The sequence below is a fragment of the Haliaeetus leucocephalus genome, unplaced genomic scaffold (genome assembly GCF_000737465.1).
Source record: "Haliaeetus leucocephalus isolate CR32 unplaced genomic scaffold, Haliaeetus_leucocephalus-4.0 Scaffold166, whole genome shotgun sequence".
Lineage (NCBI taxonomy): Eukaryota > Metazoa > Chordata > Aves > Accipitriformes > Accipitridae > Haliaeetus > Haliaeetus leucocephalus.
This window is the reverse complement of record NW_010972602.1, coordinates 1,152,338-1,296,516: the sequence shown is the minus strand read 5'-3', so window position 1 is coordinate 1,296,516 and position 144,179 is coordinate 1,152,338. Positions and strand designations below refer to the sequence as shown.

At 40.4% G+C, this 144,179-nt stretch overlaps 1 protein-coding gene across 2 annotated transcripts; it reads right to left on the bottom strand.

Moving 5' to 3' along the window:
• Window positions 1-37,106: 37,106 nt before the first annotated feature.
• Window positions 37,107-132,824, bottom strand: NR5A2 (nuclear receptor subfamily 5, group A, member 2). Of its 2 annotated transcripts, XM_010563416.1 has the most exons (8): window positions 132,761-132,824; window positions 122,207-122,344; window positions 119,616-119,734; window positions 118,171-118,312; window positions 114,797-115,443; window positions 77,552-77,671; window positions 65,069-65,216; window positions 37,107-37,816 (listed from the first exon to the last, which is right to left on the bottom strand). In XM_010563416.1, the coding sequence occupies exons 1-8, from the start codon at window positions 132,822-132,824 to the stop codon at window positions 37,569-37,571; spliced, it is 1,626 nt and encodes a 541-aa protein (XP_010561718.1). In that variant the 3' UTR covers window positions 37,107-37,568. The 2 variants fall into 2 exon arrangements, with proteins under 2 accessions (XP_010561718.1, XP_010561719.1); XM_010563417.1 differs by lacking the exon at window positions 132,761-132,824 and having other exon boundaries at window positions 122,207-122,360.
• Window positions 132,825-144,179: the final 11,355 nt, after the last annotated feature.

Genomic DNA, 144,179 nt, shown 5'->3' with positions numbered 1-144,179 from the left:
GCAAAATCTTACTTTCTTATTCTGTATCTCGAGATACACCAAAGCCTAATTCATTGAGTGCTTTCTTTCCAACTTCCTTTATCAGTGACATGACTGTTGTCCCTTGCCTTGTATGCGGCTGTCCCAATGTTCCCTGTTTTTACTTCATGTTCCTGCTGCATTTATTTTCTTGTTATTTTATTTCCCCTGTCACCTCAGGGGCATCTTCTCTTCTGCTGTTGCATGTCCCATGGAGGTTAGACCTAAAGGTCTATATGGTATTTAAAAATAAAATAAAATTTAAAAAAAATAGTTCAAAAGAGAAGACTGGGTTATTGTTCTAAATAGTGGGTTGGTTATCTGTGCAATTCAGGAACCTGAACATGAAATTTTCCACCTTTGTAATTTGTTAATGGAAAGTGATGAGGTGACACTCAAGGGTTCTTATGAGTAATAATTCACATTTAGGAATAATTTAAACTCCAACTTTTTTTTTTTTTAAAGATTATTCTGAATTGATATTAAAGAATCCATGAATAGAGCAGAGAATGTTTAATAAGCTTACTGGATGTCTACAGTGTTGAGGCCTCTTCCCAATGATTTAAGATGCATTTCATGTTGATTTTCCAAGGTTTAGGGGGATTTATACATGAAACTAAGAGCCTTTTCAATGTTTATTCCTCATACTTGGCATCTCCTTACTACTGTTACAATGCCGTCTATTTGGACTGAATACAAATTAAAAAATAAAAACAAAACCAAAGCAAAAGTCATATTTTGGATCTAAATGCCTCAGTGGTATACTAGCAGTATGTGCTTGCTTGTTTAGAATTCAAAGTAGGATGAGTTTTTTGGTTGGTATTTGTGGTAGAACATTTTCCTCTCCAATAGTTGTTAGTATCATCCTGTAACGAGGGGAGTTCCTGCTCCAGTTTACATTGACTGCTAGAGGATGTGAAAACTATGTGGACTCTTGTTCACAGGAGAGTTTTACCATGTGTTAATTATTTTTGAATCATGGTTAAGTTAGACACCATCCACCCCTCCCTTTTTCCAACGTGGGTGCACTCCTATGAAGGGTAGAAATGCAGTGTATCAGCTTTCACTTAAGAAATGCCGAAGCACTTCTTAGAATTGCTTCGTTTGAAGAGCTGGGGCTTTAAGAAGAAATACAAAGCTATTATGAGTTGAAAGTGAAATTCTTAAATTGGGCAACATATGATAGTTTCCATCTCAGACCATGTATGTTTTTATACATTCAGGAAGTAACAAATATAGCAAATAATATAAGTGTATACTAGTGCAAATTTTAAACTGCTGCGTTACCTTCTAGCATTTGTATTGTCTGGCTAACCTGTGCTTCAGTTAATTTTTAAATCTGCCTATTTATTTTGCAGTTGTCTTAAATTTTATGGTCTTGTGAAGGTCTGAATACTAGAATATTACGTATTAAAAGTGACTCTGACCAAAAATGCTGTCTTAGGCTGCTTGTGGAAAATTAAGCTGGTTATTTTTACTTTTGTATATTATATTTTTCATGTATTCATATCATACAGTTTTCTATACAGAACGTTTTCCAGATGAGTGTAAAAATCTGCCAAAAATACGTTTGCATGTGCAAACATACACATGTATAGTCATAACTGCCCAAATAATTCCTGTGTTAAATGTCTCCTCATCACACCATTCGAGTCAGGCATTTAATGATAATCTTTTACAGTTATAATCTCTTACAATGCAAAAAAAAAGTTACTCACTTTCAGGAGGATAACATACATGAATTTGAGTAAAATTGGCATGAGAAAGCAGTCTGTATCCTTTCTGACAGGCCTCAGCGCCTCTAAGGAAAAGGAGCAGCTACCGTTATGCATAAGCAGAGTACTTTGCTTTTTTTCTTCTCCATAATTTCTAATTTCTATTAGTTTCCTGGTTAAACGCACTAAATCCTTTCTCATTTCTCCTCACACTAAAAAGGATAACCTACTACATCCTCACACAGAATATCTTAATAGTGTTTGTTGGCCTCCCTCCTTTCCTTCTCAGTAAGATCCCATTTGCTTGTGCTTCAAAACTTCTGTTGTGCCTATTTAAATCATTTTAAGATGGTGTTTGCTGGCTTTGGCAGATAAAACCGATTATGTTTATAGCTCTGTACCTCAGGAAAGTGACAGAAGGGCACGTGGTTGTATAAAAAATGCCCCAAACATTAGTCATCTGGAAAACTTTACTGGTCTGTATTGTGAGATTTCGGGCTGTTCTTGTTGCTTGTCAGTGGGGAAATATGTCCTCTGTAGCTGTAGGCACTGTTGTTTCTGCTGGAGATTTGGGATCAGAACGAGCGTGGAAACTTAAAAAACAGGCAAGAGCTGATTTCTTAACACTGAACGAGAACTTGTAGGCAGCATGTGTTTGGGTTTAGAGGGACACCAAAAGTGAAGACTTGTTATTATTTTTATTCCAACAGAAGCTCATTCAGGATCAAAATCCTGTTCTGCTACCTACTGTTCCCCTCTGCAGGGATGCTCCCTTGCCTACCATAAATCTTGAAGTCTGTCTATGTCCTAGCTGTTACCTGTAAATTTATAGAGTATTTGCTGAACTTTCTGATTTCCTAAGGATGAAGTGGTGATTTCTCTGGTCCAAAACAATTCTGACTTGGAAAAGTAAATAGAATTGTTTAGGTTGGAAAAGACCTCTAAGATCATCAAATCCAACTGTTAACCTAACACTGCCAAGTCCACCACTAAACCACGTCCCTAAGCACCACATCTACAGGTCTTTTAAATACCTCCAGGGATGCTGACTCCACCACTTCCCTGGGCAGCCTGTTCCAATACCTGACAAGCCTTTTGGTGTAGAAATTTTTCCTAATATCCAATCTAAACCTCCCCTGGTGCAACTTGAGGGCATTTCCTCTTGTCCTATCACTTGTTACTTGGGAGAAGAGACCGACCCCCCACCTCACTACAACCTCCTTTCAGGTAGTTGTACAGAGTGATAAGGTCTCCCCTCAGCCTCCTTTTCTCCAGGCTAGACAGCCCCAGCTCCTTCAGCGGCTCCTCATAAGACTTGTGCTCCAGACCCCTCACGAGCTTGGTTGCCCTTCTCTGGACACGCTCCAGCGCCTCAATGTCTTTCCTGTAGTGAGGGGCCCAAAACTGAACACAGTACTCGAGGTGCGGCCTCCCCAGTGCCGAGTACAGGGGAACAATCACCTCCCTGCTCCTGCTGGCCACACTACTTCTGATACAAACCAGGATACTGTTGGCCTTATTGGCTACCTGGGCAACGTCCAGTAGCTGTCATCCTGCACCATCTACAGTCATTGCTTTAACTCCCATCCCTTATCTCCTCTAGGAGTAGCTCACTAGCTCCCACTTCTTGTTGAGTACAGGGAGAGAAAGGAGTTGGAAACAGCAACGTCTTCCTTGTTCAACCTCCTTGCTTATGGTGAAATATGGAAAGGGGGAGCTTGCTCTGTAAAAATTGTAAATGGGAAGCAAATCTGTTCTTCCCATGGCCTTGTTGAAAGAAAGGGGGGCGGGGAGGCAAGGAGACAGCAAACGGGCACATGAGAAGCTCTGCCCACGGGACCTTGGTGAGGAGAGGGGCATGATGGTACCCATCTGCCCAGAGAGGGGTTGAGCCCTGCTGTAGCAGGACTTCTACTTCTTCCCAGTTTTGTCTGTATTGCTAATACTCATGGTGTGAGCAAAAGCTGTGTGTATTGGGATGAAGCATCACCCCTTGCTTGACAGTCACACCAAGCACAATGTTTTTGGCTCTAGCCTGCCGAGAGGAGTATCTGACCAGAGGAGGTAGCGGAGATCAGAGCCAAGCTCTATGCTGTTCAGTCAGCATGTGTGAGGTGGGGAGAGCCTTTATTTTGCTGAGTGTATGGAGTATAAGATGAACTAAACCAGCCATCTACACAGTCACCTTACTGATACTTTACAATTAAAGGTTAATTTAGTGTTAAAGTCCTGTAAAATAATACACGCAAACTGCTGAGGTATAGATTTGTATTGTGGGATGACAGGCAGCATACAAGTAAAGTGAGTCATAACTATCTCGCGCTGCCTTTCACCTGCCATCAAAGGTGCCCATTTTATGTAGCAGCCTTGTGAATGTTGATTGAAAGGAAGCATTAAGAAATTAAGCAGCAGTTTGTTAAAACAGTATTGAAGGAATTGTTAAATTTGCTTAAGTCCATTTTGTTAACTGTTCTGTATCCTTTGGGTTTACTTGACGCTACCTAGATTATGCAGTATTTCTGTTGTAAACATGAATAATTTCAGATACTACTTTAGCTCTCTCTAAGCTCAGATTCAAAGTGTACATGGCACATAGTGCTTCCTGAAAACGTGCACTCTTTCTCTCTTATATTTACTCAAATAGAAGTGGATATAGTGTTTTTTTCTCAAATTTTTGGGCTGACTCCTGTGACTCTGACTCCAGTAAGTAATGCCAGTAGCATGGGTAGATGGATCTGACAGGGTTGAGAACTAACAGCATGTCAGACGCTTTTCTCCAATGAAGGCTATAGATCAGAGCTAGGAATCTGCTGGAGCCAGAGAGGGTGACAGGGGAATAACATCCCTTTCTCTTCCATCGACAGGGGTAATAACTCCTGGCTCTCTAGGGACAGATTGTAAAAGCCAATAGCCAGAAGCTGTGAAGCAGGGAGGGTAGAAGAATTGAAAATTAAAGAGGGAGTGAAAATTTTGTGTAAGGGTTTAGTGAGATGTTGGAATAAACCATCAAGTGTCATTCTTTTAATTGTCTTATTGTTGATAGACAGGGTTCTTGCAGTGTTAGTTTTTATTGCTTTATAAAGTTAAAAATAATAGTAAAATGCTAGTTAAAATTATTAAGATAGACCATGCATGCTTTTATGTGTAGCTAGGTATCATATATTCTATGATTACTGTTATTATTGAAAGTATGTGGAAAAACTGTTTTACAAGTATTGCTTTAAAATTAAAATCTTTGAATAGTAAAAAAAAAAATTTGTTAATATCATTGCTGTATGTAGACATTTTGAGCATTGTGATATTGTACATTGTATACAAAGCAGATCATGAATTCAAATGGCTGTGTGATTTATGGTTGATATCTCTTAATATGTAAAATTTCACATTGTTGAATCTTTCATAGTTCACAAACATTTAAACTTTGGCTGCGTTTGTGTCCAGAAGGAGAGTTCCAGTACTACTAGATTTTACTAATGTTATGATACCTGCGTTATATCATGAGTCTTGCATTCATTTCTTTGTGGAGCAGTAGCTTTTAACAGTTTAATGACAAACACTTAAAGAAGCAAAACCATAATAAAAAGGCATAGCTCCCAGACTTTTAAGAAACAGAAGTGCTTAAAAGCAGTATTTTTTATATGAGTTGTTCTTGCTTAGTTTTTAAACTGTGACTGGTGTTTAGTTAAATCTTTTACAGACTCAGTTCACTGAAGGTGACAGAAGTACTCACTTGAGCTCAATGAAAAGTAGACATGACAGTAAATTTTTCAGTCAGAGACAGGAGATCTTGTTATAGGAGTCAGTATGGGGGTCAGGGCAGAGCCTGTTGATGATTGAGGAAAAGAGAAGTAAATTCATTCTGCTTCAGGCACTTTGTCAAGTGCCAGTAGCTTACCATTGAGAACTAGTCACCCGTTCTAGTCTTACGGCCCTAGAGGTCACTCATTTGATATAAATCATAGCACTGCATAGGCTCAGCAACCTATTGCCATTTGAGATGAAATAAAAAAAAGAGGAATGCTTCATTCTGAATTGAAATGACTGTGAATATCCCACCACATGTTGCTGTTTAATGCAATATGTGGTTAGATATTGATCTCCAAAATCAAGTCATTAAAACGTGCAGGTTTTGTTTATTGGAATGAAGCAATTAAATGGTTCAGTTATGCCAGACCTTACCTTTTCTGATGAAAACTATTGATTTCTTGCCACAGCTTTATAAGCGACAATGTTTTTGATTACTCTTGACAAACCTCCTTGGAGTGTTAATTAAAATTGTACCAGATGAGCAGGTGTGGGAGATCATTAGATCGTCCGGATCACACACTACACTTCATATTCTGCAGCCTTGCATAATGAATAGGGCACAAGAGGGGAAAAACAATATCTTCATCAGCAGAATTAGCATCTTCTCTCTCTTTTCTTTTTTAACTAGGTGACATTACATATTACAGTACATCCATTTATCAGCTATTGAATAACTTCTACTGCATCTGATTAAATTAAATTTCTTTTGAAATATTACATTGCTACACAAACACAAAAAATTAAGTACTCGGCTGGTTTGTGTGTGAATGCTCATAAACTCATGATACCCACTGCATTCTTTGAAAAGCAGAGCAGAAACTTTAGATGCTTTCCTAGATAAGACGTTTTAATAACATCTGCATTTTTCTGTTGCTTAACTACATGATGGTATAAAATAGCATGAGAACTATTGATTATATTGGTTTTGAAAGAGGAAATTATTTCATGATTTATTAATTTACCATAGATTTCTTGTCTGATGCAGTATTAATCAGTTGATAATTTTTTCACACCTTAATATTATGCTAAGACAATAAAAATATATTGCATTTGTTGTATTTGTGTTCTACAGTACAAAGATGGAGTATGCTACTGATTATGAAGCCTGCTGTGATGGGCAGCTCTGTTGACTAGACAGTGTAAGGGGAAAAAAAGGGAGTTAAAACAATTAAGAAAATTAAGGATGTAATGTAATTAAGGATGGGGTATGTGTTTGGAACAGCAGGGAAATTTGCAAAACATTTGATCACAAACTACTTGGCCTGTAAATAAATAGCTTTAATTTCTGTTAACATCACGGGTGAGTCCTAGTCATCAGCTAACTGAAAGCTTGTGTGATATGTTTATAGCTCAGCCCAAGTCTTACTGAACTGGCAGTTTGGGGCTTAATGGATTTAAACTTTAAAAAGGGGGTTATTTCTAAAAAAAAAAAAAAAACCACTTCAAGTAATAATTGGAAAAAGGTAGTGCCTGAACAACAGCAGCATTTGGGATAGGTGTCCTCTTGAACGGAGCTAGAGCTAGACATCATATGCCCTTTGCCTAAGTAGTCTTCTCTCTGCCTGTTTATCTTTCTGGAAATTAGATAAAATTTACTGTGTAGTACTTGCAGTTCAGTGGTTTTGCAGCATTTATATAATGTTTATAAAACTATTTGAAATCCTAGCATAAATGTAAACTCAAATTGCAAATCTGATATACATTTCTTAATGCTTAATTGGCTGTGCATTACGCTTTCCAGAAACTCTCCAAAATGGAAATAATGTTGAAAAGAGGCAATCCTGTGTTAACTGTTGTGATTGCAGAATTATAAAAGCTAGCACATTACAACAAGGGAAGAGAAGGTTTAGAAGTTACCTGCACATTGGAAATGTAGATATATTATTGTCTTCCAGCAGAAATCCAGCCAAATAACTTGAGTTGTTCGACTGATTTAGGTGAGCAATATAAATGAGCTGGATATTAACTCCAGCCGGAGCAGTGACTCCTTTGTAGTAATAGTGGTCTCTGAATGTTGTAATTTGATCGTGGTTTTTGAGCTTGAATGCAGAATGTGTTGATCACCTTTATTTTTTTGACCTGATCTCTAAGATGTGGATATTTTTTAAGTTATGTAAAGCATTTTTTAAATTAATGAATTTACTACTTGCTGACTTCACTTGGAAACATTGCTTCTTTTCATTGCATTTGAAAAGGATGATGTTCATTCAAATGCATGTAACTTGCAGGACAATTTTCCATAGACTTAAAAAATAATTTGGAAGCTCTCTCTGTAATCTTTTTAGAAGAAGGTATTTTTATTCCTGGACTATAATTTCTTTTGGGTCAGACTGAAGAAAAAGGAAGGAGGAGGTTATTTCCAAACAGTGACTGAAATTACCATGTATATAATGTTTGCTTGGTAGCTTCAAAGTGGGTGAAACAAGATTGATTCTCACAGGATGGTTTAATGTGGATACCTCTGTAACAGCCAGTATCTCCTGGTACCCTTTGGAATAGCCTTCATGAGAGGTTGTTAAACAAAGTGGAGTGGAAACTAATACGTACTCTCAGACCCTGTCAGGGCTGAAGTATAATGTGAGAAACCTTGGAGTGTTGCTGCTTGTGTGCTACCTTTTTGGTGGATAAATAGGTTACTGCAACAGCTTGTAAGAGTCAAACTTATAAGAGCTAAACTTTGCAGGAAAAAGCCAGTAACAAAAAAGATTAAATAATCTAACAGGTATAGCTGAAAGAGAGAGAAGAGAAGATCATATGCTGTGAGCATCTTGGGTGTATTCTTCCATGTTATTCAATATTTTTGCTTCGGTTGATTTGAGATTTAAAAAGAAAGATTAGTGATACTAAGATTTTCAATGGCATTCCAGAGGTATCACATGATTTATTAAATGATAGTAATTCTGGAGGTAGAGAAACAGTTTTGCACTACATGATCAACATCCTAAGGGAAAGCTGAGTGAAACTATTTCAGTTTTGTACCCTAAAATTGAAAATACTTTTTTTTTTGTCTGTGAATGCATCCAAATAAGCTTTCAGATTTCTGCCTTTTCTGCTTTCCAAAAATACTAATTGAATAAAGCTGAACTGAAGTAGTGGTTATGTGAAGATGCAGAATAGTAGCAATAATAATGATAATAATTCTCCTTTGCATAGTTCCTTTAATTTCAGGAGTCAAAGCATTTCACAATTGGTGATTAAATGTGAAATGGCCAACGTGCCTGAAAGACAACTTTGATCGCCCACAAAGGATGCATCACTAACTAGCCAAAATGTAGGCAGCATATGATGTAGTATATTATTGGATAGGCATGGAGAAAATCTTTGTGCTTCTAACTGTTGATTTCCTATCTTTTCTTCAGAACAATTACATCATTGTGTTTGAGTAACTCTTTTCTTTTGTTGCATTCAATGGCTGTTAGCCATATTGCATGTAAAATAAGTGAAACTTGCAATCTCTCAGGATTAGTGGTTCTCTTTATTCTTTGCTCCATATTGAAAATCATTCCTGTCAGCTGATGGTCTCCAAGCTGCTTGGAAGAACTTTGGCATAGTTTTCCTAACCTTTCAAACAGTAAAAGCAAAACTCTGATTTGGTTTTAAAAAAAAAAAAAAAAAAAAAAGCTAGAGGACTTTGGCCCAGAGCCATTAAGGATGCAGGCGACTGCACTGCGGTCTGACAGCATATTCCACAAAACACTGAAAAGTTCTCCTCAGGGTCCCTGGAGTGGGCTGAGGCACTTTGCTTGTACTTAACATATATCAACTGTCACCCGACGGCAGTCGGTGTTGAACTGAACACAATGGAACATCCAGATGGTCTAAACAAAGCGAACAAATGTTCACTGCTATTAAAAGCTGTTTACATCAACTTCCAGTATTTCATGTGCTGAAGTTTATATTGTGTCACTGCTGGGGTGCTTAGCTCCATCCTTAGTTCGTATCAGGGATTTCTAAACTATTGTTGCTTATGTGTTAAAATAACATTCTGAATATGCCTTAAATACATGCCACTGAACTTTTTTTTTTTAATAGGAAATTGGTCATTGTATGCTAATCACATGCTTTCAAATATTGTAATTGATTGTCCCATCTAATTTCCCTTTACTTTTCCCCCAGTGTAGCCTCCCTCCAGCACCTCCCCCACCAAACATGTGTCGAGCATGTGCCGTGCCGTGCCGTGCCAGCTCTTCTGGGGCACGTAGCTGATCACCGCTGGACCAGACCGCCTTGCTGCCTTAGCAGAAAGTGCCACCAGTGCTCACTAGCCATCCGATGGGGATGTTTGGGCGTGGAGTAGTTTGCTTTCTTCCCTGAAAGACTCTGAGCTATCTACTGCTGTCTTATTAGCGATTAAGATGTGTAAGTGACAAATGGATATTTTACATCTCCTTCCTCTGACCCTTGTTCCTGGTGTACACTTTACTGAAAGTCCAGATCCTTGCCTTCTACTTGCTAAAATAAATTAATTGGTGGGACACAAGCTTTGCTCAGGCTATTGTTTTTCATGAAGCTGCAATGAAATTGTTAGGAAGACTGTAAATGAGGAAATCTTTCCAAAACAGTGCTATATTTTGCAAGCATGGTTTCTGGTTAATTGTATACCGTTCTTGAAAGAAAGACCAAAAATTCTTGGAAGTACTAAAAAAACCCCACTTAATTGCACTGATTTAAAGAATTGAGAGCTATAATATTCTTTCAGATATGTGAGTGAAGGATCACATGCAAGCTGTTATCTGTCTGCAGAGTATTTGTTTGCAAAATACAAATCAACTGTTTTTTCACTTCATTTCAAAATGAAACCTAACCAGCTCTCCCTTCTCCCCACAAACATCGGATTGTTAAGGTCTTAGAGAAGATCGAATTGGACTGTTAACCTTTTCAGGTTGGGACTTTTTTCTTTGCTTTGTGCCCTGTAGCCCTAGCTGTTACTGGTTACCATGGTAGAAATAATAAAATGGAAAAAAAAAAAAAAAGGCACTTGACAAACATTTTTAAACCACAAGAATCTAATATTGGTGTTCACTATTTCTTTGTAATACCAGTTGTATTTATCCCAGCATATGTCAGTCAGGTGTTGGTTAGTGATAGCACTAACTTTCACAAAATGGACAAAAACGTGCATATTTCTTCTGAGAGAGAAATCCTGTCACACTTTATAGGTTTTGAATAAAGAGAGCTCTGCAGCATCAAAACAGGGTTACTGTGAATATGTTCTGAAGGTCTATATGGAGTATGTTAGCGATATTCTTTCTAAGATGTTTATACCATGCAGAAGATTTTTTGAAGAAGTATTGCAATTCTCAAAGTCAGTGCATTTACAAAGTGGTTAAGGAAATTATCATTCTGAATTCAAGAGGTTTCTTTAATAACCTATTAATGTTAAAAAAGGATGGTAATTTTATGATATATAATACACAAATTTTTTTGCTTGTTTACAAATAGTAGTTGTTACTCTGTAAGCTTGTTAATTACAATGTTGAATATAAGAGTTTGGATACTGCAAGACTTTTAGTATTGAGAAATATGATGTGATTTATTACTTTGTAAGTGTGATTTTTACTGCTTCTGTAAATGTATGAATGAACGATTGAAGCTGTCTCAGTCTTGCTTGGTGTTTTTAAAAACTTAAAAAACAGAGGTACCTGTAATAAAATGTAATGTTTTACAGAGCCATTTTCCTTTCTGACAACAATATGTGATCATAGTACAAGATAAAAATATTAAATGTTAATATCTGGTTTCACTATTAGTTGTAAAGGTGATATGGCAAATAGTGCATTTTTCCTGGTGTGTTCTAGCTGATAATTGTTAAGTCAAATACAAGACCTATGCCTGTTTTCAGAAGCTTTGAACGTGAGGTTCCCAGATCCAGATTTGGTACGCATAACTTTTTCAAGTCAGTTCCATTTCATTCTGAGCTTTAATAAAATATTTAACTTTAGGCTATTGATTTGAAAATCTTGTTTGTGGACTTCCCCCCCCGCCACCACAAATGTTGCAGAGAACCAGAACAAACTCCCAGGTTCTTCATGATCTTCTCCTCATTATTTTTTTGTTGCATGGCTAAATCTCCTTTCCTTAGTGCTGTGTCTGTTGTACAAAGACCAAACCCTTGGCTTGGAATCCTTAGGAATAAAGTTACTGCTGGTAATTTCCTTTAAGTTCTGCAACACCCACATTGTGTTCAGAGGTGAAGTGGCTTCTTAGAGGCATCTTTATCTGTGGAATGTAATGGAAGGGGTCTGATATATCTCTGTCATGAAAGGTCTGTGATTCACCTTATTGTCCTGAGTTTTTCTGTCATTTTCCTGTCCCCTGAATCCTTGAACCCAGCAGGTATACAGCACTGCTCTGCACGGAGATCATCTCCTGGCATTATGGTGAACTTTGCTTGCAGGACACATGCTCTAGAAACACCAGGGTAAGGTTTTGCACAGTGAACTCGCACAATGTTTAATTCTTATGGGGTCAGTGCATCAGAAACATATGAAATACATGGAAGAAGTAGGGTTAAACCCTGGTGACACTGGTGGGCATAGCATTTGAGACTTGTTTTCTAGAAGGTCAAGCTAGTTCCTATATTATGCTGGAACATGACAATAAAAGAACCAATTATGATTCTGCATTACAAAATGATTAATCTCTGATGTTTCCATTCCAGGGAGTTTATTGCCAAAACTACAGGAAGTGGATGCACGAGGAAATGTTTTACAATAAATTTGACATCATTAATTTTAAGTATTTCACTTGGCAAGACCTTTCTTGAAAATGTAGAATGATAGAGAAAGATAGATTTTTACTTTACGTAAAGGGGCCCCGAGAGGTATCAGGACAGAAAACTCTTACAAAACCACGGTTCTTGTGTTTGACAGGGGTCAAGCAGTGTGCCCGCTGTAGATGAGCCATTCGGAGCCAGATTGTCAATCCAAATGCAAGCTGCTCCGTTTCCTGTTTATGCCTGTGCAGAGTTACACATCCTGACTCGCTTGCCTTCAGCTGCAGGTTTTTCCGCACTCCCTAGGAGATTTCTTTCTTAAAATGGCTTGTTATTTATCATTTAAGTAAGCCATTGGAATTTTGTTAATTCCTGTTTTACTTAGCACATGCAAAATGGTATCAGTACCTAAAGGAAGATAATGTTAAAGTAGTAAGAGTTACTGATACTACTAATTAAATGACCTTTGCAAAACAAAATCTGATCAGACTATGCCTGAATGTAGAGAACCGATGCCAAGTTTACTGCTTCACAGAGGCCTGGCCTATTGTATATCTGACCTCAGGTTATCAGCAATTAAAACCTGGTCTAGTAATTTAAAAATAAGGTTTCTGTATATTACACATTTACAATTTTCCATCTGTCATAAGCTTAATTAAACATGTTTGTACCATAAAGGGACATTCTTAGCAGAGCAGTTTGCTTGGTATGTTTATGAAGTTCCTCCATGGACAGAGATTGTTAGGATTTTTTTGTTATTCAGCAGTATAGTTCCTAAGTAGTCATGTTTTTTGTTTTTTTTTTTTTAATCCCCCCATCCAATAAAGTGAACTGAAAACCGAACATACCCGACAGTTCACTGTGCTTTGTCCTTTCCCCTTAAAATTGAGAAATAATTCTGATTATAGCCAGGTTAGCCCTGTCAGAGTTGTTCTGCATTGGCTAAGTCATGCCTTTCTTTAAAGCTAAAGTTTTACTAAATTTAATGGGCTTTCTTATAGGTAGCAAAGACCTTCTGTTAATCACCTACATGCCTGGCTTAAAAGCTAAAGGAGGGTAGTTACTGAGGAAGGAGATTGCTAATTAGGCCTTACTTCCAAGCAAATGTGGATGCTATTTGATAAAATGACTGACAATGAACTACATATTCCTCCCTCCACCTCTTTTGTTGCTTTACTGTAATTAGAAGTTAGATCTTTAACACATGCTACACTGATTTATATAAAAGCACCAGATTGAAGATGGAGGGGATTTTATTAACCTAACAGTAGAATTTCCCATAAAGTAACTGATATATGGCATGAGCAGAGCAAGTGTATAATAATAGTTAGAGTATGTTGAACCAGCATAATTGCAAGGAAAAAAAAAAGCGTTTTGCAGCTTTTCTGCAAGTTTGAAAGAATTAGGAAGAGTCATATTTTCACTGTACTCAGTAGGAGTAGGATTGGTCATGATCTTCAGCTGGGGTCAACTGGCCTGGTTTTAAAGTTAATGGCCCTTTTGCCCTTACACTATCAAAGACTATAACCTGTGAGATACTGATAAAGACTTTGACAAAAATATCTAAGCACCTATAATGAAAATTAAGAAGTTCCTCCTTTGATCATTTATTCCTAGTTTGTGAATAACTCCATTAAACTTGGCAGTGCTATCTTTGCTTATAAGGTTTATATCAGCATGGTATCTAAATACTCGCCAAGGATTAATGGGTTTTAATTTAGTGATACCACTATGAGGCAGAAAAATCTGATTGTTCCCATTTTACAGGCTGAAACTGAGCAACTTTATGTAGTGTTTTGTGTAACTTAGTGTGAGACTGTTTGAGACATGTCTTAAGCCCTTGGTTTTTCCAGTCACAACTCTGAGGTGGGCTCAGCCACCCATCCTACATACTTAAGTACCAAAGATTCACATCTGACACCTGTGTTCTGAACTTTGTCCCCTTTCAAAACTCACTCCCTCCCCACCAAAAAGAAAACGCAAAGCCACAAGTCTGCTTTGGAAAAGTCATTACAGAAAGTATCGTTCATATACAAAACTGAATGAATTCCTTTTCTCCTAAGGGATGATTATATTTAATGACAGAGTAGAGCTGAGGTTTGGAAATTTGGTTTTAATAGATGTTGAACTAATCATTAAATGCAATCAAGTTTATTTCCTATGTTATTTGAAGTCAAAAAGGTGATCAGAGTCTCTTTCCAGACATTCCCTGTTGTCTTGATAAATTTTGTTAAATAACAGCTGATGAGAGTATTTATATCTTGATTAAAGTGAGTATTGTTTGACTCTAATTTTCTATTTTTATCATCATTTATTGTTTGCTTCTTACATTATAGATGTACTTGATGTAAATTGCAGAAAATAGCATTTTAAACCCTTTTTCCTCAATTGTCTTTTCAGTACACATAAGATCATGAAAACGCTCTGCAGTACCCAAGTTAACTTGAGAATGGTTAAGCAGCAATTCCCTTGATGACCATGTTCACATTGTGAGATGCATCAACACACGTGTTTTGTCTATCAGGCCAAAAGAATATCCCATTTAGGGCTTTTCCCCACAGTAATCAAGGCTGAAGACAGCAAAACAGCATTCCCTTCAGAGGATGCAGCAACAAAATGAACTCAACATTTGTTAAAGACTAAGACCTGGTACTAGTTCCTTTTTGCACTACATTGTAGTGTGACTTCAGTTTCCTATAGCAAAGGCAGCCAGGGTAAAAAGTACAAGACTGCAGATTAATTTAGCAAAAATGTGTATAAAGCTTCTTCGGTTCAGACTTCTAGCTGGTCAAAGCTGGCCTATTGACCCTTGTCCACTCTCGGTGGGTAAACCTGCAGGTCTTTGCTAAGGTATGTTTGCAGTGTGAAAGGTCTCAGGCTCTAATTAAATGCAGAACACATGTAAATAGCCTTTCCAGATGTTTTAGTTAATGTAACTATCAATCTGAGCCTAATGCCTTCCTTTTATTTAGGAGGTGAAGAAGTTGGTGTGAAATATTTCTGTCTTTGAAAATTATAAAACATGGTATATGGTTTCCTCTTATGATTTTCACTAATTTTTTTCTTCTTATTTACAGCAAAACCCATTTTGCCTACCAGAATTGTATCGGCTGCCTTTTCCTGGGAAAAAAACCCTGTCTGGCATAAAAGCAAATAGCCTGTGGATTTGGCAAGATGATAACCAGAGAGATTATCATTAGTGTCAAAAGATTTCTCTTCCGTTTGTAGTGGAATATTGCATTATGCTTCTGTTTGAGAAATGTGACTAGTAATCTCACTTTTATGCACCTTGGGATGGCTTGCTGGAGACCACTCAGAATTTTACTTTAAAAAACAACCAAACCAAACAAACTATGTTCACAGCTTTGTTTTAAAATATCATAGGTGTATTTTTACTAAGGACCCAGTTTTACCAGCCTCTTCTTTGTAGAATTCCCATCTGCTCTGATTATTTGAGAAAGGCTAATTTGTTGGGTTGCTTTGCCTTTGTTTAGTTTCTTCTTTTTTTTCTCTTTTTTTTCAGAATTCTTAACCTTTCCATACTTTCAGTGTATTTTTAAATTATTGCAAAAATTCCCCTTCCTTCTCCTGTGGCTAGCAGGAAGCCAGCAGGATACCAATACTGCTTACTCATGGAAATTAAAAACAAAACAATAGGTAAGAAAAATAAAGAAATAGAAATAGAACAAACAAGAGACACTATTTTTTCTGTTAAAGCTTAATGCGTTGTGCATTAATTAATATACTGGAGCTTAAAGTATTGAAACTTCCCCGGGGGAGTTTCTGCAGAGTTTGTCTCCTAGTTATTTCAGTGTCTGCAACTGAAATATGGTGTTGAACTACTAGTCCTGTCTGTGTGCCCATAAAATGGCTAAAAAAGCAGTAAGCCAGTAACAGTAGCCTTGCAGCCCAGAGTCCATGTTCAAGGTGTGATAGTTTATATGGAGAGGCAGTCTATTAATTTATTTTTCTCATACCCCTGCAGATGCCGGTGTTTACAGGACTCACCAGGCAGGCACAGGTGATGTCAGGTTGTCTGGACGTGTGTGTTCATCGTACCCTCAATGTGTGAGGTCTCCCTCACTCTCCTGTCAAGTCTTTGCTGAGGTGCTTGGACTATCCTGTGCTTCTGCTCCCAAGCAGAACCGCAGAGCGTGCCAGGGGAGCACTTTCCTTTGAGTGCACCAGCCCAGGCAAGGGGACCAACAACTCCTCATTACCCTGTCTGTGCTGTTAAAAAAAAACCTTAGTAAAAAAGAAAAGAGGAAAGTATGTGAGTAAATAGTTTTGGGTTTTGTCCATTTTCCCCTGAAATAGTTGACTAACATTGCATGAATGCATTCAAATCAGGTGAGGCTCCAGCTGCGCTACAGTTTTTAACCAAGCCTGGGGCACAACTGTCTAGTAAGTTTCATGAGCTGGTTGCAGTACGGTTAGATGACGTTTAAAATTGGCTGGGCAAAATGCAGAATCAGTGGTACATCAGTTACAGATGTTCTCTGGGCTTACAATACAGAAAACACCTCTGCAGAAAGCCTTGGTAGCTCCCCCAAGAGCTTGGAGGTTGTCCCCCAGCCCCGTCCCCTCCTCTGTGCTGGTCCGGGAGCCCTGACCACGGGTGGGGGAAGCCTCGTGTGGCACATTGCTGCTGCTGTGCTCGTGGCTGCGGGCCAGCTGCAGGCTGAAGACTGGCCAGGTTCGTCTGAGGGGTCGTCCCTCAGGACATGAATTTTTCAGGAGCAGCAAAATCTTTTTATGGCCTAACTTTGCTCCCTGAGCTTGCAGACTGCAGAGGAACAGGATGTTTATTGTATGTGTGGTGACTGTTCCCACTGGAGAGGGGCTGCCTCTAGGGTGGGCACAGCTCCCTTCTGGGGACTGCACAACCGTACCTTGTAATGATGTCATGTAGGTGCGGGTCCTGAGGACCTCCGGTGGGAATGGGGGCTACACCTGGGAAGTCTGTGCCTGGCTGTCCTTAATTCCCTTTTCAGCAGCAGGAGGCACATTCTTCTTTCCTCCCGTGCTTAGTGCTTGCCTCTTCCCAGTGCTGGCAGGTGTGCTGCCTGTTTTTGCTCCCCACACTGAACTCCAGAACTCGGTGCAGCTCTGCTTGGATGGAGAGAACAGCACAGGATTTCAAAACCTGGGTTTGGTCCCTGACCCTGCTGCTGAAGCACCCTAGGACTGATTCATTCCCTTTGCCTCTCTTTAGCTTGATTATCTCCTTTGCAAAAAAAAAAAAACCATCCCAAAACATCATCACTCCCACCTTTAAAGACTTACATTGCCTTTGGTGTGCTTTGGGCTAGGAGTGCCATGAATTAAGATGAGGATTTCATTCAATTCCAGTCTTGCCTGTACCATGGTAGCGGTTCCATACAGCTTTTCAGGAAAGTGTGTGCAATGTTCCTCCTGAATGCACTAAGAATAGAATTTAATGCGAGTAAGGTGCCATGTTTAATCTAATCCTCAAGTTGGCATTATTAAATGATGTTTCAGACATAGGATATGGTAAAAGTCTTATCATTAGCTGATGTTTTTGTGTCACAGGTACTACATAGATGACTTCAAGAAAAGGTGTAGAATTTTATTTTGAATTCAAAAATCACAAAATATAGTTTGTTGAGAACATTAATAACTTTTGGCCACAGGTTTTGTGTCATGGGGCAGTATCCTATTAAAAAAACCTAAGAATGCCAACTTCATAGGAATCTAACACACTGAAAAATGAGCTTTGTGCTCCCTTGCTAGCTGGGCAGTATGAGAGGGGAGAATTCAGTGCATGAATTGAAAACCCTCTGGAAAACATTCTTTATAGCTCCAATAAAGTCCTCTAGCTAGTTCAGTGTTTGTTGCTGACACCAAAGACACCTGAATATTCCTTAATGTACTGAAATGTCTCAGAGGGTCACCAGTAAGAATTGCGCATTTTCTGGTATGGCACAGACTTTTTAAAGGTTCCTCTCTATTATCATCTTCATTGCTGTCCTATAGATGAAAAAACAGGCAATTCTCCATTTGCTTTATGCGCTGCCTCAGTGCAGCAGCTATGTCCCAGAGTGATGCACTCAAAGTGTCAAGTACAAACCCAAAACTGGTGAACGGATTCTACAGGAGCTATAAATTCACTCTTCTTCAGAGGTTATTTCTGCACTCACCCTTGGTGTGCAGAACTTATTTCTGTGCTTGGATTAATGTTTAGGTTTTCTTTGTAGGTCATCTTATATTCTAAAACCTAAATTGAAATCCTTCTGTTCACCTATTAAATTTGTGGGTTCTGTATATTATACAGTGTTTTTTAAGGGGCGGGGGGGGGTGTTCTTTTTTGAATTATAGTTCTTCAAGAGAAATGGGTAGTTTCTCTATAACTTTTCCTGTCAATACCTTCAGAAAGACAGTCCAGCAATGGTTTAGGTGCTGGTATTTTATAGTTAGTATCTTACAATTAAATTATGTTCTCATATAATTTCAATTTATCCGGTACATATGTCAGGCTCTAGATCTTTGCACAATATCTGTTGCTACTAAGACACTGTAATTTGTTAGTACTTCAGCATCTGCACTGTGCTACATTTCCTTCACACAGATGTGTCTTGATGACGTTTCCATTAGTATTAATTCTGATAGAGTGTATTTGTGTAAAGATTAGGACCTGGAGCTGGTTAGCAGGTTTCAAAAGCCATCACCCTGGAGAGAGTGATACTTTAGCTATGTCAGCAAGCCAAGGTGGCTCACCAAGCAAAAAGCATCTTCTGAGCTGGGGATGGACCCAGGAAAGGGCTATATGGAGGACAGAACTCTGTTGCCAGCTGCTGGGTGAACAGCGCAGGTCTCAGCTGCTGCCTCCTGTCTTCACTCCAGCTCTGCTCTCAGGTGTAGTGGGAAGGGCAGGGTCCTGTGGATCACCTAGCCCTGTGATCCATGTTGAATACTGACGACTAAGCTACTGGACAAGGTAGGTGAAAGTAGTTTGTTTTCCTTTTCTGTTCTGCACTCCCAAAATTACTTTGTAGCTTTCCCCAAAGTCACTCAGGTTGGATAGGTTTTGTTCCTCCCCACTCCCTGTATCTCTAAAGTGGGGATTCACCTAGGTGAAATATTTTTGGGACCTACAGGGAAAGGGACTATATATATGCAAAGAACACTTTTTCAGGTCTGTTATACAGCAGTTGTTTTTATACGTAAGCAAAGTTGGTTTTATGAGGTTTTTCCCACCCCTTGAAAACTGAGCACCCCTTCTTGTTTTCTTGGCTACATTTTCTCATTAATCTCTTACTCTGCTAATGTGTGTTATTTTTTTTTTCCTTCTCTGTGAAGACTTGTGTTTTTCAAATGTGTATGAGTAGCATTTATCCCCTTCTCCAGTAATGTTATGACTACTTATGTTTTATGCTTCTGAAGGATTCGGCACCGTGGGAAAATACAGAATGCTGGGTACCAAAGAAATAGAAGAATATTAGTGTATTTAAATGAAGAGAAATAAAAATTGAATCCAGACTCACATTTGCCTGTAAATTATTAGAATGTGTACAAGTGTAATTTAATAGAGAGTAACTTAACTGTATCTTAGTAATGACATGCTTTATCATCCGTGTGAATAAGAAATGTGGTTTTGCTTCAAAAATAAAGTTGAAGTGTTAGGCAGGGAAAACAGTGTCTCTTACAGGTTACATTAGACCATTGGAAAATATTAATGTAGGGAATCTTAGAGATAAGACCAGAAAAAACAAGTCAGCATTCATAAAATTGGCTTATTTATGTACAAATGGATTTCTTTGTAGGGGTTGAGTGTTTTTGTCTTCAGTCAGACTCATCCAAGGGATGAGTTCTGAACTGAGGATGCGGTTAACTCCAAACACTCAGGAAACTGCGAGCACTGATTTCTGTTGGAGGCCTCTGCATTATCTCCTTGTCTCCTGTTTGTCTTCTCTGCCCTCCCTGCCTTGTTCCTCTTGCTTTCCCCCTCCCTCCTCAGCAGTTCTTGCTTCCCTTGCATTGTCTCAGGTATGCTCACCTCCCCACGGAGGTGGACCCTAATGCCAGCACGTGGCACTGACTTCCACAAGACTGTCTGAAGGAACCATGGAGTTGAGGACCACCAACACCAGCCATGTTGGGCTTTTACCATTTTCACAGCAGATTTGTGGCCCGGTGTAACTTCCACTGCCCTCAGCAGTGACAAAGGAAACCCAGAGAGGCTGCGAGAGATCCCAGCACCATCAGCACACGCCACACAGGTAGTGGGAAGGACCAGAGAGAGCTGGCGAGCAGCAGCGACCTGTGTGCCAAATGCAGCTGTCTCTCAACAGCAGGAGTTACAGGAGCACGAAGGAGGGCAAAAAGAGCCTGGAGTTTATGGGGAGCAGTACATATGTAGAAATAGGCCACATCTTCTCTGGTGGGAGAAATATGCTGCCTTGGACATGCCATGGTGTTGAGCAGGTGGGGGAAGGTCCCTGAGGAGGGGGCTTGGCTTAGCCCTGGGGATGCTCATGGGAACTTCAGCCAAGCACTTTAAAATTAAATGTGTTCATCTTTCCTGTATGGGAAGAGCTGTGCCCTTAGGAAACGGGCAACTCTTTGAATGTAGAGGGCTTGTGTCTAAGCTAACTTCTGTGGTGCCGGAAAAGGAGGAGCCCAGCAAGCGTGGGGCTGAGGAAAGGGAATGCAGCTGAAGGCGGGCTGTGTCATGATGCAGGGGGTGTGAGTAATATGATGAGTACGCATCTCACTGTTCTGGTGGGGTTTTTGGTATGTCACTGCAAATGTCAGCACCGTGTTTCAAAGTAAGGAATTTTTTTTTAAATAAATTCCATCTCTTCTCCAGCAACCCTTTTTGAGGAAGGTTGTCTTTAAGAAACCCTTCATTTTACAGAGCCTTTGCTGGCTGTTTTAAGGAGGAGCTGATTGTGTGTGGCATTTTGGTGTGACTACAGAGTGGGTGATCAGCTCCCCTTCTCCTACCACTGTGTGTGGGGGCTCTGGGCAAAAAGCAGGTACGCACGAGCACTCCCCTCCTCCCCAACTACGTGTACCCCAGCACAATAATCCACGCTGCAGATTAGGGTGTATTAGGTGGTGGACTGTGAAATAGCTTCTTAGGAATATTGGTATTTATCAGTAGATAACTACAGTCTACTGTCCCTAGTGAACACTGTTATTTCTGAGAAATTAAAAAAACACAACAAACCCAAACTCATATAATATAAATAAGTTGAAAAACCCACAAAACTTATATTGAGAGCTTTCTGGCTGTTGCTATGTTTTGGAGTAATACATTGTCCAAGGTATGGCACTGCTATGATATATTAAACTAATATATCATAAGAGTGTCATAGCTTTGATGATGTATTAATGTAATACATCGTTAAGGTGCCATTGCTCTTATGATGCATTACTCAAAACATTACCAACTGGTTGGGTTAGCACACAAGCATCTGTGTGTATGAAGCAGTGTTTCTATACCGAAAACTACAATGAAACTTAGAAAAAACTTGCATCTGCAAGAACAAGTTAGGAAGACCTGAAAACCAGGGGCTTCTGAAGAGAGGGTTGAGCTGGGTGGGACCAAAACTGGGGTTATAGCTGTGTGCTTGCAAAATCTCTGTCTGAATGTACAGAAAATATGTGCAGGGGAGGAGAAACTGCCTGTATTGGAACCAATGGTAAGTTTTTGTTCCCTTTCAGAGAGTAACGTGATATGTGCTATAATACATGAACAAGTTCAGCATTTTTCCGAAATGTCTTGACATGATTTTGTTTTCAGGGTACTTTTTGCAATTTGCCTTACACCTTGCAATTTGCTATCATATTTTCTGGGAAAATTAGGTTGAACAGGTGTCATGGTTTAACCCCAGCTGGCAAATAAGCACCATGCAGCTGCTTGCTCAGTCTCCCTGCCCCCTCAGTGGGATAAGGGAGAGAATTGAGGGAGGAAAAAAAAGTAGTAAAACTTTGGGTTGAGATAGAGACAGTTTAATAGGACGGAAAAGGAAGAAAATAATAATAATGATAATAATAATCATAAAAGAGTTAGAATATACAAAACAGGAAATGTGCAATGCAGTTGCTCACCACTCACCAACCAATGCCCAGCCATTTCCTGAGCAGCAGCCCCTGGCCAGCTTCCCCCCCAGTTTATATACTGGGCATGACATCACATGGTATGGAATACCCCATTGGCCAGTTTGGGTCAGCTGCCCTGGCTGTGTCCCCTCCCAACTTCTTGTGCCCCTCCAGCTTTCTGGCTGGCTGGGCATGAGAAGCTGAAAAATCCTTGACTTGGTCTAAACACTACTTAGCAACAACTGAAACATCAGGGTGTTATCAACATTTTTCTCATACTAAATCCAAACCACAACACTATACCAGCTACTGCGAAGAAAATTAACTCTACCCCAGCTGAAACCAGGACAACAGGTTTTATGCAGACATAAAAGCTCTTTTGCCTTGGCTTTTATTTGTAGTTTTTGTTGCATGTGTCAGCCATTTCTGGTTTCAGAAAGAAAAGTAGGATAGGTTCTTGTAAGCAGTGACCATCTTTCAACAAGGTTTGTTTTTACCACATTTCCAGACATATCCAGTCTTGGACAAGCTTTGGAGAAGCATTCTGAAACAAACTGAAAGATCCCCACCACCCCAAACTGGATATCAAATTGGAACAAAAGGTATTACAAAACGTGTTAAATACTGATGATGATGTTAAATACTCATCTCCTTGTTTTCTGACAAAAAGACTTTAGGTGTTAAGTGTGCATTTATCCTTATGACTTTTCTATTTCTTGCCTTCTTTAAGTGCATTGGATGTTATTGACTGTATGTATGTCCTTGAATGGACTGTATTTATGGTCTGGTTTTGTTGAAAATACAGCTTTCAAATGCTCTGGTCTTGCAATGGTACATATTTGCTAAATTTAAATATTGGTGTTTGTTTAATCTCTTGCCATTCATAGAGCTGGATGCAAGGTTTGCCCATTATTGATTTATTTTTACCTCTGCCATGTTTAGAAATACAAGGATGCAGAGGCAGATGTAAAATACCATTCTTTGCTGAACCCATCGAGAGAGAACTGAAAAACAACCTTTCCAGTATAAATTGCTCTTTTGTTCTTTATGATGAGAAGCATAAAGTATGCAGTATAAAAAGTTACATTTCTCAGGTTTCACCCCAAGCAATGTTTGTGTAACTTTACCCACTTTTTTACGTCACAGTACCTTGACCACTAGATGGCATTGACATTGTTAGTGTAAGTGGGGAGGAGATGGAGGATGCTCAAACCTCCTCCCTTCAATGGCCCCCATCTTCCTTCCTGCCACTCAAGAAGCCCAACCAGACAAGAAAATCCTCAGGTACCCAGAGTTAAGACCATACCAAGTGCTGAATTTTCAGGAGGTCACTGATTACTGCACAGTTGCTGCAGAAATGTTGACCTAACCTACATGGCAGATTCCTGCTACTGGACAGTTTTCAATTGACTGGAACAGCTGAGATTGCACCTGCAGCAACCCCAAACATAACCCATGGAAGACACTGGTGCATGGACTTGCCAGCTACTGTGTTATAATGCATTCACAGTGCTCAGCAGACTACTTTTTGTCTTGGTTTCTTTTTGGTATTTTGGTAGTCTCTGTAATATTTATTGCCATGGTTAAATTCCCCTGATCCTGTCACCACTCTTGCTTACAGTTACTGGGAATTATGGCATTAGTGGGCATTCCAGGCATCTCTCATAATAAGAAGCAGTTATAGTTGGCGTTACCAACCAGGGATGTTAAAACAGATCTGTGTATATAGGTTTACATCCTTTTCAGGCCAACAGAACAGTGTTTTGGAGCATGAAAGTTGATACTAGAAAGTCATGTTGCTGTTCTTTAATAGTGCTGGTATGACCTTAGCTTTGTGTAACATACATGTTTTCTTTATGAAAGCCTAGATGGAGAGCTTGAAAAAAATCTTGGGAAGTTGGTTGTAAGAAGTAATTTCTCTGGAAAGAAGTATGATGAGGAAAGGTATACTTAAGATATACTTCTAATTTTTTTTCAATGTCACTCTTGATATTTTTGAAATTGGGATTCCGGCCAATTCCTACAATTGTGCTCCAGTGTCAGGACTAGGACTGTGCTCTGGCCAGTACATGGGCCTCACACCCTCCTCCCTTAGGCAGAAAGGGAATTTATATTTAGGTTTCTTAGTAGCAGAAGCACAGGCTTGTTTGTATTTAGTTTCAGAAACAATGGGTGTTTTCTGCTAACCTGTGCAATACTGGAGGAGCATTTCATTGGGTGAAGTCGTAGAAGTTTTTCCTGCTAGGTTTGTCACACTGTTACTGATACAGAAGCAAGAGAAAAAGCCACACAAATGAGCAAACCCCAAACCTTTTCCAATGGTTCCCTCGGTCACGATGGCTTCTGTGTGTCTTGTTGGCTTTGGTGGTAACTCAAGTGTAGCGTAGGAGCGGTGGCTGTGATAGGTCACAGGCAATTCAACAGTTTGGCATATTTTGTGACCTAACAGATGTTGTCTTGCTGGTTTCTGCATGCTTGGGAGGGTCTGCTCCTGCACGTGTGTCATTTCTGCTTCAGAGCTCGATGGCGACTGATGTCAAGTGACTATCTCTGGGACCAAGACAGCAGCCTGCGTGACATGGGAACTCAGCGTCTCCTCAGTGATGCCCTAGACTTTCTTTAAAAGTCCCTTCTGACCCAAACCATTCTGTGATAATAAAAGTTTGCTTCCACCAACTGATCCTGTTTCTTTTGAGATGGCTTTGTAAAAAGAGCTGTGAAAGCCATTTGTGCTTGGTGATATAGAAGGATGAGATTGGTAGTAGAACCACAATCCCTTTTTTCCAGAAATGTGCTGCTTAAAATATCCTAGGTGGGTTCCCCCCTTAAATTTGCATTATTTATGGCATTTACATATCATAAGTAGCAAATGAATTAAGAAACAATGCTTGTGTTCTCTCAATATAGCAGTGTATTTTATACAAGTAGCTGTAGTCTTTGACTGGGGAGTCATTTATAACCTGCTATTAGAGGCAATTATTTTAATGACGGTTTAGTGACATGACACCAGACTTGGAGCAGATGGGTAAATAGATTCTCAGAAAACCTTGTGTTGTTTTCTGTGATTATTATCCAGTTTTTGCTCATTAAAATTAAGGCAGGAGGTGGCATAAGAACAAAAGTAGCAGAGCCCACAAAACAGAGGCAATGAAGCAACTGAACTGTTTCGTACAGGTAGTAGTAGAGAAGTGTGATAGCAGTGCCATCTCTTGCTTGCTATTCCTTTGTGAAGCGTTAAACTTTTTCAAATGCATGATGTGGTAGTAGCTAGGTACTCAGCCAGGTCAGGGCTTTGTCATGCTAGTGATAAAAATACAGCTTCCTGCGCAATGAATGAAATTGATAGTTTGGTGTGGGTTTTTTAAACTATCATAGGGATAATACCAGTGATACTATTAAAGAGCAGTACTTCCCAGTGGTAGACATGTTATATTTCAACCTCTCTGAACACAAAAACGTTCACTGCTGAGGCAAAGTGATAGCAAAACTCATGGAAATGGTTTGACATTGCATGTTGCTTCTTCACTCTTAATGTACTTACTATGTGAGCATCAGCCAGAGCTGGAGTGTGAGCGCACTGTTCTCAATGTTTGAAATTCACTGTTTTGAAGGAAAAAAAAATATTATTGAGCTGTAAGAACTATGCTCTGTTGGATTACCCTTTACTATATTATATGCCACCAGTCACAGGTCGATCCAGTCCATACGGGTGTATTTGAAATGTCAAGTGTCCCTCTCAAACTGAGATCCCTCTCTGAGGAAGCTGTGAAAGTGAAGCACGTGGGGACCCTCCCCAGGAGTTCTGTAGTTTGCTCTGTCACCCATAGCTTAGTTCATCAGGAAGCCCTTGGTAGTGCCAAAGAAGAAAGGAGACTCATTCTTACCTGTAGCTGAACTAGGAGGTCCAAAGCAGAATTTTCTTAGGGATATATTTCCAGATTAGTCTCCTTTCTCCAAGGAAAGTTGGAAGTTGTGTTCCAGGACCCTGTCTCTTCTCCTACAGCTGGATTTAGTTACTACATTGTCAACACATTTGCTTTAATATCCTAAAACAGTCCATTACCTTTCACTCTGGTTTCACAGGCTTAATGTTTCTAAAACATTTGTCGTGTGGTGACTTCTTCCCATGCATGGCTCTCGGCTGCAGCTGGGTGCAGTCACGCTCCGCTCTCTGTCCTGACCAGCGCTGGTGAGGGACAGCCAGCCGCTCCCCTGCAGGGACATTTCAGTGCAGAGGAGGTGGGACAGGGGGAAGAGACTGGTGGCATCTGTGACTGCTTACTTGGAGATGTACCTGTAGTAATGAAATAGCTAGTCAGCAGCTGCACTGCGGCTTGCACATTGGCCAGCTAATACCAAATTTTCTAGTGCTGGCTATGCTCCATTTAAAGCTTGAAAATCAAACTGATGTGATGTTGTTGGCCACTGAGTTAGGCTTGAGGGTTTGTGCTGCAGATAGGTGGAGAATGAATAGGACGAAGGTTAGAGGAAGAGTGAGAAGCGCAAACTTTTGGTAACCTTATAGGCGATATTGTCTCGCTTTTGGAAAGAAATTGTGTAACTGTTACGTTTCAATGGATTTGTCTGGCTCCACTGCAAGGTTGCAGTGGACTTGGAGAGCGAATTCTTAAAAATCAGTGAATCTCTCAGCACTTTCATTGTAATAGTACGATGCAGGGTCCTGGCAAGTTTTGTAACATAAATTTATTGATGTCAGTGCTGGTTGTACGTGCCAATGACCAAAGTATTGTTGCAGCTCTGACAGTGGTAATGTGTGGTCTTCCTGAAAATGTCTTAAGTTATTATGTGTATTACTAGAAACTGCCATGTATCCCTCTTTAAAAAGAGAGGCTAGTCTTTGGAAATCAAAAGACTTCATTTTTTTATCTATTAGCTTCACAAGGAGTTCCTTATAACCACTGATCCAATGAGCCAAGTACCTCCATCAAATGTTTCACTTAATGATGTCTTTTATTACAGTTCAGCGACCCAATATACTGAGTATCTACGTGGTGAGCTAAGTGCCTCCGAAAGCTCAGCAGTAAAATTTCTGCGCATCAAGTGCTGTGGAAATGTTCTCCCTTGACTCCAGTAGGCATTTTGTAGTGTAGCTTAGAAGAAATTACACAGTAGCAAAACAAATTAGGAGAATCTGTGGCCACAAACCTACAGGTAATAATCAAAGATCAGTGTGCTCAAGAGAGATGTTTTACCGTGTGTCAATAACAACAAGCACATCTCTCTGCTCAGAGCTTCGACAGCAAATACAGAATGAGACCTCATTCCTCCACTCTTGGATTAATTAGCTTGTACAGTTTACATTTTGCAGTGTGCTAGAGTGACCAGAAACCAAATAAACTGTCTTATGTGAATGGGCTATAGAAATAAACTTTTTTTGTAATGAAGTGAATTGACTGCCCTGAGTCATTTTCAGCTTCTTTCTTTGCACTAATTGGAATGAATTACTTTGCATTTCTGTTGTGGCTTTGCATGGCTTCTCCTAAAGCCTTGCCTTTTAACTTTTCCATTCTAACTTATCTGTGCAACAGGTCTGCTAACTACCTTTTAACAGCTCAGCCTGTAAAGGGAGGAAGATCTCCGTCAGCAGTGTCTCCTTGGTTGTACCATCATGCGTGTGCCATGTAAGTGCTGCTCATAAACCAGGCTGGGCTGGGGCACAGAGATCCTTTTGTAGTTTCCGCATTACATGCTGCTTACGGGAATGAGGCATGGCAAAGGTCTAAAACTCAAGACTTTTATTTCTGGGGAAGTTCAGATCCTTAAGGTCAGTTTTGTAATGCAAGCTCAGTTTCTTGGAAAAGGCCCTGCTTAGTTTTACGTTAATAAAAGATGTGTATTTTGTTTCATGTCAGAAATAGGAATTCAGAGAGTTGAAAAACCTTTGAAGACTGCTACAGCTGTAATTGGTGTGTTTTGTCTTGGGTGGAGAATTTGAAAGGTTTATTTCGAGAATGTGCACTCTTAAAGGCAGGAACTGTTACTCATCTGTGTTTGGAAAGCAGCACCAACACAATCTGGGTAACAATAATTCTACAGAAGGCTGAAAGAACAATTAAAGAGTGGAAATAATGATCTAAGGGAGGAACGCTTAACTTAGCACGCTGACAACCACACATCGTGCATTTGGGGGAATCAGAGGAGAGAGAGAGACTGAGAGAGTTGTTAGAGAGGCTAATACTCTCAGAAGAAATATGTTGAAATCTCTGCTTACATTTGATTGAAATGATATCAAATAACTTGAAGAAAAATCCTTTGAAACGGAAAGAGGGAGTTTGTCCTCATTTGTGTTTCTTCCCAGGAGAACTTGCCTTGTTCTTTGGTTCTTTCTCTTTTCTTCCTTAGTACCTTGGGATAGGGATAGTCTGTCAATAAAACACCATCCCCAAAGCCAGGCTCTATTTGTGGATACCAGGAGATGCGCACAAAAGCTGCCTTCTGCCTGGGAAATCCAACCTTTCAAGGCTGCCCCTCTGGAGCTGCCTGGGTGCTCTCCAGGCAGCCAGTCTCCCTTCAGGGTGGATACACCAGTAACACCTCACGTCCTGATGGCACTTTTCAACTATTTCTCGTGTTTGTTACAGGTTTTAAACGTTATTGTGACAAATAACCATGTTTCTGGAACAGCGCAGGATGTAGGTCAGCCTTGGCTGTGTGTTACAGGTGGGAAGATTGAGGCAGCGCATCCTGGGGATTTTCCAGGATTATAGGCAAGTTTGCAAGACTGAAGAGAACTAAGGATTCCTGGGTTGTCTGCTCTGGATCTCCAGGAACCATCTCTCATACAAGCTGTACTACAGACCTGAGCCTCAAATACCTCATGACTTAGCAGGCCTATCAAAATACAACAATTTTTATTTCTTTTTTTAAAGAAAAAAGTGGGGCAAGACTTTTTGCTCTTTTATCTGTCTTCTGGAACGTGTCAATTATGTCTGTACATACACTTTTTTCCAAAATAATTCTTTAAACTACAAACAAATTATCATTTTATTCCTGGCTACATTAGTTTGTATTGTGTTACTTAGGGCTTTCATGAGAAGACATTAAAACAAAGCAGAACAACTACAAAGTAACTGCCAGGAAGAAAACAGGGTTTTTCTAGTGTCCTTGGCCTCAATTTTATCACCCTAAAGTGATGACTTCCTTTCTGGAGCTTTTTTCTTGTTTTGTGTGTATTATTACTGCGTGTAGTTGTTCACATGAAATCAACCTCCAGACAGTGCCAAAACTTGAATTTAACAAATAAAGTGAGAGGTAAGTCAGGGTGAAGCTTATAGCATCAGTACAATGATCCTTTTAATAAATCAATTTTAGTCTAAATATTTGAAAATATCTGTTATTGAAATTCTGCTATGTTCCTCACAACTCCCACACTCAATAAAAGGACAATGACTCTGCATTATTAATTACTTCCAAGTAAATAAATGGGGGAGCATAGTTCTAGAGCAGCAGATAATCTCACTAAATCTACCTCCTCTGTCCGTTCACAGGCTGGGAACCCGTGACACCAATGTGCTGTACTATCACACACGGAGCAGCCAGGCTGTGCAGCACTCACTTGCAGCGAGTGCCCCTGCTGCCTCATTGGAGTTGCTGCTCCATCCTGAACAGAACATTACTGAGATACTCTTGATGCTGCTCCACCAGACCTCCTCAGGACCCTGGCCACACCAGGTGAGGTGCCAGCCAGTTTTTCTGACAGCACGGAAAGGTGTCTTATATCTGTCACCCCAAATAGTACAGTGGGGTTTCTTTTTAGTTTTCTTTTTTCCCTGCAGGATGCCCAAGGGGTAAAGTCCTGTCAAAGTTTGATATATAAAAAAAACAAAGAAAAAAAAGAGAAAAATTTTGTTCCCTTTACGCTTTTTGGCAAAGGCTGTTTCCTTGGTTATGTCGAATATTGCTAAGTGTGGTGTTGGCGCAAAAAAGTCTGTCTTAAAATAATTTAATCCCAGCCCTGGTGCTGCTCCTCTGTTTAGATTCCAGTATTAATATTTATGTGCCATTCTTGAACTAAAATTCTTGGGTGTTTCCTATTTTCCCTCTGAAAACAATGTTTGGTAAGAATTGTTGATTTTTCAGGTCTGTGGAGATGGCCATTGTAAGCCAAGACATAGTGGACTGACTGGTGACCTTGTCTTGCTTTTGGCTGGGGTTTCTTCAGCCTGGTCTGACCAGGTCCAGCAGTCGCTTTCCTGTTTTGACATTTGTGGTCACTTTGCTGCTTCAAAACACGCAGACAATATCGTGTCCTTGACGTTTCCCCCTCCCCAACTTATAGGTTACTCTTCTGAAAATCTTGATGCATTGGGTAAAGTTGACTTGTGAGTTTTGTTTGTAATACAAAGAAAAGGAAAATTAAAGCGGAAATGTGGAGCATGAATTGGGGTGGAGGCAATCTGAGTGGTATGGAAAGGAGTGGAAAAGCAGCAAGAGGCTCACGTGAAGAATGAGGGCTGTCACTGGGAGGGAGTGGGGAGGATCAGCTGGGTTTTCAGTAACATAAGTGAGCAGAGGAGGGAGACTAACATAAAGAAAGAAACAAAAACCATGAGATGCGCGCCAGCCCCACCTTCTCGTGGTCAGCACCTCTTTCAGCTTCAGTGTCTGAGGTTCTGTATGCAAAGACATGCAGGACTTGGGGGGAGCTTGCAACTGCAAATCCAAACGTTGTGGGACTCATAGCAATGTCTTCTTAGGAAGAGCAGGACATTGCTGTAGAATACTGTAGAATTTGCGATGTGAAAAAACAATTTGACGTAGTGTGTGAGGCAGCTATAGTGTTTGATTTTAAATAAAAACATACTCCAATAATAAGCTTCTCTTTTCACAGCATGAGTTGAATGAATTGATTAAACGTATTCAATCAATTATTCCATGCCATGTTTTTTATGTGAAATTTATATACATTGTAAAATAAAACTATGTTTATTAAATGAAAATTAAAAACAATATCACTTGCCATGGCAGGTCCCTAAAATACATAAATGATAATTTATTCAGGCCTTGTTAATCTTTCAAAGTGATGATAATAATCCAGCATATTTTATTTAGTTTTTTTCCTTTAGATTAAAAGTGAATCAAGATTAAATATTTATGAGACATAAATATCCTCGTGTCTCCTCCATGCCCATGTGCTTCCTTTTTATTTTATTTTCTTTTGGAGCTATTCCTCCCCTGTTATCTCTTTTGCTTTCTACTGTAGTTTATGGACTGATCATAATAGACATTTACAATACTCCATATTTCTTACCGTGAAATTCAAACACAGGCGGTCCTACAGGCCTCCTTTTAACACACAGCTGCAATGTGCTGCTTTGCTATAGGAAGCAGAGCGCTTTGAAGAACTTCCCTTCTTTGATACATGTAGGTTGAGATCAAGTCGTAAAGAGCAGGACAGCTGTAGTGATGTAGTGCAAGATATAAACGCCACAGTACTGATCAGAAAGGCCTACCTCACTTTTCCGTTATTCTGCACCAGCGCTCTTCTGTTTACACGAGTGGAAGGACACCGCTGCGAAACAGGAATCAAGCCATGCAGATGACCGAAGGTTGGTGCCCCCCAGGGAGCAGTGCCTCATGAAATATTTTATATAGGAACAGAAGTACTGGATGTTTGAATGTGCTTTCGGAATTCCCATAGGTGCCATGTGGCGTGTGTGCATGTGTCTGTAGGCATGCCAGCAGCTGCTGAATGGCCGTCAGCAGTTTCTGTTGTACAAACAGTGACTTGTTTGGGGTCCTTCCCACAAACGCACTTTATTCCCTCTTGTGCGGAGTCCCTGTTTTGCTATATAATTGCAACTGACAGCCTGGATTGGTAGTATCCAGCAAACATTCAGCAGCATCCGTCGCAGGGTGATTGACGTGAATGCTGCACAGGGAGGATCTTGCTCTGTGAAAGTTTTGGTTTGCAGCAGCAGGATAAATAATTGGTGGTACTGGAAGCGTCCTAACATCCTTCATCTCAAACTGACAGTCATCTCACCCTTTTGCAGGAAATTTACTGATCCCGAAGCATAGGAAGAACAAGATGTGAATGGACAAAATTGCGACTCCAGCACTAGGATTTTCTACAGTTTGTTTTAGCCTGTGTTTTATTGCTAACTAATGTCAAAACCTGTAGTCCTTACCAAGGCAGGGCACCAGGGGTCTGCGCAGGGCACTACAGCTGAGCCACCATGAATACAGACAGCATCAGGAGTCTGCATTCCACCATCTTGCTTTACCTTGCGCCTGAATTATCCACTTGGGTGTACACAGGACATACATAGCAGAAAACTTCCATAAGCCTGATAGTTAATCTAGGACTAAAGGAAGTTACAGTGAATAGGAAATAGGGGTGAGGACCTTACTGGGGCAATGGTGAAAACTCACCTAGTATTGCAAGTCCAAGCTCGCAGGCCAGACTTAAAGACCACCAATAAATTGGAGAGGGTTTTGTTCTGCAGAGGAGCAAAAATAAGAGGTTTGGAAAGTACGTTTGATGAAGGGAAGCTTTGTCTTGTCCCACTGATGTGTGCTGGCCAGACTATATCTATCAAGTAGCTTCTAGTGTTGCTCTCTTCAGCTTAGGTCCACTGACATGAGGGTGGGCATGTCTGTGCTCCATCCGAGGGTCAGGCCCTCTTCTGCCTTTATCGTTCAGCAAAGGTTTTTCATATTGTTGGCAAATTACCCTTAGAAAATTAATCTTTTCTCTACAGGGTTACGTGTAACTGAAATTGCTGGACTGGCACAGAAGTATTTGGGCTCATGCCAGCATCACAGGGTTATATAGCTTTAGGACCTGATGCCCCTAAAAGTTTTATCTTTAATTTTCTTGGCTTGCTGTTAGTTTAATGCTCTTTGTCTGCCATTCCAGATTCTGGCAGGTGCACCTATATAGAATTTCCCTGGAAAACAACAACAACTATGTTGGAGAAGGTAGAAATATTGTTAGAACTTTTGTGATGTATCTAGACTATAGGCTTCAAATCAGGGGTTAATAAAAACTGTTATTCAGCATTCCAGGAAATTGTCAAGATCACTAAGTATTGTACTGACTTGACCTGTGTTACATTGAATTCCCTCTCTCCATGTTTCCAATAAAAAAATGCAGCAGATCGTTCCAGAACTAGTGTCAAACTCAGTTAAAAATAAATCCTCTTGTAATTGAAATGGGTAGTGTATATACTAGATGTATCGCCCTAAAATATCTCTCTCATAAGGAAAACTATCTAAAATACATCAACCCTGAAATCTGGGTTGCTCAAGACCCTGGGTCTTATGCAAAATCATGGGTTTCAGTTATGATTCCTGAGAGTTAAAACAGTCCTTCCTCACCTGTAAGCCACCTAATCCTATTTGTTTTAATCTGTTTTTATTGCAACACTGAACCAGCTTTGTTTTGTTCAAGTGCAGGATTTGTAAGTACCTAGTTATGGCCCTGTTTTTTCCCCTTGAAGCATTAACATTTGGCACCTCAGAGAACAGCCCCTTTTCAACTACCAGACAGTTCAGGGGAAGCAGTGGACTTGGTCTCAAAACAGTAGGGTACTGCTGACAAGCTCTCTTGGACCACTTCACCTCCTGCTCTTGAAATTGCAATCCAATGAGCCAGAGGGCAACTTTAGGAAAATATTTTTCTCTGGTAACAGTAACATCTGCCTCCTTGGCAGCCTCTGCTGGCCCTTGTGTTGGAAGCTGTGGGTTTGCCCCTGGCCCTGCCACGTATTTACATTGCTCAGAGGCTATCCTGAGCTCTGCTGGATCCTGTTACCTGATTTTCTTTTGTTCTGTCATTTTCCCTCTCTGATGCTTTGGCTGCTTAACTCTTCATGGGTAACATGTAAAGCAAAAATTAAGTGTGCGGTATGAGATGAAAGGTATTAATTGGAAGGTATTAACTGGTAAATTCCTTTTTGATAAGAGATTCAGCTTTTCTGATCTGTTTAGCTGTATTTATTTTGCTTCAGCCTAGGCAATTTCACCATCGCTGTCTGAGCTTTTGAAGGTGCCGCTATCCACGTTTGTGTCTTCTGCTCTGCATCAAATTCTCTTTGGTGCTTATTTCTCCTGCATTTTACTCTCTTCTTCTGAGTAACTGATTTTTGACTGGTGCTTCATTTCAGTGGAATGATGTTGTTAAAAAGACAATTATAAAGTAATCAGCATGGGCATATCAATATTTATTGAAATACTGAAAAAAAAAATAAATTCCATTGGCAATGAGAAACTCCTGGCAATAACTGACATGACAATATGTATTTCACCGATACAGTAAGAGAATTTCAACTTCAACAAGTAACTCACTGCACATTCTAAGAGTTGCATGGATTTAAATCCAAGGCAGCTGCAGAACATCTGTAATACAAATAGTCAGACTTTACAGATTGTCTGTTTACAAACACAGAACAACTATAATAAACCAGCCAAAGCCAAACCCTTTCAATGTTAGTCTGCTTTTACTAATATGTCCTGTAATCAATAAGGCAGTCAGAAGTAAATGTCTGATTACAAAGTAGTTAACAATTAACATGAGGGGGGTTTTTTTGGTGGGGTTTTGGTTTTTTTTTTGTTGGTTCATTTTGGGTTTTTTTTCTTCGTGTACTTTGGGCAATCTGGTGGGATTCTTGGAACCACAGATGTGGGCAAATATATGTTAGTTTATCTGAAATTGTTTCCATTACATTGTATGAAAAAATCATTCTTTTCTTCTATGTCCTTATTTTAATTCTTTTGTCCTGTATATAGATAATGGTGCTATGAATACAGTTAGCAAGATTTTTTCAGCTTTTTTTCTTAATATTCAGTGAGATTCACTGTAGCATTTCAACAGGAAAAAAAGAGAAAGCACAGAATGCCAACACTTGAAATATGCTTTGTTTTTCTTCCAAAACTGAAAGAATGACCACACTTACCTTGTACACATGGGTAAACGTATTTCATAGCCACCATCAATCGCCACCTGCATTTTCCTTTCTGCTAATTTAGTTTGTTTGAGGGAGAGCACTGTTATTTAAATAATGCTTGCATGTCTGCTGTGTGGGATGAGTCAGGGAGCTGTGTTTGGTTTGCTTTTGGTGTGTACAACAGTACGTGTGTTCTGTGATATAAGACTGGCATCTAGGAGTCGCAGACACTAGGCTTTGCTGTGTTTGTACCCTATGCATGGACAGAATATTAGAGCTGATTAATACGATTAAAATAGTGTGCTTTGTACTAATGCAGATGTAATAACTGATGTCTTTGGTATACAATGTATGAATGGTTGGAAAAAAAATAAGAGAAATGCACCTTTTCAAGTTCACATGAAACAGAAAAAGCTCTAACTCACATACAATAGATTTAAATAAACTACATTTAGGATTATGAAGATTTACAGACATTTAATCAAGTGAATGATTTTAATTTGTAAAGACCCTTGTGTGTCCCTGAACTATGTTCCACTAACTTGAAGACATGCTACAGTAAACACATATTTGGCTTCTTCATTCTGGCTATATCTTATATAAAGATGAAACCAAAGAACAATAAATTAGCATCATAATTGTCTACAGTGAAAACTATCATATACAATATAAATAAACTATTCAAAAGCCAGCAATCTTCATGAAAAACATTAAAGGATTAGGATTTTATACAGTTTCTACAAGTGATTGTGCAGCCGATAATCTTAAAAATTAAAGTAAAAATGAAATACCCCTATTGATTTTAGTGTCTCACGACATACAGTAATTAAGTACTGGTAAAATAATTACCAATTTAAAAGAAATAATAAGGAAATCACTGCTCTGCAATTTTATCACAGCTTTTCCCCCACAGGACCTAAAGAATGTAAACACTATGGTTTTGTTAATGTTAGAGATTAATACTTTATTTTAAATGTATGTTGATCCACACCTGCACAGTTACCTTTAAGGGTAATGAAATAAGGCAAGACTTATAACTGTGGCACTACATGTTAATACTGATATCTGCATTTGGACAGAGAGATAATTGTTTGTTCTTCTCTAATATTTGTTCTGCAGCAGACTTTGGCCTACATAGACATAGCAGTATCACTCTTCTTTCTTTGCGTAGAAGATGTGTATTACTTAACTTTAAAAGGAAGAAGTTTCATCAGATATTGAATGTTTGAGTTGAAATTTAAGTTTCTTAATTACTGGCAATTTTAAAGATCATTTCTTAATAAGCTCCATGGCATCATCAGGTCATACAATTCTTTTGTCTATTCTTGCATCCCTAAATGCATTTTTTTTAAAAATTTTCTTTTTAGTTTTTTAACATCAGGATTTAGTGTCCTGAAAAACTTTTTTTTTTTTTTTCAAACCCCCCCCCCCCTTTTTTTTTTTGGTCTTGTTCGTGATGGCTAAAATATCTCCACTTCCTTTATTTGGAAATGGCCGTGAATATATAGCAGAGCCATATTTTAGCCACTGCACTAGTTAAGTATATCATTGAATTGGCTAATTTGTTTTGGAATATTTATCTTAGCTATTTAATAGCTATCCGATAACAGCAGTGGAATAGGGATACTGTCTGATAGAACAACATGAACACGTGACAAAACAAACTTCAGAACATAGTAAGAATGCCAAGCTAACTGGATAACAGATTCTTCATATTAGCAATTTGCAGGCCTGAGAGACCGACAGTCAAAACCAGCCTCTTGGGATTTGGTGGCGATACTACATAGCACATGGCCTATGCCAGCTCTCTCTCACAGATTGTTGAATGGATGCCACATCATTTATCGCAGAAGAAGTAAGTGTTGTGTCCTCGTAAGGATGACAGAAGATGCTATAGATGCAGTTTTGCATCTATTAGAACTGGTTTTGAAGTCCTGCTATGCAGTGAAGGAATTTAGCGCACTCAAATTCCTCACTGTCTTAGCTTGATAATACGGATCAGGTTTTTTCTCCCAAGTTTCTTCATATTCGCAATCAGCAGAGTTAAATATACAAGAATAATTCTGTCCTCTTTCATGGTGACATTGGTGATAGTATCCACTGGGTAAACTCACTTCACTCCAGTATAAAGTCCTATATAGATTCCTTTGGGGATGTGTAGCATATGATTCACAGTTTGCAATACAAATACCCTGATACATCAGTTATTTACTATTAGTATTTGATTATTATACCATTTTGCAAAGTCTTAAAACCACATTTTAATTAGTGTTGCTTGGAGCAGTTCAGAATATTTTTTTTTTCCTTGAAAGCAGAAGCTCTAATGGGTATAATTTATGCTCTCTTTGCATGCAGCATTTCAATGAGAAGGTTATTACATGGCACATCCCCGTTCAGGTGTTTGTAATAGAGGTATTCTTCAGCCTGCATACTGATGGCCCGGATTTCTGGTAGTCGCAGGAGAAGCTGCCCAAATTTGTCTGTTTGCTGTGGGTAATTACACATTGTGTAGTCCAGCAGAGCAGCATTCACTTGTTCCTGAACACCTTCCACAAGCTGGAAGTTCTCAAGATTTTTGACATCTGAATGATAATAAACAAAAAAAGTAACAACAATTGAGTTGCATTTTAATTCCTGTTTACGAAGGCAGTGTTTCACTAAATGGATGGGGTTGGGGTTTTTTTCCTCCTGACAAAAGCATACTTTACAAGCTGCTGAATATTCAGTGAACCCTTTTGCCAACTTTCCTGGGAAAATGATCACAAAAGAGCTTTAGCGGAGTGTCTTGTTGAAATTCTGCATATACCTCAAATCAATTAGACACCAATGGAGTCTGAGCAAGGTCAGCTCTTTTCATAGCTTACAAAAAGAAAGGTTGAGGATTCCTAAAGTAGAAGACCATAATATATTGCTAGCAAATGAGTCCCAAGAGGAAGCCCTATCTTTAACCTAGTATGTTACACAATTCATACAATTCTGTATTAATTTTTCTGACCCAAGGTGAAATCTGCGTCCAGGGTATGATGTAGTTAATTCTAATAAAAAGTGACAGGGTTCTTGTTTCTGTTTGACATTTTCTAAATGATTCTGAAAGCCTTTGACTTGTCTAGCCTATGTTAATGAACCATCTGGTACACTCCAGTGACTGCCAAAATAATCTTCCCTACTAGAAACTCTCTAAAATATATATTTCACTGACTAATGATCTTTATAAAATGAAATCATTGTCCTTTGGGTGGAATATCAGATAAGAATGGTGCCCTTTAACCTGAACATGTTTTCTGAAATCCAACACTGATTTTTCTTTTTTGGTATTGGATAACAGGAGCATTTACATCAGCAAGGCAGGTACAGTTTGTTCACTCTGCCTCTGTTTGATTATCTTCAGTTCCTATACAGCAAGTTCAAGCTCTGGAAATGCTGGTCAGAAATAAATGCCAGTATATTAACTCCTCATTATTTGCTTCCCTGTGTAAAAATTACTCCGATGGCATCGTCTTTCAACATGTCTGAAGAATGCAGAAGCTATTCTAAAGCTGGCAAATTACAGTGCTGCTATACTGCAGAAAGAGTGATCAAAGTGCTTTTGCCGGGAGAACTTGTTTTGGTTGGTGTTTGATCATTTATAGCATCAGTAGAGTACTGTACCACAGTTTCTTGTAATGCTAAAGCATGGTACTACTGAGGATAACTATGCTGCTAATTCACTTTGAATAAAGACAAATCTGCTCTTCCTTGGATGTTCTTGGAGCACAGGAGTTGGGGAATTTGGCGGAATTTGGCAGAATTTGGTTCATTGTAAATGCCAGCCTTTGATTGGAGGGGAAATGAGTGTTTTCCTTTGCAAAACAGGAACACGCATTGCTGATGGATTGGGGGACCAGCCTGGGGGGCTGTGTAAATTGGGTCTCACTGCACCTTTTCCTAGAAGTGCTTTAAATAGAGCAAATATTGGTTCCTGCACATAACTGTGTGCTGGAACACGAGGGAAATGGTTGGAGGCAGCAAACATTTTCTTCAGGATGAGAGGATAGGAAGGATGCCAAGGATCCCAATGGCAGCCCAGGGCAGCGCACACAGCCTCCAGGGCCTGAGCTCCAGGCTTTGGGCAGGAGCCGTTCTGGGGTGTGCTGGCTGCCGCCTGCGCTTCAGGTTCACTCTTGCATGAGCTGGGGCGAGTGTTTCCTGCTGTGGTTGTTACTGCCTGCCTCTTTCCTGTCCCAGTTTCACTGTGGAAATGAAGCAAGTGGCTCCCGGATTTGTGCTGCTTGTTTGGGAACTGGGGACACGACCTCTGTCCAAATTTTACTAGCTGGCTTAAGGAACTCACTAGCAATACTTAAACTGACGGCTGTCCCACAAGAATTGTCTGACCTTTGCATTATCCAGAGTGAGGAGAACTGGAAACTTCAAAGCTGCTATGCCTGGTCCCGTAGCTATTCAAACTCATTTATCCAAAGTCTTTTTGCCAGTGTCTCTGGAGATCTTTGGATAATCATGTTTTCATGTATTACACTGGACAATTTCTCACACAAAATATAGCTGTTTATTATTTTACGTACCTATATAAAAATCCCAAGGTATTTTGTAGCCAGTGTAACCTGATTTAAAAATTGGGTGTTCTAAGCATATTTTTATAAAGTTAAGAAAGGAACAGTATCAACTATTACAATTATTTTAAATAGGTTGCTTTCAGATGCAAAATGCAATCATGAATGAAGTGTTAGAACATAAGAAATTCCCACAGAAAACAGGGCCTATGCTGGAGAGTAAACTGTGTTAAACAGCATGACAAAATGTATAATGATTTCAGAATCAGTATTTTTAACTTTTTTCCCTGTTAAAATAACTTTGAACATGAGGAAGTTTTAGAAACTGTTAGCTGATTCAAACCCCTTTAAATTCAAAGGGCATCTTTCTGTTGCTGTCTGTTGTGAATCATACTGTAAGATTAAATTGTGCTGGCTTCTTGGAAAACCAGGTTCATTCTCATTTTTGCTCTCTGTCTAAATGTTACTGCATGGAATATATATTTATTGGCAACATCACAAAATCAATTTTTACAAAGATCAAGAAGAAACAAAATCTGAGAGTTGCAAATTTTCTGTGTTTTCCTGCAGAAGTGGTGAATTCAATGAATGTTTTATAGGGATGCATTCTGTCTTCAGCTGTATTGATATCATACTCCAAGTCAAAAGGAGGCATGGTATTTTATCTATATTATCCGCATATACAGGATCGGTAGCTTCTGGCAGTAGGTGTACCTGTGCATTGTATAAGTGGTCCTATATGCTCATCACCTGCGTGGCCTGGCTGAATTGCATGGAAGTTGCAGAACTACAGAGGAAGAAGGTCTGTGTTGGTTTTTTTTTTCTCATCTCAGTGGACAGTTCTTTAAATACTCATATATGGCAAAATAAGCCCTGAAGTCAGATGTAAAAAGAAGTCCAATTAACCCTAACAGTAAATAAAAAGTAGTTCTGGGTCTTCTATACCTTATCCAGCCTGAGGAAATACTTTTAATGTATTTCCTCTACACAAATTCTTGATATTTGTAGTCAGGCTCAGTGCTTGTGAACAAGATGTTATTAGTTAACCAGTGAAAACACCTAGAAATTTTCTGACTTGTTTCTATACTGAATCAGAGACTTGTAGTCCAAATGGTTGCAGTTTAGGACATCATTACACAATTAATCTGTGTGTAGATATCTCCAGGACTGCAATCACAGTAGTGGGGATATAGGGGTAACCTGATGACCGGTTATGTATTTTGGAGTGAGTCTCCATGAAGTAACCAAGATTTTTGGATATGACTTGTGATAAGTGCTCGCACATCTTGTAGGCTAACAATAAATGCTGCAGTAAAGCAAACAAGACAAAATGAACAGAGAGAGAGAAGTCGAAGTATATGTGCTGAGACCACTGCGTAAAGCTCTCGTGATATTTTGTATGCTGTTAAAACAGAAGTTTGCCAAACGCAGTTTGCAATATAAATTACGTAGTTATTTTTGAGAGAGAATCAGAAACTCTAGCACTAATAAAGATGAGTAACAACAAATATGTGAATACTAAGTTATTTCCAGTAGCTCCAAGTTCTGCAGGTAGAAAAAGAAATGCTGTACAGTTTTCACTTCTGGTACTTTGTATTTAGCTGATAGTGATACAAATGTTATTAAATAATAACTTTGGTTTGTAAGTAGATGGTTTTCCTGTGCTTTGGGTTTGTTTTTGTTCTCAGTATTTATTATATAACTCTGGCTAAAGCTACGTGATTTAGTTTTCCAAGTATTTCCTTTTTGATAAAGATCCTTTGAATGCTAATGACTTAACTTGGTGAAACATCAAGCAGTGCTGGTGTAAGTCTGCTGAAGGCAGTGGTGTACAACAAGCGTGAAAGCTGCTACTGATGTGTACAGCACAACAGTCTTTTATGCTTTCATATAATTCTTTGTTCCCGTCTGCTTTTTAGAATTAGAAGGTCTCTTATCAATCTTTACATCGGTTAGTAACAATTTAAAGTACACATGTTTAAGCTTAATGCAAGAAATCATTTTCCGAGGTTTAGATGCTTGTAAATTAAATGAGTAGGAACAGGTCCCCCTCTCCCACCCACACACCCTTTAAATCCTAGCAGCTAGAAAAAGTGTTTTGTGTTGCTACAGTAAGTATCAGTCTCTTATCTCTTCTACTTTATTCACTCAGGGACTAATTACCAACTTTTTACATGAAACAGCCTTACTGTGAGCTCACAGTGGGGCGCACATCTTTTTCTATCCTTATTGGAAAGTAAACCCTTAGGTCTTCTGGAATATATTATATGTTTTACAAGAAATAGCAATTGCTTTTCTGTCAAACAAAGAATTTTTGTTCTCTGTAGCTTACTTTTGATGATTAAGACAAAAACAGTATTATAGTGTGTCAGGATCTGCTCTGCAGTCACAGTAAAGGTCTGCCAGTATTCCCAGAAATCCCCCCATTTTGATTATTTTCTACATCTGCTATAAAGCTGTGCATTAAGCTGAAACTGCATACTACATTCAGCCTGAGGAGAGCACTTTTGCATATTTTCCCCAAAAATGGGTCTGGTCTTTAGAGGGGGGAAACATTTAGGTTTCAGAGAGATTTTCTCCCTCTCATATTCCAAACATGAAATACTGAAGATCTGGTGGTCTACTAATCTGTAGAGAGTTTCCCTTGGTCTGGGAATTTTGAAAAGAAAAATGAAACAGAATGAGAGATTTACATTTGAAAAATAGTAACTCCTTAGGAGCAGCGTAAATATTTCCCAAAGGAAGCCAGTTAAATTTTACTGCTCGCATCTTTTATCAGATACTCCTTCTACGTGAAGCAACGAAGAGGTGTGAGCACATGCAGCTCGGCTGCCTCTCTGCATTTTGCACCATTGCAAGTCCTGGTGTTGCAAGGATGAAATAAGATTGTGTTTAGGCTTCTCCATAGAGAGAAATTTCTCACTTTCATAAGGCTGGAAACAGTCTTACAGATACTCAAGGCAATAGGAGTCGATACCAGTCCAGGGTTGAGCTTCCTCACCCTGAATGGGCTGACAAGCCCCATCATTTAAGGACTTTATTAACTCAGCTGGTCCCAAAGCTCAGTCGCTCTTTGGAATGACTGTTAAATATGTAGGTAAAATATGATGTCTTCCAAACTCTAGTGACGGTATTTTGGGCTAGGATGGCCTTCAGGCTCATCCTCTGAAAGGTTTGTCTGTTCTTCCCAGCCAGACTGCATGGCCTGATGAGCAGCATTGCCTCCACTTAGAAATACCCTGTTTTATTAGGGAAAGATACAACTTGCCTCCTCAGCCTGAAGTCAGGGTTTCTGTCAGGGGCTCTGGTGTGAGGCCAATTCCCGTTTGACCTTGAAGATGGAATATGTTAATTCTGATGCAGGTTTTTCCCCCAGAATAGTTCAAAGAAGAGAGATTACCCAGGACAGAGGAGACATTACCAAACCTTCCTCTATTTAAACACAGCTTTTTCCTAGTTTCTTTGCCCACTTTCTGCTAGCCTTGCAAACCCTCTGGGTTACAGGACTTAAAACACAGGTAGATTTTGACATGTGATAGAAATTTTTTTGAGGGAAAGAGTAGTAATGGTTGATAAAGAGCCAATCTCTGAAAATTACCCACAATTCTCCTCCATCGAAACTAATGGCAACAACAGTGGTTCCATATAGCACATCTGTCACGAAGGCAGATGTATGCCGTTCTATAGCTAAGCCTTCTTGACAGACAAAATGCTATAATGAAGGAAGATTTATGGTAAAGATAAGCTCCTTACTGCAAAATTCCCCTCAGTTTTATTACAGTAGGGTTGTGCTGAATATTATTTACTTAGAAGCCAGGGAAACAATTTTTGATAGATGTGTTTGTTAATCAGTGGTAAGGCACTATATTTAGCACTTTCCAAACCTTGAAAAACCTTTACATTGTAACAACAGAAACCACTTTTATTTTCTTGAGACTCCCAAGTCCAAACTGAATGCGTAGAAAACTTTTCCTGTCTTTAGAAGGATTGTTTTTTGGCAGTGGTTAAGCTACCTGTAACAGTGCAATGATCCAACTCTGACTGTTTATTAGGGTCATAAAGTAATTTTCATTTTCAGTTGAACATAGCATCAGATAAAGGGCACATTGTTTTGAAAATCTTGATTCAATTCTTCTATAGCAATGTATTTCATTCACACCTAAGTACTGGGCAAAATTATATATGTTTTAAAGCAAAAATAAGATGCTTATGAGAGAACAGGCTGTAATTCTTAGTCCTAACCCTATTTCTTCCCCTCAGTATTCAATCTTGATGGACCTTTGGTTTGTTTCAGAACAACTCAGACTCAAGTAAAACATATTTTGGTGTTGTTTTATAGTGGTAGGCTTCTTTCTAGTGTTATTTGAAGTATTGAAGCATACGTTTCTATTCTGAAAAGATTTTAAAATTACAGGTTCTTACTCAGAATATAATATCCTGATGTCTATTAAGAGCTATGCTTATTGACTTTCGTGGAGAATTTTATAATAGCTTTTGCTACTGTTAGCTCTGCAACGGAAAGGGAGATATGGGGAAACGAGCTGGATTCTTCTCCTTGTGCAACTGTGAAGTTATTTTACTAAATTTCAGTTGTTTCTTTCCTTGCAGTCCCAGTAAAGACAAAGGTCAAAGCTTAATCTGATCTCTTCAATCTTTGACTGGTGCAATTACTGAGTTATCACTCAGGAAAATAAACCAGCATGACTTGCAACAGCTCAGGCTGAATTTACTGACTCGAAAGTTAAACAAACAAACAAAATCTCCACCCGCTTCTCATCCTGGCACCCCAGGAACCAACATCCTTATTACTTGCAAATGAGGCATATGTGATCCAGTGGTCACTGAAACACAGCAAAACAAGATCCTGCCAGGCCTCTTTGGAGGAAGAGCTGCTCACAAGTCCTGGCCCCATGTCCACAGCCAGCTACACCCTTAAATGAAGTCTAGTATTTCTCACTGAGACTCATGAGGGAAAAGCACGGCCAGGTACAGCCACACAGCCAGGGGTGTGGAGACGCAGATGGGATAGCTAGTTGATGAAACTGTGGCCCAGCCCAGAAGATGCTGGGACAGACTACAGGCATCAAGTCCCAAGCAGTGGTTCCACTGCTGGTGCTTCACCTTAGCCATGCCTAAACTCCAGTACCGCCTGACTTTCTTCCACTTTCTAAAGCTTCCTCCATGCTTGGAGTTATGCCCCTGCTGATGTCCCAGACGTGCTCCTGCTTTGGGTGAGCAATGTGAAGTGTTGCTTGTCTCTTGCTCATCTGGGACTGGAGGGCAGCCTGTCTATTGCCTGAAGGCTTATGCTGTAGGTATTTTAACCCATGCTTAGCGTTCACTGATAGGATTAGGTTCCACATAAGAGAGTAGCTGCTGCTTTCTTCGAAGACACGACAGAGGAACAGGAATTTGAAGAGCACTTGCTCTGTTGTTTCTTCAAGGAAATTCCCAAACACCTGGGGTTTCCCACCATGCCAGAGTGTGGTCTAAGCTATTGCTAGCTACAGGCTGTTCTCAGTGAGGGTGTGCTCCAGCCTTTGGGTTGAAGCTCTGCTGCTGCACTGAAAAAAATAACCCTACATGATTTAAGCCCAAATTTTTAGCCTGCCTTTGTAGGCTGGTGTTGAGGCAACCTGCCTGGGCTGACATGGATTTCTGGTTCGAGGTTTGTTTGTATATTTGACCTAGTGACCACTTAACGTAAACAACAGATTGATCCTAGGAAAAAAGTCTCAATCTAAGTCTCTTTTTTCCAGGAAAAAAATTGTGCAACCACTATCCTGTGGAGCCATGGTCATATCTGTATGCCAGCACACTTTGATAAACTGGGGCAGAAGTGATTTAGCAAAGGTCTCACAGACAAACTGAGAAAGAATATGAGTCAAAACTAATTTTTCCTAACTCCTCATCTAATCCCAGGTTCACATTATATGCCTGGGCTAGAAATGTTTGTTTTCTGAATTTTCAGTTGGAATAAGTATAGATAAGAAAATTAGTACGTTAATTATCATGATATCAGCAGGCTTCAAAATATATATATATATATATATGCTTAAATGCAGACAAATCTACAGCCATAGTACTAGTTTATATCACACTTACAGTTACTAGAAGACAGTATCACATTTGATAAAAGCAGAAACTAGGCTTCTGATAAGAGTTTAAAAAATTAGAGTAAATACTAAATTTATTGAACCAAATGGTTTTCCCAGTTAATTTCTGAAACATCATTTTAATCTTCAATAGCACATGAACAATACAGGATTGTTGGGTTTTAAGGGAGCTGGCTGTAAACATCTACAATTTGTAGGGTGTGAATAGTTTAAGATGTCATAAATATTTATGAAGTTCCTAGGAGTGGTGGTAGGGACATCATACAAAATCCCTGAAGTTATGAACTAAGGCAGAAAGGGCGTTATATGCAACTTGCAACAATAGATAGTACGGTATAATGTAGAAAGCAGCGAGAAACCATCTATTTAGCTGAGAAGAAACTGTTTAGAAAAAAAGGAATGAAAATTTTGGAAAGATTTGCTTTCATCTAGAAAATATTTGCTCTGCTTTTGCTTAGACATTTGCAACTTTTCTGAATGATTGGATTTATTGCACTCATGAGAAGCTTGCACATAATCTGTCCTATCCCTTTCTATCCCTCTCCTACTAAAGTACTGTTTAAAATAGGAATAATGGACTAGATGAATCTCAGAGGTATTTTTGCAGCTGGAACTACACCAAGGGGTGATATAGTCCTAAAAGAAGAAAAATAAATATTTTCTGGAAAAATATCAAATATAAATTCCTACTGAGGTTAAAACACAGAAGTGCAGTTGCCACTGAAACCCTTTTGAGTAGCAGGCTGTATCCTTTTATAAAGCCCATCTGTCTCTGCAGATTATAAAAAATGCATGATCATAAAAAGCAGTACTCCTTAGGGGAAAAAAATTTCTCTGTACTAATCTTGTAGTCACTTTACAAAACAGTTTTTAATCCCAAATTTGCATTTGATTTTCAGTCAGGAACTTTTTGTGGGTTTTGCAAAGTTTTCTTATTCCATTAGAATAAGATATGAGGTACAGTTTGTTCAGGTGGCAAGTCCAGACTATGAATAAACCAACGTTATCATATGAAAGAGAATTAAACAGGCAGATCCAAGTGGGGATATATTAAGCCAAATTTAAGCTCCAGTAGTTGAATTTAGCCTGTACTAGATGTCTGGTTTGCCTCAGGATATGTTCAGCTTTCCAGCTAATCGACTGAGGAAAACTGCCTCAGGTATGATAAAATTTACAAGAGAGCTCAGTCGAATAGCTCTTGTTATAAATACTAGCTTAAAGGCATTCTTCTAGTCTTTGGGATCAGGACTGTATTTGCATTTAATTATTATATTTCAAACTTTTTTTGAACTTTGTTAAAAATATTAGACTAGCCAGTTATATCATTATAGTGGTTTCCAGATAAGGGTAGATCTTCATACCACGTTTTTATTACTTGGTGAATTTTGTTTGTCTTTATCCTTTTGTTTAGATCCAAAGTCCCACAGGAGTAAAAATTATTACAATATATTCTCTTTAAAAGAAGGAAATATAGTTAAGCAAAGATGTTTTAGTGATATGCTGGTCTAAGAGGTACAATACTCTACTATGACTTCCTGTCAACGTAATTGACAGATAATTCAGAGTTTTAAGACTTTTGCACTATTTTGAGAGTAGGCCTAGTGTGAAACAATCAACCAATCATCTTTCAGACATATTGATTTCAAAACCCTATTTTTCCTCTTTTTTGAGACTTGAGGTCATGATTTTACTAGTTTTATGTGGCCATATTTGTGCTAACAGAGTTTTTTTCACTGAACTAAGGTGTATCAGTGGAAGCTGATTCTAGTTTAGAAAGAATGTGAAAAAGATAATCACCTCTGCCTGTGTAAGATATGGGAAGTGGAAATCATTAAAAGAACTATATTCTCATATAATTGTGTTGAAATAATATAAAGCGTTCATTTAATTGCTTAGTGTGGAAAGCACTACAGTAGAACTACAGTAGAAACAAGTAGGTGACTCCTATTAGCCAAACACTGGAATTTTACTATTATTATTTAGAAAAGCTAGACTCTAGTTTGGGCAGTTACAGTTATTTACTATGTAAATGTAACTGCAGACAGCTCACGAGACCATCGATGGTACATTGAAGCCGTTGTCTCTCAGATGCTGTTTCAATTCCTTATCAGATTAGCATTGACAAAAAATTCGCTGGCTTAGATGAAAAGCGCCAATGAGTTTGGTCCCATCATATATGTGAGTGTACCAGTCATCAGATTGTTACCACATCTGGCTGCAACAGCCCGTGAATTTGCTTAAATGCAATGCACCATGCACTGGTGCTCCTCACTGAGTGACAGCAGAGTTGGTGGCTCTGAGACAGGGGTCCTGCCCTGTCCCCCTATCCCCCTGGCTTGGCCCAGGCTGCCGGGCTTCCTGCTAGGTGGTGGAAAAAAGAAACACTTATGTTCTCCTGTACTCTTAGTCTTGCTTTCATGGACAGTAAACACAATGGAGGTAAGTAATTTTCTGCTGCAGTGTTTAAAAGCATATTGTTTCTGACATTGCCTACTGATCTGAGTGGAAGTTGCATATTTCATTTTTTACTGTGGCATATGTCTCCGCTTAGTTGTGGAAGTGGTTTGGCAAACAGGAGTGATAAAAGCCCAAACAGGGACATCTGTAACTACACTGGCACTCTGCAAGTGTCAGTGCTGGCACGCAGGAAACACTGGAGTGGCATCCAGGTGTGTGTCAGGCTTTGGACTCTTTTCCCAAAGATTTTGATGTATATACCACTGTTCTTCATCCTCATTGCTTACACTTTTAAACGTACAAATATGAAAGCTAAAGAAAAGCCCACCTGAACGTCCCTCTGGCAACATGGTCACTCATCAGTTAAACAGATAGGATAGAGAAGTGTGGAATAGATGAAATACTCTTACACCTGCATTTCAAATATGAGGCTCTTAGAAGAGAGTTTTATTTCTCAGCTACCTCTGATTTCTTGGCAAGAAGCCCTGATAAGAATGGACTGGAGGCTCTCAGATAAGGTCATGCCTCAGCACATTTTGAACATTTTGATTGCTCAGTAAGGAACAGCAGACATAAGTTAGGTAAACTCCAGATTTGTGCTCACTGCTCAGCTCACACTCGAATGTTTGGTCAGATATGGATGAGATGTTTCCGTAGACAACATAGTCATAGGTTTAACGTGAGGAGCATGAATTAAGGGGCTCCAGATCCCCATTAGCCTCTGGCCGAAGCTGCCCCTAACACGGTGCCAAAAAGCTCACGTTCCCTGCGCAAGGGCAGAGGTACTTTTTGGTCCCTGGATGCCACATGCCAGATGAAGGAAGCAAGCATGCCTCTGGCACTGCATAGTGTCTGTTGTGCCAGTCTGCAGCGGGGCTCAGGAACACAAGGGAGCTCAGCCTCCTGCAAACCGAGGTTTGCGCTTTTCCTGCCCTGGCCAGCCAGGCTTGCCCCACCGGTGATGTACATGCCCTCAGGGTCCCGGAGATGCTCTGCGGAGTCCCTCGATGCTTTATGGAATTAAACTGTGGATTTTGCATTTATTGCTTAGGATCTGGAAGGATTTTTAATTCTAGATCCACCTCCACCTAAATCAATACTCATTGGATTAACATTGGTTCTAGCTAGATCTCACTGTATTCTTCAAAGCAGAGATGTTTCCCCACCCGTAGGTATTTTTTTACAGGTGGGACTGTGAATTGCTGTTTTGAATGGAAAAATATGGTAAAAGTTATATGAGTTAGTACTATGAAAATTGTAAAAGCAATTTGGATTTCTTACTTTAAAAGTTAATTTTCCTGAAAGTTATGTCGAGGCCAAGAAATAGTGTTTTCCTGTAAACTTGCGACCATGGCAGGCAGTGGGATGTGTATTTGGCAGGATACAATTCATGTAAGTACACATGTGCATCCTTGTGCTTTAGTTTCATGGAAATGCATAGGCCTTCCAATCTAAGGTATTCAGCAACAAACAGTGCATTTATAGCTGTAATTTACCATAATCTCAAAATGCCAAAGTAAGCACTAACTCCTGCAGCAGAGCTGTCCTCCTGCCCTGCAGGGACTCCTACCCAATTGCTGGAGAAATGGCCTGAAATGCCAAATGGCCTGGACATGTTCAAGGCAATATACTCACATCTTTACTGTTGTTCTTGCCTTTCCTCATTTACATTCACTAATTGGAAGTTAATGTGTTCCCAGAGGCAAAGTATATTTAAACCAAAAATTTTACTATTTTTTCCAAACTGTGTGTCAAAAAGCAACTCAGTCCTTCTCCTAAAGCACAATCCTAGGAGTACCTCTGAGTCTGCGGTAACACTGTAGTACCTCTTTCATCTCTGTTCTATCTGTGTGTTTAGTACAAAGATTATTGGTCTGTTCACCTTAATCAAAGTCATCTTACTTTGACTAGTAAGATATAGACTAGTTCAACAAAGATTAACACAATTCTTACCACTTCTGTCCAACCAAGCCTAATGAGCTTACTGTTAAGTACAGCCCAGCAATACTTTATTTGATATTAATTTCCTGTCAGGTTCAGGTTTAAAAAAAATTACACAGATCACAGCACAGAAAATACAAATCAAGCCTGACACCTGGAAAAAAAAAAAAATCACATATTGGAAAAACTTGACATAGAATCCAGTGGTGTCAAAAATCCTAGATATTTGTTGTTTCAAATTCAGACATTCTTCATTTAGACCAAAATAACAGATATTTATAGTGTACCTTACTGCTGGTGACTATTTAACAGCAAGGTGCTCTCACAGCATGGTACTCTTTATGTGCACAGTAACGAAAGTTCGCTATTGATTTTTCTGTAGCTGCTTGTAACTATTATAGTTGATACATCAATAGAAAAGGAAAGCACAATGTTTCACAGGAGGCAGAAAATCAGAGAATACATGATGCTGTGACAGTAAATCATGGCATAATCTCAAGAATTGATAGATGGTTACTGCTAACTTGAAACCCATGGCTTTCTCTGAAAAGACTAGCCTATAATCGCCCAATATGTTCTAACAGACTGACTGCCCATAATAGTGGTAAAGGACACAACACAATGTTTCATCTTCAAAATAATGGTTTCCACGAGCTGGGTTGTTTTGTTGTGGTGGAATTCGTTTTGTGTGTTACTGCAGAAGGAGGGAGAAAGAGTGGTTTGAATGCCATTTAGACTAAAACTTAAAGGTTGTTGGAATTTTTTCCCCCCCCAGAAAAGAGCACAGAAGGTTTTTGTTAAAAAAAAAAAACAAAAAAAAAACCAGAGGAAGAGAAGTTGTCATTAATTTTTAACTTGCAAAAGTCTGCAGTTAGTTGAAAAGGAAACACAAAAGAGCTGATTATTCTTGAGATCAAAATATTGGAGCTATTTTGTCAAGAAAGGCAAATGCAGAGAAAATACATTTACCATGGCTGTTTCCAGCTCCACGGCATCCTGAAAGGGAGCCAAAGGCACGTAAGTAATTGAAAGCTCTTTTAAGTGTCTGCGTTTCTCTGCTGTGTTTTTGAGGGGCACAATGATCTCTGAATTTTACAGTATGCCTAGTGAGTTTTTAACAGGAATGTTCTTAATTGCTTTGTTCCCTCTTTACTCCCTGGCTTATCTCTGGTAGTTTTATCTATAGAAAGGGAGGAAGAAACACAGGTAAGAGCTGGCCAGCTGGAGCACAGTGTGCAGTCTAGATGACACTGCTTCCACAGTAACCTCATAGCAATGTTCCTCTCTGAAAGAGTATTTTCAGTGTGCAGGGTGGTTTTCCAGCACTTCAGGGGATGTGAGTCTGATACCTGTCCTGTTCAACCTTGCTGGTGACTCCATTCTCTAAAGCCAAATGTCTCTCAGAAGAGATGGACTTAGACAAGAGGAAAGGACTTTCCCAAACTACCACTCATCCACCCTGCTCAGACTGGGCTTGTAGAACAGTCTGGCATCATTTATTCAGCTTAGGCTATGGGTTTTCCCCCAGTGAAAGACTGGATAGCGTTGTCTGTCTTGTCCTGAGCAGTCCACTGGTCTCTACTACAATTTTTGGTGTTGGGAGAGAGGAAAGATGCTGTTGCAGTGGCATTCCCCATTCTGATGTTGAAGTCTTTCTCTTTCTTGAGATGAGACTTTCCTTCACCTGGCAAGCAGAGGTGCTGTGCAATATGTTTATAATACACATCAAACCCTCCCAGTACCCATCTCCAGATGATGTTTAAATGTAGGATTTTCCTCATTAATCTTTGACTAATCTTATAAAGAAGAAGTTTTAAAATATCCTTAGGAGGACGGCCATGTGCAGATTAAACTTTTGCAAGCCACATGGACTGTTTTGGGGCTTACTCTTTCAGTTTGTCCCACACTCGATGGCTCTGCAGAGGACCAGAACAATACAAGGAACCCCAGCTCTAAGAGGTTCATCCAATCTTGGTAGCAGCTTTGCCAGAGCCTAAGGAGTTGCTGTTTCCACCCCCCTCCCCTTTCCTGCCAGCAGAAGTCATTGGTACACACTCTAAGCCACAAGCTTGGGAAAGTGTTTCTGCCCAGTCCCCTTCTGCCTCCCAATTCATGATCACAGCTGTGTCCAAAGCTGGGTCATAAAGCTTGTTTCTGAATTTTCCTTCATTGTTTCTTTCCTGTTTGCTTCTATTTCCTCCCTCTCCACCTCTGGCTTGGCTTTGGTCACAGTTCCACGGTTTCTCTCCTTCCTGGCCTTTTCCCCCTGTTTTCTTGACTCATTTCCTATTCTCAAGCCCTCCAGTGTCTCTCTATTCCTCTGATCCACATCACTGCTGTCCCTCGTTTTCATCAACCTCTCCTGGCTCCTGCTCTGCCCAGATATCCGCTTCTCTGCCACTCTTCTCCCATCACTCTTGCACATTCTTTCTTTCCCCCCTGGCCTCCTGTTTAATTCTCCTGCTATTTCTTTTCATAGTTTCTTTACAGTATTTCACCTCTCTGTTTTAACTCCCTCAGAGAAAGCCATTGCTTTTGTTTCTTTTCCAGTGTCCAAACCTGCACAAGCAGCAAAGGGATAAGAGAAAGAGGGAATTTGGCATAACGTACAGTGCATCTCCAGTAACTGGCTGACAGTCACCCATATATACACTTTCAGGTAAGAGCCTCTGCAATGTGTGTTTTTAACTAGAAACACATGAGAAGCAGTTTTGGTTTTAGTCTATACATTCTGGTATAAAAAGTATTTAACAAGTTGTCTGTTACAACTGCAAAGTGAATTTAGCCATTATATTCCTTTAGCATGTTCCTCATTCAGTGAAGCATTTAAGCGCATGTTCAAATTAAAACTATATGGTGGTCTTACTGGCTCCAAGATTAAGGATATTAATTCATTTATCTATACCTTAATATATAGCCATTTATTCCAATGCGATGCTGGGAAACTTGGCTAACAAAAGCAACCGCTGATGTTAAACTCTTCTGCCAACAGCAGCTAAAAAAATTCTATAATAATCCCATATTTCCTCTGTTACATATATAATACATTCAAACTTGTACCTTAAACACCAAAAATATATATTAAAAATGGGAGAGAAATTGTAAAAGTATTCCAAAAGTAGAGACACATGTAAATGTGGGTTATGTGCAGGTAATTTTTCCCCCTTACAGGAGCTGTTAGAGTATTCTGTAAACATATTAGAGAGGGAAAAAGTGCAGAGCACACTGATTGGGTTATTCTGAAATCCCCACTGTCTCCACACAAAAGCAGCAGTACAGAATACAAATATTGCTTGATACCCATGTTTCTAATTACTTGCAAGATTTGTATCTAACAAATATATGACCTAATTTTCTCTCAAGCATCTAATCCTATTGTTATTTCAAAACCTTCTGAAATATGCATTTTAGAAAAAAACAGCATGAAAAGTACTTGCTGAAGAGGGTTAATCTTTTTCTTCATCGCTTGCAGCTGTCAGACAAGCAGACAGCATAAACCAGTAATGATCAGATTGGATCAAATTCATGCCTCAGATAATGCTATTGTACTCAACAGTTACACAAGAGATGTATTTGTAACATCCATTGCATTTGGTGAAATAAAACCAGGACAAATCAACAGTGATTATTAAATTTCCTCTATAATTTAGTGAAGTTTATTTAAAAAACTCAATCAGCCATGAAATAGAAGGCTACCTCTGGAATTCCTGCAAGAATTTTATCATTGATGACTCCTACACTGAGGGCTGAGATGAATGATTACAGATTTAGTTATTTAAAATATTGGTTTAATTCTTAACTATACCTTATAACTTATAGCATTTGTATTTTATTCCTTTTATATTATGTGGGTTTTTTTCACAAAAATAATTGATTGGAGATTTCATTAAGATAGATACCTGTAAGATAGACGCTGTCCTACTTACTTTCATACTGACTACACGATGCGTGGAATCTACATGGGAGGCTGGACTAAAACCTGTCAGCTCACTGAAAAAGCGTTCTGAGAAAATGGTTGTTTATCAAAGTCGTCACTCCATACATCATCATTTAGCATCTGTAAGAAATTTAAGGACTGATTTTTAATTGTTTGGCTTTGCTATGGCTTTTGACAGGAAAAATGAAGGGAATGTGTCTTTGCTTTTCTTTCTCTATAGAGTAATCAGAAAAAGCAGAGAAATAAAAGAACAGGGCACAAGAAAATCCACTTTGTCCTGCATGTGCTAAAATGCTAAAATTGACTTCTAAAAATAGCTTCTCAATAAGCGAATTTTCAATTTTTTTGCAGAGTTTTAGATCCTAATATGAAAATACAGCAAGGAACTGCTTTCATGTTGAGTAATTTGTAAGGGAAAGGATCACATTTTCTCAAAACTTAATACAGATACTTTAAATCAGATTCCTTTTAACAATGGTCTTTGTTATGGTATCTGTAGATATTTCAAACAACATTGTTTCAATTTGGTTGTACCTTACATGGTATCTTTAATACTCTGTATTTCACCACTGTTTAAAAAGATAGGTAACTATTGTTTTCACTTATTGGATAGGGTAGCTGAGATATCATTTAAGAGACTTCAAAGCTCCATAGTCAGTAATGGAGTCAGAAGCAGAATTAGAGACAAGAGGGTTGATTTCTCTGTTGGGCAATGCTGGCTCCATGAAAGGAGAACGTCCCTCATGAGACGATTCTGAAATGAGGTTTCGCCCGTATTCATTTGCTTTACTTTCCCAGAGGATTAAAGTAGAAAAGTGGAATAGCTCTTCTAGTGGCAGAGTGGAGAAGCCTGGCTGCTTTGCTTGAGACCCAGAGAAGACTTAAATGTTCCAGGAGCAGACTAGCTATTTAACTGTTCTCCTGGCCCTCATCATCATTAATAAGAGATTTATCCCTAGTTTCCAAGGCAATGTGGGACATGCAGCAGCAAGAGACTATGTCAGATTGCTGACAACTGCTCACGATAGAAGTTATCAAATTCAAACTTGACAAATGGAGAAAAGTTTGTAAAAACTGTGAAATTAGGAGACTCATGATAAATTTAAACTTCTTGCCTATGAAACTTACTGTTACTGATTTGGGGACAAGAAAGCACCCATGTAATCATCATCATTACCTCCTTCAGCCTTCTGTTCAATGCAAACCATAGATCTCCATCCAGCAGTTGGACATCAAGTCTATAACTTTTGATTGAGCTGTATGATAATATAAAGAAGTGGTCATCTTGATTTCAGATTTCAAGAAACAGAGTCTCCATTATACCCAAAGATGAGTTCTTCCAAAAGACAGTAATCTTCACCTTTAAATTTGTCTATTTCTAATATAATTAATCCCAAACTAATATTATATAGCTAATCCTGGACATGTGTTCTCACTGACTTCCATGGCATATGCACAGGAGCCATTGCTTACTAGATTAAACTTTTAACAAATACCACATTGCCTCATCATATTACATCTCAATTACCACAGCATTTCTTCCTTTGGCCTTGGCAAATGGTGCTGCCAAGATGCCCTTCCTAGCTCATAGCTTCCCTATCTTTTTGCATCTTCCCTTTTCCCTGCTACATCAGACATAAATTCTGTTTGCTTTCAAGGTCTTGTAGCTGTTCCTTCCTTATCTATCATCAGTCATTCAGCATCACGAGGTCATCTCTTGCTTCTGACTTGCCTGCAATGCCATCTCTGTTTCCCACTCGCCACCTTTCCAGACCAAGTACTTTTCTGCTTTCTCCGCTCTGCTTCTCATGCTTAATATGCCAGATCCATTTATCCACCTTCTTCATATTCCCTCTCAAAACTTTTTCCTGTGACATCTGAGACAAGCCTGGGCTGTAGGTGTGATGGAATTGTGCCTGTCATCCTTGCACTGTCTGCCAGTCAACACCAGTTCATCATCACATATGTAGATTGTATACTTTAAAGGAGCATTTTAAAATATCACTTGCCATTAAGGATTCCTAATTATAAAATTAGGAAATGTTACTATTAATAAGTTTGTCACAGTGAAAGGATCGTCTAGCTAGATGTCTTATTCTACATTCTCTGGTTTCATTCCCAGCCTATCTGCAGGCGAGACGTTAATTTCAAAAAGTCTATGAAATACTGTTAGTACAGCAAAAAATAATCAAGAATCCAAAGGGGCAAATATTTTGTCAGAAATTAGTATGTGGAAAAACATACTTAAATAAATCCTGGTTTTATCTATTAGTCAGCTGTCAGCTAATAATAAATTATATTCAGTCCCTCCCTTGTTATAAATATATATTGATTAGTTTTAAACTCTGAACTTCAGAATGAGTTATATCTGGTCATTGCTAAACTGCTCTCTTCACTAAGAAAAAAAATCCCCAACACCTATTATACTGCATTTAATTAAGACAAGCATCAGCTTTATGTACCATTATTTGCTTCTGCCAAGTCTCTATGGGTATAAATATTGAGCAGTCACATCTCCTGAATACTAATCGATCCTTCCTGAACTCCAAATGATTACATAAAGTTTAGGAAATGTTTCTTTGCCAGTATTATCCTCCAATGCTTACTGTAGTTAGACATTAGGGTTGAGATACGAGCCTGGATTTGACAAGTGTGCAGTAAGTATTTTTCTAAATTCAGATGTAATGTGGGGAAGCCTGAAAGCCCCAGCTGAATGCTAATTTTACAGAACCCCTCGACTGCTCCCTTACTGGTGTTTACCCGGTGCAATCTTAGCAGTACACTTGGTAACAGAATGGAGAAATATAAGAAAACTGCCAATGGATTTAATAAAACAACTTCATAATAACAGCCCAGTTATACATGTGTATTATAAATAACTTATATAGAAAAAAAAAAGGTGTAAAAGTAGCTGTATATTTACAAACTACCAAAAGTAAAAAAGGCTAGAGTGACCACTTTGAAGAAGACTGCGTTAAACCCTAGGTACTGTTTGTCGCTGCAAGTAAGAAGTGAACACATTTGTGATGACAAGTCTGTCCCTGTAGAAGTGCTCCATTACTGGCTTGCGTTGGCTTGCCCAGGAAGACCGTCATGTGATACTTTTTGCTTCACATTCACAGCACCTACTTCAGATCCTGGCACTGAAGGTGCTTTGTGAAGACAAAGTGTTATCTCTGAGCTTCTTGGTATCCTGCCAAAGAACCACCAGGCCTATTTTACAGGGAGGAGAACAGAGTCCCTGAAAACTACAAATGGCTCACACCTACCTGATGAGAGCATGAGAATGGCTGTGCTGGCACTCTGGATCCTCTAGACCACTGTCCCGTCTTTGACAGTGATCAGGAGCAGATGCCCTAGGGAACAGTGTAAGAAGAAGAAAAGCATGGAGCGATACCTCCTAGGCGCAGTCGCTCAGGGTCCAACAGCTGGAGGTTAGCAACAGCCAGAAGCAGCGGGTTTTGTATTTCATAGCTTTCAATGGATTTTCCTTCTGTTAAGTTCTCCAGGTGACTTTGGTAACCACAAAAACTTTCAGCATCCTCTACATCTTGGAGCAAGGAGTGCCAGAGCTGGGTAATATGCTGTGTTGAAGAATGAATTCTTGTGTTTTGAGCCAGTCACCTGCTACTTTAGTTTTGTTCTGCTACTAAAATATCAGAATGATGAGAGGAAGAAGCAGCAGCTTTTTGGCTAATTCTTGTTCTTAGTAAGTTCCCATGTTCCGTGGACTGTGCTTTGAAAAGCTAGTGCAGTCTTATTAAACAGAGTGTAAAAGGCAGATCTGTATTTGTTGAAGGTATAATGTGATTATTAGGAAAGCTGCAATAAGTATCTACATGCCAAAATTTGCTAGGTTGTGCCTTTATGTCTCTATTATACTTAGGTGTCTATAATCCTGTATTAATTGGTTCTTGTCTAATTTTCTGGTCTTGTTTCCTGTTTTCCTTTAGGTCTGATAAAATCTCCTGCCTCACTAATTCCTTCATTTCATTCTCCTATTCTTTTTGTTTGTGTGCCCTTAAGCTTCATAAGTACTACAAAAATTTAATCAATATTCTTTGTTATATTACTTCCAGTTGATGCTTATACATTTATTTCCCTACCTGCATACATGATATCCCAAGTTAAACCCTCAGCAAAACTGTGGAAGTGAAAATATGTACAGCCCCATGTTTTGTCTTTCTTTGCTGCTGCATTTTTTCTTATCTTTTCTGTATATTTAGATTGCAAGCTCACTGAGGCAGAGATTCTAGCTAGTCTGTAAATCTAATAACCAATAATGTTACATAAAGTATATTAAAAACTGCAATAGCTAATTTAATTTTTTTTTCAGCTCCAGAATGTTGCATAACTGCATTGATGTAAGTTACTGCAACCAGGTGAAATGGAGCACAGGCAGGCTTTGTGTTGCTTCTCTTTGGGAGCACGTTCTCAGGAAGCTCCCTCTAGTCCTGTGAGCGGTGAGGGTAGAGTCTGCCTCAAAAATGCTTCATTTCAGCCTGTTTCATCTGCATGAAGATCTTAACAGGCACGTTTCTCTCCAAAAAGTGCAAATGGTGGAGCGCTGTACCTCCAATGCCTCCTCCCATCTCAGCAATGACACTTCAGGGAGACTAAAAGCAATGAAAGATTCATTTGCTAATATTCCTCTTATTTAATAGAAATGGGAGTGGAGTGTTGCAGATCTGGATGGATTTCTGCTGAACCCTTAAGTAAGGCTGTGGTTTGTTTGAAAACTGAGTTCTTTTTTTGTTTGGTTGTTTTTTTGTTGCTGTTTAAGCAAGAGCCCATTGTTTGCCATCCACAGCGATTAAATGTTTACCATTTCTACAGGACCCTCTTGTCTCATGTTAAGTGAGATGTGAGATCAATAGTGGCTCTGCAATTATTTGTCCATTGATAAAGCCTTCATTTCTTAAATGAAGTACATTTATCTGTGTCCTGACAATGATAAGGGAGCAGTACCAGTCAGCTGCTGCCTAGTCTAGCATTTAGCTCCACAGGCAGACAAGTGCCTGGACATGGGTCAAATGATGTCTAACTTTCTTCCTATTGGCATTTCACTTTACAAACTGCTCTGATGGAAGGTTTGACAAATCATCCTTGCTGAGTTCAGATAATAAAAACTAGCAGGACAAATGGGAAGTTTTGGTAAAGAGGAAACAATGGCTGATTTCAGGTTAAGTGACCAGTCTGTAAAGCTGCTGGATGGCAAAATGAAGAGATTTCTTGTGTCAGAAGATGATAGAAAGCATCCCATGTAAGGCATTCATTTGGTTCTTCAAGCATCAGTTAGATTTACTCATTTAGCAAATTTAATTGTTGAAAACTTGGTCTGAACTTTATTCTGTGATAGGAAGCAAATCGAAGAAACAGTGAGACAAATTTTGGCTCCAGTGAAAACAGTGTGAAATTCTCTTTGGCTTTAGCGAGGCCAAGATTTCACCCCAGTGGAGCATGCCAATCCATTTCAGCCCCAGAATTAGAGAATTCAACAGCACATGTGGGGTGAGGTTTGGCTTTTGTGTTTTGTTTGCTTGTTTTTTAATTTCAAATTCTGATTTATGACAAAGAAAGAAGGGGGTTTCCAAACTAATGTCAAATTTGGTAGTGAAAATTCAAAGAGGCTGATAAACTGACACATTTGCTTTTTCTATTTGTAGTGTATCTTGATTCAAACCAGCAACTATTAAAGACAAAGAGACCATTTGTATTTATTTTGGGTTTATTTTTTGATAGTGTACTGTGTAGTATACTGATTATACGCTATAGAAAAATTAGGTGTATTATTACTCTGCAATTCAAGTAATGAAATTACATTATCATCAATGTGGCTAGCTTTGGGAAAGCCAGATAGGTTTATTCTCATGTAGTAGTAAGTTTGATAAACAGTTACACAACTATGTGAACAGCATCTTTCTCAGATGTGCTCTTTCCATGTTTTGGACATGAGTTCATAAAGTAGTGTTAAAAGTGGTTTAACACTCAGGTCTGTCAAAGATTTCTTTATTCTTTCCCAGTTTTGCAATGTGTGCCTGGCCACTAACTTTCTGTCAACTGTGTGATTACAGTTGCTGAATTGTCATGGCTCTGCCTTGGTTCTTTTTTGCCTGAAAGAAACCTGTCAAATGCAACTACTGTCAAGAAAACCCAGGTTTGCTTATCTCTTGAGCTACTGATTTTTTTTATCAACATATCTTCAGATTGTGGAAGAAAAATTGGCTGATATACCTGAGTTAAATTGTGGTTTGGTGTGTTGATTATCTTCACTCCCTTTAGTTGAAATTAAGGGGACAATACCTCTATATGTGACAACACAGGAATGATGCCCCAGAAAACAGGCTTGTTTTGGGGTTTGCAAATATGATGTAAACCTCAGTCAAAGAAAGGTTGGCAAGGATAATTGCTATCAACTGGTGTCCTGATTTACTTCAAAGCAAGCTAATAGCTCAAGATAATTGAAATGGAGATTGATAACAGAAATTGCTATTTCTAGGCCACCTAAACAGAAGACTTCTTTCAAATAAATCATGCTGGCAGATGGATTGCTTCTTTGCAATAAAAATGCTTTGGCTTCAGAAGTCCAGCTCATCTTCAAATAAAACATTCAATCAGCATCTAGTTTATCATTTGCGTCAAAGACAGATGTTGGCACAGAATTCAGACATGGCCATCAGAGATCAAGTAGGGGAAGAAGTGACTAGAAGATGGCTTAGCATTTATACCAGGTTACACAACCAAAACTGTGAAGGGCAATTTTGACCACAAGACCTGTTTCTATTTGCTTTATTGTGATCTCAGGTGTCAATTAGACTGGTCGATTTGCGTAATGCTGTTCTGGTGTGCAGTGAGAGAGGAAAGCAACATACATTTGTTTATGTGTAGTGAGGAGGTACACAGCAAGGGAATTGCCACAGAGGACTGACTCATGGAAAGACTGTGATTCTTGAGGAGAACCCTGATGGATGATCAGAGTAATGTGATGGAATTTAAATTTAGTTTGAACTTCCTATGTCTTGACAGAGTAATTGACTGATGGAGCAGTGATGCTGTGAAAGAAGGGGTCTCTGCTGGTGCTTTAATGTCCTTATGAGTCAAGGCTCTTTTTAATTGAAAATACAGCTGAGTCTGAAGCACGCACAAGATGGTGATCTCCAGTGTGATTGTGGTGATTGTGCTGGTTGTAAGGACCGATTTGTTCTCTGACTTTTTAACTCATGGGAGCACAAGAGCTGAAGGAGTGATTCAGCTGAACTGGTTATCTGCTGAGAACCACAGTCCAGGTGTGAGGGACTTGCTTCTCCAGAGATTGGCAGTGACTGGATTGAAGGATGGCATGAGGAACCACTGAGGGTAGACCGACAGAAAATCACTGAAGTGTGAAGATCCATGGATGTGAAAGAAGACTTTTATGTACAGAGAGGTAAGAATTACCTAGCTGTAAAGACATTTGCTTTTTATAACTGATAGAGGGAATTTAAAAGTTACATAACTTTACATATATTAATACTATATAGAACTAAAGTAAAGAGATGTCACACTTAGGAAACTAGTTCCCAAACTATTCTGGCTTATTGAATAATTGCTGAGTCAACTGTACCAATATATACTTGCAGTGTTGGTCAGATGAGCCCAGACAGACTAGATGGCCCACTGGAGAAAGGAGCTGAGCTCCTGCACCTGGGTGTATCACTCAGCGGAGTGGGTATATGCAGTTTGACTGCATCCAGAGTTGTGCATTGCTAGCCGCAAAGGCTACAATAAATATGCATCTGTCTAAGTTTCAACAGCGTCTTCTTTAATGCTACCATCAATCAAAAGCATTTTCCTGTATAAACCCTTTGGAACCTTTGACAAGTAGGTAACGAACAATTACCTCTCTCGTTTAAAATCTAGCAAGCAAAACTGATATGATTTAATTGTGTTTTGAAACATAATTGTAAGTACTTTGGGTTTTGAACATTATTTTGCTGTTAATTTACAAAGATAATAACTTCTGAAATGTTAGGAAAAAAGGCAGAGACAAAGTTCTTTGCCCTGAAGGAGATTGCCATCTTGTGAAGAGACAGAAAATATGGTACAGCCATGAATAACAAACAGCTTTACAAGGCAGCTTGGTATCTGTACAGCTATAAAAAACAAACAGCTTCTTCTCAATAAATTAATTCTGTGGATTATTGACTTTGCATTGCCTTTGAGAGGCTTTATATTAGACATTTATTTTTCAACCAAGCACTATATTAAAGAACAATAGCATAAGGTTTTATTAGTTTGGTTAACACTGTGGCATGAACCTCCTTAGAAATGTAAAAAGGCTGGTATGTCTTGAAGTGCTTTTTATTCCATTAAACATTACAGGGCCAGATTTTCAACAAGAGCCAGCTGAGGTTTTTGAAATATTTTTTTGATTAAGTGATATATTTTGGCATTATGACCAGTTTTCTGTTGAGATGCCTAAGAGATGTAGATATGTGCCAAATGCACCTAGATACTTAGGTACAGTAATTGCTCCCAGTTATTTATGTAGAATTTGATGCTCAGCTAGTTTTGACAGCCCTGCTGAATGCCTACCAGTGTTGTTAGGCAGTTCAATGTCTTCAAAAACCTGACTCACTTTTAGGATGTGAGGTGTCTTATTAACTTCAGCCAGACGATTCGTTCATACTTTTGGGCACAAACTTAAGTACTTAGCTGGAAAGGGTGTCTGTGTTTTTCATTTCAGTTTTGTCATCATTCTCATTAAATATTTGCCTCAGTCCTGTGGGTCAAGTGGTAACATCTTTACATTTTACTCTTTGTAGAATAACATCTTGCTTTGACTATTAGCAAATGGAATTATGCAATATGCTAAATAATGAACTAATCGGTTTCAAAAGTATTGAACCTTTCTTAGCTACTTTGCTTTTATATGCAAATGATGTGACTACAAGGCTCCTAACAGCAGCAGAATTAGCTCTTTTTATGGTAGCATAAATGAGAGAAAAGACTGGATAACCTGGCTCGGTACAAGCTTGCAAAGTATTTCTGCCCAACTGCTTCAGAAGTTGAGCCACTACCTGGCAGAACTAGAAGAGCTAACGGTGTAAGAATGATTCTTAAATCAATGCAAAGTGCTAGAATTGCCGATGAAAGTGATCAAACAAAAAGGCCACCTAAATGTGAGAATTTTCCAAATGCACTTCACTTATTCAGCTAATTTAAAATATCACTGAACTGAGATGAATTCTCTAAATATTTTATCAGAGGAAAGCTACAGGCTCTTTAGATGTTTCTGTGCCACTGTCTAATGACTGAAAAACCTAATTATTAGGAATTAGGAAATCTGAATTCTTGTTATTCATCAGATTAATTCAGAAAACATAATTTCTGCAACAGATGGCTGGCTTCTCCTTCTCTGAATCTAAGACGTGGAAAGCAACGAAGCCCTGAATACAAAATGTTAATAGTTACCAGGGAAATCCATCATCTCTTCCTAGAATTCAGAATGTACATACTTCATAACAGTCAATTCTGTTAGCATCATTCTAATTTTTTAAATAATTCTTATTTTTTTCTACATGTTCTGTATCCTATACCTCTGAAGTATTGATCTTTTATGCTCCCTATAGTTAAAGAGAGCTTCATCTAAAATTTTCCAAAGCAGGTTCAAATTCTGTAAACACCACATGGAGGGACATATTTGAGACAGTAAACGATGCTTTACAGTGTAAACCAAACTGTTCCTTTTAGTCTAATTGCAATTGTATTATAATAATTTATTTGTAGAATTTTATTCCTTTACAGATTTTTTTAAAAACTGAAAATTAAAGACAGACATTACTAAATGTCACCACTGCTGGTATTTCTTTCATTGTTGTGCTTGGCTCAACTGTACACTCTCTTTGTAGACAAAATACCTTTTGAGTAAAACAGGAGTTTTGGCTATGGAGGTATGGCTGGGTCTGACCTTATTTATGTTTTAAAGTCTCTCCTTTCAACTGTCTGCCAGTAAATAAAAATTCACTTGGCCAAAGTTTATTTAGACCAGCTTTATTAAGTCAACAAAGTGCAAACCTGAAACAGAGGACAGGCAGAAAAATCTGTTCCTATGAAGTCAATAGGAATCCATCTCCCTAAGCCCTTTTTTATTCCTGGCACTGGTGATTTTTCTTGACTGATTCATTGGAGGGCACTGGTTTAACTAATTTGTCTTGCACAGGTATCTTTCCCATTCTGTGTCCTCTCTACTAGTACAAAACAATCTTCCCTTTAAAGGTTATTTCCTAGCCTGATCTGTCATGTAGCTATTATCATTAATTTGCACTTTAAGACTTCCTTTCACTTTTTAAAAACTATGAGATACTTTCCTGTATTATGGGTTACGATGTGACAGCCATCATATGCAAAGAAGATTGTTTATACTTACCACAGATGCCTTTGAAAAAGAGGGATATTTTAACCATATCCCCACTCCATCTGCTTTACATAACTATATTCAATATCATAGAAAAACATGGCAATCTGTATTTTCCACTGTTCTCTAGAATTTCTAATAGAATTTTATCCTTCTTCTGGAATATTCAGAAATCACATAGAGAAATACAGAAAGCTTGTAATACTCCATTAAATTCCATAGGTTTTAAGAGTAATTTGCATAGAAACCCACTTTTAATCCTTATACATAATTTCCTGCAAGTGATAATTGAAAAATAATCCTCAGATTACTGTGAACCTCATTAAATATATTTCAAAATCATGTTTTGGGGGAAAAATTAAGAAAAGCAAAATATTTTCAATGTTTTTAGAAAAAAATAATAACACTATTAAGCATGAAGAGTAGAGTGTACCTACCTAAACTAAACAGCACCAGGAATTTGAGGCATACAAATTCTCGTAGATCAAACTGCAGGGAACGAAGCTTTGCTACTAGTTCTTGTGCATGGCTCATAAGATTGTTGAGGGTGGCTCCAGCTTGGGATGCTATTATGGAATAATCCACCTGTAAAAGAGAATTGTATTTCTGTCTGGTTGTCACACCTGCAGAACCACTTTAGGATGTTTCAAGCAATCACATATAACCAGGATACTCCTGGATAAAAGAATCACTCTCAATTTAGTGATGTGATCAAGTCAAGATGATTTTATATATAAACTTATTTTAGGACAATGGTATATATTGAAAATATCATTAAACTATGTATCTTAATGGTATGTCACATCAATGTGAATGCTGGTTTGTCTGTATTAGCTTTTTTAGAAGCTTTATATACGGCAGCTGCTTATGACACTGGTAGCTATTCCCCTGTCCCTGTATCAGTTTGTTTTATTCATTTGGTGTCTCTTGTTCTTATTGTAATTTTATGATCCTGCGAAGAAAGACTGATGAAGTGAGCTTTGCGTCTACACAGGGTGTATTAGTCCAGAGGGACACAACGGTATTCAAGGGAAATGGTCCAGTGTCCATAACTTGGCCAGAAACATCTATACAAGCCCAGAAATGTTGGTGTATTCCCACAGGAAAGAGAGGTATTGTGTGGGTGGTTTCTGTTCTCCTTAGCTACACAAAATCCTGGTATTTGTTGGACTTGGTTCCAACGGACTTGTTCTGGTGAGTCCTCTACCGCTTGCGAAGGAGGAGTAGGCAGGTGTGTGACACAGGCCTGCTGCACTTGCATTTTCCCGAGCAGCAACCGCAGGGCACAAAACTACTTTCTCTGGGACATAGAAAAAAGCTGGACTGCTCTGGGGGGTCTGCTGCCCTCGTGGTGCCCCTTTGTTCTCGGGGGAGGCTGACATGTCTATGAGCTTTCCGAAGTGACACTTGTATATAGAGAGCCAACAGAAAGCTGGAATTAATACACCATATTAAAAAAAGGTAATATTCACAAGCAAAGTACACTTAAAGCTTTTCATAGCTGGCACACCCCTGGGTGATCCTTGAATCTTGGGCAACCTCCCCACTGCCTGCACACTGAAACTTTTTTCTGGCTAATACCAGTCCCATTAAGGGGACGTTTCCATGCAGATGGCCGTACCAGCCTCTGCCACTCTGAAGATGTGCACTGTTAACTTTTGCATGCTTTGTGGTGGGATGGTGAGCAGTGGAAAAGTGCTCGGGTACTGCAGCCTACGGGAATGCCGTGATGCGAAGGTGAAGCGTAGGGGCTGGCGCCGCGGTGAGCTGGCCCTGAGACCGGGCTGGAGGCTGTGAGGCTCGGCAGCTCCAGCACAGCGACAGCAGCGTGGAGCAGGGTGCAACTGCTTCAGCCGAAATGCCTTCAGCTCAGCCCGGTTTCCATCAGAGTGTGTTACACATCCCCTGCAAGTGCCACTGTCCCATGAAAATGGCCAGGTGTGTTGCTTACTCCTGTGTTGAACTCCTCCTGGCCAACTGGCTGAGACCTAAATGGGTTATTGACACATTTTAAAACAATTCTTTTCTTGCCTGGCTGCTCTAATATTACCAATACCTTTCTTTTTTAGGAGTTTCCATAACAACAGGGAAATACTAACCACACTTGATGTAAGCATGCGTAAGTGAAGTCTGGCTTTAAACTAAAACTAAGCACAACAGTAAGTGCACACTTTGGGTTAATGATTTATTTAAAGGTATCAGTGCTGTAATCCCATCTTTAAGGTCTCCTATAGTAAAGCAGTTAATAAAGAACAGCCAGGTATCACCAAAGGAAACAGACCAATGCTGCAAAATTTTGTTTTTCCAGGCACTGATCCCTTAAGATCTGTTTTTTAAAAAACTGTTAAGGAACATGTATTTTGAAATATGGGGTTTTTTTTATTTTAAAACTATTGAATTGATTTTGCTGAAGTATAAACAACAGTAAAGCAAGAAAAAAACCTGAAAGACTTTAAACCTGACAAAATTTCAGCCAGGAGAGATAGGAAGATGACTGAAAGGGACTAAAAATAACTTTTCCTAGTTATGACCTTAATGTAATCAATAGGTTACTGGCTTTTAATAAGACATTTTATTTATATGTACTCTTAGTGCACCTAAGATATTGACTGAAGGCAACTGTACAAGAGAAACGGTTATACTTTTTGTATGGATGTTAAGAATAACACTGCTCCAACTCTGTAAAACATTTAAAGTTGTGCTTACATTTCAATTAAGTCAATGGATTATGCTTAAGTATGCTGTGAGGGTATCCTGTGACGTAGGTTTTATTGCTCTCTTTTACACCTGGGAAAACTGACATAGTGATGTTAAATCGCTTAGTCATGGCCAAAGAAATCTGTGACAAAACTAGGATCTGGTCTTTGGAAATCCCAGCCAAATCATCTTACATGAACTACTTTCTACTTCATCTGTTATTTCTCTTTCTTTCTGTATATATACTTATATGTATTTCTTTATATAGAAGTATATATACTTATAGAAATAAGAAAAAATAAAGTAACATACCTCAAATACTTTTTACTTGAAGGGCAGTTTAATATAGTGACGTGATTCAACTACTTCATATTGAGAAACTGGTCACATATAAAAATCAACTTTAACAACTTAATTTCCCTTTTGTAATCGTTAAGGGAGGAAAAAAAGCTCAAAATCCCTCACTGAGGTTCCAGTTTGTGGGGGAAATATGCTATTCACTTCATAATAAGAAGTTAAGATGTCTGGATGTCAAGAATATCAGTGGCCTTAGTGCAGCGATTATGCCATAATGGAAAAACCCAGTAGATGCCTGGATCTCCCACTATCCCTCTACTGGAGAGCTCTCAGGCAACCTGCTACTCTTTCAGGTGCATTTAATATTTGCAGCACCAGCAAATTTGTCTGGGAGGCAAGTCCTCCTCTGCCACTCACCAAGAGCAGGCTGTATTAAATTTTTATATTTATTGACATTTCATTACCATAATTGACTGCAGTTGGTTCTCTAGTAGAAGGCACAGGGCTGCCTCCTAAGCAGGAGAATTGGTCCCTTGAGTAGAATTTGCAATTAAAAACAAGGCAGAATGGATTTTTTTTTTTTATTGTGTAAATATGATGAGTTGAATTTTCAGCTTTAACTAGAGAATACTGGGTGTGCAGAAGGCTTTTTTCAAGAGTGAGCAAAATTATGAGTCAGTGGAAAGACGACCCCCAAAGGTGTCAATCAGTTTATACAAAATCAACTGTGCATGAAAAAGCCTCAGTTAATGTCTATTCTGAAAAAGTGGTCACATTAAAGAGTGTGCTGTCCTGCTTGCTTGGTCCTGTATGCAGAAATTGATACTAAAAGGTGTATTAATTCTTTTACCTTCCAATTCATGATTAAAAATGCTTTTAAAAGACAAAGATTAAAATAGCCTGGATCTTGAGCAAAATGCTTAATTGCATACTGAAGTCTTAGCATTTACTTTATATTGTACCATTAACTTAATTTGGTAAAATCAAATCCACAACTGAAATAAATTATTCTTGCTTCCCAATTAACAGTATTACATTTCACAGTTGATTTTGATGTTAAAGGTGGTATGTTGACTGGCATTTTTGAAAACAGAAGCTTTGGTGAAGCTTCCATATAACCTAATTTGGAAGTAAAATGATGGGCGTAAAGTTACGGCTGCACAGACAAATATAAGTGTGAATTCCTCATGTACCAGTACACAGTGCTGTCTTGCATGGTGGATATAGTAATGATGAAGAAGTAATGACAGAGGCTTAATTGGATTAGCTTGGTACCAAAGCAATGCAGACAGAACAGCACTGAATAATTTACATTGCTGCCTGTTCTCGCCATTCTGGTGCTTAAACTGGCACGTTTAAGGTTAGCATGGACATCGCTATATATGTTATATTAGGGGCTGTGCTGTAGTACACCATTTGCTCACTGAAGTGCTTAAATCTAAAATTAGATACTCAAAACCTCTGCTCTGCTGCCACCTAACTTTGTGCTTGAAGTCCTCACAGTTCCACCTTCCACCAGCCCTTTGGGTGCCAAAATGCCTCGAGGCCTGGCCAGGACTACCCAAGTCATGACAATGGTAGATAACTATGTGTCCAACTCATTATACAGCTCTTCTTAGATTTATGGACCATGTGGCTTTCATCCACCTAAGGCAGCAAGAATGCCAAAGGCAGGATTTCTTCAGCAGACCAGTGGCTGGAGCCACTGCTGTGTGGGAAATCCAGGGTCAAATCTCCAGTCTAAAGAGTGCATGAAATAAATAAGGCTATAGCCTGGCAATTGGGGTATCTTTCTGAAGGTGAGAAGTATCAAGTTTCTTCAGGTAAATCTGGCACATCTTGAGGATATCTTCTGATCATGAGTATTGGGCAGAAAGAGGGGGACCTTTGGCTTGGTTTGGAGAGAAAGGACTTGCTCGGTGCTGAACTGGGAGGGAAATTCCAGCTGAGAATCCCAAGTAGAAAAATGTTCGTAAGTTCCTTGGACACGCAGCATTCATGTCATACCTCTCTCCTCAGCATTTCTCAACGCTACCTCTTACAGTTACCACCTAGTTTGCTGCTGGCCTTCCCTGCTCCCTGCGCTGGCAGAGGTAGGGGCTGGGCAGATGAGGCTGCGGGCTCTGTGACAGGGCAGGGCGGTACAGAGGCACTAGGAGTAGAGTGATTTTACTTGTTGATGGCTGTTACCAGGTACCGGCTATCACTGAATGCCATTCCTTTCAGCCAGAACGGGAATTGCGCAAGTACGGAATAAAGCCCCTGCCGTGGCTGTATACAGTACCTGTATAACGAACAAACGTTCTAGCAGACTAAGGTACTTCAAGTTAGTGAAAGATTGGTTTCGTACTTAATTCAGTAAATTAGATTGCTGTGTGTTTGGGGCACAGAGGCAAAGGAGGCAGCGGGTGCCTAGGTGCAGCAAAGGGACCGTCCCACTCCTGTCCGCTCTGCTCTGTGCAACGCTGGCCAGCACAGCTGGCTGCTGCTGCTGGGGGGCTGCTCCCCCACCACTCCCTCCTCGGTTACAAACTGCACCGAAAGCCTGGGGAGTGGCCCGCAGTGGTCTGCCCTGGGTTTTGAAGCCTGACCCTGCTGAGAGCCTGTGAGTCGACTCCAGTGTATGGCTGTGTGTGGATGAGCCTTTCTCTCAGAAGGCTGCATTCAGCACAGTATATAGCAAGTAAGTAAATTTACTATCACAACCATAATTTCCACTGTTTCCTGAAATATATATTTCAGTGGCAACTACGGTGGTTATAAACTCATTTTGAGATTTTCATATAATTATTACTTTCATTAAAAACATTTACAACAGGGTTTCTGTTATGTTTCTAAGCAAATGAACATGGAAAACCACTTTGAAGAGGTGCCTATGTACAAAAATTGAGGAGGACTCGGCACAGACAAAACCAGCTGATATGCTTATATCAGGTTTGGATTAATTAAAATTGTGATGACTTGTACAGCATAAGATGCTTGTCATTTTAACATGATACACAATAATAGAAGATAATGAATTAAGTTGCCAGTGGACCTTTCCCCTAGGATGATGTTATTGTGCTTGCTAATTAGCTATAATATGCAAACGATAACACTCCAAAGTACTGCATTTACTTTGTCTAACTTAGTTTCAGAAAAACTTGTACATCAAGACTGGAAAAATTCTATGCCCTGTAGTTGATCATGTATAGATTCATTTATAGTAGATATATTTATGTTACAAAACACATAATAATAAGAGTGTTGTTAGGATTCATGCAGTCAGCTGTTCCAATCGCTACCACTAAATTTTCCACTCTAGTAATGGTGACTACTGGGTTCTTCAAATTATTAGTATGAAGATGTTACAGTAATGTGCAGAACATAGCTAACCTAGAGTACAGTAGAATCCATTTCTTTATCAAAGTGTTGCAATGCACTTTGTGTTTTTTATATAGAGATGAGATGATATGGAATCACTGCTGAGTTTGAATATCCATAAACTTCATTGGAAGACAGACTGTCACTGGAAATTTTTTGTGTATGTTTAGGTAACATCACAAGGGCTGTGCTAACTCAGACTGTTTCTTCAGGAGCTTTTAACCATGTGAGTTCATTTCCCCTTATTACCCTCTTATCTTACACAAATTTCTACTCTACTATTTCAAATCCTTTCCCATCAATGGAAGACTGGATATGCTTACTTTGAATCCCATCAGTATCACTACTCCAATAGGTGGTTGGGACAGACTGATGCAGTGCTTTCTTCATGTTGGGTCTCTGAACAACTTGTCTCTCATGTTGGGCAAGCTTAAAATCAAATATGGGACTTTATATGAATTTATATGGAGAAATTAGTTCACTAGTATAGGACTTGTATGTAGGACTAGGAGCCTTAAAGAAATGCTGCCAGACTCCAGGCAAATAGCTTTTGTTCTCTTTATGGGAGCAATGTGTACAGAATACAAAAGAAATGTGTTTCCTATGAACACAACAGTTAGAATGTGGGAAATGGAACAGTTCTGGCATGCAAGGATTCATGTTGGGTGTCCTCTCCATGACTTTTAACTGGACCTGGAATTTTAGACTTAAAATCATAGTGCTACTATGGTTTCATGGCAACATAGCAAAGCAAAAGTAAATTAGGATCAGTTTGTTCACAGGTGTGTCCACAGCTACTTGGAAGGCTCAAAATGTTTAATGAATATTTGGACAAACCTGAAGTGGGCACTTCATGATTATAACTTAATTTTGATGTGTTTTACCAAGTTTAATGGAGAACATCTAGTTCAGACCCTAAAAGCAGCTAGCATAATATCTTTGTAAGATGTGAGGTACTTTTAACAACTAGCACAACCTTGTTTCCTTTTCCTTTAGGCAGAGACCACTAGAGTGAGGAACTGTGCAAGCCTGGATACGAGAGTACAAATACTACACTGAAGAGCAAAATAATGATTGCTTGACCTCCTTTCTATCCACCTTGAATCAAATCCTCTGTGTGTTTGCCTATGTAAGGGAGGACTTTTAGGTTTGGCCCCCCAATGCCAATACCTCTTTTCTGCCAGCTACAATTATGAAGCCTCACTGACTGCAATTACAAATCTAATGGAAAAATAATATATATATATATAAAAATAAAAATTACTAATTTCCAAGAACATAAGAAGTAATAGCTTTCCATTAGGTATTCATTAGCTTTCTATACCTATGACTAGTGTATGTTTTTTTAGCCATTTCTTAGGACGAACAAAAAAGCCTGTTTCCTTATCTACTTTTTTTTTGCCAGCTCCTTTCTCTTGTCCTTTGGAGACACTCCTTCCTCTAACACTCTTGTAACTTTTTGTGCAACAGTGATACTTCTGCAAGCGTGATCTTTCTTTGTGATGCAGTCATCTGTAGCCCACAGTCTGAAAGTTCATCTGCCTCTTGAGAACCTTTTCAGTGGCAAGGTGATCTTACCTTAAACTTGCAAGTCTGTTTCCTAGACAAACAGATTCTCCAAAGGCCTCAGCAAATACAGCAACATTGGGAGAGTAGAAGCATTCTTTGCAAGTGGGTAAGTCTAACAGAGATGACATTGCCACAGAAAATGCCCCAGGCCACACATCACCACCTTTCAATAGCATACATCTGAAAGATCTACAAAGTATCCCATCTAGCAAGAGGTTCAAGCCACAAAGTCTGCTCTAAATTGAAGTTAAATTTTTATTTGCTTCAAAACACAACATTGTCAAGATCTTGGTTCTCTCTCATGCTCTTCTCTGGTGCTATGCTTTAGCATACAAATCCAGGTAGAAAGATGTATTTGTGTGATGACTTTAACTAAGTCGGTAGTTTCAACAATCTCAAAAAAATCTCAGATTTAGGCACGGTTTTGGACAGCCTTTTTAATCTGAAAGGCTTTGACCAAACTCAGCAGAGGGAATATTTGGCAATGAGTAGAGTGTAGGTATGAACAAAATGAGCAGCTTGTGTCTGGGCAGCCAAGGCTACAATTCGTGTGTTGACTGCTGCGTGACAATGCAAGAACAATGATATTCTGTACAGAGCTTTAGTATCTGCCTTGTGTGTGCTGGATCTTGGAAGCTGGCAGCGTATTGCTGGTGTGGAAGATACAAAGGAAAGTGCTCAAGTTGGAGGAATTAAAGTCCTGTAATTAGAAATGGTCTGTTAAAATTACATGCCACATGGCAAGCCTATGAAACTTGGCATGTGGAGAGCATATTGGCAATGATTTACAATAAACCACCACATTGCAAATCACTCCTTAGCTGTTTTCCATTATGAAATTTGGAGAGTTGTAAAATGCATTTGTGCTACTTTATTTCCTTTTGAAATGGTAATTGCTACTGCTGAGGGGCAGTACTTAGTGCAGAAAATGAAGTGTGCAGCATAGGGAGGAACTTGTTTCTGAGGAACTGCTGAGGAATTGTAATGATCTGAAAAAAGTGCTTTCTTGAAACACATACACACAAAAGAGCTTCATTTATGAAACTCCAACAAATAACAAAATAAAATAAAAGTCTTTTTTTTTATGCAAGGGCCAATGCTTACTACTTTGTTGCTGACTGCACTTTTTCCCCATCAAAGTGGGAACAGTGGATTGACACTGGGTAAAACTCATAAGCCAGTGGCTTGAGGGAAATGCAGATGTATGGAAATGTGATAGGAATGCCCTAAGGTAATGGGTTTTGAGCCGATGCATTTGAAAATTGAGTGTGCTTCTAACCACTAGCCCATTTTAGATACCTAGTATAGAACTGACAGCGGTGTGGCCCTGGAGAGCTGGATGAAGTTTGACTTTTGTATCTGAGGAACAGAGGCTGTGCAGCCTAAGTGGAGAAAGCAGGTATGTTCTAATTAAGTGGTGATAAGTTCCCCCCTTACAGCTTCCCCCTTGATTGTGATTGTGATTGTAAAAAGGACTGTGTTTATGAGTAGCTTTTATGGAGGGATATATTAAGGAAAGCAAGGAGTGAGGCTTCTGAGGTCTTAAATTTGCTAGCTTGTGACAATAATCATGATCTCTCAGGTAATAAAGTAGGCTATCTAGCTCAGGTCCTCAGTTTAAAGTTAATATCTTTGAAAGCCAGATGATTGACTGTAATTTTGCTCATAGTGCTTTGCTGGTAGCAGTAAATAAAAACTTCTACAGCACTTTTCATCAGAATTGTCAGAGTGCTTTCCACACCTTAATCAATTAATTTTTATGAGATGGTGGCATGGTTATTTCCCTTTCTCTACTGGAGAAACTGAAAGGATCAGGGCAGCAACCAGAAAGTATGCAGCATGTAGTGCAACAGCAAAGACTCATAATGCCTGGGTCTAGAAGTGTGGCTTCCCAGAATTATTTTACAGTTAATACAGAGGAGATGGACACAGTCATAATTGTCCTTTCATAAATACATTCGAACTCACATTGTGTCTTAGAATGACAACAAACTGAGTCGATGCTGCCAAGATGGTCCATCTTGACATGAAAAGAAGCAGTTGTATTGGATCAGCTTGCCTAAACAAGTAACTCGCAACTGAGCTACAATGCAAAAAGGCAATATTCAGCAAACACAGTGGCAGCAAACACAGTGGCAGCAAACACAGACCAGACTGAGGTTCTCAGTGCTGCTTTGCCTCAGTCTTTACCAGCAAGGTCTTCCCAGGCTCTGTGCTGTGCAGCAGAGCTCAAGGAGGAGCAGAGTGACCAGCATGGGGTATAAGTTGAAACAAAAGAGATTTAGACCAGAACTAAGGAAAAACTTTATCCCCATGAAGATTGTCAGGCAGTGGTGCTGGCTGCGTAGGGAGGTTGTGCAGTTTCCATCCTTGGGGGTTTTCAAAGTCCAACTGGATAAAGCCCTGAGAAACCTTGTTTGAGCAAGGGGTTGGACTAGAGAGTCATTAAAATCCCTTCCAGCCTGGATTATTCTGTGCTTTTAAGATTTGTGACTCTGGCAATTCTAGATATTTTAAACCTCCTGTTTAGCTCACCCAGCTTTGTCCTTCTAAATAAAAGAGGTTCTTCAATGAATGATTTTCACCCATGAAAATCATTTAAATGGATGATATTTTAAAGTAAATGCTTTTGAATGACAAATTGCATACAACTCATGTACTGGCATAGTAGTGGCACTTCTGCAATACCTCAACTACCAGCAGTCTTTCTGTGAGCACGCGTGCAATGCACAGCCCAGAGAGAGCAGGCGCAGTCAGTGCAGCTGTGCCCACTCTGTAAGCAATCTGACTTTTAATCTAGGATGACAGGGACCAGAGCTGAATGAAATCAGGACAATACAGTGGCATTACATGTAGATTTCAGACTTGTTCCAGTTTCAAAAACGGCAGCCAGAGAGTGCATATTTACTTCAGGTCTGGTGTCTCCCTGTTTCTCAAGGAGAAACTGTGGTGCATACATGCAAGTATGTTTTCCAGCTGTTAGCTAGTGTGAAATGGAAAGGAGTCCATCCATAAGGAAGGGACTGACTTTAGTGTTCTTGTTTGCTGTTCTTGTAATATGGCTCCTTGATCTCCAAGCAGCCTAAGTGCAAAGAGGAATGTACAGAAGATGACAGGAGACTCTGGGGGTGCTTGCACCAATCTCAAAAGGACAAACTTTGGCATAGGAATGTGAAATTACATTGAGAAGAGGATGTATTAAACCTATTTGACAAACCTGGGGCAAAGACAGATGCGATCAGTCCAATTTAGCCAGGTTTTAATTTAGCCAGAGACTATAATTCTGCCTGGAAATATACAACTTCCAAAACCAGCTGATGATTTGTAAGCAGTATATTTAATAAGCATCCTGCTACCTGTTGTCTAACAGTGATTAAATGCTGTGCTTTGCCTTGAGTTCATGTACAGCTGGGGTTTTTTTTCAAGAAAAGATAAAAGTGGCTAATGAGGTAAGAATTATTACTGTGGGAAAATGGGGACAATTGCTAGAATTTAAGGGTATTTAGATGTCTCTAATGATTTCAGTGGGACTTAGGCACTCAGTACCTTTAAAAACTAGCTAATCACGTAACAAATGAGACACTAATTTAGCAGTTCTCTCTGGAACAGAAAGCTGTCAATATACTTAGAGCTTTATAAACAAAGGAATAAGCAAGAACCCTCTGCAGTAAATAAAAGAATTGCTGGTAAAATTGTCCATGTTTTGCAGATGATGAAATGGAAAGAGGATCAATCATTTTCTCAATAGCACCAACATAAACCAAGAGTAATGCAACTAATTTTTGCTCGTATAATTAGGGAGTACAACTTTATCTCAGGTTAGTGACTTTCCACAAAGGTGCAGGAGTCAGTTCTATAGCTAGAATTTGAATTTTCCCACTTCTTTTCTTGGACAAGTCGATCATTTCTCCCTTCTACTGTACACCTTCTAATCATAAATGCAAACAGTCACTTCTCCTTCTGATTCTTATAAACACTTGTTCTTAGTGTTAAGAAATTGCTACAGTTTTAAAATTATAACTAAAGGTATAAGCAAATTCCACAATATGCAGATACAGATGATGTATCTTGGAAAAAGGTGCTCTTCCCCACACATATGAATTGAGGCAGTTCAATTTGCAGCTACTTATATACCAATAGGCCATCATTTGTTTTCACTTTGAATCAGGAACATAATGTTCAGCCACACTTTGCTTCTCTTTGCTACTGTGATTTATTTTTTTTCTGTTTAAACCAGATTAAGAATCTTAAGAATAAGGTTCTTATTTTATTGTCAAGTTCTTTGTGCTTTGGAAAGTGCGAGGGAGACAAACCTTTTTATTTTCTTTGGGTTTTCTCACAGTTTTCCTAATATTTGTCACATTATTGCTCTTGCATTTTAGGACACCTATGCATCTGACACCTGAAGAAAATTAACCCTTGAAAAGCTGTACACAAACTGCAGGGTGCATCTGAGACAATATCTGCATTTATAGCCTATGGACTGAATAATTTTCCTGGAATTAGATGTCTCAGCTGCCCAGTTTCTCACACATGTACATACTTCTCTAAACCCAACGTATTTATGAGGTAGTAGCTGCAGGTTCTCTAGGTTTCTGACCCAGCTAGTGATTCTTTTCAATAAACCACAATTCCAAAGGGAAAATAAGCTGTAATTGCTTAGACCTAAAGCATCAGGTTTGGGAGTGTTGTTTTTGCTGTCAGAAACCATTTCAGCCCCAAGAAAATACTACTTCTCAAGAAACACTTCTCATCTGCTATTTTTCCAATCACTGAAATATACATTTGCAAAAAAAAGTGCTTATGATTATATCTGCTTTTAGAAGTTTACCTGTAATCAGCAGACTAGGAACAGAGTGCACAAGTCATTTTCTGTACATTATTTGTGGAGAATCTCTGAGAACACAGGAGTGCTTCTGACCTAGTTAAACTCCTGCTATTTTGAAAATTATTATTAAAAAGCCATTGATACTTTTCTGAGCCCACTTACTTACTTGTTGCCCAGTAACCAGAAGGATGGAGCCTTCTTTCCCATGTACCACTTGCCGGTAAATGTGATCTAGAATTAAGAGCTCACTCCAGCAGTTCTGAAGCAACTTCATTTGGTCATCAACCTGTAAAGCAAACACAGACGTTGGTGGCATCACTCTGGGAGTCAGTCTTATATCACATGATGGAGTCTGTCCTTCTTCAAGCATCTGATTAACTTCATGAGAACAGAAATGCTATCAAAAATTATTCATCCACAAAATTGCTGTTCTTAGCTGACTAAATAGGGCACTGCTGAAACCCTTATCCATAAAATGTATAGAATATTCACTACTGATTACATTCCAGGAAAGCAGAACTATGGTATTGTTATGGAAAATAATAATAATAGTATATTTATGAAATGGTCATGGAAATGGGATATTATTTTTACCCAAAACAAGAATAGCAGAAATAATGCTAATGTGAACTTTCCCATAGTCTTCATCCTTGAACCTCAGCTTCTGGAAATATTAAGGAATCTACAGATTCAAGAGCATTATTGCTGCAACAAGCCCAGGTCAGAGATAGGTCCCTTGCAAAAGAAAAAGTGGAGAGGTAAACACTCCCTCTAAGAATGGTTGTGGTACTATGAAAAAAGAAGAAAACTTTTTCATAAACAGAAGCTGAGCAGCTTTAAGTGTCACTGGTAGGGCAAGAAACAGCTGTGCACAAGGCAGTAGTGAGCAGTGAGACATCACTGACTGCATTTGGTAATAGAAGGAACATACTGGGCTCTCAGCACAAGCAACCTACATGAAGTTTTTGTGCTGTTATACGAGATGTACATATCATAGGAAAATAAAGTATATCACTAAACTGATTCCTATTGCGACTGGATTGCGTTCAGTTTTATTTACTTTAAAGACTGAAAAATAATTAAGATTTCCATGGAAATGGGGGAAAAAGATTTCACAAATTAGTGGAAGACAGACTATGAATTTAAGTCATTGTAAGTATCAATATCCTTTGGACCTGTTCTTACTGAACTTACTGATCTCTTCCAAAAATCAAACAAAGTCTTTGACTTCAGACATGTGTCTTGAAAGAGTTAAGAGATGCGTACATTAGCCTTGCTACAATTAAGTGTCTGGTGCAGATGTGGTAATAGCACATATACAGTTAAAAAGAACCTGCATAGACAGCAATTGCTGAACAGATTAAAAATGCTACAAATTAGCAGAAGTAAAAAAGAAATTAGCAAAGAGAATATTTAAAGTAGAGAAATGCCTAGAATTTCTGAGACATGGAACTATTGAAATTGTTTTTCAGGGGTTCTAAGTTTCAGTTGCTTTAGAACTAGATTTCATAATGCACACAAAACCACGTTAAAAGGAGCAATCTTGCATGAACTGAATTAGATAATGCAATAGATGTTTTCAAATTTTATCAGCTACAACCTAATGAATTTTTGAACTTTTTTCTTTCAAGCTTGTTTTCTGTGTGGTAGAGAAGGAAGTTTGTTACTAATAGATTTTTGTAGTGTCACCTGTGAAAGTTACCTAGCATTGTCTCCCTCTTTCCAGTCACTAGCCATATAGCTCAGACTTTAACATCTTAAATGTTGAAGCCTGTTTGCCTCCTTCATTCATCTTAACTTCTCTTCTCCCCCCCCGACAGTCTTCTCCCAACTGTTCTTGTCCCAGTTTCTCCCCCTTAGGTTTCGGTCTCAAATTATTCCCTCTTGCTGGACTATGCAAGCAAATGAAATCAGGAGAGGACAGGAGCAGATTAGGACAAAGCCAGTGGGGACAAAAGAGCAGAAGAATCCGTGCACAGCAGATCAGTTCTCCCGCACAGCCTGCACTAGGAGTCTCAGTTCTTGCTTTTGCCTGCTCCATGACTGCAGCAGGTATCTGTGCTGGAAAACTGCATAGCTCACTCCCCCCACTACTGATTTACCTAGAGGATGATATAATTTTCATGGGGGGTTGTTTTGGTTTGGGATTTTTAATTTTTTCCCCCCCCCCCCGCTTTGCTCTTTTAAAAAAAGAACAAGGAAAACTATATCCAAATATCTGTGCTAACATAGTATTTTCAGGTTACAAAATCAAGAACTGCAGAATTAGTTAATACTTGTATTAAGATTGGCCGTCCTAGTCTTATTTTATTTCCAATCTGCTTTTCTGTTATAACAGATTTTAATGCATACACACAAAAAAGGCTGAATTAGTATTGTGCAAACACTCTCAGTTCTGGTATTTCTAATTTTTTGCATGCTTTGGCTTTCCAGTATTAAGAATAATCCTTTATCACAGTTGCTGTTCTGCCTCCAGTCACAGTTAATACACATATGTGCTTAGATAACTCCTGTAAGCTACATATCCATTGGCAAAAGAGATGGAGGAAAGAAAGAGGTGTGGACTCTGTAGATGGATATATTACTAAGTCAAAGCAAAGCTAGTGCTATCACAAACTCAGCCTTGCTCCATCCCTATGCTGTCTGTGCCCATGATAATTCATTTCTGTTCAGATCACAGAGCAAGGTTGATTCTGTATTAAAGATCTCTTCCTCTGCCCACAACATGTATTTGACTACAAAACCATTTCAACCAAGTGACTTGTTAGCTCAAGAGAGGACAGTAAATTACCACATTGATACACTCCCTACCAAAATTTGGGCCAGGTTTAAAATAAAGCATTATTTGAAGAAAATGTTTGAAATTTACAGATTCTAGTACTCTTGCTTTTTATGTGAAACTGTTTCATGATCATTTTCATCTCTGTACAACAAGGTGTTACAAAAATCAAATAAATCATGCTAACATGATAATTTCATCCAAAATTAGCATTTCACACAAAGCTATCGCAGCTTACATCTGAACGAAACGAACTGTGAAACAGTTTAAATGTCATCCGTGTCATAACAACTAATACCTGAATAAGAGGTCAAGCATTTGATTATATTATAAATGACATATTTCCAGCTAACCCATCTGTCTCAGCCACAGGCTTTTGAAAACAAACTGCGCTTTACAGGTCTGGCTTTCTGAAGGCCCCAACAGCAGCTAGTCTGCAATCAAAGCTTACCTCCCAAGCTTTATCATATCATTACCAAGCCAGTGCTGTGAGAACAGTATGAGATGGCAAAATCACAAAAAAATGTTTTGCACATAGGCTGTTCCTGCTGTTCTACAAGATTCATAAAACTAGCAACAGCGAACATCTGCTAGTGGTTCACAAAATCTGCTCCTCCATATTCACTGTAATTTAATCAGTGAAAGTCTACAAAATGGATAGCATACAAAGCACAATACACATCTGAAACACAGTATTGCCTTCAGAAAACTATTAGATCCAGCTACTTTTTCCATTTTAAGAAAGCTGGTAGGGCAGCACAATGCTTCCCAGTTTGCACTAGGAAGAAAAAGAGATGACTTTAAGGAGGGTCACGGATTACTAAAATGTAGGGTAAGTGATCAGTTCCAGCCTACTTCTGAAAGGCATGCATGTGAGGAAAAAACACATACTTTATCTCTTCTAATGCATTTGAAATGAAAAATAGAAAACAATATAGATCACATTGACCAAAACCGGTAACACATCACTTCTTATGTTAGAATGAGCTGGTAAACTTTATGATGTGTGTAACTTCAGCCAGAACACAAGCACCTTTGTGTTCCTGTGGTGTGTCAATAAATGAGTTGCAGAAGCCTATTATCTGGCAAAGTGAAAAAATCAGCGTTTCACCAAAACAAGTATGTGCCTTAAACTGATCCTGAAGGCAAAGAAGCTTAAGTTTTGGTGGCCAAAGTGGAGAGTGAGTTCTGAAAAGGAAGGTCCTCTGCAGAAAAAGCACCTTGTGGACTTCAGTCTTCTGACTCCAAAGCCAAAGCATGCTAGTCCGCCATTAACAGGGTAAGCAGGTGAAAAGAAAAGATTCTGTCACTAGGATAACTTAGTTCCAGTCTGGGACTTCCCTATAATCAACATCGTTTTCAGTCATGGTATACACTGAGTTAGAAACAAGCTTGTAAACTTGTACTACTGGCTAAGCTTTGAGGTTCTTCAGTTTGTGGATATCTTTGAGTGTTATCAATGTTTTAACAAGAAGAAAAAAGTGTGCTTTGTCCCAACTACTGGGAATGCTTATAAATAAAAATTGAACATCATATGGCCAGCAACTGGCTGCTGCAAGAACGCTCCCCAAATTTGCAGCTTTTCCCTGCCATAAGAGATCATTGACACAAGGATAATGTAATTCATGTCTTACCCAAGCAAGTTATCAAATTATATCCATTTAACAGCTACCTAGCCTCAGGCAAAAACATGAGTGAATACTGTGCCCAGATGGTTAAATTTAGGTCCTCTCTGACCAGTGGCATTCAGATGAAGACATACCAGTGGGGATAGCGTAACTGGAAATTGTTGCTGAAGAAATAGCTTTTAAGGAAAGATGTGGAGGAAGCTAACAGGGGGTGTGTGAGTCAAAAGAAATAGGAATCATTTTTGCATGCAGGGTGGCATGATACAGTAATAATGTTACAAGTATGAAAGGAGTAAAACATCACACTTGTAAAACTGCTGCTAAGTGACAGGGAAAGCAAAGAGAGTGCTTAGGACAAGGCTTTAGAGGAGGGGAATGGGGAGGCAGTGCTGTGAGAGAAGATATAAGGGAAGTTGGATGTCGGGTAAAACCTTGAAGGTGAGGATGATGAGATTGGATGAGATGCAGACTTAAAGGGTTTGTGTGACAGTAAATGATGCTGCTGGGGCAGAGAAAGAGCAAATACTTTGTGTTAGAGAAGCAGACGATGCCGGTTGTTGCCAGCACGGGCAGGAGAAGTCCCAGAGGTGAAAGTGGGCATGTGCACTGTCTGCTCTCTCAAACAGTACGGATACAAAGGTGGAGCAAGTAGTAGCTTTCTGACAGCATTAACACATGGCAATAGCTAAATCCTATTTCCTATCCCAAAATCCTGTTTACCTGTGCTTACAGTGAGGACAAGGAAGCATGTCAGAATTTGGAGTCATCCATAACCTTGTATCTCATGCTGTTTGGACTACTTGTACCATATTCCACAAGTCACAAGCTGGAAGACAAATGGCCATTGCCACAACAACTCAGGGCCATCCCACTGTGCTGCCTACTAACTACCAAGATAGCCAGAATAAACTAACATAAGAGAGTAACTAGTGTCGTGGTTTAACCCCAGCCAGCAACTAAGCACCACGCAGCCGCTCACTCACTCCCCCCCATCCAGTGGGATGGGGGAGAAAATCAGGAAAAGAAGTAAAACTCCTGGGTTGAGATAAGAACGATTTAATAGAACAGAAAAGAAGAGACTAATAATGATAATGATAACACTAATAAAATGACAACAGTAGTAATAAAAGGATTGGAATGTACAAATGATGCGCAGGGCAATTGCTCACCACCCGCCGACCAACACCCAGCCAGTCCCTGAGTGGCGATTCCCCGCCCCCACTCCCCAGTTCCTATACTAGATGTGACGTCCCATGGTATGGAATACCCCGTTGGCCAGTTTGGGTCAGCTGCCCTGGCTCTGTCCTGTGCCAACTTCTTGTGCCCCTCCAGCTTTCTCGCTGTCTGGGCATGAGAAGCTGAAAAATCCTTGACTTTAGACTAAACACTACTGAGCAACAACTGAAAACATCAATGTGTCATCAACATTCTTTGCATACTGAACTCAAAACATAGCACCGTACCAGCTACTAGGAAGACAATTAACTCTATCCCAGCTGAAACCAGGACACAGGTAGACATGGTGAATGAGACACTGCGCAGTCAGTTTGCCTGTGCGATATCCACTGACAGATATTTTGTGGACAGGCAGATGGCAGGATGCAATGCACTATATTCTGGTAAGGTTTTAAGATTTTGTCCTTCCCGTGTTGATCTGGAAACATATCTTCAGTGACATCATGGTAGAAACATGCACAGTATCAGTATTAATTGACAATATTTCAGTATTGTGATCTCTGTGAAAGAAACTTTTGGCACGCTTGCTCTCTCTTTCTCTCCCACCCCAGGAGGGAATCACTACTTGGACATCCTAATTGCTGCAGCCTGCACACTCGTCTTGTTGTCCCAGCCACTGGCTGTCCCAGCTCTTCTCAGTAAAATACCGGAGCAGAACTGCTGTATGGCTGGGTCGAGAGGAGTTCATGTGTCTTGGGACAGGAATGGATGAAGGTGGGTCACAGCGCAGTGGGAGGGTCACTATGCTCCCTACACTCTTCAATTTCATTACAAAATAGTGTTCCCCATTTAAAACTTCAAAAAAAATCAGATATGTGAAAAGAGAGAGACAAACAAGTCCATTGACCTTTTTTCCTGGGGCTTTAATAGAACCATGGAGCCTGGTGGAACTGTGACATATCTTTGTGTCCACTGTGAAAGATTCACGTGGTATTGCTTATCTGCACAGTGAACTTCATACTATTTAATATCTGAATTCAGGTTGGACACAGAATTCCCTGGTGGCATGCCCAAGTTCCTCCACTGCCACCTAGAATTGTAAAGTGACGTTAAATCGCTTTTCTGAGTTCTCTGCTAATAAAGATTGGAAAACAGGCACACATGAGAATACATTTAGATGCCACTGTTAGTTTGCGTAATTTATCTTACTGATATAATGCAAGCCACATAGAGTATTTCCAGGAGTGGAGGAAATAGACTCTCAATTTGAAGAGTAAAGGTCTAATCCTGAGCACTGTGGTGACACACTATCTCTTGGCGGGACAAAAAGATGGTCTGAGGTTGGGGATGGGAGTGTCACATTTGTCTGCTACACCCCGGACTCCCACTCAGCTGGGTCCATGAGCTATTGGTACGGGACTCAGTGGAAGTCTGTCAGGCTGGTTGAGGCCTCTGTTGACACTGCAATACACAATCACGCATTATCAATTGTAGTTAAAGGAAGGACTTATCTCAGAAATGCTGGTTACTCAGTTGAAAAACTATTTGTGCTGATGTTATAGATGAGGAAGGCTGGTGCAACACAAGAGTAGCATTGTTCTAGACTGTATGCTTCCCACAGCACAGAACGTTAATCATTGTAAGCTTTTGTTTTCTCTGAAGAAGAACACTGAAATTGCCAAACAGTAAAATGAAGAATAATGTGTACGCTTTGCTGAAATGCACTTTAATCTTATCAAAACCACACTGTGTCTTTCTTTTAGGAAAGTGTTTCACAATATTTAGCATACTGTAACCAACAACTGCAGATTTATTACAATTTTTCTTCTGAAGAGGTATTTTCATCCTGACGTTTGATGAACTACCTGTTAAAAGTTTCAGGGTCATGGGGTTTTTTGTGTTGCTCTCAGTTAAATATTTTCCTTGTAATTATTGCCGCAGATTCAGTTAAACAATGCACTCACCTTCTACCCAGTCTACACCTCCCTTTCTGAGAAGCTGGAGAATCCTTTTTCATCTCTTTCCATTTGCATCAACTTGCACTATAGATTTGGGCTTTTCTGCCAGTAAAAATTTAAAAGGGTATCTAATGATTAAAAAACTAAAATACAATGATTGAAATTTATGTGATAAAACCATGTTGGATTCAGCTGAATTGTTTTTACTTGTATTTCTAAAAGGGAATGTCAATATAGAAGTAACATGAAGCCTTCACCTCATAGTGCCACTTTTAAATTCTACGGCCATTGAATAGCCATTTCCTACTGAATGTGAAGTGATTAAACATCTGTCTGAATTGCTCAGCTTGAAGCATATGGGTTCAAGGGATGGTTGAACTTTCTTTCAAATGTAGTTAGGAGATCACTCACAAGTCATTGCAGACATATAGCTTGAGTTGTTACTCCATTTTCTTATGCTATAGTGAAGCAAACCACCCCAAATAAAAGTTTTATAAGACAAATGCACTCCAGAGGCTAATTGTTACTCCTGAATGCATGCATGGTTTCCAAATTGTTACATAGGTAGAGAAGGATTTGGGCTCTCCAGATGGGTTTCTGCTAACAGTGGGAAATGTCCTGTGCAAGGTTGCTGTCAAAAAGCAGCAGGTAACAGCCAATGAGGTTTTAAAAGTAAATGCACATAACTTTCAGACTCAGTGAATGCCCGAATAAAATGTGATTACTGCCTATAACCTCAGTAATAAAATGCTACAAAGTTCAAGAAAAAATGATTTAATATTAACTACGATTGTTCCAGCTCTTTACTAGAACCAGTGTGTTATATTAAATTTCTAGGTAAAGGCAGGGAGTGATCTTTACAAGCCCATGTTGGGTTAGACAACTGTCCTATTGCCTGTCCAAGTTTGGTAGCATTTTACTTTTTTTTTGTGATTTAAAACTAAAAGGAAATATAGAAATACTTCAGTGTGTGCCTTTGCCTGCTCCTTTAGAGCATGTAAAGAGGCTGTTATAAAGGTGCAATTTTACTTGGTGTGTGTCCGCGCATGTGTGCGTGTGCATATACCTCTTCCTTTAATAACTTCTGAATCCACCAGCCTGCTTATTTCAACAGGAAGTTCATCTATCCAAGACGTTAAATTCCTATATGCCTTGCGTGAATCAGTATCCAGATAGAGGAAAGTAACTGCTGCGTACCATGCTGAAAGAAAGGCTAATATGCTCACCCTTTATTCAACTGCAGAGAACTGAGAGAGAGGAAGAGAGAGGGATGAAAACGCTTCATTAACTCCCTGCTCATGGAACTATTAGTGTTTGGAATGTCAAGCCACTTTTCAGTTTTTCAAAGGACATAGATAAGGAATTCATAGCACAAAGCAACATTATACCTTTGAAAATGCCCACACTTTTACCCTTCCAAAATGTGAAGCAGTGCACATGTGGTGCCCATGCTCTGAATGGCCTGTGGGGTTTTCTGCTTAGCAAATGCACACGGGAAGAGCGATGGCTTTGCAACAGCTTCTCCCCTTGCATGTCCCTGGACAGCTACGTGTAATATCACTGTGAAAGAGGGATCAAAGCAGCAGTGACCAGCCATTTATCAGTTTCAGTGCTAATCTTCCACTGAGTCAAAATACTTTAATAAAAAGCAGCCTTGAGCAACAGTTCACACTCATCCCATTTTCTTGCAGGAATATAACACAAGGTGCGTGAGTCTAGGGGCCTCAGATTGCTGAAGGGAGTATGGGCAAGCAGCAGATGGTGATCCTACTCAAAAATAAGACCTCTCTTCTTTTATGGATCTTTGGACTCCATTTAGACAGTATTCCCCTCTATTAAGGAGAAGGTAAATGACAAATCTCAGTTCTTCAAACATCAGATGAAAGCACTGTTACAGTAAACTTTGTGTGTGTATATAAATATATATATTATATAGTGCGTCAAATGCAACATATAACACTCCTATTTTTTTTCTTTTCCTCACATTTATCTCTGTGCAAACTGCATGAAAATGACAGTATTTTGCAGTCAGCATTATTTCTGATGAATTATGAATGTGTTTTTCTTATGTTCTTTTTTGGGTGTTTTTTTTTTTTTTTTAACTGAAAATAAGAAAAGGATTTCTTTTTAGTCCCAACTGAAAATTTTGCTTACAATGCAGTGCTTCTTCCCTGTCAAAGTGAATGCAAAGATAAGGGAAGAGGAAAAATAATTCTTCTTCTCAGCATCTGTTTCACAGGGTGAAGAAGGAGGTGCCTTCTTCAGGACTGGACCCATAGAACCGACCTTCAAAATCCTACTCCTGTGAGTATCTCTACTGATGTTAGTGCAGCATAAGTTTATGCATAGTTGGGTCTAGAAGTTTTAAAAAATCAGATAAAGCTATGTAGTTTGTGTAGCAATTTTGGTACTAGAGCTGTTTTGTTCTCTTGAATTACTCCAGAAATACACCTGTTTTTTCTGATGTCAACAAACTAACCGCAAAAATGTTCTGGGCCATATTCTTAACTCTTAACTTGCATGAACATAAGTCCTTTAACTTCCACATAAACAAAATCAGAATTAGGCCCACTCAATTCATCGTTAGCATTGCAGGTCTGATCTTCTTTTTAGGATGCACAGTGATATCCTCTGGGGAATCAGAAGACAAGACTGAGTCGTAAATTTTATGGTACTGCTGGTGAATTTATTCTCAATATATTGAATCAGCAGTTTCACTCTATTGTACAGCAGCCTTCGATTAAAGTCTCTGTGGTCTTCTCCAAGTTACACATATTTTAGTATCATCTGAAAGGATTTCTAATATGTAATGTTCCTTTCCTGTTTGGTGATTTACTGGATAAATTATGTTTTCATTTTTCTTACAGCTACCCCATTTTTCCAGCTGACACTTATTCTAAGAGTCTATGGGTAAACTTTACCTCCTACATTAGTTCTCATTTGTAAAATTTCTTAGAAAACAGCAACATCAAATTTCAACAGAGATCAATACAACACACAGGAGTGGTTTGTTAATATTAAAGACAAAGTCCTAGTAAGAACTAGATTTGTTTTCCACAAAATAAATATTCTATTAAAACTCAATCAGCTAAGTATAATATGGAAAATATTTTTAACTTGTGACACAAGAGACATGCTGATTTCAGAAAGACTTTTTAATATGGTAACAGGCAAGCAGAGTAATCTCTCAACACACTTAGGGTCCTGTTCTTTCAAGTGCTGCATGCCCCGGAACACTGTTTTTTGCATGCATTAACACAAGAGTTACTTAAATTGGCTTTTGTTTAAATTACACTATGTGGTTACTCTTCTGTTTAATAGGGTTTGCATTTGTTTCCAGCACAGCTATTCAAAGGGGTGTGAAGTATGGGAAAAAGGCAAGCCATTAGAGAAGTATAACCTTACTCTTTTAACAGGTGACACCTACAAAGGTTGGTTTGTGTACACGGGATAGGACTGTATTCACAGTTACACCAATGGGAATATGCAAATAATCTTCTGATGTCATGACTAAAAAAGAGTTACTTTAACATTACAGCAGTGTAAATGAGAGAATAATAATTTTCCAGGTAAGTATTAGTGATACCAAGGGTTGGACACTGATGAACCACACAAAGAATCTAATACATTGGATGTTCCATACCATTAGTAGTTATCATCAAATCAGCAGTTTTGTATGTTAAATGTTCTTTATCTTTTGATTGCACAGCATTGCAATCTTTTTCATGAATTAAAATATGTTAGTTTATATTTTACTTTTCATAGTCCTCTTAATACTTTTGACAAACATCCAACTATGTAAGGGCAGGTATTTCCTTCTGCCCATACTTGAATCACTGAAACATATGGATCTGAAGTCTCAAGACTGGGAGCTGTAGTGTGCTAAACAGGACAGAAAGTCACCTGTAATACACCTTTGGCAATAGAGGCTGGTGTTCTTGTAAAACACTGCACTCGCTATACAAATGTATTCCACTGTGTTTTCCTCTGTTTTGTGATAGAACAGCCAAAAAAAGCCACAGCAAAAGCAGTAAGAAATTATGAGAAACAGTATCTTCAGTCAAGATGTGAAAGGAGATGGTGTACTGATGAAGAAAAAAACACAGAAAGGTTGTCTTACATCCCAAAGGCTGCAGCAGTAATTGGGGCAGAGATTAAATGAGAAAGAAGGCCCAATGATAAGGGAGAAAGCGAAAGCAAATTCAGCATTATGGACAGGGGTTATCATGTATTAAACCAGTATCCATCTGACTTGATAGAAAAAGTTGCTTAAAAACACCACCAAAGGAAGCTGAAGTCATACAAGAAGGTTGTGGAGAAGTAGTGAGAACCAGTGATGCATGAGCCAATGAGCTACTGTACATGGGAATGACCCAAAAGACTTAGTACATCTCTTTACATCTTAAAAGCATTGCAGGAGGCTCTTGGCATGCAGCTACTACCATCTAGCTAAACCCTTTCAACTATGAACATCATCTTCAAAAAAAATCAGCTCCTTTCCGGACAGAGTCAAATGTAAAAGAGCAGATAGAGCCATGCTATTAAAAATCACGGGAAGTGTTGATTGAATGAATGTTTAAGGACTAGGCAAATGCCTATTAAAATGTTTTTTTCCATTTATCCTTTTATTTGGCTTTGTTTCATTTATTCCCACTTCCTGTTTCTTGTATTCTAATTTGGAAATCTGTGAAGTACCATTAAAATAAGGTTGTCACCACTCTGCCCAGGTCCCATACAGACATTAGCACTGCAGTTAGGATTAATATTAATGTTTAAAAAGATCCCTGAAGAAACTGATTTTATCGGGGCTGCTTGTTATGTTGATGAGAAGAACTTTTGCAGTACAAAACACAGAATGAGCAGGAACCTTACATGTAAAAATGACTGTGGACTGTGACATGGCTCAGCCAGCCTCTGACTTTCTCTGCTGTCACAGCTGAACACAGGTATCAAAATTTTGAGTCTCTAAATTGGGTTCCTACATGTCTGTATGCAATAGAAGATTAGCTGTGAGTTTAGGAAAAAGGGAGACAGTCTGTACTTCTAATTTATTAGGTTTTTCCTAGCTCATTTCTGAATGACAGCAGGGGTGATGAACAACAAAATCAGGTTGCTCTGTTCACATCCCATTGACCCATGAGTGCACCACAACTGTGGGAGCTATGTTTTAATCAGACTGGCAGAAACTTGGTCAATGGACAAGAGCTTGTAATAAAATGGCAAAATTTTCTCAAAAAAAATCATTTTTTGCATGGCTTGTGTTCAAGTGTCTGGCAATCTACTACTAATCTAGGTCTGAGTACCAGTTACTTTGGTTTGTAATTAAGTTTAATATGAGTTTTCTTTTTGAAGATTTACCATGACTAAAATATTACTTTGATACCCAAATGTAAGAAGATTTTTCCCAGACTTATCAAAGGAAAGTGCATTGTGACTCTGCCTCCAATAAGCTCTCCTGAGGCGTATTAGAACTTTTTTTAATATGGCTACATAAGTCTATACCAGGGCAATTTTCCTTGTATATAAAATAGTCTGAATGATTTAGAGGTATAAATGAGTGGAAGATTATACAAATATCCAGCACCATTTCACTGACAGGTAATGGATTGAATTCTTTCTTTGGCACTCTCCTTTTTTTTAACTAATCTGCCTAAGGGTCTCTTTCTTTTAAAATATAAGGTCTTTAGGGAAGGGACTGCCTATTACTATGTTTTTATGCAGTACATGTTTATGTTACCGTAAATCTAATAGTAGAAAAGGGTTGCCTGACTGCATGGAGCATACATGGACACTTTTCTGTATAAATAAAATTATCTGTCCTTCAATTTAAACTGCCAAGCCCCCACATAAAGCCAGGCTGTCCAGTTAAATAATACAACAAGATATTATTAGTGAAGCACACTGTCTCCTTACATAAATATAAGCATCAGCTTAACAACACCATGAGAATATTTTGCTCAATATTTTTGTACTGTGGCATAACCATATAACCTGACATCCTATGTAACACCATCCTAGGTATGGTATCATACAGTATCCTGAGCTTTGATGGTATATAAGAAATTATTTCATTATAAATGTCTTTGAGACTGATTCTACAATTCATATGCAGACAGAAATACAAAAATGCCTGGGCTTCAAAAGAAGACTTCAAGGAGCCAGTCCTTAGTTTTATTGCTTTTTATCTGTGAAGGCTCTGATAATGCACACATTTTTTAAGTACAACCTAACATAAGCCAACTTCTAAATTCAGCTTCTGGCGACAGCTCCTTTTATACTTCCTCTTGCATGAGCACACACAGCACCAAAATCCAATCTACTGTGTCAAATATATGCATTTTGCAAATATATGACTATTTGATAAATGGAGTCGAATCTGGGTTTTTTAGGTTACTTTTAACAATGGAGAAATGTGCATAGTTTATTTTTTAGCTCACGTGTTGCATGCAAATTGCCTCTTTCTACAGTACAGTGTGCATATGAAGTTCCCTGAGATGTCTGAACTAGATTCACTGTGAGTACTTAACCAGAATATGCAATTAAAATGTAATTCATTTCTAGATATCATCAATATTCTGTCATTGCATAAGGGGAATGGACTAGATGACCCATGAAGTCTATTCCTACCCTCATATCTATTACGATTACCTTATATTAGTAAAATTGCTTTTTAAGGTCACTTATATGTGGTGGTTCCCTTTAGGCAAATATTTGGTACAATTGGCCATTCATGTGTATTTCTTCATGCTGTGTTTAGAATGGATTCAGTACAGGTAGAGCACCAAATGAAGCAAAACCCTGATATTTTGTTGTAAATAATTCATAAAACAATGTTATGACCCTTATTCCCAGTGAGGCATCCACATAATGAGCCACCCAAATGAAGCAGCAAAAACATCCACTTCCCCTGCCATGGGTGTGCCCCTGACAGACTCCTCAGGGTCAGAAACCCATCAATCTCCTTTTACACATGAGCTAATCAATTCAAAGAGGGAAGTGCCAATGAGCTATTAGATCAATATGGTGAAGTATGGAGATTGATCTTATCCCAGAGTGACTACATTAACAGACTCGTCGGTGTGACCTCTGCCCTGCAGCGCACATTATACAGGATTGCAAGTCTGATATCTGAATGAAGACCTCAGGTCATTGCTTTTAATAATCTGCTTTGCTGAAAGAATTAAAAAGTAAAACTGTAAAGGGATGACTAATGAAAATATGAAGTGCTTTCTTCTCCTCTAGTCTTGGAACACTTGCAGAAATCACACCAGCTTTTCACAGCAACCAGCAACATTGTCTCGCACAGAAACCTGCTCAGCCGTGCCTGGCTATCGGCATTTGAGATAATACATATAATACAACCAACAATATTTTGCTCTCCTACCACAAAAACTAATTAAAAAACCCAAATACAAAACGATAAACAGTACTAGCTGTGTCAAAACTGATTAAAGTCTTGGGTGAATTACTCCAACTGGTTTACCTGAATGGCCAGATCGAGAGCTATACTGGAGTCCCGGTGGTCTGACTGACTTAGCTGGTGTAAGTGGGATTGCAGTAGCTGGCACTGCTGTGAAAGTTGCTCACAATGCTGCATACCGCCCGCCAAGCAAAATGTTCCCAATACTTGCATCAACTCAAGGTCCAACCCTGGGAGTCTTAGTACAAAGGCCAGTGACTTCGGGGGGGAGTTGATCTCATCAGAGGAGCCTGGCTTCACAATATTTACGAGCAATATGCGCATACGTCCTTTAACACTTTTCTGTCCCTTAATCAACCTATGCTTGTAAGTGTCACCAACTTTACAGGAAGTCTGTACATGAAGTGACCGCAAATAATACTATAAGCAACCATTTCAGGCCTTTCATTTTAAAGACTAATCTTTTTGAAATATAGTTTCAGAGATGCTGAAAAAACATACACTTTGTTGTCTCAGAGCATGATATTAATATTGTTAATATTTTTAAAACCCTGAATAATCTCATTGCAATGAAATATTTATGTGTATAACACATTTTAATACTGTATTTTTATTATACCAAACATTTTTATTGTTCACTGTATAATTGAATCAATGAATTAGAAGAAGGTTACTAAAAAAGGATTAATGCATTTTTAATGCAACTGAATGATATAACTTCTGTTAGTCACTAAGAATAATGGCAGATCTATCAGGTTTATATAGATAAGAGCTTTGTGAGTTTATCTGAAAGCCCACATAATGGCTCTCATTTAGCCGTAACCTAGAAAAACGGACTTAGCAATCCTATTCGGGGTTTTAATTCATTGTTTATGTATATGATCTCTTTTCCACCTTGTGATCAGATCACCTGTCTAATCATGAAAATATGAATCTGTTTAGCAGATACATCTATTTCCAGTTGTAAAACACTTTTTGAAAACAATGTTCTTTCAAAGCCTAAATGGAAGAACCGAGCTAGCCATACAATACCACTGGGAAATGTTACTGAACTCTTAGGTTAATAGACAGGGGAAATGGTGAGAACTTTGTACGTTAATACTGAGAATGTGGATGTTTCAATGCTTGCACAGCTTGAATCCTTAATTAGCCCACCAGCCTAAACTAGAAATACTTTCCAGGTAGAAACTGCTATGCTTAAAAATATCCTAATAGAAAATCCTTATATTACTATAACAGCGATTGAAATTTTAACACCGCACAAAATGTTATCTAGAAAATTAAAACAGCAGTTGGAAACGTGGCTCCCAGTCCTACACAGATATTGTGTTCTTTGCAATGCAGCATTTAATTTTCTAATATTTTGCAATGGATATAAAATACATAATGAAATTTTATATTAGTACAAGATACATGTATTGTGGAGGAGGGACTTTATAATGACATCCTTAGAAATGTATTTGCATTCTTCAATAGGAGGTATGTTATCAAACTTCTTTTAAATCAAAGGATTCTAATATTTCTTCTACTTTTAAGTAGGAACTGAGAGAGAATTTATGCATAATACATACATGTGTATGGTACACAAGATGCTGTAGTATTGCTCCAGGACTTGTGTGAATTTTGTGAGACCACATAATTGATAGTGGTGAGCCACAATTAAATAAATCACACCACCAAAATGGGCATACATTTTTTTCTACCACTATGATGTGTTTTTTACATCATGTTCTTTCCAAACACACTAAAAAGCTATTCTATAATAGAAGAGTTTTAGATTTAAAAGGGCTTTAGAATTCTGATATTATATTTGTACCTTCCCACTTACAAAGCAAGGAACTTACTTAATACCCATCCAATAGTTAAGGCCTCAGAAGGGCTTTGATTCAGGAAAGCACTTTACATGTTTATTTGAAGCATTTGTCCTGATCTCAGTGATGGGAAGCAGATGCTTATAAATTTTCACTAAAACGAAGGTGATTCTTCTGAATGGGGCAAGGGAAAGTAAACTTATAGCATATACAGAACTAAACCACCTTTTCCATAAATAATAATAATATCTGGTTTAAATTCAGTGTCCCACACTCAACAAGTGCTAGAAGTAAATGCTGCCTCCCAATGGAAATGTGAAGTTTGTTTCCCAATAAAATAAACCACAAAATTTCTAGTCCCATTCATTTTATCAGATGTTCAGTCTTTAACTTACTTCTTGTAAGAACTGAACAATTTTCATTCTGGATTTCTCAGTCAAATGTTTTGTTTTATGAACTTCATATTATGGGCTCAAAATGCACAGTTTCTTGAGTAAGGAGGATGTTCTTTCCCTTTAACAGCTACTTGAAAACTGGTCAAGAATATGAGGAAGCAAAAATGGATTAGTGGTAGAGTCCAAATGAGGTCATGAAGTTCATAATAAATACAATTTATCTTATAATTCTGCAATTTACCACATAGCTCCACAACTCTTATCTGCAGTATCGCTGTCACAGGTGCTATCAACAGATGCATCTGTCTTGTCACAGAATCTATGGCTGCATTAGGGATATCTGCTAGTGGCATCTATTTAGATGGTTGTTAGGTATCTGAGTACAAATAAGTGATAGACATTATTTTATAATCAATGAAACATGTCACTAGCTTCTGTGTAACACAGGAATGGCTAAATGGATTTTTTTTTAAAAACCCTCTTTCCACTCCATTTTCCACTGTAAGCAAGCGCTCACAGACAGAGAATGTTCATGAAAACTTTCAGAACAAAAAGATAATCTTCTGGGAAAGTTACATTAGACTGAAAATACATGTCTAGAATCGAAATGCTTCCTCAGTCTCGACAGAATAAATAATAAATGCTTTCTAGGTAACTACTGCAGCTCTTTTGATAACATATATATTAATAAATTAAAAATGTCTGTAGATTGACAAGTGTTTTGTGGGCTTATACTAGAAAGCCAATAGCTAATTATGAAAGCCTGACTTGACTAATCAATTATTCAGATGAACATTAGGTGCCTATTATATGCGTAAACATGGGAATTATATTTCCCCTAAGTAACTTTCTAAAATAACAAACCCAAAACATGCAAATTTGAAATAGAAAGAAATGGCACTATTATGCACTTATTGCATATGCAGAACTCCCACTGAATTATTCAGGGCACACTGAATCGGGAGCCTTGGTCTTCTGACTCTGAGCAACACAGCAATAGCAGCACATGCCATGTTGTATTTGTTATGCATGTAATATTGATTTAGCTCGTTCTTGCTGGTCATGATTCAAATTCATTCCATGTTTAGGAGGTAAGGGAAAGGAGAAGTATCCTGGATTGAGATTTGCAATATATTTTTATGCCTGTTGAACACAAGATTATCTGATAAATTAATAAGACCATGGCTTTTGAGTGCAGAAAGAATAAGCCTTTGCAAAGGAACACAAGTGAGGTAATGAACTGTGTTCTGAGAAGGTTTATATTTGCTTCATTCCCCACCTCCTGTATGTAAAGATTGGGACAGTGCTAGTAGTACAAAACGGATTCACTGGTGTCTCATTTAATTTGTGAGGCACAAAACAGAGTAAGGTAATGCATAATCGTCCTTTGCATTTAGAAAAGACCATGCTCTTAAGCAGAATACAGCAACAGGGGAACCAGAAATAGATGTGACCAGACACCTGCTGACAAACAGTGACAAATCCCACTGACACTGCAGTGACCCCCAGTTAGTCAAGATTTAATTAAGGGGTATAATTAAGTCAGTGGAACAGAACACTAATGAGTGGTGTTTTTTATATGGGTAATTACACATAAGAATACAAAGTAAGCTAGGCCCCTAAATATATCACTAAAATGAACAGTATAGAATGACAATCAGAGCTTTAAGTACTTTTTTTTTCTTTCTCTGCAATAATGCAGGTTGAAACAACACAGCTCGTCAAGCATCTGTACAAATGCTAACAAATGCTGATGGCCCAATCCTGCATGTGTCTAAGCATGTTGGTAACACGACCTTGGTGGCACAATGCACACAAGTAAGGCTAGGCATGCATGGGTTTGCTGGGCTCTGTCTGTCCTTGTGTTTGCATGTGTTTGTACCATGCAGGGGTCACTTCGGCTCGTTTTCTAGCAAATGACATTCTGTTGCTACTCTGTTACAAGTAACACATCCTCTACATTTCATTTATCCAGTGTGTTGATTACCAGGAAGACATACATTACAAATTGTTCACATGATTATCTGCACATTGGGTGCAATATACCTTTACAATCAAACAACAGGGTTTTCTTATGGCAGTGGTATTTTATGCCTGATCCAGTTCTCTGGAATTTATTTTGGGAATCTTTAGGCAGTTGAATGAAATAGCTGAAATATCTTTGTCTCCGTGATATTTGCTTACACTTCAAACAGAAAAGTATTGTAAAGTAGATTTACGAGACCAAGATGTTAAACCGGGGTGGAAAACATCATCAAGAATAATGATGACGATGGTAGGGGAAAAACAACTTTCCGATGGTCTCAAAGATTTAAAAGAATGCCTGTGTAGTTTGGGGCCAACCCTCTGCTGGGATTACTCTATCTGGTCCCAGCTGGTAGCCTGCAGTTAATGACAGCCTTTTATCCGTTATCAAAGCAACAAGTGGAAAAGCAGATCCTCCTGCCTGCTAACACTCTTTTCAGTTCTCTCTGTAGAATTTCTGCTTCTAAATCTTTCCTTTTAACAAGTCCTCAGATTTCCTTTCTACTGTTGCAGGAGACACTAAATACGTCTCTCAAGTCTTTAGCTTGCTTGTCTAACTTAAAGTCTGCAGGACGCTAAAGGAAGAGAGAATAATTGCATTACAACAGGACATTTTCTACAGGAACTGACTGAAATGCAGAATGAGCCTGATCCTGCTCACACTAGAGTGCTGAGAGTTTAGCAGTTGAGTTCAGTGACAGCAAAACCAGCTCTTAATTACTCAAAGACAGTACCGATACAACACCTCAATTACAATTTCAGACCAAGACATGAGTTAGGCTTAAATTTAATCTACTAACCTACTAATCTTCTTATTTATATAAATACAAATTTTACTGTAACAAAAGCAAAGCAAACAAACTGCATTGAAACTTATGACACATATACTGTGCTTACTTTGCTTTTTTAGTAGTATAGGAAAAATTTTAAAAAGGTACAACTGGGAGATATTTAAGTATAATTAATGTGAATTCTTTCAAGCAAAATCTATCCACTAAAACTGAACAGTTATTTGTTGTTAAAACAAACTTAAATTAATATACTTTATATCGTAAACATATACATCCACCTTTCCTTAAATCATGCTGTCAGAGAGTAATAGGTCTTAGAAACGCAATCCTATAAGTTACTACAAGTATACTTTTAAAATCAAGAGAACAACTTAACAAGCTCTTACGTAGGCTACATTAAAGCATAATATATGTTAAGGGGTTTGAATTGTTTTTGAACTCTTTGGGTTTTAAACAGATTTTCCCATGATTTAGAACAATTATGCGATGACAGAAGATGCTGTGGGAATGCCAGTGTGGCAGTGAATCCAGGCCAGCACTTGCTCCCTCTCTGAACTGAGGCCTTTGCCTCAGCTTTGCCTCTGTGCACGCCTAGGTGCCTCCTTGAGCGGGGTCAACAGATGGAGCAAGGGCCAGATCCTGCCAATGCTCTGCCCTGCCCGCAGTGCAGTCCTATTGCACTTAGCAGAATTAGACCTCTGTATCTAACCCTACTCATTTAAGCCCATTAAAGCTTTTTAATGCTTGCGAAAGCATGATTTGGCTCTGGGTCCTCTGGCACTTTACTAAGACATAGGCAGTAGCGTCTCATTTTTATGAGGTGCCTGAGGTAACTGTTCTGGATAGGGCCCCAATAAATGTGATCTTAAGATATGAAGTCGCTATTTTAGTCTTTTCCCATGAGCCCATGAGCTGGAGCACATGCAAAAACCCTAACACAACTGAAATACCGTAAAAGAAGAGAGGTTGTAAAAATCCTGCAAATGATCTCCCCATTTTTCTCTTTCTGCGGGCATGTGCCAGTATAAAATACGGGATTAGACAGAGCGACTTCCGCCTGGGCTGCAGACACATGTATGCATAATGGATCCCTGACATCTTCTTCTCCCCCATTTCATCCCCGCGAGGCTGCCCCTGCCCAGCCGCGTATGAATGAACAGAAGCGCCTTTCATCCCCCACTTGCCTGGCGCTTCAAAAGGAACTACAAAAATAGCAGCAACAAAAATCCAGCCGCCTGCCAAAAGGCCCGCACACATCCCATTCTCACAGGCATGCGAAAGGTTGGAGAGCTCAGCAAAATTTTTATGTACGGGAGCAGGCCCAAGGAAAACTCACACGCCATAACCAATTGTGGACACAGGATCATCTATCAGCAGACAAATGCAGGAACTCCAGAATGTCTCTCCTCAAATGAAATAATATATCTTTGAAAGCCAATGCCCGTTTTAGGCCTGAGGCCCATATATCAAGCCTGAGAGGCTTGTGGATACGCTCCAGGGCCATTAACCTTCCACCTGTTTCCCCTTGTCCTTCAGGATGAGACCCTGCCCTTGATTTTACTCCCTTCCCCTGTTCATCTTCCGACAGAGTGTAAATGTAAAGCAGAGGGCCTGCGAAATAATTCAAAGGCAATGGACCAGGGACATGGTTACAAATCTCTGCCACTGGCACTGTGACTTATGCAGGCAGTTTGTCACACATGAGCCAGGTGACCTCTGTGACATAACAGAGAAAAATATCGCCCGAGATCAAAAGATGAGATTCAGAGCACTCTAACTAACTCTGGTGTATACAGCCATGCTACACAGCGGCCAGGGGTTCCCTCTCTTCCAAATACTGCTCGCTCCACTCGCTAGCAGGCAGGCCATGCTCCTGCTAATTTCAGTAATCTCTTTTTCCTTCCACTTTTCAGAAATCTTTCCTGTAACCTGAACATCAATATTTGCCTCCTCCTTGAAGCCTCTCTTTTTCAAAAAAGAAAATTAAATTGACAAGGAGAGGCAGCAAAATGTCATGCAGCAGAAAAAAGTAACACATAAAAAGCAGTGTCATTGAAAATGGTGGAATAGTCACTTTTGCAAATGGGTCTGTTTTAATCCAGTAATTTTTGAAATTCTAAGTAATACTAAAACTTTGTATGAGCACATGCTGTCTCTGGTATTGCAATGAGAAGTCTTTAATGTCTAAAACATTTATTGGGATTCAACTGTCATGATGGTTAAAATGAGAGTAGAGTTAGTATTAAAAATTATGCAATGCTCCCAGATAACAGACATCTGTACTGATTCGTATTTTACAAAGAGATATACTAGAGAACCAGAATAACAGTCATTTGAAATAAAGCTTAATCAGATTGATTTTTTTTTAAATCTTGAATTCATTTTTCAAGCTGTGCGCTACATAGGAAGTTTCCCAGCTGTTTTGTACATTCAGGACTTCTCTGCTGGGTGCAGACAAAAGAATAAGGCCTAATGCAGTGTTTCTCTTTCACTCCCTGTAACCTAACGGTATGTCTGGTATGGACATTTAATTTTGTCTATTTCATAAATTAAAAAAAAAAAAACCCACAACTGTCACAGTATCCTAGCATGATGATGAAATGAGAAATACAACTGTAGCTAGGTCACCCTAAATCCCATTCTAATCCTAAATCACTTTGGCACTTGCCAACACCTAGCTGATGAAAAACTCAGTTTAACCCATGAATGTATATAAACATACACACATACAGACACACACACAAGAATTCAGCACGTTGTTTACAAGTGTGCTAAACATTATTTCATCAGCTATTTCATCCTGTCTTACACATGCTGACTTTGAAAATTTTGCACAGGGCTCAAGCTCTTACTCAAAAATCATCTGCAGGGGTAGTGTTCCACTATGAAAGTATAGCTAAATTCACTAAATCTAAAAGCATAAAAAAAGTTGAACTATGCAGTAGTTATAAAGAAATGCACAGCTGAAAATCATTTCATGTTTCCCATTGACTAAAGCCTGATGTAGAGCATTAAACGATGCAGAACACTGCAACAGCAAACACAGTAAATGCAAATTTAATATTACAAAAAGATTACTGTGAAGTGTTACCACATGCATTTGTAAAAATAAGACAGTTGTTTGATTTTACAGTGCTAAAATCTTTTGCTCTTGTTTGGGCCCTGTGATTACACACGTTTTCCTCTTTTTAATATGTCTAAAGAAAGCCTGCCAGAGATAAAACAGTCAGCGGTTACATGTGAGTTTTGTCACTGGTTTCAGTGAACTCCAATTCAGATCCCAGATGCCTTCATTTTTGAAAATACCTAGAGTGTTACTTTTTCATGTAAAATATAGGTGATATATCCCAGGGTTCTGGCAGTCAGATTTTAGCTCTCTTTGACACTCTTAATATATTAATTTGTATTTATGCCTGATTTCACTTTGGCTTTCTGCATTCCCCCCCCCTTTTTTTTAATATATTTGATGTGTCCCTGAAAAAATTAATATTTAATTTAAAGAGCACCTAGCCCAGTCCATTGCCTTTTACAGTAAGTATGATCTAGTGCATCTGCTTTTGTAATATGAAATTTGGAAATCAAGGCTAGGCATCATATGCTACTCTAACAGAGGATTTTGCTCATTTGAGTGTTTGATCAGTTTTGAATGCCCAAATGGCCTATTAGAATTTCCAAGACATAAAGAAACTACTTAAATATATCATTATATGTATAAAAATACTATTATCTGAATATAATAATAATCTTTGTAAATACACACTCAGGTACACATTAAATGATTTGTCCCATTTACCTCCCACCATGTGCTTTTTGTTTAATAGCTACTGATCATCAAATAATTTATAAGATTAAACATTACAGCACCCTGATTCTAAAGAAGAGAATTTGACTCTTGCTGGTTTTAATATAACATAATGTCTTGTCTTGTGGAAAAAGCCTTAAACTAATTGGTTGACATACTACACAGATGCTACAAGTCCAGTTAATTGTATTTTTGAGTGCTTGTGCCTCCCTGATTCAGTCATTTAGAACAAAAGAAAACAAGGAGTATTTAACATTTAAAAATAATAATAATAATAATTTTGGGCATGAATCATTCTTTACATTCTTTTCCAGCTACAGACAATTTCTGTTGGGAAAAGTGCCATATAGTATCGACAGTGACAACAAATTGTATTGTCCGGTGAACATCTGTTTCCGACTCCTACACTGATATTGCAGGTTGGGTACTTTTGATTTAGTCTTCACAGGCTGCCCGACCACAGAGGAACTGGAAATTACTGGTATGTTCAACTTTTATTATTGGAACACAGGAAAACTTTATCATCATGCTGGGAAGTTCTCTGTCTTTTGAAATATTGGAAAGAGGGTTATATTAGCACAGAAAGCCACATGCGATAGTTCTTAGGAAGAAGGAGAAAAGCGGCTCCTGTTCATTGTGTCTGTCAGTATATGTGGGTTTGCAATTCTGCGGTGAAAATCTCAAAACGGAACAGTATTTCTGTTTTCAAGATGCAAGGTTTGATGGTAAGGGTTTTGGGGGGGTAAGGATGTTGTTAATTTTTAATAAAACCAGCGGCACTGCAAAAAAAGGACCAGATTCTCCCAGACTTGCTCAATATGTAGTATTGTGTCCCTATACAAAATATCTCTGAAATCCAAAGCAATTTCTATAGGGCAGAGCAGGCTGAGGTTTAGTATGTGTTGCAGGACCTAGCTCTAGAGGATGTCAGTCTCAAAGAAAGAACTGATCTTTTCTAACTCATATTTATTGCGCCAAGATACTATGATAGCAACTTATAGAGAAAGGCCATGTTAACTAGTTAAAATTATTACTGTTAAAAAACCCAAAGACAATACTAAGCAATCTTTTAAAAATTGAGGGGAGTTTGTTAGAATGATCGATGACATTTTTTCTCACAGTTATGCCACCATTTGTTATTCAGCATGGAGAAAAAGGTAAAGTTCCGCTTTGGCAGGGACAGAGAGGCAATGAAGATACATTCTTGATAGGCAACATGTGCCAGTTTGATAAAGCTCCAACTCCTGATCTCTAAATACACCAGCCACTGCTGGGATAAACTACTTAAAACTATCCTCTTTTACAGAGAAAGAGGGAGAGAGAGAGAAACTCCACTGAAACTCCTATTAACACTAATTGGAGTTGCCAGCATGCAAGGGAATCAAAGGCAAAACATGTGGAGCTCCCACTGAAGTCAAGAGAAGGACATGCCTTAAAGGAGAAGCATGCAAATTAAAAATATATGCTGTTCAACATTACCAAATGAGCTAGCCACGTAAACACCGACTTTGAGGTGTAACCCTTCCTACTGGGAACGCTCCCCTGGACAGTTCATTCTTAGTCAGGAGAGAACATTGTCCTTGACCATGCTTGCAGAATGCGAACCTATCTTGTGAATGACAGGTCCAAAACAAAGTAAAGTAATTGCCATGTGTTTATTGCTACTTAAAGTTGTTATTATTGTTGTTGCTGTTGCTAATATTCTTGTTGTTTATCCACTGTAATATAAACAAGGACCATTGTTTTCCAAGTCCTTCATCAGAAAGACAGTTTTTTGATGCTACTCCTTATAGCAATTTTGGATGTCTCAAAGACTAGAAAGTCTGGGTAGAATCTTAGCAATATGGCCAATATTCAAAACACTGTTGGGAGATTCTAGGTCTCAGCCTTAAATGCAGAAAATTGCCTGATCTTGCTTTTAATGAGTGTAATATGTACTTATATATGTACTAACGCAAACAATACTCCAATAGTATTTACGAGTAGCTTGCTTTCTATCTCCCTCTGTTCTCTCCATATGTAGATAGATGGAACATCAGTGATTGTGGAGTGGTTACAAAAGAAGCTGAAACTATTTTATACTGTAGTGACCTGGGTGTGAGCTACACATTACGCTTGGCTTCCACTTGCACACTAGATGATTTGCACCACCACCTAATTTAGCCTCATGCCTCCCAGCAGCCTGTCTACTACATCGCTACCATCTCCCACAATTCTTTCTAACGTCAGGGTTGTTATGCCCTAAAACTACTGCACAGACAAATGGGAGTGGAACCAGAGACTTTGGGCAATTGTCGCCTATTATTCTCCCTACATGTTCTTGCTGTTACCTGAAGGAAAGTTAATAGTTTGGATTAACTACCTTTATGCTTTTATTGTGATTTTTACTGATCTCCAGGAGTAGCAGATGGAAAGGAGACCGCTGGCCTGTCCAACCCACCCACTCTGAACCTTTTTCTCAAAGATTTCCACCTTTTCCCAAACGGGTGCACAAGGAATTTAAGGGGTTGGCACTGAAACACACTGACTGTTGCTGAAGGTCTCTGTAGGATAGGTCAGTGGAGCCCAGAGCCACAAATAACTGTAGTTACTGCCTCCTATGTAGTGGCTGTGGTACTAACACTATTCCCAAGAAAGAGAAATGAAGAGGAAATAAATAACAAAAAGGGCATTTTGAAATAACATGTAGCAAATATGAAATGTAAAAACTTGACAAAGGCGGCTTTACAGAAGAAACCAGGAAACTGGCAGATGCTGCAAGTGAAACTGGAAATACAGTATTCAAGATCTTAACTTGCACTTCTTATTTGGACAAAATTCTCATTGGCTTCAGTAAAGTTTTCTTCTGATAAGCAGTACAAGACTGGGCCTGTAAGCACAACCTGACTTACACTGAAAATTACTATATGCAATACTGACTTGTTCAGCGCTCTATTTAGGAGAGTAAGCAGTTGCAGGTACACATTTATTTCCTTATACAGGGAATTCCGGCCCTAGCATGGAGACAAGGATGTTTCCCAGCACTCTGTTACTCTTTTCTCCCCATACCTTGAAGAAGGATGAAGTCGATTAGGGGATGACTAGACAGCCCTGTCTCTACCTCCTCTAAAGTGCTGGATTAGCCCTCAGACTAAATAAGCAGCTGGTGCACAAGGGCTGCAGCAAGCCGCTTCTCAAGTGGTGAGGGATTATGACTCAGCACCACCAGTCACTGTGTTTGCTCATTACTCAGGACAAATTGTGAGACTGCAGTAAGTATTCCCCAATAAATACCACAAGGTATCCAGATAAAACAGACGGTGCTGACTGTAACACCAAAATAAAGATACAATTCTTCGTCACATCCAGTGTCACTTAGTCAGGGTGATGTTTCCTGTATTCAGCAAACATGCCAGTAAAAGAATTTCCTTGGCATACAGACAACATGGAAATGTCCTTTTAAAAAATCAGTTAATACCAACAGAATTCATGAGCTAGCTGCAACCATTTCCTATGCTATGGAAAGAACACTTGAATAAGGTTAACCAAGACATTTCACCCTTCCAACATCCCCCCTCCCCATCTATTTCTGGATGTCTTCTTTTGTTCACCCTTTGCTAATTATAGTGGCCTTGCTTAGGTGATATTTATAGTCTTAAAAGAGTTGCCTGACTTTTAGAACACTTTATTCATGTATATTTCCTGTGTTTATTGTTGCCTCAACTAATTTTTTAAATTAAATTTACTTGATCCAAGATTTTATTTAGCAACAAATATCAAAGTACTTTTCTTTCAACAAATGCAAGAGCTGTATTTAGATGTAAAAAGCATTTTTCTATTTCTGAATTTCTGAAAACAGATTTTAGTTTCTTTCCCTTTCCAAGTGATGGGTATGACAGACGATTCCAGAATTAGACAAAATGACATTTTTTTTCACCACAATATGATTATTTGGTATCTTATTTTACTAATTTATCATATTTTTTTTTTGTCTGTAACGGTTGCTTTAATGACCGGGGGGTTTCCAAGGCACAGTGTTAAATATTTGTTTGCCCAGACTGCCCCGATGTTTACCTAACTGCCTATAATTGAACTTCTACCAGTTACAGAAGCAGAAAAAAAGACATTGAGGATGTCCATCTAAAATTATAGCTTCACTGTGCCACCAGCACTGTATTTTACCTCTTTCTTAGTTTTCCTTCATTCCTTCTTAAATCTGCCCTTTTATTTCTTCTGCAGTTGCTCTGCAAACGTGCCTGCAGTGATGCCAATAGCAACAACTTTCAGTCCCTATTTCAAAAGCTCAAATAAAGAACATTTTAGGGAAAAAAATTGGTGCGTGTCTTTCAACTCTACTGAAAGCAGAGGGACTCGGGGAAAGGTTAAAGCAAAGCGTGAGGTGAACATGCTGGCGGTTCGCCTTTCAGCAGAGACCCTTCCTCCTTTCCCTGGCAGCTGCCATCCTCTCGGACACGCACAGGCAGAAGTAAGGGCATCGCGCCTCCGCGGAGGACAAAGCCGGGCAGCCACGCCATCCCCCCGTTCAGTGCTCCGGCGCCCCGATGCCTGCGGATGTGTCCCCGTGCTGCGCCCGCGCAGTGCTGCCTAGCGGGACCGCCGAAGGGCAGACCAGCCCGTTGCAGCCCACTCCCAGTGGCGACGCAGGGAAGGGGGTGCTGCTTCCCAGGCGGGCTGCTAGAGCCCCCAGCCCTGCTCCCACCCAGGGCGTACACGCCTCGAGCCCAGCGTTGGGCGCCGACGCCGAGGCACGCCTCGCCCTGCGCGGCAGTGGGGGCTGAGGGCCGCGCGCGTGCAGAAACGCGGGCAGCAGGGCGGCTGCCCAGGGGACAGCGCTCAGCCTCGTGCGGTGCCTCAGGCTGCCCGCCCACAGCCCTTTTACGCAGCAGTCAGCCCCAGGTCGGGGAGGAGGAACGTGAGAGAGAGGCAGAGCCGCAGCCCTTGAGTTAGCTGCTCTTTCAGGGTTTGCTCCCAGAGTTACTTGCCGATGTCCTGTGCAGGGCACAGCTCCTCTTTCAGACACAGGGCCCTGAGGGAACCTGCAGGCACTAACAGCCCCACCTGGCCCCCACCCACGGCGCCATTTAAGCTCCAGGCAAGGCCCTGGCCCTCCCTGGGCTGCCTCACAGCTACGGCTCCCTCACCGCCTGTGCGTGCTCTTGCCTTGTCCCCTCAAATCGTGCCTCGTTCCTGGGGGTCCTGAGGGTGGTGGGGTGGGCCACTCCCGCCGGCAGCCCTGGGGCCTGCCCTGGTTTGCGCGCAGGGGCGGCAGGCCTGTGTCCCTCAGCCAGGCTGAGCTGGCGGGGGCTGCAGCGCCTGTCGGTTTCTGTGGCATGTGGAGAGCAAATGTTTCAGATCCATTTTATAATGTGGTAAGACAGTGTGTCGTGATTCAGCCAACATTAACTCTGAATAAAACTGTGCTTTTTATTCAGAGTTGAAATGAAACCTGATAATTAAGAGGTTTCTTATTAGGAAAAAAAAAATAAAATTAAAAAATCAGAAAACAGTTAAAGGCTGTCCTAAAGATAGTGATGTTACGTTTCAGTTTGCTTTTAACTGCTCTTTCCAGCCAGGTGTGGGAAAAGTGGGAGGGATTAAATAGCTATGTCACTTTCACGTCACTTTACTGAAAGATCTGTATTGCACGCATTTAACAGACTACCAGATTTTGGACATGGCCACTGTCTTCATATTGGCTGTAATGGAATTCAAACCAAATGTCTATCATTCATTTGGATATTTCTTGAATTGCACTCAGGTTTAAACTAATTTTTGAAACATTATTTCCTCTTGTACTAAAACTCATCCTTTCTTGAGGTTGCTATTTTTATGCATTGGCTTATGGGGGGTGAGGGTAATAAGCAACTGAATCTTATTTGCAGCACGTGAAATTTTTCTTTGCTTCCTTTTAGAAGTAGTCTTGTAACTTGAGGCTATGAAATGGCGCAAACCATAATAGCTTTGATGCATGACAAAAAAAAAAAAAAAAATTAAATCCATGGCTAAGTTTTTGGCTAGCATAAAATGACATGCTTCCCTCGCAATAGATGGGTTGTTCTATTTTAGAAGTCTGAAAATCTGCTTGTTAATGCATACTGGCCAAAGTTTGGAAGTAGAGATACCAGACAGATGTTTAAGTGCAGTCTGCCTCTTGATTTTACTCCCTCTATTTGAAACTCTATTTTATAATAATTTTAAAATTGGAAATGGAAAAGACTTAAGTCCTCTAGTATGTTCCTGTGCCTATACAGCTGTATAGTGCGTCCAACCTGTTCTGGGTGATCTTACAATTAACAGCACAATTTGAAAGCCCTCAGCTTTAGGCCTTTTCTCTAATAATAAGTCTGATGACTGAATGTTGTGGAAAGCATCTTCTCGGTGCTACTATGGGTAGAATAGAATTCCCCACTCTCTATGTTCTTTGTTTTGTTCAGATGTTGTGCTTCTACATGGCTGCCATATAGTTGTATTCATTGCTTCATCAAGCTATGAATGTTCAGATCTCTTAATCTTTCTTCATAAATCACACTTTCCTCTGCTTTTCTTGTCATTTGTCAGCATTTTTGAGCCCTAGAGCTGAGTGGATTATGTGAGCTATTGACTCCATAGTGCTGTATATACAAAGATGATCATCTCTTGATCTGGAGCAGCTTACCTCTACATACGAAAGTATAGAATAACATCCATTTACATTATAGGGGTTCAGCAGGGCTGATAGGAGGTCGGTAAGTGACTTCACTATAGCTAGGATTTCATCCTTACTGTAGGTGATCCTAAAGGCTACAGGTTAACAGAAGAACGTCCTTAAATCTGAATGGCCTTGATGATAGATTCAGAGAGGCAAACTTTTACTGTAACTGGGAACCATCCCATACAACAGAAATACCATACAGGTATTGTACACAAGTGCTGGATCTGAATGAAACAGGTATCATACAAACACGCTGGATCTGAATGAAATAAATTCTCTTCCTGTTAGTAAAATAGCTTTTCTTGTGGCAGAAACTTGCAAAAAATGGAGTTCTTTGCAAGTGAAGATCTGTCACTAACAATAAAACTGTGACTTTCTTAAGCAAAACCAGGAAACATAGCTATGATTTTCCAAGAGACTGGAATTGTTTAATTTTTAATGTGCAAAGCTCTCTCCATCATTTGGCAGAAAGAGCAAATCCTCACAGCAGAAAATAACAGTTAAAAATAGTGGTCTGGAAATACAACAGATTATGTTAACATGGCTGATCATTCAATGTTCAGTTTCTTAGCCAGTACAGTAGTCATTATTAGCATTCACTCTAATATCACTTTGGACTAGCCACAGCATGCAAAATCTAAAGAGCACTACTTTTTTCATGTTGCCCTACAGCAATGTGATATACATTTGGTAATGCACCCAACTGATCTTTCTACTGTCACTGCTGGCAGTTGTCAAACTTAAATTGGAAACTTACATTTTGAAGAAAAAAATTAAACTGTAATGTTAAACTTCCCTTTTGTGTAACAAATGCCTCCAACTCACAGATGAACATGCAAGTATGGCTCTTCCCTCCCATCAAGGCTGCAGCGTCTGCTTCAGGCCATGTGGCAGAAGTGGCTGTAGCTATGTAATTCCCCATGTTGATACTACAGCCTATAATATCTCTGCTTGTCACTAGCATTAGGATGGGCTGGACAGCTTTTGGAATTGTTACTTGCTCAAATTTTCTCTAATAATAAGAAACAAAACATTGTTACTGCATTGTGGCTATTCATGGGAACTTGGGTAAGTTTGCTACAGTGAACTGGTGACTACTCAAGCGTAGAAGTGGCAGTGTTTAAAAAAACACCACCTACATGGAGCATGGTTCTTAGTCTCAGCATGATGCTGAATATTGGGTGTTAGATGGAAAAATGACTAAATCCAGAGCAACTGAATTCAGTCTCCTGCTATCAAAGGTGATAACACCATACGGCAAAGTGAAACTAAAGTATCCAGCTCCAACATGAAAGGGTGCAGGAGAACGTCATCTTTCTTCTTACCCCTAGAAAAAGTGCCAGAGGCTTAGCATCGAGCAAACTGTTTAGAAAGGCTGCAAAATGACATGCCCACATGTTGAAATACAGCATTTAGTGACATCCTTTGTTCAGAGGAGAGCCAGAATAAGGTCATAAAGTTAACTTTTAGCAGAGTGTTCCCTTACAGGGTTCAGCTATGTGGCAGGTATAATCCCATGCTTCATTAAACCCTGGTTTCTCTGCTGAGTCTTCTTTCTATAGCAATGATTTTCCTATTTGTGAAATTAAATTAATGATTCTAAAGCAAAGAATTATTTGGTTGTGTAAGAGAGATACTTCTCCCTTTCCCCAACATTTTTTATATATTTGGGAAATACTTTTTTCAGATCTAGATACACATAAACCAGATTAAAAATCAACAGTGACACATGACAACATATTATCTAATCTGATTACTGATATTAAGGGAAATCCTGGACATCAGTTTCTGGCAGCTTCCCTGATTGAAAGAACACTGCAGAAGTTTTATTTCATCACCTATATTAGTTACATTTCCTGTCCTGATAAACATACTACAAAGTCCAAAAGCACTTCAAGTTATCAAATTGCTTTTGATTACTTAAGTCTAAATAATATATCAACATTTCATGATCCTGAAGAAGAACTTTTAAGGTATTCCACTGTTGATATTTTTTCCTCAAAAAAAAAAAAAAAAAAAAAAAAAAAAAAAAAAAAATCCCCAAACTATTTTTTTTCCTATTCTGTGTTAATTCAGTTAAATAATTGGATTTCTGTACTGCAGTTCCTTATTTTCTATGCATTTCTTGATACATGATTACATGGAGACTGAAATTTGAAATTAAAGATGATGTATTGAGTATTATATTACTATATCTCTATAAATACATTTTACAGAAAAAAATTAAGACTCCAGGAGTCCTGTTAATCCTATTCGTGCTAAGTTTGCACTGCTTTAAGAAATAATTTGAAACTCTGCTAATATAGTTGTGCTTATGGGGAATATGTAATACAAAAATAGGCCTGTTAGCTTATTAGCTGCTAAAACATCTGTATTACCATGTACAGTAGAAGTTCTATAGATAGGGTTCTTTTGAGATATGTGGTTAAACCTATTGTTTCTTTGAAGGCCACATGTGGAGCTAGTGTAAGCATGGACAAATTTATGCTTTTAGCAAGAAATCTGTCCCAGAACTGACACAGCCTGACATCAATGAATAGCCTAAATTTGCAAACCCAGTGAATAGTTCTAGGATGAGCTTCTTTAACATGAAGTACACTAGCTCTTCCTGCAATCATTCACTAAATGGGTTTGTGCTCACATAGTACTTTGACCTATGACATCCTCACTAAAATAGCCAAATAAGTCAAGGTAATATTTTTTTTGTGAGTCACAAGTCCTTTAGTCTCTTTTTTGTAACTATCAACATTTAGTTAATTTTCTGATCCTCAGCCAGGAGAAAGTATCCTGAGGACTGTTATACGGTGCAGGTCCTGTTTTCTTCCTGCCCCAAGCAGAGACTGCTTTCTTTTATGGGTTCAGGAATACTTAGCTTTGGAAGTAGTTGTTGAATTTTCCCTGATGAGGGCTGATGAGGAAAGACCAGTCCAGTGGAACTGTCTGCATCCTTTCTCGAGGCCAGGTAACCTTTGGACTCTAGAAACTCTTGCAATATTTTCTTTTTAGCTTTGTACAAAGACCTTTCACCTGACTAAGACAGCTGGCTACAAATCTAGCATCCCCAGGGCATTCCTGAGTTTTCTTAGCTGAGGATAAGACGGATATATCTTACTTTTATATTTACTGAGCTTTCAACAACTCCAGAATAGCAAACAAAGGCCTTCTTTACTATTACTGTTAGTATCATCATGAGTCTACTGGGAGGTTATCTCTGTATTCTTATTTCATCTGTGTATAAAGAACTATACAGAAACATTTCTCATTATGAATGAGAGCAATGAATGAAAGCAAGTAATATGTGATGTCAAACCCCCAAATTTATGATGTAATTACTAATTACAAAGTATTCTGACTTCACAAGACAGACAGGTATGTTTGAGATTTTAGCAGGTGTTAAATTCAAAGTTACAGGATTGCAACTGGCTGATTTGGATCTTTCTCTGACATTAATACTAATTCTGATGTGTGCTTCATTAATATTTCCATTAATTTCTGATATCCAACATGAAGATGGGAGGATCTGCTCCTAAGCAAGTGTGAGCATTAGCCTTAAATTACGTACTTAAATTCATATACAGGTCAAATTCTGTAAAATGCAGTGCACACTGTAGGTTGTTCCTGCTCAGTCAATATTTTACCTTTCACATGCTTACATGTATAACACATACCAAAAGAGGTGTTGACAATTTGTAGAGCAACAAGTGAGATGATTGTGATTGATAAGCATAAGCTGATAAAAGCTTCATGAAATAAAGTTTTAAAACATGTTTGTTATCAATTGAGATCTCTTTTAAAAAAAACCCCAATTTTCAGCCAAATGGAAAGAAAAAGAGAAAACTTTAAAACTGTACTTCACTGGTGGTTTTTTGTTATTATCTCTAGGGTAAATGTGGCCTAAACCACTGATGGACTGGGACAGCATTTTTTTATCATGTGCTCCTCCTTTTCAGTCCCTCCTGAACTCTGCTAGCTACAAACCTCTAGGTGTAGCAGAAAGGAAAATGTTTGCCCTTTTATATGAATTGAAGAGACAAGTGTGTAAGACTAAATTTAGAATGAAGTGAAAGGATACAGTAAAGAATTGCAAACATGCTGATTAGTAACTTGCAGCCACTTGTGCAAGGCATCACTTATGACAAAATCATGATGAATTTCATATAAGCCACATTTATACTTTTTTACTGTTTAATTAAGTAATTTAAAATTTTAGTCCCACAGATCTACTAATGCACCTGTCTTATCTGAAAGACATGTCAAGATTCAGTTGTTAAGTTTAGACAGGTAAGAATAATAAGAAAATATCTTCTCAAGCAAATACATACTTCTCAGCTGTGTATAGGCAGGGAACTAAGTTAGCTGTTCTGAAAATCTAGTTGCACCTTTATCACAATTGCCTCTTCCCTTCCTTCTGAAATTAAAATCTCTGTCATATCCTTAGATGTTGTGGTTTGGGGTTTTTTTTCCCTCCCCCACAGGTATTCATGTTCTGTGGAGCAATCTGAAATAGCTGCTTTTGCTACCTTGATCAGAAGGAACTGAAACCATGGATGGATAGAAGAGAGCTGTGTTCAGTAAAGGTTTGGAAACCCTTTGTTTAATTCTGATCCTCTGCTCTCAGCTGCAAAGAGACATGATGTTACCTGGTGCTGTTAATGGTGTAGAGTCTGATCTAAATACATTTTGAGCACCTCACTTTTCTGAAGTTGAGCTTAAAGTTCTTAGCATTGTGTGTAATCTGGCCCCTAAATATCGGATGTAGATGGATTTCCAAGTGTGTTGCTATTGTTCTGGAATGCTGTGCAGTTTAGTTGATCTTGTCCAATTGGAAAAAAAAAAAAAAGATCTGGATATGCCAGTAGGTATGAAACTGTCTGAACTCTAAGTTTCTAAGATGTAAAGGGAACAAATACTAAGATGAAACCAATGACTTCTAAAAATGTGTGAAAGTCAATTCATTAGTCAAAGGCTATATGTAGTGAATTTCTAGAATATATGTATTTCCAGAAGTCTGTATATACATGGTAGTTTGTATATATGTCCAGAGCCAGAAGAAATTGGTCAGAATTTTCATGAAAAAAATTTCTGAATCTTATGTGTCCGTACTAGTAAACATGTTGGTTGAAGAATATCATTCCGGATGAGGTTGGAAGTGAAGACCGTCTCTAAAACTATTCCCAGTATAGCATGTTGAATGCTTATAAAATCTGCCTATTGATTAAGGCATGGAACCATAAAAAGTAGACGTTTCCTGAATATGTTTTCATATTCTCACTTCAATCATAACTGGAATTTTAAGGCAGATCATAACTTTAAAATTCTTATACTAAAGCTAGTTCTCCAAGTCTCAGTGATTTTTAACATGGTTACTCCAGACTAAAGTAATCCTCAGTGTATGGGTAGAAAGATCTGGTCCCCGATATTTAGGACATAGTCTATTGGAAATGTAACGTGTTTGCAGTTTTAATTTTTAAATTATTTAAAATGCGTAGCGTGGCTTATAGCTTACTATAAAATTGTAAACAACTTAGCAAACAAAGATGTGACAGTATTTTCCTCTCTTTAATCCATTTTCTTTTTCCCCTCTGAGTAAACTTCCTCCCTTCTTTCTCTTTACACAGACTGAGTTTTTAACGGTTCCTGCAACCATTCTCATGAAAAATTAGAGAGAAACTGGAGTTGTATATGTAACATATACAGCTTGCTTTTCTTGTAATCAGGCTTTATTTCATGTGCCTGCATCATTATGGTTATGACAGCAATACTGTTGTGGCAAGCATCCTGACTGCAGCTCTTGATTCATGTAGATTCAATTCTCAGTGAACTTCTACAGTAATTGTTGGTTTTAGATATTGTATTATTTTCCCTTAGCTTGGCAGTAGTCAGCAAGAAATTATGTGTAGTCCCAAAACTTTACAGATTTCAGCAGCAAATATTTATGGCAAAAACATCTCTGTATAACAGACAGAGATTCAGTAACTAGCAATATAATAGGGAAATTCAGATGTGATTTAAGTTCATCATCTTGAGGGTTTTTTTGAGACAGAAGATCTTTTATTCATTCCAGAGTTAAGTTCTGTATCAAGAGAATGGTTAAAACCTGTAGTTTCTCTCTACTGTCTTATCCCGAATTTCTGGCTTAAAATTTCAGACCTGACCGCAACAGACCACAAAACTGCCTTAACAAAAAGTCCAAGAAATGTAAAGGGGGGAATTTCTGGCCAGAGAGTTGTGCATGAGGATTCATTGGGTGCTCCAACAAAATTAAGAGCCTAAAGGTCACTGTAGGCAGCCTAGGTTAAGGGAATCCCCCATGTATCAGTGATGATGATAACCAAAAGGAGTCCTTAAGGTATCTTCTTCCTCCTTGCTTTCTGTTCTGTGTGTACCCTGCTTAGGATTCAGCCTTCATGGTTAACTACATGCACGGGAATGCACAAAATAATATCCCAGTGAGAAAGTGAATATTCCAAATATGGACTTATATAAGGAGTGTACAGAGATGCACAGAAATGGCATTCCCCTATATGTTAAATGAGGTAATAAAATAATTACATAAATGAATGTACAATGGTGTAACAGGCATGCTTACAACTCTGAATACAAGCCAGACAGTGAGCAATACTGACAGAGAAAGAGTAAAATTTATGTGAGGCCCTATGGAGGTTAATAACAGTTGTGATAAATAGTAAAGTACAGAAGAGCTGAACTGAAACTTGAATCTCTTTGCTACGGCTAATTACAGGCTCAGGTGGAAGACAGCTACAAGTTTTTCCTCGTAATAGTCTGCCTACTTCAAGCCAAATAAATTAAGAATGAGATGCTGGGGGGCGAAGGAAGAAAAGGTAAACCATACTTTCTTGCTTGAAGTACAACATTGTAACAAATGGTATCTTTTTCTTGATTGAATTATAATATAATGCAAGATTGTTACCTACCTTAAGTTCTCTAAAAAAGATGCTACTCCTAGCCCATTCAACAATGGAGAAGAGGGTTTGGTCAGCCATTTTACACATAAGCCCAAATGTGTTGAGCTTCTCATGTTTGCTTCTGTTTGCTTGCTCTTGCTGCAGATATGCCATGATCTTAGCTTGGACTTGCGGCTCATCTGGCTCACATTTCAGGAGTTCCAATATCAGATGTGGAATACTTGCTGGTGAGCTTGTTTGATAACTATCCATGTATGAGTAGCCCATTATTGATTCTGGTGAACTAGTGTAAGGGTCAGGGTACTCAGACTTGATAGCACGGCTTGGAAAATGGCCATAGGTTTGGTAACCTTGCAAACTGCCATGGGGTGGCATTGTCATACTAATTGGAGAAGTTACAAAGGGACTTCTGTCATAGTCTGTAGGAGGCAAGGCAGTATGGTTCAGAGGTAGGCCTTTGGAGGCAGAATGGATGTTCTGGATTGCAGAAGATATTGTCAGATCAGTCGGCATTGCTTGGATCACCTGAGTCATGGCTTCCAGTTTAAGTCCATTTGCTCTGATAAGAGCTTTCTTCTGCTGCTTCAATGCCCTGTCTCTCTTGTACATTGGCCCAAACTTGTTTCGGCCACCACGCATTCGGTCAGCTCGCACAGCTGTCAGGGGAGAGGAGGAAGTAAATCATAATTAAAACTTGGAATCAACATTCTTTAATGAAACACACATTAGGACAGAGCAAAAAGGTAAAAATGTAACTCCCCCCTTTTTTTTTTTTTAAATTCAAAGTAGCACTTTTATTCCTAAAGAAAAAGATTTATTTGACTTAACAAATGTCACTTTTTTCTGGTAATTTAAATATCACATGCATATATTACTAACATAGAAAGACTTCTCTTTACATTGATTAGGACACAGGGACAAACACAATGGTTGGCTACAGGAATTTCACACCTGCTATGGGATCATGTGGAGATCTCAATGTATATTTGGTTTTATGTCAAGCTACTATGTCATTAAGATACAAGGGCTGATGTCCAGAATTTGTCTGAGACGTATCCAGCAGACCACATTGTCTCATTATAATCATTCCATTACTGCCTTCCACCGCAGCAAAACATCTGAAATGTAAATTGTGAAATGTTCAGTAATCACAAAGGGGAATACGTTTGTCTTGGCAAAAAGGAAATATTTCCTTTTGATGATTCTTCAGGTTGATGTAAAACTTTAAGAGATTTCTAGTTAGTTGAACAGCTCTACAGAAATGTTTAGCTGCAGTTGGAATGCGCAGAGAGAAAGCTGTCAGCTTGCTACTTTCCACACAGAAGGTGGTAGTGAAACAGAAACTATTGACATTGTTCTGGCTTGTAATATCTCTGGAATTAGAAATAATTAAAACAAATCCACCTCAACAGCTGCCTTGGGAGTCATACTGGTGGTCTCTGTCACAGCAGTGTCTGTCACCATGTTATATATGTAATGGACTAGCGAGGAGCTCTCACCAAGCCCACCTTGCCCAACGGCAATTAGATTGAAAGAGGAACCTTTGACAGCCTGGTGACATGTTGAGACTGCTGAGATTGCTGGAGGTTAAGTTCTTGAGCTTTTTATCTTAGGGATTAGTAGAACATTAAAAATTTATTATGAATGCTAGATACGCATAATACTGTACATTATCATAAGGACTTTAACGTTTAATGATTTTTTTGGTCCATGGTAATTTATGAACTAGACTTTAAGGCTATATATATTGCTGTTGGGGGAATACACATATAAATGTCACAAGTATTTACAATTATGGAAGCACATGTTCTTCCAATTTTCTAAACAAAGGAAAAGAAGTTGTGTGGATGTGTGGATAAGGAAGCTAAAGTACATTTTCTAGAGTATCTTTAAAACTACAGGCACTTTGCTTAAATTTGTAATAAAAACGTTGCTGCTAATATTGCTGTTGAATGTTGATTTTGAGCAAAATACAGGAAATTAAAATAATTAATCACCATGCTGGTAAATGTAAGTAACTTTAAATCTGTATACATAGTACCCTTTCAGGTATTCTGTAATTAAAAACTGTGAGCCAAACTGGATTAACAAATGCTTTTCTATAACTGTTATAGAAATTAAGGTGAACTGCATGCAATCACAGAAGACAAAATTTGATTCTGTATCATTGTCAGCAACTGAGAGGAGTTAAAAGTAGGAGTAGATAAATGTATTTTGTCCTTATTCTTAACGTCAACAATGAGAAAAGGATTCCAAATGTCCTGTTATGGTACTACTTGAATTTGGAAGAACATGCAGTGGTTCAGGATGTTTAGTGCAGTGTGTCAGTGCTAGCTCAGTCTTGTGGGCAAACAGAATAGTATTGAATCCATCAAACTGCAGGAGGGTGATTTTTCTGTTTATCTTCAGCTATATCAACAGCTTTCCTTTGCCAGACTCAGGTGATTGGATCTTATCATTTATGGTTCCCTTAAGGGTTTATGGTTTCCCTCCTTGGCCTGATTGTTCCTGGTTAAGCATCTAGGGTGAATGCCATTTCAGTACAATTGTAAGAATAAGGAATTTAGGAGCTTGTCCTTGGTCAAGCAGAAAAGTCATTTGCTGTGAAATCTGAAATTTAGTATTTTATATACCAAAGTTAGAATTAACTGTGTATGATTCACAAATTCAAGTCAATGGTAATTTTGCATTCAGTTATCTCAAAGGGTATTGTACATTTTCATTGTTCTCTGTACATGAGAAAGTGAAATGAAGTCAAAAAGTATGCTTCAAAATGCCTTATTCTCTTTCATTTGTAACAGCATCTCAGGTGTAGTATCATAAAAATATAGGACACAACTTTAGAGATTATTTGGTTCCTTAATCCCAAAGGCAAGTTGGTGTGAGAAAAACCCTTATTTTACCTGTTTCTCTGTTTTCTGCCTTATTGTCAGAAGAATAAAAAAACCAACCCTAGATAAAACATAAAGAAAACCAGACCACTCTCCATAGCAATGACTAATTTTTTTTCTAATCTGGACACTTCTTATGTATTTTATGTTTAATCTAAATTAAGTCCTTTTAAAAAGCTGCAAAACTATTCTATCTAGATCCATTCATTCACAAACTCTAAAATACTGAAATATCAAATTATATACATATATGAAAAAATGGATTATGGTTTTGACTAGTTGTTAGTGATTTACCATTTACTCATTAGATTTTTTTTATAAAGCAACAATTTCACTGAGCATACAAAGTCACCTTTTACTATAATTTCAAAACCACATTAAATATGTAGCTTTTTTTTTTATAAAATAGCATGGAATAACATATGAAATCCTATAATTTTCAAAATTAATCTATAGTATAGTTGACAATATCAGCAAGACTATAGCTCTTACCTTCCAATTTCATTCCAACACTTAGACATTTTTGAAATCGACAGTAAGGGCATCGTTTTCTCTGTGTTTTGTCAATCTGGCAATTCTGATTTTCTATACATGTGTACCTTTTGTTATTCTGGACTGTTCGCTTAAAGAATCCCTGTATGATAGATACAAAAGTTAGCCTGTTTTGCTTGAATAGTGCGTTTCAGCATTTTATTTTATGGAAATCATCGTAACATATTTTTCAGACACCACTCAAGCACTTATGAAGTTACATAGTTTATTTTAAATTACAGTGACATATACCCAGGAGAAAACCATCACACTCCAGCGGAGGTTTTCTTATGTTACTGCTATGATTTATAGACTTATGCCAAAGCTTGGTAAGACTGGCTGTAGTCTCCTGTGCCCCTAACAGTGTTAGCAGAAATAGAGAGGCTGACCAGTTCCTTTTGTATTCTTTAATCATTGCAAAATTATTAAGGTCTTCCTTTTCAAGTAGTTTTACATTAAATAAATAGGGACACTGTTGCAAAGATAACAGAAATATGGAATACCTCTGGCTACTGTACATCCCAGTGGTCCATGCTAGAGGCATAATAAGTGCTTGTTGTTCATTTCTCATTAATTATTTTTAAATGAAAATATAATGTGTTAAGCTAATTTTTCCATGCAGCTGAATATTTTAAATTGCATTGTTCTGGCAAAGGAGTTTCTTTTACAGTGCATTACTTAAGTAACCATAAAGAACTTCAAAAAAAATTTACATGACAAATTTGACATGTCATAAATTCATAGGTATTTAAACCCTTTAGTATAATAGAACCATGCAGATACATTTATCTTCCAATATGGTAAGTTGCATTTACAAATATTTTCTTTTCAAAATTAACGAATGTTCTAAACCGAATCATACATTAGTTACTTGCTTTTGTGTGTTGAGTGAGCTCTGACAGTTATAGTTTGTATGAAAAAAGTGCACGGTCATTATAGTCACAGAAATTTACATTATAATACTGAAGGATGAAAAAATCTTAAGAAAGCTGCATTAGATTTTCCAAAGCTGATCTGTACTGAGGATACTTTTCCTACTTTATCCTCAAGGAACAGAAATACTCTGAATGTATATAAATCAACTAAAATCAATATTTAGGACAGTTAGGAATGAAAGTTGTTCTAGAACTACATCACTTCACAACAGCAGAATACTTAAAAGCACTGATAAAACTACAATGCAAAACAGTCCAAGTTGTTTCCATTTGTGCAGATGAGATCTCTCCAAGAGACTTCTAAATCCTAAAGTTTTTTGGTGGTTAATTTTTTATGTGAATGTAACAAGAAATAAATCAGAAATAAGCCAAATTATTACACATCTGTTTTCTTTAATTATCATTTTTTCTGCTTATATTTGAAACTTTTTTTGCTGTACTTGTGTTTGTATGAAGTAATTAGTACAGAACCTTGCAGCTTTCACAAGTGAGAAGTCCATAATGGTACCCAGACACCTTATCTCCACAGACTGGACACAGTTCCTCCAGGTCTTCATCATAAGAGTAATTCACCATTTTAAACTGAGACACTGGAGAAAGGAGAAATAGCACATTCAATTAGAATTTACATTAATAACTCAGATTTTCTGCAACCGTTCTTATCTAGAGGGAAAGCTCACTTAAACTTACATACGACTGCAAATTGAGGGAAAAAAAAAAGTTATATTTTAAAAACACAGTTTGCATCAAGACGTGCAACTTTCCATCAACAGCAAATCTGCATGATACTTAGCAAGTGGAACAAAACCCATTAGCTCCTCAGTTTTATGTTCTAAATATTTATATTTACAGAGTGCCCTTAACCTAGTCCCTAGTTTACGGAATTACAAACTAAATGAATTCATTTAAATCCGAAAATTATCACGGGCAAGCTTTAAAAAAGCAGAATAAGATTAAGTGCCACTTGTGTATTTAAAGCAACTCAGTTCGTTTCCTTTAAAGTTTTCTTTCAACATCAGCCTGCAAATATTTACTTAGCCTAAACTTCTATCTTACAGACCCAGCACTTTTGCGCCGCGTTAAATCCAAGTTACTTACTTCCAACACCAGCTTAAAACAGCGTCCTCCGCGCCCCCCAAACTCGTTGTCTCGGGATGACCGCCACCCCTCCGAGCTAGCTCGCTCTCCCACCCCGCCCCAGCCGATGGGGTGAGCGCTGCATGCCCGGAGCCCCCGGCTTTTGCAGCCAGCGGTCCCGCGGCGAGGGGGGAGACCCTTTTCAGCCCCCGTCGGCGCGGCTCCCCGCGGGTCGGCAGAGGGGTAGCGGGCCGGGACTGCCGTCCTCGGGGGATGCGGTCGGGGCCTGCCCAGCCGGCGCCCCCCGGTACCGGGGGCTGGCGGGAAACCCGCGCGCCGGGGCCGCCTGAAGTTTCTGCCGCTCGGGGAAAAGGCGGGGAGGAGCCGGCAGTCAGGAGGGGACGAGGCCGGGGGGGGTAAAACAAGCTGAATGAAGGCACAGGGCGCGGCCACTCGAGCCGGGCTCCCCCTCAAAGAGCCCAGTCAGCAGCTCTGGTTGGTCCCCAAAAGAAAGCCCACCGCTCACCGCGGGGCCGGTTTCCTTCCCCTTCCCTGCTGCTAAACCTCCGATCTGCTGGACAAGCGCAGCGGCAGCGGAGGGCTCCTGAGCGAGGCGAGGGCGTAAGCAGCGGCACCGCTTAGGAAGTCGCCTCTTTGCCGGTAACCCCGCGGCTGCCACGGTTCGGGGGCACCGGGGCGGTCAGAGTCCGCCCGAAGCCCCCGGACCGGTCACCCGGCTGGGGGCGCGGGAGCTGCGCGCCCCTCCGCCCGGGCAAAGGGGCTGCGCCCCGGCGCTCGGGGGAGCTGCCGGGGAGCGGGGGGGACATTAACTCGCCCCCACACAGCCGGGAAAACGTTTCCAGAGCGACCTCGGCACGGCCCGGGATCGCCGCCTGCCAGCGGCGTGGGGCGGACACGGACGGCCGCAGGCGGCGGCGGAGGAGGGCCCTGCCCTCCCCTCTGCTCCCGCGGCCGCGGCTCCAGGGCCCGGCGCTGGGACGAAGTTCCCCTCCCTCGCAGGCAAAACCAAGTGGGAAGCAGGGGTTTTCCTAGCGCCGTGCCCTGGCACGGAGCCTCCTCCGCGGGCGAGGAAAGGGGCGGGCGGGCCGCCCCCGGCACTTCCGAGGCCCCCGGCCCACCCCGCCCCTGCTTCCCAGCAGGCTCCCGGCAGAAGGGAGGATAATTTCGAAAGAGCAGCCGGGACGGGAGTTTGTGCCCTGGGAGAGGCGCGCAGGGCAGGGCGGGGTGGCCAGCGCCCGCGCACCGGGCCGCCGGCCCCGAGGCAGGGAGCCAACCCTCCCGGCGGCGGCCCTCGGAGGGGGTCTCCGCTGCCTCCCTCCGCGCAGCGCTCCGGCCCGTAGTGCGGCACCGGGAACGGCCCCGTCCCGCCCCACAGAAGCATTTCCCGCGCCCAGCTGGGGCATCCCGCTGCCTTCGCGGGTACCCCGCAAGGGCTCAAATCCGCCGCGGCGTCGGGGCTCTCTGCTGCGAAGTGTCGCACCGCCGCCACTGCCACCTGCGTTGTGCCTGCGGGCGCCGCACCCGCGGGGCAGAGCCCTCGGGGTCCCGTTTCGGGACGGTGTGAAACACACGGGGTGCTCGGCAGGACTTCCCCGCCTAACTCCCCCTGCCATAAACTTCAGTTTTGCGCTGACGGGGACGCGGTGTCCCCGAGCAGCGACCGGCGGGGCGTCTGCACCCCAGGGCTGGCTCCCGCCATCCAGATGCTTGATGGTTCCCCGGCGGCGGTTGCACCTCCTGGTCGGGGCCTCGTCGTCCCCTCGGCGCTGGTGCCCCGGGTCCCGGTGCCCGCCCGAGCCACGCTGGAAGTTGGCCCGCGAAGGCAGGGGCTCGGCGGGGCGCGGGCGGCTGCGGGGGAGCTCGCAGGCAGCCGCCGTAAACTTTTTTGGCAGGACGAAGGGGCGGTTTGCCGAGGGGGGGCCGAGCGTGCGCGGAGGGGGAGCGCCGTGCCTTTCCCCCCTTACCTTGCATGTTTTCCGGCATCTGCCCCTGTTCCCCATTCGACCGGGCGAGTCCCAGGGCCTCCGTCTCCACTTTGGGCAGCATGACAAGGCGGCTGCGGGCCGGGCTGGGGGCTCCGTGTCCGTCCGCGACACCAGCACCTGGACACGGCAGCACAGATTTAGCTGGAGCAAGGGGCGCTCGGCGGCCGCTGCGTCTTCCTCCTCCTCCTCTTCCCTCCCTCTGCTCCACGCCAGCCCTCGCCCTGCTGCAGCGGGAGCACCGAGCGGCCCCGGCCGCCGGGAAGCGCCGCCGGGTGCCCGCGGCTGGGGGAGCCGCGGAGCGGTAGTCGGGCTGCAGGCGGCGGGGGCAGTGAGGAGGAGGAGGAGGAAGACCGGGGGGTGCCGGGGAGGAAGGAGGAACCCCGGGAGCCCTCAGCAGCTTCGCCCGGGGCTCAGCACGGCGGCAGCTCGGCGCCCCGATCCATGCGGAGCGGCACAGTGCACAGGAGCGCTCTGCCGCCGCTGCTGCTGCTAGACAGGGTTCCCACCCCCGTCCCCCTCCTCCCTTCCTCCCCCCTCCTCCTCCTCCTCCCCCCCCTTTCCCCCGCCACAAGTGCGGAGGTGCCGATCGGGACCTCTAGCCCCGGGCCCGCGGGGAGGCGCTCCCGGAGCCCGAGGGCTGCAGGGCGCGGGGGGCTCCGGCGAAGGGGGGCCCCGACACCGCCCTTGCAGCCAATAAGGCAGAGGCGGGATGAGCAACACCCCCCGCGCACACACAGGCACTACACACACGCGCGCAGGAGCACACACACTTGCCCAGCGGGCTCACCCTCTGCCCGGTTGTTCACCCGGGCTGCGGGGTGGGGGCCTAGGCTGCAGCCGCTCCTCCCCGCCCCAGCGGAGCCCGAGGGGCCACCGGCCCCAGCGCGCCGGGCTGCGCCCGTCCTCCCTCCCGCGGTGTGCCTCCCTGCCGGCGGGCAGCCCCTCTCCAGCTCCGTTGGGGCCGGCGGGGCAATGCCCCCGCCCGGCCAGCGGCGGCTGCGAGATCCCCGGCCTTCGCCTTCCCTCGGGGCGGGCGGGGGTAGGCAGCGGAACACCCTGCGCTTGGAGAACCCCGGCCCTTGCGGCCACGTTGCCGCCGCGCAGCCCTGGAGCCTGAGAAGAGCAGGCGGCTGCCGCGCTTGAGCTTGCTGTACCTATTCTGGCTTTTTGAGTCTCCCTCCCCTAAACTTGCGAAATCTGTCGGTGCCGGTTGCGTCGTTTGCACAAAAGCCAATGCCCCGGCAGAGCCATCGCTTGAGCAAGAGCCTCCCTTCCCCGGCTCTAGGTGCAGCAAGTGGCACTCGTTTCCAAGTTGTCCCGAAGAACTCGTTTCTCGCAAGGGGGTGCCTCGGCGGCGAGAGCCGGGCGGCCCCGCGGCGCGGCGTGGCGGGGGGCCCGGGGGTGGTGGGGTGCCGAGCCGTCCGGCGAGCCGGGCCGGGGGTCTGCCCGCCCCCGCTGCCCTTCTCGCCCCTCCCACGCTGGGACCGTCCGGAGGGCTCCGCGCCGCTCCCACTGCGGCGCGTAGGTTTGGCGGTGTGGGATGAGTGATATTTGCACCTTTGAAAGCATCCGAGCCCCCCGCCCGAGCGCTCGGCTGCCCGTACTCCTCTGACACTTTCATCTCCGTTGTGTATATTAAGAGCTGAAAATATTTGGCGATGAAAATTGCTCCGGATTGAAAGTGAGGCGCAGAACTGTCTCCAGCGCAGGGTATAGCATTTCCCGTCGGCTGGGAGAGAGTTTGTGAACACTGACCCTCGTTGTAACTTACTAAATTCTTGCGATGGTCGCAAGGTGACCGGCGGTGGGACAGTCCCTCCACGTGCAGAGAGCGGACGCGGCTGTGCTCTTCCCCTGTCAGTTCAAACTTTTCGCACCCAGTAACTGGAAGAAGAGACCTTTGCTTAATTCAGCGCAGATCCCGTGCCAACCCAACACCGGCATCACTGGAGTAGAAAACGTCTCTTTCTCTCCTTCTCTGTGCAGGGTTTAACATTTTGGGGATGGACCCAACGCGCAGAGAGGCTCGGACCTCTCGGGCTCGTACCGTTCTCACCGCTCCCCCATTCACCTTCGGGCGGGAGGGCGAGCAGGCGAGCTCTTGATCTGTATCAACACGTTATTTCTCCAGTTATCATTTGACAATTCAGCAGTTCGCCAGCGTCTAAGTTTCAGCACAGCAACACGGCGAGCCGCGGGAGCGGCCGAGATGGCTAAGGCGGAGTGGCTGGACGCCAACCGGAGGGAATGCCCTCGTTCCTAGGCAGAAGTAGCTCGGGCTGAGACCCCGTCTCGGCCCTTGGGAAGTTGTTCACAGATACATTAATTACAAACAACCCCTCTCGCAAGCGTCGCCGTGTAGCATCGCCCTGCTCTGAGCCCGGGCGTCTCAGCGCTGGCGGCGTCCGCTGCGCAGCGGCGGCTCCGGTCCGCCCCGCTTCCCCGGGCGCCCTTCGGGAGGGGGTCAGGGCTGCGGGCCGGGGGTCCCCGCGGCGCGGCAGGGCCGAGGCCCTCCGGCCTTGCGAGCCTGCAGCCGGGCCGCCTCGGGCTGCTGCTGGCCCGACGGGCGGCCAGAGGACTCCGGGGGCCGCTCGCAGAGGAGCTTCGCCTCCTCGCAGCCCTTCCCCGCAGGAGAAGCGCTGTCAGAGCACAGCTCCGGCTGCATTTGCAGCACACCGTGGGAAGTTGAGTACACATCGGCAGGACACTGCCGGACCTGGGTCCTGCAGCCCGCTGCGCTCCGTCGGGGAAAGCGCCTGTGCCTTCCCTCCCGCTCGCCGCCGGCAGGGTCACGCCGCTTGGCGACGCCCCGCCGGGGCGCTCCGTGCCGCCGCTCTCGTTATCTCTGCTCCGGCAGAGGCACCCGCGTTTAGGCGAAAGCTGGGGAAGGAAACCCAGTGTCCGGAGAGGGCAGGCGAAACCGGCCCAAGCGCAGCCGGGGCCAGGCGGGCTGCAGCCCCCCGCGGGCAGCCCGGCCGGGACGGCCGCCTGTCCCCGCCGGCGGCTGGGCTGGGCCGGGCCGGGCCGGGCCGGCTCACCCCGGCCGACAGTCTCCCTCGGGCACGACCCTAGCACCAGTTTCCGGCTCCTTCGCTCCCACTCGTGGGCTTAATGTCATTCCGCCGGGCAAGGGTTTGGAGCGAGTTCAAACTGTACATCGCAAAGCCACTCCGCGAGCTATCGCAATGGTTGAAAATACTTTGGAGTGGTTATTGCACATCCACATTTCTCCGAAGTAACAGTTTAGGGCAGTACATATTACAAATGATACCTGGTCCCTCGTGGCTACGTTTAATTTAACATGGAGTTCTAGCTCTCACGATTGCCTTGAGCAACCTTAATTACCCTTTCTTCTAATCTCTTCTCCATTTCTTACTAAGTTCTCCAAACTTTTTTTTTAATGTGATTTCTCTCCTGAGTTTGCCTGCCTTGTTCTGACTTTGCCTGAAGGTCTTGATTGACGCGTGTAATTATAATTATAAAAGATGATGGTTCGGGGAGCCTCCAGCAGCCTTGATTAGTACGAGGAGCAAGACCTGGAATATTTTATACTTCCTTATTTAAATGTATGTACATTTACATTAAAAAAACACGGTCTAATTTTAAATAATCTGAAGCTTCTTCCACCTCTTTGTTTTCAAACTAGAGGGTTTTGTGTGATGATATTTCAAGCTCCAGTTTCTTACAGCTTCAAAGAGACCACAGAACCTGCGCGAATTTCAAAGCCTTTTTCCCTAAGCGGGGACATTTCCATCTTGGAGGGTCTGCTCGATAAGCAACAAATAGCACGCTCCCTTCTAGTTTTCTGTCGGAAAGTGTCCCGGGGAAGGTCTGATTTATCTTCCCAGCAAACCGGCGAAAGAGAACTTTTTTGTGGGATGTTCAAGACAAACTTCGCAGAAGCAAATAAATTAAATAAATAAATGGAGGACTGAAACTTTTCTGCTGGGAAGTCTAAATCCAAAGCCGATCAAAAAGACTTAGAGGGAAGTATTTAAGAAAGAGAGAAATCCGCATCCTGCCCCCCTTCCTCTCCCGCTGACCATTCCCGTTTGCTGCCAGCCCAGAGCCGCTCTGAGCGATCCCTCACTGAGAGCGGCGGCTTCAGCCAGGCGCGGGGCGAGAGTCACGGTCACGCAGCCTGTCCCCGGCGCAGCGACACAGCCCCGGGCACAGGCTGGCACAGCCCCGGGCACGGAGCGGGGCGGCCCCGGGCAATGCGCCGGAGAAGGCAGCGTGTGGCCGCGCGGCAGGCACAGCACCCCTCTGCAGCTGGGGAAGTTTATAATGCGAGTTTGCTGCTTCGCCTCACACACCTCTTACGCCCAACTTTACGAGACTGTTTACACCACGAAAAGTGTATCCAATACAGGCTCTGCTCTACTCTCTTTTTCCCCCTTTCCTTTTCTTCCCTTTCTTTTCTTGCCCTCCTCTTTTCTCTCCTCTCCTCTCCTCTCCTCTCCTCTCCTCTCCTCTCCTCTTCTCCCTTTCATCCCTCTGCTCCTTGTTTTAAACACATCACCAATACAGTACGAGAGGGAGAGTACCTCGAAACCTTCCAAATCCCGTAGCCAACGGGCGCCTTTCATCATTCTGCCGAGGAAATATTGCTTTTAATTCCTAGGGATTCATTTGAGCGGAGGCTGTTAGTGCCTCCAACTCGGGCTTTATAAAGTAAACTGTCCCCTCTAGAGAACTGACCCCCCCCCCCCCCCCCCCCAACCCACAAAAACAAAAAAAAATTTTTTTTTTCTTTTTTTGATCCACTGTCAGGGAAACAGAGTGGGTGCTTCAGGCTGAAATACTTTCGGCAGCAAAGCACACACCACAGAGGATCGCTTTCCAAAGCCTTTTATCTGCTGCGAATCATTCAGTGTTGCCTTACGGAGATGTCGATCCTCTCCGGTCCGAAATAGAGAACCATTTCCAAACAGTCAATTATTGACCGAAAAGCTATTTTTCAAGCCCGGCCAAACTTACTGCCGCACGCTGGAATGCACTGCCGCCTTATAAACACCTGGCAGCAGCGTGATGCAAAACTACAGGAGACTCCGCAGTGAGGAGTGAGCTGGGCCAAGTGGGTGGTAAAGCATCGCCGTGATTGCCTTTCTTTTATTGCTAAGTGAGTCATCAGTGAGGTGTCGTAACCCTTCACCTCCTCCAGCCTCTGTCTGCTCCGGCCCGCCCGGGTCGGGGCGCAGGGCCCCGCCGCGCCCCCGGCCGCATCGCCCCGGCTCGGGGCGCACTCCCTCCCGCGGGGCCGCCCGTCCCCCAGGCGGCACGGCACGGCACGGCACGGCACGGCACGGCACGCGTGTGGGCAGGGACGGTTACTCATTTCTAGCTGCAAGGCAGCTTTCCCACGGAGATTGTGCTGAACAAACTGGAAGGCGTGGAAGGGCTGAGGCCCCGGGGAGGTGCGAAAGCTGAGGCACCCCCGGGCGCCCTTCGGGAGGTGGTGAGCCCTGCCCAGAGCTGGCGGGAGGGGTTGCCTGGATCAACAGCATCAGCAGCGAAGAGCAGCCTTTTCCGCGCGGCAGCCTTGATCCGTTAGGGCACTTAGAGATCCAGGTTTGCAAGCAGGAACTCTGCTAGATTTTTTTTGTTTCTCCCCCCGCCGCGATAAATCACGAGTTCCGTAGGGAAAACGCCTTCTAGTCCCGCGCTGCTTGGACCTGTTGCCGCTAACGGGTAAACGTGCTCGCTCTGATCGCTCCTGCCTGCCGCGGGGGTGGCGGTTTCCCCTCCCGAAGGGGAGGCGAGGAGGTGAATCGGAAAGCGGGGTCCCCTCTCCGCTCCCGCCCGCCCGCCCAGAAGCGGAGCCGCTGCCCGGCGCGGTGCTCCGCGGTGCGGCACGGGCGGCAGCGCTGCCGGCGGGAGCCGCCGCGGGGCCGGGCCGAAGGGACGCCGCGGACGGTCCCGGCGCTCCCTTCCGCCGCCGCGAACCCACCGCCCCTTTCCAACACTGACAATTATTTACTTTTCTGATGAGGCTCTTCTGTTTCTGCCTGTGCTGCCCTTTTGGAGCCGCGAGTGGAACATCTAGTTAAAAAAGCAAGAGCTTGGTCTGGAAATAGAACTCCAAACATATTTGTATATAAAGCAAGGCTTCTGTCAGGGCTGAGCACCGGTTTCTGTATCATAAGAGATAATTGATTTCTATCCTGCACAGACAGGCTTAAAAATGAAATTTCTTTTGCTGAGGCAACTGACCTTGATCTGTTGGTGGAATAAAAAGGATGTTTTAGGTCTGCTTCCCCCCCCCCCCGCCCCTAATAATTGTGTTTTGAAGCTTGGAAAAGTTTAGTTAAAAAAATAATTTAATAGCTGATCTTTATCATGAAAAAAGTTCAAGCTCATATATATATATCTAGCTCATATAAGATTTCTCCACACATAAGCATAAAATCATAAAACAAACCATAAGAAGATAAACTAGGCATAGTTTATACTGAGAAATCTTGATAAGGTTTGTGTACATATGCATGTCTGTTCATTCTACATAAGAATGTATTAATATATATTAATATATAAGGTTGCATATCTATGTAATATATGTAATGTACTCGTCTAATATGTGAGTAAACTCTAGACATTAATAATAATCTGGCATGAGAAGTTGTAACGGTTTTCCCCACAATGCTGCCAAATGCAACTCCTGCTGCAGATAATTCTTCCCTTTCACCCTATATAAAGACAAGTTTGAGAGCTGACCTTTAAACTGCTCACACGGACGAGTGGCTGGAGGCGTTTTGTCAGCATTGGAGGTTTCCCTCTGGAGACCACAGGCATCATCACTATTACTTTACCTGATGTATTTGGGTATTTAAAATCAGACTAACTGGAAAAAATTGTGTGTAAATGTAAATACTGTCCCTTTTGTAGATAGGTCATTTGCAGTATCATGATGGGAAAAGTATTTAATGGGAAGAAAATTGATAAAAGTAAAGAATAACAGCAAAAGTTCTCTATTATAAAAAAATCACCCACGGCTCATGTCTTGCAGCCCTCACACAGCCCAAACAGTTCACTCCTGTGGAAGCTTTGCCTGCATCATTGCTGGCCAAAATCCTAATCCAAACTTTTAAGAGTAATATGTGCTGTCTTTGTTAATCATATGAAATATCATTATATATGCATAATAATAATAATAATAATAATAATAATAATACAGAAAACCAAATCTTGCCAAACTCAAGAGTACTAATTATAATACTGTAAACTGCCTGAGGACATGCATTAAAATTAAGATGGTGGTAACTATTATACAAGCTGAAAAATTTTACAGTAAGAAACTACAAGTAGATTATTTTTCCTCTTACATAACCTTTTTTTCAAGTTAATGAAACAGTTATTTCTGTTAAATAATCATAGCTAATGCTTATAAAAATTGCAGAGTGTCCCTGATGACACTAAGACAAGAGGCTGGTTAGAGGAAGAATAAAACTAGTCAAGTAGCTTTGTATTGCCCCAGAATCTGGTAGAAGAAAAAAATCATGGCACTTCCATAAAAATTTTCATAAGTCCATACAATGTTCTTCATTTGGAAGATAGTATGTATTATTAAGATTTTGTGAATTCCAGCTGCCTCTTTGACTATGTGACTGTAAACCTAAGCGCAGGTGTCAACAACGGGTAGTGCCCACTCACACTCCAGCTCCAGGCTGGTTGTGTTTGCTCTCCAAGGGACAGATCCACTGCTAATTAAATTGGTGGAGTCTGATTTGCATTCATGGGAGCTGGGTGAGGCCCTCGTTGCTGGGAGAAAGCTAGGTCATTCTTGCTGTGACAGATCACTGATTTATACCGAAAACTAACTTATTGCCAGATGGGTGAAGGCACTTGGTGCATCTTTGCAAAGCAGGTGCTCCCTGACGAGGGCACCTCTCAGCCCCTGTGGTGGGAAGCAGCAAGTGCCCCTGGCCTGAGGGACTGGCAGGCCCTCACAAGCCCACCTGCTCTGCCTTGAGAGGAAAAAGCAAAGGAGGCACTGGGAAGGACTGGACAAAAGTGAAAGTCCGGGGATGGGATTTACTCTTAAGAGCACTTGGCCCTGGTGCTGATTGTACTTACACCCTGGGAGGACAGCTTTTTCTTCCAAAGAATTACTCTCCAAGTGCAAATAAGAACAGAATCCAGCTCCTTCCTATTTGGTTCTCTCCACCTCCAAGCAGAGGCCCGCAGGGTGGTGCTGGTTACGTTTAACCCTTACAGGTACGTGGTTATCAGTTTACAATGCTGAGTTAGATGCTCTTTCCAGGGATGCCACCATGGGCTTTGACTGTGCAGTGTCACGCAAGGGCAGAATCTTTCCCCTGACCCAGAGCACACAGGATTTCAGAGAGTTTTACAGGATTTAGACCTGCTTTTTCTGGGCAATGCTTTGCAAATCTGTCCTGGTATATCTGTGGTACAGCACATGTATAAGTGCATTTTAGAGGTATGGTGACAAGAGTGCTCTGCTAACTTATGACTCCCACCAATCTGTTTCTCATATCCACACGATTTAGGGAACCCAGACCTGCCAGTCTTTTGGAAACCATGAAAATGGCACTTAGTTGGTCTAAATATGACAGATAAGAGTGTCTTATTTTCCCTTCCTCTTGGGTTGTATCATTTCACCCTGAGAAACCTTATGTGAGTGACCACTCCAGATTCATGAGATGTCTTATTATTTTACTATCCCATGCCGAAGGCTGAGGAGAGAGGACCAGAGGCTCCTCCAGCACCTTTCCTCCCTGGCAGCCAGAAAGAGCAAAAGTCAGAGCAAGGCCCAAGAGAGAGAGGCCCAGCTGGACAGCTGGACTCATCCCCCTTTTCCATGTGTTTCTGGGAGCAGAGCTGTGCGGAGGCGCACCCCACACCTGTTGAGAGGCACCAAAGGGTCTCTGGCTTTGAATTCTCTGCGGCTTTGCTTGGATCAGCCCTCCTGGCCCAGTATGTCCTGACCCTGGTCACAGCCATGTCTGACAGCCTAGGAGCACCCTGTGCTCTCTGCCTGTTGTGGACGGGATACCCTGACAACACTGCCAGAGGGACCACATGGCTCCCTTTGAGGAGAGGCACCAGGAATCCACCCTGGAGTGGGGCTGGCACCAGGCACAGCTGGCCAGGAGGCAGGCAGTAGTGGGACTGGTGGTGTGATCCATGGGGCATTTGTCCTCCATTTGCTCCATTTGCAGCCCAGTGACCCTCATTATGGTGTTGGGCACAGTTCTTGTGCGGGAAGAGTAGAGTACGAGAAGAGGGTGAGAAGGGAGGCCCTGGGGGCCAGCTGCCTGGGACACAGCCAGGTCCGAGGTCGGAGCCCTTCCTGTGGGCACCCTCACCTTCCCCAGGAGAAGCAGCAGCTCCAGCCGGGAGATCAAGATCAGGTTTCAGCTATGTTTGAAGCTATTTCCTGCAGCTGTTGCTGCACCCTCCATCCCCACCATCCCAAAGCCTCCTTTGATGGCGAGGTGCCCATATCACACCCAGCAGCAGTGCGAGCGCCTCGCCTGCCATGTGATGACGCACTTTGGGCCCAAGAGGAGGAGAGCGAGCCCTGGTTCCCACCTACAGGCCAAAGCTCCTTTCTTTCATCCTTGCCATAGACTGCTGCGCCGAGGCACAGCCTTGCAAAACTCCAGGCTGTGGAACCTGCAGCGCTGCTGGGCTGGCTTGCAAAGAGCCTTCTGCTCTGTGAAGGAGAGGTTTCCCTTGGCAAGCCTTCTTCAGCCCTGCTCGGCCCGGCCTGGACCCAGGCACAGGCTGACTGGGCCGGGGATGCTATCACACCACCAAAGGAAAGGCACTTAGCTCCTGGTGTCTGGTGAGAGGCAGAATGACCCGAGATAGGAAGCGCAAGGAGAAGGGCACGGAGGTGTCGGGGAGAGGCAACCGCTGGGGCTCGGCCACAGCCGCTGCAGCCCTGGCAGCCCAGGGCAGCTGGCTGTGCAATGCCCCTCGCTCCTGCAAGCCAGAGCAACCCGTGCCTGCTGGCTTTCTGATGGGGAACGGGTGCTGTTTCCGTATACTACTGAAAGTATTCACTTCTTTGCTGCTCTGAAGCCTTAACCGACTTATTATCCAGCCCATCCCCACTGAATGCTGATACATCTGCATTTTTAGCTATAAAAAAGAATCTGCATTTGACATGTGTATTATAGAAAAGACCCGAAAACATTCCTGAGGTTTTCTTCAACAAGAATAGTCAGGCCAGAAACAATTTAAATCTAATTTTTGCAAAAGTTTATACACTCACACACACAATTTCACAGTTATTAGCAATTGTAATAGATAAAGATACCATTAATTATCTGATTATATATTTGATAATCACATTATCTATGGAGAAAATTGTTATTCACTGAATCATCAGCTGTTTTCTTACATTTTTACGTTGTATCGTAAAGTTGCTTTTTGCTTAAATACACATGCCAATTAATCAGTTTTGTTGTTTTGCCCAATTGTAATGTTTTTTTTCAGTTTGGACAGTCCAAGTCTAATATATTTATGCAGCGTCTTCAAAACAGTTAGAAAACTGTTACTTACCAACTGATGTAAGTCCATGTTTTATAGATTCCTGTATGATGGCTGTGTGGGAACCAGAAGACATTATTAAGTGTAAATATACAGTACCCTTGGGTGCAAGGTGTACAGCATTGAGTACAGAAGAGGTGCAGCCTGTAAACTTTTCTGGCCTTGAGATCCAGGCTATAATAGCCTTCAGTGAAAGTCAGTGTGATGAACAGCAACAAAAAAAAATTATCCAAGAATTCAGAAAGCAACAAGTATGCCTTTGAGTGGACTCTGTACTTTTTCCAGCGTTAGTGACCTGCTGTAAACCATGTATCCCATTTCATGATAGTCTCTAATCAGAAGAATTGGAACTTGTGATAGGTTTGGCACGTCACGTGATTTTGTACAGCTTGATAAGAGGGCCCTGTTATAAAGTGACAGCAAAAGAGATAAGAACTCTTGGCAGATAATGGCAGAGAAATGATTAACCTAGAGTGGAGAGGTGCTATGAAGCCCAGAGAGTAGAAGGTTGTAAAGTTGTGGGGTCATAAGATCATACTAAGTGGATGAAAAGCCATACCAACGTAAGTGTAATGACTATAAACTCATACTTGTGACCTGTCTTCCTGATGTCATCACCTCTTTGTGCAGTGGACAGCAAGCATGGTTGTTTTGGCTTCTGTAAACACTCCTTGGATGGCAAAACAAGCAAGCATTAATTCCTTAAAGGAGGCTTCTGAATGTGCTGGGATTCTACACTCTGAGTAACAACACCAGCAAATCTCTGGTGGCAGTTTGTCAGACAAAATTATTTTATTGCCCCCATCCTCAGGCTGGAGGCTATCTCCAGGCTGTAGCCATTTAGTTGAAAGCGTACACTACTTTCTCAGTAAAGAGCTTTACAGCATGGTTAAACATTGATATCCCAGTATTACGATACATAGAGAGTGTTGCGCTTACCTCTGAGGCTGTGAGGTACAATACCTATTCACAACATGTCAACTGGCTGTCAAGTGTTTTGCTACAAATAATTATTATAAAGGTGGGCAGCTGTGTAGACAACTGGGTGATTTTTCAGCTCAGCCATGAGGGGGTCAGGTTCTGCTTTCACAGCCACCAAAGGAAATGCAGGGGCACGCCGGCTCCCTGGGTGATGCCGTGCTGCATTTACAGCAGCCTGAGCGCAGTGTGGCTTCTCCTTGCACTGCAGTGCCACCGGCAGCCTTTGCAGCTGTAGCCCAATAGATTAAGTCTGCATACACTTTGTGAGATCAGACTCAAGCCTGAATAATCAGATGATATTTGATATTTCCAGTCTCTTGAAAAATAGAGTGAAGTTATTCCACTGTGGGCTAGATCTGAAGCCTCTTGAAGTCAGCAGGAGTTTTTTCTCTTTAAATTTGCGGAGGGCTGTGAAGCAGCATATGCTCTTTTATATACTTTGTCATGATGGTTAGACTTTGATGATAAACTGGCAGACAGGTTAGTTCCTGCTCAAACTGAACTGCTTTTCAGGCTTCTCCCAGCCAGGATGAGAGCTAGAGACCCGGTCTGAAAATGGGGTTGATGTGGCAAACTGCAGTGATTGGGCCTTACATCCAGGAACCCTGAATTATCATTTGGTCTGTGCAGTACTGTCCCCCTCTAGAGCCCCTTGTAGCAAGGACTGCAGGCTGTAGAAGGAAGATCTGATTTTCCAAATTCTTATTAAACAACTGCATGTGCATTTTTATGCTTTATTTACCATGCTGGAGTGTATTAATCAGACATCTGTTTACCCAATTAATGTCACAGTCATAAACGCTCATTTTGTCTATGGTACATACAGCAAGTAAAATCATACAGATTTGTGCATCAAAAACTTCCAGATATCAGGTTTTTCTTCCTTTTTTATACCTGTAATTATACTTGCAAAGTGAGCAAACTGTACCAAGCTACCTCACAACAATGCCATGAATATTATTGGCTTGCAATGTGTATGAAATGCTTTAAAAGTAAAGCATGTTATGTGAGTGTATCTTCCTATTTATTACAGGAAAAAAATTAATTTACAAGTCTGGTTAAACAGATACTGTGAGTGTTTTTTCAGGGTCACTGATATTTTTTATCTGTTTAGACTGAATGAAAGCTGGAACCCGGCTTTTACAACAGATTTCATACAAACCTGAAGAATTTGATTCTCTGCCTATTCTAATTCAGTTGGTCAGCAAATAGATTTTCACTTCTATTCATAAAAAATGAAAACAATAATTTATTCCATCAGAAAAAGCATGTCTTTGGGGACTGGGGATAAGATAAATGAGAAAAGCTGCAAATGATACTGTGGTTAGACACTTTTCACTGTGTTATCAGAGACATTGCTGGAGCACTGTTGGCCCATATATGAGTCTCAATAAAGGAATCTGCCGTATGTGGGGGAGAAAGATATTAAATCATAGGAAATATAAAGAAACTTCATGCTTTTGGCTTCAAACTCTGTCATTCCTTTCCTTTTTTGCATCAGTATCAAATGTCAGGGTCACTGAAAAATGTTCTTTTTTTCCTTTCTGATACTTTGTCTCCAAGGATAGAGGAATGTATGCCAGGTGCATAACCAGACAAACTTTCTTTGCCTTTCTTTATACCTAGTCCAGTGGGGGAAAAGAACCTCAGGGAAACTCCAGGACAATCTATATCAGTCTCTGATCCAGCAGCTCGATATGTTTAGCAGTAATATGTTTGGGCCCCAGCTGAAAAAAGTACATAAGGGTGTGCGTAATGAGGCATACGAGTTATATCACTGATGCTAAGTACCTGAGTTTAGGGCTGAATACTTTGCTTGATCAGGAATTTTGAACTGTAGCTTTTCACATGGAAGTCCCTGGTAAAACAACCACTGACCTTACTCGGAGCAACTTTTCCTAACCGTGGTTAAAGCATCATAAACTTATTTTCTAGCTCGGTGTTTTTTTCAGCGCCCCGCCCTGTCCCGTCCCCCCCCCCCCCCCACCCCCTTTCTTTTTCTCTTTTCATCCTGAGAGGGTGAGACAAGGCTTTGAAAGGTAATTTTATTATTTCACACATGCTTTTCTGTCTCAGGTCTTTCAGGAAGATAATTAATTGAAAAACATTTAGTGTCCTTTTTTTTTTTTTTTTTGCCAGTTCTTGTATGATGAAATTGTCCCTTGTTTGTCCCTCAGACAAATGTCCCTCAAAGAAAGTGTACCTGATTTCAAAAGCTTGGCAACAATCCCTCCTTTGACTCTTGCACATAAAATTATTTTGCAACCATTGACCACAAAAATGAAGTCAGAAGGAGTTTCTTCTCTTGTGGGCATTTTCACAAGTGGCATTTCATTTGGGCACGTAAGGATGTTAAGAAACAAGCTCTGGAAATGGACTGATGAATGAACAGTGACCTTTTCAAAGACTTTTAATCCCTGACTTGTATATGTTCGTGTAAATTTAGTGAGGTCAGTCAGGATTTTGTAATTTTCCTGTAAGATTTTGGATGTTGATCCTCCAAATCCAGTATGTTCCTTGTTGTCTTTCTATGATACATCTCAGAAAAGGTAACTGTTCAGCACAGAACACATCAAATGAGTGACATGATCCTCGTTCTACTGAAAGTCCAGGGCAAATGTGGCATTGACCCTGGCATGGCACCTACCAGGCATGAGCTGTCTGCTCCTGAGAGTAGTTCAGTTTGGTTTCAGCTGGAGGTTTGCTTAGGTGGAAAGAGATTTGCAAACTCTGTTCTTTGATCTGGAAATCACTCTTTTAAAACTTTTCTTCATTTCAGTCATTCCAATATTCGTCCTGATCTATCACAGACATTTAAAATTCTTTTGGATGCTTCAGTGTATTTTCTCCACCTTCATGAATTTTATATTATTTTACATGTGCAAAATCAAGGCATTAAAAATACAGTTTTATGCCTTTTCCCCAGTAGTTCTGTAAAAGAAATTAAGAGAATCTGGTATATCTGGTGATCTTCACCTTTTGGGTTTTTCAGTGAAGTAATTACAGTACTGAAATGTAAAGCTGACATTTATTAAGTTATTTCCATTGGTTGATTCTCAATTCCTGTTTGGTCTTGCATTATGACTGCACTATTGACTGCCTTGCTAGTTTTGTTTTCTTACATATCTATATTCTACATGTTATATTTATGCCCTCAGTAACAGAACGTAATGGCATTGAAATGCATTTCAGCATATGCTACTCCTTACTCGTGATTTTCAGCATATTCAAATACAACTCTGGTGAGCAGAAGCATGGTAAGTTCTTTGTGGGTGTTCAGGATGTGAACTGTTTTCCCCGATTACATTAATCAGAATATTTTAGTCTCTCATATGTTTCTGTTCTCTGTTTGGATGAACATGATTTGATAGAAACCATATTTGGAGATGAATAATGAATTGTAGGAATTATAAAATTGCTTCCTGTGACTTTTCCCTAATAATTACTTACAAAAATTTATTTCAGTGAATATTTCTGCTAATAAATTAATATCTGGAAGAGGAGGTAAATGAAGACATTTGTAAGTACTTTCTTGGGTTAAATGAGCAATTAGGAAGCCTTCAGGACTGCTTAGGAGGAAAGCTCAGTTCTGTGCAGAAGGAAGCAATACAGTTGTGGATCACAGAAGTCCCCTTTTGGCCTTAACTGAAGGAGTAGCATGAGCTCTGGTAGGACACAGATATAGTGCTAGCTCTCTGCAGTGGAGAAATAAAACTTTTTCTTGGTGTGAGAAAAGTTATCTAGGCAAGTTTTATCTGCCTGTCTATCTATGTAAGTAGCTTCAATTTTAATTTCTTGCACACGTCCTTTTCTTCAATAATCCAACTTATTGGCATACAAAGAGAAATGTTATTAATTAGTTACACACGGAACCTTTTCAAAGCTTATCTAGGAGATATTTACTATAAATAGGAGCAGAGTGTTTGACTTTGTGAGAAAAGAACAGATTTTTGTGAAACAGGCAGGGGGAAATGACTTCCACGTATGTAGCAGCAACAGGTGTTGTGAACTCATCCATCATCTCACACAGCACTCATGAGCAGAAAACTGTTTCTTCTTAGAGCACTATTAATAAAATATCAGGAGTATCTTACTTTGGAAGGAGGAGAGGAGAAAGAGAGGAGAAAGGGTCTCAACATAGATCTTAAGTGGAACTTAAAATCTTTTGAATTTGGTAGCTAGATTCTCTGTTTTTTCAAGATACTTACATATGTACAGGGATGACAAGTTACCATCCCTGCTCCCCCAATCCCCCAGACCCCCAACACCTTAGCTTGAGGCAGGATGGAAATACCAAATCTTACCTCAGTAAATTAAATCCTGAAAGACCCTGAGTGCTATGGTGAGTTTCTGACTAATTTCTACCCCTGAAGGAAGCTGCATGTGTACTACGCTGCACGCGGACTAGCTTTGCTTGAGACCACGGAGTAAGAGCAAGTTGAATGCTAATGGAAGGTGAAAGACTGGCAAAAGAAAACAGTTCAGAATGGCATTTCATGTCTAAGCAAAGGAGGTTTCCCTACTGAAACTCATTTATTGAACCAGGAGTAGAAGGATATCTGGAGTCTGATGAACTGTAGAACAGCATGTAACACACAACTCAATGAGCCACCTTCAAGCCAGAGGGAAGAGGAATCAAGGCTTAGTGCTCAAGCGATGGGTCAGATCTGGTGCAGAGGAGGGCTTCCGCTTCTTTCTGTCTTCCCAATGTGCAAGTGCAGAATTTGCTCGAGTTTCAAAGCTGACTTTCATTGGGAAGGACACTGGACAGGAGAGAAAAGTGGGGTAAAGGCCATTCAGAAATAAGCATTTCTGACAATTTTGTTAATAACTGTGAGAAATGTAGCACCTGGCAGGAGAGATAAGTGGATTTTCCTAAGCTCTGTTATAGGCAGGTAAATATTGCTCTGGTTTATGGCACTAATAATTAAACAGAACACTAGTCTTTCTCTTGGCAATTTAAAATTTAAGGTGGTTGTTTTCTAGAGGTGTATGCTGAAATACGAACAGCAGTAACTACTTTAGATGTAAGCTTCATAATAAAAAACCATATATATTCTGTCCAATGGATATATTTCATAAGGATATATAGCCCTGAAGAAACACATTTTTTTCATTGTCTTCTAAGTCATCCAGGCACCGCTCTTGGTAAATATTGCAGTTCTTAAAAACCAGAACAAGTAGACTTAAGATCTGAGAAATACTTCATTCCTTCAAGAACATAGTCTCCCTAGTGCAGTTACATGAATAATAGATTAGTATAACATTAATTAATATTTTTGTATCTTTTTATACAATGTGCCCACAGTTTGTTGTACAGTATACTTATTTTATTTTATATGCTTAGGCCACAGTAAAAAATGCAATGACCCTAGAATTGGAGGCCGTGTATATCTGGGGAGAGCAGTAGCACCTGGGATTTCCGAGTCCTGACTTTCAGGGAGCAGCTTTAAATCAGACTGTTAATGCATCTGCAGTGGCATGCAAATCTTTAGCTCCTGTTCAGCCATTCTGTTTGTATAATGCCTAGACCGAGTTCTTTGTCTCAGACTAGGGCTTCTGGGTACTTCTACCACACCAGGAAATACAAACTGGTGTTCAGGTACCCTTATTAACTGTAAACTCACATTATTCTCATCCTAAAACTGTTACTCTTGCTTTCCTCTGGTCACCACTGCCTAACCTCCCATTAGACTGAAATGCTTTTCAGTGGTCCAGACAACAGCGTGTACCATTAAGATGGAGACCTGATCATGACCTCCAGAAAATACTATATTACAAATATATACTTATATATACACAATAAGAGATATTTAACAGAGCAATAGTAGGATGATAAAAAAAAACCAAACAGTTTTTTTCAGGGCCCTGAGGTCACTAATAGGCCATAATGGCCCTGATTAGCTTCACCTGGGTCCCCACTCATATGGTCCTCAACCATGGGGCCATGGGCTCTTTTAAGCTCCAGCTGGTGACTTCTTCCCCGAGCTGTGCTGGGTGGGGGCTTGTTCCTGAATTATTCTTTGCATTTCCTGGCTTCACCTCAGAGCTGGTTGATTTTATTGCTCTCACCCAATCACCACTGGAGCATCGGTAGGACTTGCTACTGCTCTGCTTGACCATCTCCTGCGCTGTGGGACTGCGCTCTGTCAGTGAGTTCCCTACTCAGTCTATGTTGTTGCTGCCCTTAGCTCCCAGTTTGCCTCCTTGTAGGGTGCAGCTGGCCCTTGGTGTTTCCCGACAGCTTTTGTAGGTGGTATCCTCATCCTTTCCTAGGAACGGGCAATAACTACTTCTATAATGAAGCATAGGGCCTTGCTGTGCACTAGGGTGTGCTTTTCATTTAGAATGTGGAAGCTTTTCAAATAGCAGTCTGATTGTCTTGAGAGCCTCCCTATAGATATATAGTCTTGGATTTATTTTTTTTTTTTTATAAAGGGGGAAGCTATTTTGCTTGTATAGCTCACAACAAAGAGCAGCTAAGAAGAACATGCTCTTTCCCTTGTGTGGTGTCTGGACAGGGCACCACTGACCTTCACAAGATCTTGCTTGTGAAAAGCTTGTACCAGCTCTACACCAGGTGGCTGCTGTGTGGGTACACAGCCCTTCTCAGCTGCTCACTAGTGCCTTGAGAGGGGACAGAGTGCTTGTCCAGGTGAGAAGTTAAGGCCAGGACATGTGTAATGTGTGGCTCAAACCCATTTTTGAAAAATAATGCCTGAACCTTGTGTTACTATTAACTCGCTGCCATGTTTGACACTCATGCATCAGTTGATGGGAGGTAATGACTAACAATAACTATTGATTTTTCATTTCATATTAATGGCATGGCAAGTTCTGAATCTGATAGTGAGGGTGGGATGCTAGTGTAGACACTCCTATTTAGCTGTAAAAGAAGTGTCTTCTTGCCTTCCATGGATCCTTACCTCGTATCTCAAGAAGCTGTATAGAATTCTCTCATTAAAACATCAGAGTTTCACAAACTATAAAATATACACAATTTTGTGATGATTTTCATCTTGGTGCAAACATCCATTAAGCTTAAAATAAATAAATGTACTGGATCAATTATTTACCCAAAGCACACTGAGACAAATGATAAACACTGAATGACAGAAGAGGGATGGAATGGGGTGGAAGTTCTTTCTGACTCAAGATCAGTGTTCAGGCAAATGTAGAGAGAAACTGATTTCAGCTGGTGGAGATTCCAACCAGCTCTATCATTTTATTTATAAAAAGAAATAAGGACCTAGAATCCTTTCCTAACTTATCCTAGTGAGAACTGTATTAGTCACTGAAACTGTAGTTGTATAAAATGTTGGGAAAGGACAAGAGCTGAGACTATTGTTTCAAAGGTTTGGAAAATGTTCTATAATTTTGCAACAGACTCTAAGGCTTTGGCAGGAAGTCAAACATTTCTATATCATTTCTCCTATAGTATCAGTGGACTTAAAAAACTAGCAGAATTCAAGTGAAATTGTTGTAGCTTAAAATGTTTCCACAACATGAATAAAAGCACATTTTGTTACTTCAAACAGAAACACTTTTATCTCTTGCTTCTTCATTCTGTTGCTGTCTTATCTTATTCCTCCTCCCTTTTGACTTTAGATCTCTCTCTCTTTTTTTTTTTTTTTTTTTTTTTCTCCCTTCTTTGCCTGGTCCTTCACTGTCTTCTGTTGTGGACAGCTTTCCTCTGGCTGCTGCTGCTTCTTCCAATATATGTCTGAAATCTTACCTTGGCACCTGCACCGAGAACATTCTGAAATGCAGATGTTGAGGATGTTCTCAAGTTAGGCTTTTGTGCTGCTTGCAGTAATAGCACTGCTGCTGTTACCAGAAATTATTCCTTTATGTAAGAAAGGGTACAGTAAATATTCTATATATGCAATACTAAAATAGCAGGCAACACTGGCAGCCTAAGGCTGTACTCTTGCACTGTAGTCTATGGAAGAATAAGGATTGCTTTTAACCTTTGAGCTTGTACTGTATTTCTTCACCTCCTTTGATAGCATTGGCCTCAATTGCAGCATGGCATTTGGATCCCCACAGTTTTGTTCTGCCGGAAAGTTACAATTAACAATGTTGTTTCAGTTCCCAAGTCCCTCTCATTACACTGAACACTGGGGGCTGTTGGGACCTCATTCCTGATCTGGTCTATGCTGAAAGAAGCTGCACAGGGAAAACCTGTCTTACAGGGAGCTTTTGTTGAGCAGACAGTTTGTGAAGCTACAGCCTCAGTGGTTCTGCCACGTAAAAAGGTCCTGTTCTGTAAAAAAAACCCCCACCCATCCAAATACCACAGAAAATGCTAAAAAGCTTCAGCTCTGGGGCTTTATAATAGATTCTCATGGGATATGAAGCTAATCCTGATCCTATTGCAAAAGGTTTTTTGCTGAGAAAGGCTTCAGCTCAGACAACCATGTCAACATGTTTAACTGCCTCATATATGGGAGGTAACTGTGTTAATAACTTAAAAAGTGAATACACATTTATCATACCTGCACGTGGTCTAATGGGCTGAGTTCTATACAAGCTTTATGAGAAGGTATCATATCTTATCTGTGAATCTTCTATGCCTTGATTGCTATAAAAACAGTTATGATCCCACTTCATCATATTACACTTTGACCAACCTGCCCCAAATATAACCATCCCAGAAATTCCGCAGCTATGTTTTTGATTCTGCCAAACCATCTTTGAGATGAGCTGACTAGAAAATACAAGTTAAACATGTTAAAATTGAAACCTCCAAGAAACCTGAGCCTTCCATGCAAGACTTCTGTATGCACAGGCGAACTCTGAGACCTGGCAGACTTTCACACGTTGGACCTGTAAACCTGCAGCTTTCTGCTTATGGAAGATAAAAAGAACCATCTTTAAAGCAGACAGACTGAAGTGGCTGGATAGTGAATAAGGTGATCCTTACTTTATCTTTGATTTCATTACCCACAATGTTGAAAGCTGTTTGCAATGTATAGTACTTTGTACTTCTCCTTAAGCCTCAATTGCTTTTATACCATTGTTCTGAGAAGCTGTTTAGAGAATTTCGAATCACTGGTGATATGATTCAGTCCTAGAGTCACTCCAAAGCACAAAGGCCCTATTATCCTACCAGGTTACTGAAGTGTTGTAAAGGAGAGTTTGCTACTTGTAGTTTTCTGAACAGTTTATCACATTTCAAGCATGCCACATGAGGAGAATCCTTAATAAAGTACACAACTTAGAGATGAAGCCTACTTGGTACCCTTCCCACACAGTGTGAACATGTCTTTAGATAAGGTACCGCTAATACAGTCTACATTGCTTCACAGGAAGTGTCATGTTTCCAGGACCATCCACCTGCTTCATAATTGGGTACACAGATTCACTAGTAAGAAACTAAGTTTCATTAGATATATTAATGGTTTTATTATGGCCTAATGGTTTTCACAGAACTTTGCACCTGTTTTACAAAGGTTTGATGTTAAATTAGGGCTGCATTATTAGCAGATGTGTTTATATTGACATTTTAGTAGAAACCAGGTGAATTGTTGGGCTAACCCAATGGAAGTATATCTGAATGCGGAATTGTACTGATTTATCAACATTTACCAAGTGATTTAGCAACATCAACAACTTTAGTTGTATCCATCTTAAAACTGTGTTTAAACAGGACAGTCATAATAACAGAAGGGGAAATTCACTAAGATATAACACACATCTTTGGAATCAGAACAACATTTTAGAGAGGCTAATAGAACTGCTTTGGCTGACTTGGTTTCTCCTGGATTTATAAGTGTCTTTTTATTTCCCCATTTTAAATGGGATGAAGTGTTATTAGCTGAAATTCAGCAGATATCTTCTTAGGGTGAAGTGGTGGTGGTGAGTGGGAGAAGACAAAGCCTTTTCCTTATTCCCTTAGAAGAACATCAGCAGGGCACAACTCCACATCATGCTTCCTGGATGACTGGGCAGAGAGATCCCTCGAGTACCTAAGGAAGCAGTCTTACTCCCACCACGTCACATGTGTTTTTACAGGCAATTCCATCGTGTTCTGTGGACTCTTACATTTTTTTATTCATAATTTTCTGTGGACAGTTTTTTTGACTTTGTGTTACTTTATTTCTCCTTCTTTAGTTATCAAATAAATTAAATCAAACCTTTATTGATGTTCAGGAAAAACAATAGTGTGAGGCAAAGCTGTTTTCATTAATATAAGCAGTTTCTGTACAAAAAGGATTCATCTCTGTTAATAGGGAGGAACAATTCTGTAGTGGGGTTTCCTGTACATCTGTGCTAAAGTGGAGCACATATCATCCTAGTGAGGGAAGTGCAACATATGAAGCTATTAGAGATGACCTGTAATATGGAAAAGAAAAAAACGTTCAGATGAATGCATTAAAAAATCCCTTTATCATGCTGGTATTTGTGTTGAAGCAAACTATTTTATAATTCAAGCTGTCATGAGGGG

Excerpts from the sequence above, each read along its gene's own strand:
- NR5A2 (XM_010563416.1), bottom strand. The coding sequence starts at position 132,824 with ATGTCTTCTGGTTCCCACACAGCCATCATACAGGAATCTATAAAACAT. Across the intron at positions 122,345-132,760 it reads ACATGGACTTACATCAGTTG|GTGCTGGTGTCGCGGACGGA; the intron begins GTAAGTAACAGT and ends TGCCGTGTCCAG. Across the intron at positions 115,444-118,170 it reads TGTTGGAATGAAATTGGAAG|CTGTGCGAGCTGACCGAATG; the intron begins GTAAGAGCTATA and ends CTCCCCTGACAG.